This window comes from Pygocentrus nattereri, chromosome 10 (genome assembly GCF_015220715.1).
Source record: "Pygocentrus nattereri isolate fPygNat1 chromosome 10, fPygNat1.pri, whole genome shotgun sequence".
NCBI classification, from domain to species: domain Eukaryota; kingdom Metazoa; phylum Chordata; class Actinopteri; order Characiformes; family Serrasalmidae; genus Pygocentrus; species Pygocentrus nattereri.
In genome coordinates, this window is record NC_051220.1 from 8276779 (window position 1) to 8413927 (window position 137149).

The 137149-nt window shown below is 39.8% G+C and overlaps 4 protein-coding genes across 5 annotated transcripts in view; 1 reads left to right on the plus strand and 3 right to left on the minus strand.

Annotated features, from left to right (window-relative positions):
* Positions 1-7862, plus strand: part of LOC108431654 (protein FAM13B-like) — a 24144-nt gene extending 16282 nt beyond the window's left edge. For both annotated transcript variants that reach the window (XM_017704948.2, XM_017704949.2), the window contains exons 12-18: positions 638-719; positions 896-1068; positions 2641-2724; positions 2885-2983; positions 4422-4576; positions 4729-4830; positions 7159-7862. In XM_017704948.2, the coding sequence (XP_017560437.2) occupies positions 638-719; positions 896-1068; positions 2641-2724; positions 2885-2983; positions 4422-4576; positions 4729-4830; positions 7159-7285 (822 nt within the window). In that variant the 3' untranslated portion in view covers positions 7286-7862. The remainder of the gene's footprint in view (positions 1-637; positions 720-895; positions 1069-2640; positions 2725-2884; positions 2984-4421; positions 4577-4728; positions 4831-7158) is intronic.
* phyhipla (phytanoyl-CoA 2-hydroxylase interacting protein-like a) lies at positions 7547-34610 on the minus strand. Its single transcript, XM_017704950.2, has 5 exons — positions 34388-34610; positions 15015-15205; positions 14749-14923; positions 13595-13712; positions 7547-13454 (listed from the first exon to the last, which is right to left on the minus strand). The coding sequence occupies exons 1-5, from the start codon at positions 34485-34487 to the stop codon at positions 12917-12919; spliced, it is 1122 nt and encodes a 373-aa protein (XP_017560439.1). The 5' UTR covers positions 34488-34610; the 3' UTR covers positions 7547-12916.
* A 5702-nt stretch (positions 34611-40312) lies between these two features.
* On the minus strand, positions 40313-112848 carry bicc1a (BicC family RNA binding protein 1a). The gene is made up of 21 exons (XM_017704953.2): positions 112376-112848; positions 92499-92545; positions 76082-76151; positions 72143-72222; positions 71836-71994; positions 68854-68907; positions 68590-68775; positions 65769-66038; positions 64407-64538; positions 62220-62487; positions 57803-58024; positions 55783-55997; positions 54966-55107; positions 54395-54536; positions 52724-52829; positions 51379-51412; positions 50489-50643; positions 46282-46444; positions 45193-45356; positions 44847-44946; positions 40313-43365 (listed from the first exon to the last, which is right to left on the minus strand). Exons 1-21 carry the CDS (start codon positions 112569-112571, stop codon positions 43235-43237), a joined length of 3036 nt encoding a protein of 1011 aa, XP_017560442.1. The 5' UTR covers positions 112572-112848; the 3' UTR covers positions 40313-43234.
* Positions 112849-115746: 2898 nt separating this feature from the next.
* On the minus strand, positions 115747-129416 carry ube2d1a (ubiquitin-conjugating enzyme E2D 1a). The gene is made up of 7 exons (XM_017704954.2): positions 129328-129416; positions 124870-124933; positions 123120-123151; positions 122751-122828; positions 118565-118670; positions 118131-118224; positions 115747-116199 (listed from the first exon to the last, which is right to left on the minus strand). The coding sequence occupies exons 1-7, from the start codon at positions 129349-129351 to the stop codon at positions 116154-116156; spliced, it is 444 nt and encodes a 147-aa protein (XP_017560443.1). The 5' UTR covers positions 129352-129416; the 3' UTR covers positions 115747-116153.
* Positions 129417-137149: the final 7733 nt, after the last annotated feature.

Here is a 137149-nt window from a genome sequence, read left to right on the forward strand (position 1 = left end):
CTGTGTTGGTCATCCTTCATCAGTGGTCACAGGACGCTGTTGGCTGGATGTTTTTTTTTTCCACAGTCCAGCAGCAACACTAAGGTGTTTAAAACTCCAGCAGCACTGTTGTGTCTGATCCACTTACACCAGCACAACACACACTCACACACCACCACCACCTCAGTGTCACTGCAGTGCTAAGAATGACCCACCACCCAAATAGTACCTGCTCTGTGGTGGTCTTGTGGGGGTCCTCTCCACAGAAGAACAGGGCAAAAGTGTATATACTGAACATTGCAAATACTGAAAGTATATTTAATTGTTGAGGCTTCTGTAAACTTTTCAGGCAAATATGTTTTCAATTCTTTTCTTGATGTTGAAAAATGAATAACTGTCTTAATGACTGATTTGACTGTAAATTAAGTAAACGAAGGGTGGTCTGGCTTTTGCACAGTGTCAGTGCTGTGGATTGTAATAGACGCTCAGAAAACTAGCAGGAAATATTCTACAACACTCTCGCCCTCTTGTGGCTGTGGGTAAATATAAAAATGGGATCACTAAATTCTTCATGTTTTCATACTCACATAAGTATTCTGACAGTGCTGTAATTTGAAGTGTGTAATTATTAATATGACTGTAATGGTTTCCACTGCAGGCTGGGCACAGGGATAAGACGGCTGAATATAAAGTGGCGAGTCTCAAGATGGATCTCTGCAAAGCCCGCAAGCAGCTCAAAGGTACATGGACCCAGCACTTGGAAGAGCCTATAAGCCATATTTTGTAGAACAATGATGAGGTGATTTGAATAAACATTAAAATGTGGACAGCACTTACACTGTTAGTTTCATAGTAGCTACTGAATAAGTCGTTTTAGGATGAGCCTTTTCTAATTCTCTTTCACCTTTTTCTGTAGAGTTAAGATCAAGACAGTGTCCGGATGGACTGAAAAAGTCACACAGTTCATCTACTGTCCTGCAGGCGGTCAGTGTGCCTGAGATAAAACCTGCACTGGAGGACACAGTAAAAACACTAATGCAGCACCTTAAAGAAAAACGGAAGGAGCTAAACCTACCAGATCACGTACAGGTATGGTTGCGTACACATAAGAACACAGAGTTACTGGTCCTATTACAAGCGCCGGTTACTTTAGAAGGGAAATCCATCCCTTCTAGCTCCTACAAATGGGTGCAGCTCATCTGTTGAAGCACAGTTTGTGTTAGCTATCCTCTAGACCTTCATCAGTGATCAGTTTCTGACCACAGAGCTGCTATTCTGGTCTGTTAAAAATGTTTTTGTGGTCCACCTAGCTAACACTAACATATGTAAAGCCTTCAACAACAACGCTGTGTCTGATACACTCGCACCAGCAACACAAACGCTACCATGTCAGTGTCACTGCTCAAATCAAATCAAATCAAATTTATTTGTGTAGCGCTTTTTACAACGGATGTTGTCACAAAGCAGCTTCACAGAATTCAAGAAAAGACAAGGTTTCTTCCTCAGTTCTGAGAGAGAACTGGCTTGCCCACCGGGGGGGGGGGGGGTGGGGGTGCAAGCCAGTTCTCTCTCAGAACTGAGGAAGAAACCTTGGGAGGAACCAGGCTCACCAGGGGGGGCTCATCCTCCTCTGGTCAAACTACCTACAAGTGATTATACTATGAATATTAATAGCAGTAGTATTAGTAGTAGGAATAGCTGGGAGTCTATGAAAACATCAGTGTAGGGTGGGCAGCTAGTCCAAGGCAGGTGGTGGTAGCTGGGGCGTGGGCAGCTGGTCTGAAGTGGGTAGCAGGAGGGCTCGACAGTCAGTCGTCCTTCAGTGTCCAGCCGGACATGTGGGCGGTTGTATGCTGTGCTGAGAATGGACTATTCTTCAGAAATTATTGGGCTACAGTAGTCCCATCATCAGAAAGTAGTAGAACGTAATAGATGGAGTACAGTCTGTAATTGAAGGGTTTCATTCCAAAATGCATTATAGACCACTTTGAAGAATTTCCTGTTTTTCATGATATATGTGAGGAGTGAGCATTACTCATATATCACAGCTGTATTATGATTTATTAATACTTTTTTTAGGGAAATAAAATGTGCTTTATTCCATTATACATTAGCTGTTAGTCTCTTTAAAATGTGTTAAATCCATTGTTACAAATGAATATACTACATTTTTGAATGAAACTCTTCAACTGTATGCCTGTATTGGGGACCTATAGGATAGGCGGAGCTCATACATTGGCCATAAAATGGACTAAGAATATGTGGTTAATTAAGTGGCCACAAAGTGGAGGTTAGTGTTTCTAATAACCTTGTTTCTAACAAGATTAGTGTTTCCTATAAAGTGGGCTCTGAATGAAAGTGAGTGAGTGGAAGCACAAGGTAGGTGTTTCTAATAAAGTGGCCAGTGTTTGGAAGTACGAGGCAGGTGTTTCTACTAAAGTGGCCAGTGAGTAGAAGCACAAGGTATTTGTTTCTAATAAAGTGGCAAGTGTGTGTAAGTACAAGGGAAGTGTTTCTATTAAAATATACAATGAGTGGAGGCACACGGTAGGTGTTTATAATAAAGTGGCCAGTGAGTGGAAGCACAATATAGTATAAAGTTTCTACTAATGTGTATAGATTTAATCCTCCAGCATCTCATTTTGTCGTGTGTGAATGTAGGACATGTCTTGGGCTCAGCTGGCTCTGGAGAAGATGATACTGCAGAAGAGTCTGCTTTACTACGAGAGTCTTCATGGCAGACCGGTGGGAGCTTGTTAGACAAATACAACACCAGACATTTGAAATACAAATGAGAAGCACAGCATACAAGCAGCTTGTAGTCTTCCAGCATCTGAATGTTCTTTAAGAGCTGGATGATGCAAGTGTGTGCTAAGCTCTCTGAGTGTGTGTGTTTTCTCTGCAGAGGTCCAGAGAGGAGCGGAGTGTGATGAGAGAGCTGTACGATCGCTATCGTTCAGTGAAGAAAGCGTTCTACACTTCAAACAAACAGACCAACACCACTGTAAGCCCTCCAGTCTCTTTAATTCTCGCATCATACAGCGATCAGGCGTAACATTATGACCTACACACATTGTCCATTTTATCAGCTCCACTTACTCTGTAGCTGCACTTTGTAGTTCTACAGTTACAGACTGTAGTCCATCTGTTTCTCTGATACTTTGTTAGCCCCCTTTTACCCTGTTCTTCAGCGGCCAAGACCCCCATAGACCCTCACAGAGCAGGTACTATTTGGGTAGTTCTCAGCACTGCACTAACACTGACGTATGGTGGTCGTGTGTTATTTTGTGTTGTGCTGGTGTGAGTGGATCAGACCACAGCAGTGCTGCTGGAGTTTTTAAACACCTCGCTGCTGGACTGAGAATAGTCCACCAACCAAAAATATCCAGCCATGTCCTGTGACCACTGATAAAGGACTAGAGGATGACCAACACAAACTGCAGCAGCAGATGAGTTACTCTCTCTGACTTTACATCTACAAGGTGGACTGACAAGGTAGGAGTGTCTAATAAAGTGGACAGTGAGTGGACACAGTGCTTAAAAACTCCAGTATCACTGCTGTGTCTGATCCACTCAGACCAGCATAACACACAATAACACACTACCACCACGTCAGTGTTACTGCAGTGCTGAAAATGATCCACCACCCAAATACACCTAATCAGTGTATACCTGCATATTATGGTCAAAGTGAACCTGAATAGGAAACCAACTGCAAATGACCTGTAGAGTTTTTTCTTTCTGGTCCTTTGAGATCTCAGACCACCTCTTGTTTAGATCACAACTCCATTAGAACTGCATTAGACCCCTTTCAGATGAAAACTCAGTATTGCATGCCCAGCCTCAGCCTTTAACACAGTAAAATCATGCATTATTGCTTTAATATGTCAGGGCTGCTGTCTTGTCTCGGATCACGAGCAGGCTTTATCCTGAGTAGAACCTTATAATGATCCTTGGTGCTTGGTGTTGTTACCTGCTGAAGACTGTGACTGTGTGTGCACGGTGAGCCTTGAGGTATTTACCATAAAGTAAAGCAAAAGCAGACTGGGGCTGTTTTGTGTTCATAAATCAAACGAACCACAAAACGCACAAAAAACGAACCGAACTTGTATGAGGAAGCAGGAAGTCCAAGGAAATAAGTGAAAAACCAAAAACTGGAGTTCACAAAATTGATTAAAAGCTGCAGAGAAAATGTGACTCCTAACAACCACCTGGAAGAGCTGGTAGATACCAAAACTGACCCCCCTTCAGATAAACAGCACTTACAGCTTTCATCTTTGATAGAGAGGAGAAAATCAAGCTCCGTCTGTATTTGTTTCATTCTTAATCTCTACGCCATGCGCTGCTTCCTTGAGTTTTTTGAGAGATACATTTAAATAAAAAATTGTATTATAGGCATTTACTGTGAAGAACCGACTGTAGCCTGTATGTGTGTGTTGCAGGGAAAGGATGCAGACTCGGACGTGTGTATTCAGCAGCCACTTTGCAGCATGGTTTCCATACCAGCACAAGAAGACAGTAATCCTGCTTTCATCTTACAGCTGGAGGAGGGAAAGCAGGAAACGGCTCCGACAAATAATACGCAAGCAGTCAACAGGTACGCACAAGAAAACAGTGCAATAAACACCTGATGCGTATTGTGTATTTTGAAAGTGTTTTCCAGTATCATGGTACATTTATGCAGTATCAACCATCTTCACACAGGCTTGCACATACAGGCCTAACGTCTGTGTTTGTGTCTGTGTCCAGGGCAGAGCTCCTGAGGCAGCTGAGAGCCACGAGGGAAGAGAAGAGACGGTTGAGGAAGATTCTGAAAGAGTACGAGGAGGCGGTTCTCGTAAAGACTGGCAGGTGCGCTGCGTTTTGCTATTTGAATATCTGCATTTTGAACAAATGTTTTCCAGTCAGTGCCACAGTTTCTATTATTCTGATTAAAAAGCCTGTTTAACGAACACATGAAAGGTTTAATATGGGTTTGTCTAGTCAGCTGGACAACTAGAGAAACCGATTGCTCGGTTGATTTAACGCACTACCAGTTTACCTACAGAAGAATAACTGCACAGTTTTACACTGAACACATTTATAATGCTTCTCTTTTAATTATGTCCATATACAGCTCATTTTCTTCCATATAACTGCTTAAATATGCCTAAATGTGTCCGTTTGGTTTGGCGCAATATCAGCTGCTTGTGTCACCATTTTCAATTTTGAATGTCACATTTAATCTTATTCTATAAAAAGATGAAAAGCTCAGGAATGCTTCACTTTAATAATTAGATGAAATTAGCCTTTTCTATTAATAATTCTATTAATTTATTTGGCTTTTCTTTAGTGGTTTAGATGCAAGTTCATTGAAATCCTACAGTATAATGGAAAAATGTTTACATGAAGTAACAAAGTTCTAATCTGGGGCGTTTTTTCCCAATCTGACAACAACCTACCACAGTTTGAAGCTTCAGTGATGAGCAGTGCAGAAGAGCCATTTGGTCATTTGGACCACATTTCAGATTCCCCATTAGATTTTGTGGTAGCCAAAGCAGGGTTTAAACCCTCCTACTAACAGGGTTAGTTTGATCTCATTCAGTGCTCACATCTCTAAATAAATGTTTTTAATGTCCTGTACACATTTTGTACAGTTCTTTTGGTTCAGATTGGCTGTTTCATCTGTATAAATAAAGAACATAAGAAATAACATTTTACACACATTTGTTTTGGTTGTTTTTGATGATGTTGAAGTCGCTAACATGCAATTTTACACTCTTCAAAACTTCCCTCTGCTTTATGACCCTAACCTAACACAGCCACGCCTGTAGCAGTGTGAGAACTAATAGTTCATACCACATGGGGGAGGGAATCAGAATTTCCACAGGAACTTTGATACTTCAAAGAGTTTAAAATTGCTGGGGTCAAAATGACCTCAGAGATAAAATATATTAGGGAATCTGAAGCTTACAGGAGGGTTAAGCTTCTAAAAAAAACAATTTCTGCCAGAGCTTGTGCTAAAATTCCTTCTGCTCCAGAAAGCTTGTTTGTCTTTGTGTGTTATTTGTATTTGTGATTATAAATAAAGTTGAGAGTCTGTGCTATATAGCCAGCAAAGAGGAACAGTGGGGAATTTAGGGATTGCACCTGTCTTTAAAACCAGTGTTATCACCTCTAATTGGAGCTCTAAAACAGAGCCTGAGAGGCCGAAGCTGAGTCTGTACTGTAAAATTTGTACCAAGAAATGGCTTCATCAGACATCAACCCTCAGAGACCTGCTGTTACAAAACAGTTGTTTAAAGCGCTCATTTACACCTACATCTCACTTAATGTCACTAACACTTCACTGACCAACAGAGCAGCGCTAGTAACCTGTTCATGAAGTAATGCTCTTTTTTTATTTGAGGGTCCCATTTCATAGAGGAAGATTTCAACCGCTACCCTGTAAGTCAGTTCGAAGGGGAAAGGTGACACTCGAAAACGAGGGGTAGGGGTAAAAAATAAGAAATGGGATTGGGCCTTAAAATTAGATCACGTTAAACCTTGTCAAACACATTGTTTTTCTGATGAGAGGTTTCATAAAAAAAGGTTTAGAAAGGAAACATATCAGTAAAACTAATGCTTGGGTTCCTGAGAGTGGAGAGCTGACACAGCTAGTTCTTTCAGTTAGAGTTAGATCTCCAAATTGAAAAGCTGGTTAGTTATTGCATAAAATATTCATTGCAGTTCTATACTTATTTAATGATAACAAGATAACTTATTTGAATACCCACCCAAGCAAACAGATACTAATATGAGTCTGAAGTGGTATTTGAATAACCACACTCACCTCCCTAAAAGAGAAACACTCAGATGAGGCAGCTCTCATTCAGACGTAGCTTTTATTGAACAGTCACGTTTGGTTCCAGGAACACGTCAAGAAACTCAAAACAGGAAAAGAAAAACATTCACTGAACAGCATCTGCCAAAGGATATGACGGTGTGAAGCCCACCCAGAGAGACATGGGGGGGACGGTTTGGGTAGACAGATTTAAATAGACTGGGGGGCTTCTTTGTATACGTATGTACAGCGTGTTTAAAGGTTCAGTCTGAATGGTCACTGTACACAGCTATCGGAGTAAGGCAATAACGATGAGCGAACGAGTGCCGTTTTAAACCCTTCTCTCTTCTTTTCTTCCGTCCTTTCTTTCAATAAAGGAGCGCGCAGAAGGAGGACCAGGCGCTCATGGCGGCGCAATACGACCGCTACAAAACTCTGAAAGCCAGGCTGAAGTTGCTGAAAAGCATGCTGGGAAAGACACACACTCAGAAAGCAGCCAGGTGAGAGAGGTTTGAGTCACCTGGCGTGGAAATCCTGTGCCACGCTAAAGACCACAGCACATTGATTTATTAACTGGAAAAATGATGTAATCAGCGGCAGCTTATGTTTCGATACTGTCTATGCTCTCTACATAGTGCTGAAATATGATTATTTATTAAATAAATCTGTCATCTGTGACAAATACGCCATCTAATTGATGAAAAACAAAATGAAAAAGTGGACCTTTTGTATCAAAATTTCTAGTCAATTTTTTTGTAACCAAAGCTGAAATATTTGCACGTCTCAGGTACATAAGCTATCATTTCACAGTGACCACAACTGGTAGAGAGAGTATTAAGACTGCACTCTCTGTAACTGAATCCGAATTTGATATGAAAGGTGGTTTCTGTCGGTGCTGCATAGAGTGCAGTGCTGCTACAGATTGCCTGCTGTTGGCCTGGTGTTGCGGAAATGCAGCAAAGACAAACTGCACATGTAATCATTGTTTTTACTGTCATGAGCTTTTTTCTGTGCAATTCTGCTTAATAAGCTGTCTTATTTTTCTGTTTTCTATCAAAGAGAAATAAATGTTATGTAAGAAGATGCTGTGGTGAGTTTTTTGTACCGGAAAAGAACTGAAATTTGTAAGGACAGTTTTAAAAAATGTCACAAAAAGGAGGATATTCCACAAAAATGGGTGCTCTCGGACAAAAATGGCAGGTTTTACGCTAAGCAGTTTTGCTTCAGTGCAGCTGTTAGGCCTGCTGATCCTGCGTATGGGATAAATGTTCAAGTCCTAGTTTCAAACTAATACTGATGTTAAAGGGGAAAACAGTGAAATCTTTTTGTCTTAGTGGCTTGTGGGTAATGCTGTACGTATATACATTTTTAAAGGAATAGTTCACCGGAAAATCAAGTAAGCCAGTTTCCCATTCTGGGGTCAAACACAGTCGATCTGCTAAAAAGCATGTTTGGTGTCTGACGGGCTTCTTTAGTTTTGCACTGGAGGCTAATGTAGCTAAAAAGTAATCGAAGTCTGTTGTCTCCCAGAATATAGCCTCCTACTCCACTGCCAGACACCAGACAGGTCTTGGCTGATCTGTTCAGAGTACAAGGAGAACTGAATACCTTTGATTTTGATCCAACAGATATTAAAATCACAGTAGTGTGCAAAAGTCTTAAGTAGCCTTTTGAAAACTGTTCAACCTTAAGTGCATTTTTTTGTCACTATATACCATTAAAATGCTCACAGGTAGAAATAAATAATGAGTTGTTTGAAGTAAAGACTATCGCTGCTGTCAGAACAAAACCTCCATCTTTGACATAATTTAAAAATGCCGGCTGCTCTTTACACTGTGTGTAAATAAAAAGAATGGACCAAGAAATGGTCCAAAATTACTTGGAAAAAATTCTGGTTAGATTGACTTGCATTAAAAGTAAAATAGTTTTAAATTTAAAAATCTGTAAAGTTATTTTGGAGATACAAGGTTTTGTTCCGACAGCAGCGATAAGTAGGTCAGTATAAGACAGAAGAGCTCTGGTTCTCACTGCACTCCAGCTAGTGCATAGATTTATTCAATTCCATCAGCAGAACACCTGCTTTAACTTAATAAAGGACTGGTTAGACAAACAGTTGGACTGTAACTGTACTAAGCTTAATATTAGTGGGTTTTTTTTCAATAAACAAACTAGTACTGCCAAGAAAAATAGCTTTCCATACTGTTTTCTCAGACTTTTGGGTAACGGTTTACTCTTAAAAAGATGCAAGAAGCTCTACATAGAACAACCCTTTGCATGATTAAAGGGTTCTTTGCATCATGACAGGGTTCTTCAGATTGATGGAAAACGTGCATGAATGTGCTATAGATAGTTCTATATAAACCCTTTTTGGAAAGGGTTCTGTATAGCACCCAACATGGTCCTTTTATTCTTACACGCTTAATATTGTAACCATAGAAGAACCCTTTTGGGTGCTACATTGAACCATTTTTGCCACATACACCACATTCTCCATCAATCTGAAGAACACGTACATGATGCAATGAACTCTTTAACCACACAAAGGGTTCTTTGAGTGTTCATGGTTCTAATTACAGCCATTTTCGTTACCAAAGAACCTTTGAAGAACCATCTTTTTAAAGAACGTATATAACATTGATATACCCATGCCATAAATATATCAAGATAGATTTAACGTGTAAAATCACCATTAGCGGTAATTGTCACGACAGTAAACATAGCGAAAATTATAGTGTGACATAAGCTGGCACGACATAAAATATCCATAATTATGATGGCGAGTAATGGTAATATGACCCTGTAATATTAGAGTAAAACATTTGTCATGACATCTACTGTGATATGTTTATGTCAAGGCTATGTCAGTGTTATGCAGCAGGGCTGACAGTGTTACTGACTTTTGCACAGTACTGTATATCAGTTGATAACCATTACATACATTGTCTAAGCTGATCATTCATTTGCTACTACTACTACTAATAATAACAATAAATCATTTGTACACTTTAGGCTTGAAAACACTGAACCTATTTTGTGCAGCTGTGACAACTTAGTAGAAAAGATGTTGGAGCTGCTGGACCTGTGAGTAGGGCTCACCGTTTAAGCTTAGCAACAAACATCCGCGTCCAGACTGGCATTGAGTTTCCTCAGCGAATCGTGCCTGTGTTGCATTGAATCATCCAGTGTTAGGACTTTTGTCACCCCTGTAACGAGGCTGACTCGTGTCATCTCCTTTGTGTTAAGCACAGTTTGGTTAAACATTTCTCACCGAGACACCTTTGGCATACAATAGCACAGCTTTGAGGGTCAGAAATGTCGAAAAAACGAGACCACATCAATTTCACGATGAACATGCAGAATAAAGCTGCTGGGCGATCCAGCACAAAATCTCTCTCACTCACTCACGCTCACAAATACACATGCACGGCGTTCCATTCTCTCCAGGAAACCTTTCGTACAAAGAAAAACAGCAATTCTCATAAAAACAAAGCAAAACGAACATAAAAGTGACAACTGCTTAAAGGAGAACTGCGAATAGATTGTAAAAATAAACAGGTCTCTATGCAAGAGCATAAAGCCAGTGAGGAAAAAGGTGGAATGTTGACTAGTCGCATGGAAAAGCGGAACCTTCAGAAGCATTTTTTCCAAACCAAGATTAAGCCTCGTTTTGAGTAAATTGTCACTGAAAATTCATTTCATATCTAAACAGGGCTTAATCCTTGCTTGGAAAACCTGCTAAACTTTCTCAGTTCAAAACTTTCCTTAGTATAGAAATTCCTGGAGCAGGCGACGCAAAGTAGGGTTTGTTGGTTTGAGTTGTTTCTGACGTCAGTTGTGTCTTGGTGATGTTTTCCTCAGGCGATAGGACGAACAGGTAAGGCTATGTGAGTTCATAGGTGTTCTTTCTTCACTCTTTTTAAAGAATATCAGCGGCTTGTGTCAGGACAAGGGCAGATGGAGCACCATGAGCGCACACGGGCTTTGCATTCTTTCTTTCTTTGTCCTTTTTCTTAATTCTTCTTCCCATTTCATTTCCATCTTTGTAGACAAGGATTTTGGTGCCAGGCCAGTTTGCTTTAGTTAATATGTTGGTTTAGGCCTCTGATAATTCAGCCTAGACAAGCAATGTGGGACAGAAGGATCCAGACGTGGTACATGGTGCCCTGCATTCAGTTATTCACGTATGCGTTCAGGCTGGAGTTACGATTACGGTTCATTCGGAGGTTCTTCAGCATTGGTCGGCATTCCAAACTGAAACAGCTAGCAGGAGAGGGTAGCTGAGGTTGTGGTGAAACTGAGGGCTGGAAGGTCAGCACGGTCATGCTGAGTGTGTTTGTGTTTACATATAAGTGGTCCACATTAATCCATCCTTGAAGTGCTTCTTTAGGATCTTTAGGACCATGACCACAGTGTCAGCTTAAGTCCTTGCCAGTTAGTATGTCTTGACATTTAATAGGCCTTTAAATGCAAGTTTCAATGCTCAGGATAGGTACAGTACTGTCAAAAGCCAAAGACCTATACTCTTGTTTATTTAATTTCCTGTCGAAATGGCTATTAAGAACAGGTTGTTCATTTTTTTTAGTGTTGAAAAAAAGCAGAATGCATATAGTTACCAACAAAGTACACGGAACTTAAATACTAAAGAGCTTTCAGTCTTTCAAAGAAATCTGCAGAGATATTTTTCCACACCTCCAAAGCTCAGTGTTGCACTTTCTGCTTCTCACGATCCAGGTACTCCGAAACATGTCTAGCTTTTCTCAGTAAGGGCTTCCTGACAGCTGCACATCCTTTCAGACCCATAGCGCTGAGATTTTCCATCTAATGTCCTCAGCATCAAAATGTAAACATGAACAACTTGTACTTTTTGGCCATTTTTATTGGAAATTAAATAAATGAAGGTCTCTGACTTTTGGGAAAGGAAAAAAATACTCAGGATGCTGCTATTAGAGGGTCGAGCAAGTTGAATTATAGGTTCATTTTAGGGCTTTTACATATTCCCAGATTGTGTCAGCATGGATGAGCATCCCACACTGAATTCCCAAAATCCAGGTTGATATTATGTCAGAGGTTAGACCCTGTAAGTTTAGTAAGTGTACAGTGAGTTTGTGTGTTTTAGTGCACTAATAAACTCTAATAATGGATAAGTATTAGCTCCCCATGCTAATGTCGTTAGTCTCCCATGCTAATGTTGTAGCTATTGGGGTGTGTCATCTGATGGGTCATTTCTTAGTCCAGCTTGGCTGCTAGTCACCATTAGCACCCCATGCCAATGTTCTTAGCATTCCATGCTAAGCTCTTTGGGTTTGTGGCTAGTAAGTCTAAGATTAATTAATGTATGTGTTAGTCCATGTTAGATGTTTTGAGGTGAGAGTATTTTAAATTCCATCAATTTTTCTAAATTTCTAAAATTCAGTCGTTAAGATGTAAATAAAGTCATGCAGAGTGGTTCGATGTGAAATGCCACGTCCTCGAGGAATTTACAGAGGAGTAAAAACACAGTGGTGGTGACCGGAACTAGATGTGCAAAGCATTTGCCCTCTAAAAACGATACCATAGGAAGTTAATACATGAAATGGCTATGAATATATTGCCGAACACCTGTGGCATTGACATTACAAGAGTTTAGCAGGTAGGTTTTGGTCTAAAAACTAGTTTTTCGTACCCAGTCATGGCGGAGAGGTACATGCAGGGCAAAATAGCTAAAAAAAAAAAAAGAAATAGGACTATTGTACTATTATCAACTTTACATACAAAAGCTCAGAAGACGTGTAGGTTCACTGGTCATTTTGTATAGTAAGTAAAATGGCTATAATTTCCATTTCTTATCACCACTGTAAAGGAATCGGGAAGTTTCTCTACAGTGAACCATTTCACGTCAAACACTCTGAATGACTTTGTTTTCATCTCCATAGCTGAATTATACTAAAATTCCCTTTAGTGAGTCCAGCTTGAGTGTGCATGAGAGCCTGCCAGCTTCCCACGTTGCAGCTCTCAGGGTTTGGACACAGATGGTTAGTTTGTTTGGGATGAATCTGTGTTACGAGATCTCAGTCCATGCTAATGTTCGAGTTCGTGAGGTGTGTGATCTGAGGGTCGGACACAGTCCAGCTTTGAGCTTGGGCGTGAGTGCTAGCGTTAGCGTCCCACGCTAATGTTGCAGGTCTTGCAGCTGGGATCCTTCTTTGCATTGATGGTGGACAGGCTCATGAGCTGATGTCCGCTGATCTGAGCCACGCTGCCCCGCGCCAGCTCCACGGGTTCTGTGTAGATCAGCTCCAGGATGACGTCCTGCGCGTGACGGAACTCCACGCGTCCGTCCTGGCCGCACACGCGCGTCAGGAAGCGGTTGTCAGTGACATCAAGCTCAGGCAGCCTCTCGCTGCAGTAGATGTCTCCTGGTGAGCCTCGTGGTGCCAGCACCAGGATGACATAGTGGTAGGCCGTGTACATGCAGTAGAAGTCACCGAAGTAGAGCCGTGTGTCTGGGCCGAAGAGCTCCTCAGCCGGGATCTGGAAGCGGTAGCGGCCGTACGGTGAGTCCTGCGGCGGCTGGCCCGTGTTGAACTCGGTGTTGCAGCTGAAAAAGATGCCCTCCAGCTTACCGCTCAGGGGAGAGCCGTGGCTGCCGCTGTTGTCCTTCACTGAAGGGAGCATTCGGCCTCCCTGCTCGTTTCTGAGAGAGAAAGACGTTACTAAATGAATGTCAGCTGGATTTTGGTGCTCTTAGGTGTAAATTACATGCACCACATCAATGTCCTTTGGTTTTTCTTTGCTGTACTTATATTTCACAACCAATGTGACTGATCCCTGTACCTGCAGTAGTCGAAGTACTCCTGGTTCTGATTGCGGTAGAAAACTGTGAAGGGGAGCATTCTGCCAGCGATGACCTCAGCCTTCTGAAGCAGCTGAGTCAAGTGCACAGTCGAGTAATCTGTAGAGCAGGACAAACACAGCTTGCTCAAAATATACGCAAGTAAAATGTGGCTTTAATTTGTATTAAAAGTAATAAAAAAAAGATTCTAGGAAAGTAAACTGTTGCTGTCGGGACAAAACCTTGTATCTCCATTTTTGTTATTTTTTATTTTCTGACATAATTTGAAAAGACCAGTTGTCCTTTATGATGCCTCTAAATTTCATGATGAATGGACCAATAGAAATGGTTCAAAATGACTTTCTGACATTTACCATTTTGGAGATAAGAGGTTTTGTTCCAACAGCAGTAATATGTTCGCACAATTTTCATAAGAATATAAACTTTGGAATTTTGTTTTTGAAACTTTAAAACACTCTTTTTTAAGTGTTTATGGTGTTATACTACCCTTAATCTAAGTTTAGAGATACCTGCAATGCTGTGTAAAAGTCAGAGACCACTTTTCAGTTATTTAATTTCCAGTCAAAATGGCCATGGAGTTATTAATTTGTCTGAAGATACTGTCTAAGTCAAAGAAAATTAAGTGGAAAAAGCAGGTTTCCAAAACAGGTGTTCCGACTCCTCACAACCTCCTGGAAGACCTGGTAGATACCAAAACTGCCCCCATCAGATAAACAGCATTTAAAGCTTGTTTTTGTGAGGGAGGAAAAAAATCAAACTGCATCAGGCTCCAAGGATCATGAGAGGCAGAAAAGCAACTTCTAAAACTGAATGTTTTGAAGCTGAACGAGGGGAAGAATATCCCTTTAAAAAACTGAAAGAGTCTCCTGAAAACAAAGGAAGCTGTAATAAAGAGTGGACACACTAAATGCTGTAAATTTTGTTTTTTTTTTCTGACAGTTAGAAATGAATCATTTAATGGCCATTTCAACTGGAAACATTCTGCAGAGCCAGAAGCTACAAATCACAATTAATTATTTTAACAGACAGTGTATCTTCAGGAATGGGATTACATTTTTATTCAGCATTTAATTAAGATAAACCCACAGCGATGGTGTTATTAAATTATGGTTATGGTGAGGTAAGTGTGCATTACCTGCAGTGCAGAACTCTATAATATCACTCCATTCTGAGACGGCGTAGTCTCCATCGCTCTGCTTGGATGCCGTTTGCACGGCAACCGTGTACTCTGTTCTTGGGCTCAGGAACCAATGGCCTCGCACTGTCATTGGCAGCGGCACCGCCTTGGCAACAAGCTTAGTGGGAACATCCTGGATACAGAGAGAGAAAGATGTTACATGCGTTTCCTGGCTGCATGGCTGCGGATTTTCAGCGGTGTCACAGTATCTCAGTATGTTGTACCTTGTGTTTGAATTTGTTGGAGTTTTTGTTCTCTTTCTTGTTGAGGTCGATGAAGTAGTGAGTGATTTTCTCTTTGGTGCGAGGGTCCATGTCCCAGCAGATCTTGAAGGAGTCACAGGTGATGTTACTGATCCTGATGTTCACAGGCACGGGGAGCTCCATCTCTACCACACCGCTGTCCTCTGCCTTACCTGCAAACACGAAGGAGAGAATGTATAGGAGAAGAAAACAGAATAAAACAGCTAACAGTGAACACTGAAGCTAGTGAGAAACGGTTAGCATTTTATAATTATATTTACATAAGATATATAATCCGTCGAATAGTAAGGCTGCTGGGGACCTGTTAGTATAATGAAGCTCTGATGTCTATTTTGTCAAATGCGAAATCTAAAGCTAGTGTACTTACTAGCCTCTACACTACACATGGTCACTAACAGTCGGACCGCGGTTTCGAGTCCGGAACCTGACACTGTCCTATTCAGACTATATAAACTATAAACTATAGAGAATTATTATGACAGGGTTTTACTATTTATTATTTGGGCGCCACGGTGGCGTGGTGGGTAGCCTCACAACGAGGAGGGCCTGGGTTCGATTCCCCGGCCGGGTGACTGGGGTCCTCTCTGTGTGGAGTTTGCATGTTCTCCCCATGTCTGCATGGGTTTCCTCCGGGTTCTCCGGTTTCCTCCCACAGTCCAAAGACATGCAGTCAGGCCAATTGGACATGCTACATTGCCCTTAGGTGTGAGTGATTGTGTGCGAGTGATCGATGGACTGGCGACCTGTCCAGGGTGTATCCTGCCTTCCGCCCGATGACCGCCGGGAATAGGCTCCAGCACCCCCCCGCAACCCAGAGTGAGAAGCGGCTTAGAAAATGGATGAATGGATGGGTTTAACTATTTTAATTGGCGTAGCTTTCCTAGCTTTACGGTATCACTTTAGCGGCCCGGGAGCCTCACAGACCAATCGCATGCGTTGTAAATATCACATGACCCTACTCAGCCAATCAAATCTGTGCATTATGATGAGCACTGAGACTCGAGGGAGTGATGCACACACAGGTTAGGGACATTAGGAATGTTGCTGAAATATCACTGAATTGTACTTTATTTGATTTGACATTCAGCTGTCGACTACATACGATATTAATATACCTACCAGGCTACTTCAGTAAACAGTATGTGGCGCTGAATCATGATGCAGATTAGACATTACGACGTTCTGGACCTTTGCTTGAGGAAATTTTCTCTAACTGGACCTTCCTGAATTTTAATTAAAAACCCCTGCTCTACACTGTTGAATGCTAAAGCTACTGGGGACCACTTAGCATTTACTAGCGTTTATTTTGTCTATTTATATTTATAACATCTATTTATTACGTCTATATTTAAGTGCTAAGCTAAAGTTAGAGCTAGCATGGTTGAATGCTTTAACTAGCTAATGGGGATCTCTTAGCATTTGCTTTACATCTATTTTTTGAACACTAAAGCTAAAGTACTACCAAGGACCCTTTAGCATTTATTAACATCTATTTTGGTAAGCGCTAAAGCTAAAGCTAGAGTACTTAATAGCCTTTTTACTGTTCTATGCTAAAGCTACCAGGGACCCTTTAGCATTTACTGACAGGTTTTGTTGAATGCTAAATATAAGGCTAGAGTACTAGCTAAGTAACCTCTGTTGACTGCTAAAGCTATCAAGGACCAGTTAGCATTGACGGACATCTATTTTGTTGAATGCCAAAGCTGAAGTTAGGGTACTAGATAAGTAATACTACACTTTTGAACACAAAGCTACTGGGGACCACTAAGCATTTACAAACTGGTATCTATTTTGTTGAACGCTAAAGCTAGTGTACTGACTTAGCCTCTGCACCAGGGGTTTTTAATTAAAATTCAGTAAGGTCCAGTTAGAGAAAATTTCCAGAGGTCCAGAACATCAGAATGTCAAACTTGCATAATGACTCAGTGCCACATACTGTTTACTGAAGTAGCCCAGTAGGAATATCAACAGCGCATACAGTCAAAAACTGAATATCAAATCAAATAAAGTACAACTCAGTAACATTTCAACAATATTTGTCAGTTTTTTCTTTTTGGAGCACGACATGTGAAATAATCTGACTCACTTTCTTCTCCGACCGCTGTTTCTCGCCTCGTCCCTCCCCTGTGTGTAATTGTCACTCACTCGAGTCTCAGTGCTCGTCGTAATGCACAGATCTGATTGGCTGAGTAGCATTTACTAGATGCGACTGGGTCCAGACTCGGACCAGCGTCCGCCTATTAGTGACCTCTGCTGAACGCTAAATCTAAATCTAAAGCTAAAGTACTAACTAGCCTTGATACTACTGAATGCTAACGCTAGTGTGGACCACTTAGCGTTGTTTGACATCTATTTCATTGATTGCTAAAGCTAAACAACTACTACTAATTACCTTCTGCTTATGCTGAGGTTTGCGGGGGTCACTCAGTATCTTATTAGTCACATTTTTTCTTTTAGATATATTTTTTTCGATGACACATTTAGTGTCTATTTTGTTTTGTATGATGCCAATGAATCTTGTGGCCATAATGGTTAAAAATGGATTATTATACGTCTGTACATTTTATTCAAAATTAACAAGCATGCTTTAGTGCTAAAGACGGTCAGGTGTTGAGTATTTACACAAAACGTACAACTTTACATTGGTAAAGAACCCTGTGGTGGCCACTGTGGTCCCGCCTGCCGATGTGGTCTGCCCTGATGTCATCAGCAGCATATTCAACACCTTATTTTGTTTAAGACCTTATTTTACAGAGTGATATTAGGCAGCAGGCAGACCCACTTTGGCAGGGCAGCTCCAAATACAAAGAGTCGGGTGACACGCCACCACTGTGTCCAGTGATGGCCACACTTGGGGGCTTCACTGCACATCACACACACGGTTCACTCTCCATGTGTGAGTTCCAGGCTTTCAGCTCAAGCCGTGTCCAGAAAACCAGGCCATTCAAATGACCCCAAGATTTTTACACTACGGAAAAGTTTTGCAATACATAATCAATATAGAAGAAAGATTCGCTTTTAGAAGCTGTTCTTACCCTTTGTACACAATGTTCACACACATCATAACTTTTTCCATGAAACAGCCTGCTTAGTTGTTGGTACTAGTCACAGTAGTGCTCTCATTTTTCCCTCCCGTAAGCCCCTCGCAGCCCACTGACAGACTGAACTACACTCACGCAAGCATAAGAAGCTCAACAGCAGCATATCACGTACAAACCACCCCCTGTGAGACCAGCGTTTGTAGAAGAAAAGCCTGGTAAATGTTACTCACAAAGTTGATTGAGTTCAAGGGAAAGTCTGTTAGCTGCTACACTTTCTTCCAAGCTGAATAAATGAACAGTTCCTTCACTGCGAGAGTGGGTGTCTCCAGGAGATAAAGAGGAGGGAAAATAAAGCACACGAACACACCCACATCCTCACACGCCTTATCAGCACCATCCTCCCCGACGTCCTTAACTGCCTCCAGCACTCAAAACACCATTCAGGCTGAATCACTTCGGCCTTTTAGGAGCCAAATTCGAAAACCGGACATCTATGTGTTTTTCCTGTGCGATGCATCAGCCTTCACAATATCAATATCACAGAAGCCTGGAATATGATAATGAACATCTAACCAATCGCTGAATATTTTGTTGTCAGCTGCGAACATCCTGACCAATCACCAACCAGAGCATCGAGTGCTCAGTAATGTGTGTGGAAGAACATGAAATGCAATGCACACGACGCCCAGACATTGCAATACATGGCATTTTCAGAGTCCCTTGTGACCAAAAGACTACATTTCATATAAATTCAGTGATATAAACTCCCTTTGTAGCCATATACATCGAATGATTGGTGCTCAGGCAAGCTCAGAGAACACACGCCAAGTGAAATATACCATATTTTGATATTAAAAGTGGACATTAAAGGGTTAATGAAGCTGTGATCTAGAATGAGTCGCCACTTCCTAACAGCCATTCTGTCTAAACATGCTAACTTGTATTAGAGTATTATAGTTTTGGGCAGTAAAGAGCGCTACAGTATTCAATACAGCAACACAGTACAAGCAAGCCTGCACCTAAGAGAGCTTGTTAACATACAGAGAGGTTCTATGTGGGTTTGGTTAAATATGTTCATTTGCTGCAGCTACGCTGTTAGAAATAAAGGTTCTGTGCAGGTGCATTTTTGTTCATTAAGGTACAAACAATGTAAATGTTCCCTCAAAGCTACAACTGTGGTTTTAAGGTCCAAATGTGAACCTTAAATACGTTTTTCCAGGTGAAAAGTACATGTTTGTACCTGACGTTTTAAAACAGAACAGTAAAATAAAAGGCCTGGAGACGAGACGGGGTGTGTGGAGGATATCATTTCAGTGGAATACCGCTGCTGGATAACGATGGTTAACACAATAAATTAAACAGTGAAAAGGACGTTGATATCATGTAACGTTCACGTCTGTGGTCATATTAAGTGCAGTGTATCCTATCATCTCATTGAAGGCTAAAATCAAAATGTGGGGACCCGCCTATAAAATGTCCTGTGATTTTCTGATGATGTCGCCATGTACCAGCGGGTGGAACAAAGGAATATCAAACAATGATTATGTTTCGCCTCCGCCTCTCTCCCTCCACCCAGACCTGTCTTGGAGAGAAAACACTCAGGTCGTACTGAAGGAAGGAAAATTTGTAATGATTTCCTATTCAAGCTGACTTGCTGAATAGCAAACCATGAGCCGGAACCTGAATCTGCATATTTAATATTGTTTTTTTTTTGTTGTTGTTGTTTTTTAAAAGCTGGTTGTATCTCCACCAAGCCAGACATAGACGATTAGAGCCAGTTTTGCAAGGAACCTAGCCACTTCCTCTTTCCCCCATTATGTCAAAAACATGACTGCACAACAGGAGAGGGCGTCTGTAAGCGAGTCCTCAATGAATGGGTGTGAATGGAGCAAAAGAAACAAACAAAAAAAAAATTCTCTAAGTTTATGATCACTTGCCCAGAACTTTCCTTTAATTGTAGAAAGTAGAAGGACGTATTTTCTACAACAAATGAGTTTTGAGCGGCAGAAGGCTGGCATTACTGCTACTGAGTGTGAGCGGAGCAGCTCATTGGCTGTTCGTACTCACTGACGTCATGAACGTACATGAGTTTAAAAGCTCTTAAAAATATAACAGCAGGTTTAAAATGTTTTATGCTGTTCTTTGTTCAGGAAATGATTGCCTTCTTTTACATTAAAAATGTTTAAGCATTTATAAACTATGATTTTACTCAAATGCTCCATCTTAACTCATTCAGTTTGGACTCGCTCTGGAGCACCCTCTAGTGTTCAAGAAACCCGACATTACATTACATAAAGGTGACTCTCCTCTCTACAAGTTCTCTGATAGAAGATATAACAGATGCCTTATAAGTCTGTCATAGGTACTGCCATCTGTAGGCGATAAGTAGGTACTTCATCTACATTTACTGAATTATAGCAATGGATATGACGGATGCATATACTAAAAATAAATATTGATGCAAAGGTTCAAAGTATCAAAACAAAAATGTGATTAATAGAATTGTGGTTGTGTATCAATATGGTTACAGTTAATGGGGACAAATTCATAACTTATGAATTATCCTATAAGGTCGAGTGTCCTCCTACAAGGTCAAGTATTTACTGCCCTGTACATATGCACCATTATAGCTTCAAGAGCTGCTACACAGTGAACAAGAGAAATGTCTTTGTCACACTCCCAGTGCACCCCCCATACACACACACACACACACACCGACCGAGCAGTTTCCATGGCAACACAGCAAGCTGGTTCGTCAGTGTATTTCATTCCATTTAAAGAGAAAGTTCTCACTGTGAACACAAATGTGGTGCTTTAAGCAAGGAAAGCAGTGGAGATTATGGAAAATTCCAGCAAAAAGAACTTGCATGGAGGCAGAGATGGAGAAATTCGAGACCTCCAGCAACAATTACACTCTTCTGGAAACACAGAACGATGTACAGTGTCATACACCATGAAAGGTAGCTCTCCTAGCTGGATATTAGCGCTGCACCAACAGGGGAGCTGAGGGCAGACATCCTATAATGTAGATATCTGCTGTTTCCAGTGTGCGTACATAAGGTACAGTTTTATATAAGAAGTATAACATATATATGTCTGGAGGGTATTTATGCAGTAGAATTAATAAAATGCAGGTATTTTCTCAGTAGGCCCACATAAATATCATGTCAGTGTATGATCTGATAATACTGATATGATTCTGATATCATATTTTTTAATAAGTATTCTGTTTTAAAGTACTGGAACTAAAGAATACATATACAAACAGATTAAAAAACGGTTAAAACCGTTAAACTATCGCTTTAATGCCTGGACCAGACTAGTCTTGTAAATGTAGCTCAGAAGCGCTATAGCACACCGTGGAAACTCCAGACAAAACTGCAGCCTCGTAACATCATATTCTGTAAAACGTAGTGTGATAACGCACCTGCTGTGAGGCTCACACTGTGAGTGTGTGTGTGTGTGTGGCAGTGGTGGTGGGATGTCCTGAAATGACTCGGACTTGCGGCGCATTGAGAAACATTTAAAAAGGCATCTTCGGCTTGCGCAACATTATCAACATTATCGGGGGAGGGGGGGCGTAAACAGGGATAAAAAGAGGAAGAAGGAGAGAGGGAAGGGGAGAGTTGATGAGAAAAAAAATGTGAGTGAGGAGAGACCACAAAGAAAAGAGTGGGAGGATAAAGAGAGAAAGAAAGAGAGAGAGAGAGAGAGCATGAGGGAGAGAGAGGTTATACACATGGACTCTTATTTCATTGCTAAAAGCTTCCGGTGGGACTGCAGTCAGTTCTGAGACTCTTCTACACAACATCAGTGCAATCAGAGAGCTAATAAAGGGACGTTTAGTCTGGTTTTCATCTCACACACACACACACACACACACCGTGTCATAACATTATGACCTCCTTGTTTCTACGCTCAGTCTATTTTATCAGCTCCACTTACTATATAGGTGCACGTTGTAGTTCTACAGTTACAGACTGTAGTCCGTCTGTTTCTCTGATACTTTGTTACCCCCCTTTTACCCTGTTCTTCAGTGGTTAAGAACCCTAATGGACCCCCATAGAGCAGGTACTATTAGGGTGGTGGATCATTCTCAGCACTGCAGTAACACTGACGTGGTGATGGTGTGTTAGTGTGTGTTGTGCTGGTCTGAGTGGAACAGACACAGCAGTGCTGCTGGAGTTTTTAAACACTGTGTACATTCACTGTCCACTCTTACTTTGTTGGTCCACCTTGCAGATGTAAAGTCAAAGACAGTAGCTCATGTGTGTCGGCATAGTTTATGTTGTGCATCCTCTAGTCCTTCATCACTGGTCACAGGACACTGTTGGCTGGATCTTTTTGGTCTGCGCTGATCCACTCAGACCAGCGCAACCCATACCTACACACCACCACCAGTGCTGAGAATGAATGGCGTTGTTGGAAATAGCCTGTATGGCGCCCTGTAGCAAGCAGAGAATGTTCCAAACCACTTACATATACTTCCTCCACATATCACTGGACCTTCTAAAGACCCTCTTCAGGCAAAGTGTCAGTCTGCACTGCTTTTTGAACAAGGCACAACAATCAGAACAGGGGTCATTTGCATATGTCAGTAACAAAAATAGCCTGTTTAATTCCAGTGGATAAAGATAGCTATCAGCACAAAGTGCCCCGGCCTTCCCCATCATTCACTACAGCAGTGCTATAAGCTGTAGACACCAAATACCCACACAGCGTCATTTCATCTCTGTTTGAAGAATGAGCTTAATGCACGGAGGAGACGCGCTAACGTGAGTCAAACCCTCCACACCATTCACAACCTCATACATCACTATCAGCAGGCACTCTACTACTGCACTGGGAGTGAATCCGGCACGGGTTTAACTTCATTACACAGATGTGGATCAGAGATCAGCTCCTCCTGGCCATAAACAAATATAACAGTATTCATCAACGCTGATTCACTCTGACACATGTGAAGGCCCGATCTGCTGGAGCTGTCATATTCAACTCACAAGCTTTATACCATCACAGTATGGGGTCGAATCGTCTGTAATGGCCGTTTTAGTCTTGTGCATTTAGGTCTTAATTTGTCTTTTTGTTATGTATTGAATTTAATCCTGAATTTAATTTTTCAAACTTTCTTCATAAAAATGGGGGGGAAAAAAAGTGAACAAAGTGGCTCAGAGTGGTTGTTGTGAAATGCTCCATTCTACCTGTTCACAGTGGTCTTGATAGGAACCAGACGTCCGCCTCATAAAGCTCCCCCACAGAAAGTTATTACACAACATAGTAATGAAAAACAGTTTTACACATGCTTTTGACGTCTTAGACATTGTTTTATGATAGTTTTGTGAACGTTTTTGTTTTGTTAATCTGTTTATTTCAATCCATTCTTGTTATTGGGATTTGTGCAAGGCATTGTAAGGCAAAATAGTTCCCAAAGAATTTTTTCCCCCAGATTTTACACTATTTTAACATCATTGTCATTGCATATAAACTCAGAAGAGACACGTGGGTTCACTGGTGGTTTTGCATAGTTCATAAAATGGCTATATTTGTGTCGTAGACATGGAGACCTCTGGTTCCTATCAACACCACTGTAAAGAAATAAGTCTGTAAGATTCTCTACAATGAACTATCTCATATCAGACCTCTCTGAATGACATTTTTTTGACATCTCAGTGATGGAATTGTGCAAAAAATGTACAAAAAAATTCCCCTTTCACTGCACACCACTTCATAAAAACTAGCCTTATGGCCAAAGACTTAGAACAGAATGTTGGTTAATGTTTTTCACACTGACAGTTGATTAGGAAGCTGTGGGAACTACTGTTAAAACGTTAGTGAATAAATTAATAAAGACTAAGAAAGATAAACAGGAATTTAACTGTTTACTGATAAACAGCAGTCTGACTGAAGCAGACTTAGCCAGCTAAGCTAGCAAAGCAAGCTAGCTCGTTTGGCATGCTATCGCTAGCTAGCGTGAACCTCAACACTTATTACAAATGTAGTTTTCACACCTGCTTCAAATGTATTTGCGAAATAGAGAAGTGTTCATTCAAATAAGCAAAGATTTTAGAACAAGATAAAATAATAAATAAAGAAAATAACCAACATTTTGATGGTTAGCATCATTGGTTAGCACTTGTAGCGTTAGCAACGTAGCTAACCTAGCTAGCTAGAAAAACTAGCTTAGTCATGTAGGTTCGCTAAACTGCCAACAGGGACATTAGCTACCTTTAAACATGGTACTATGGTACTATATTACAAAATAAAAAGTAGAATATTTAATAATCTAACATTTATCCTTACTTTGTGAGCTCAAGCTCCTCAGCAATACAGGTATAATTTGTACTATAGCCCACCTGCTAATTTATTTCACCCTTGACTTTGTGCTAGCTTGAGTCTTTTTATTTAAGTAGTTGTCTCTTATTCCTAATTTCTTATTTAAAAAATAACAGATACCTATAAGTTATTTTCTATTTATATTAAACAGTATAATATTAAATTAGCTGAGTTAAATGGATTATTTTCTTACTATTGATGTTCTTCGAAAACTTGCTTGAAAGCCAGCATCTTAGATCATAAACAACGTCTTAAAGGTGGATTTCACAGATGTTTCAAAATTTCTGCATAATTAACTCATTAAGATGTGAGCAAAGTCCTTTAGGCTGTTTTTATGTAAAATACTCCGTTGTGGAGAAACCGACTGAGTCAGTATTGTTCATAGTGCTGGTGATGGGAACCAAACATCTAGTGCTCTCCAAAAGCTCCCTCACTCACAGAGGTATTATATGAAATGGGTATGTTGCCTGGTGTTTTAAGAAGGCTTTAGCCTAAAACATATTATTTTTTAAAACAGTTCAAGGTGGTGAGACACATGAAGGGTGTTGTGAGCCAAAATAGTCCCAAAACAATACTAGCTACCTCAGATTTAAGTATTATGAACTTTACATATAAAAAAGACACGTGTAGGTTCGCTGGTGGTTTTGGATAGTCAATAAAATGGCTATATTTGCGTTGTAGACATGGTGAACCCTGGTTCCCATCACCACCACTGTAAAGAAATAAAGCATTAAACATCAAACCACTCTGAATGACAGTGATATAATTTTAAAACTGGTGGAATTCCACTGTGAGATGGTTCTCCAGCTTTAATTCGTTGCTGATTCAAACTCAAAATGTTTATGCTTTAGAGCTTTGAGGACAGCTGTCATATGTCTAGTGATAAAAGCTGATAAAGAGCCAGCACCAGATTTCTGTAACTTTACACATTCTCTCTCTCTCTCTCTCTCTCTCTCTCCTTAACAGGTGTTGGGTATTCAATCTAAGCCATGAGCTGTAATTATGATTAAATGCCATACTTTTATGCATTTTAATGACACTGTAACCACTGTGGTATCTAAACCAGCCCCATCGCTCCTGGTTGCCAGGAATTCTGCAGAGGGGATCCAACTGCAGCTTCCGCGCAGGTTCCCAGAAAAACCTGATTAAATGATTTACTGTGCACTTTAGGGCTAACGATCCATCTTTATGTATCTACTCTGAATGATGTGAGCTCAATTATGAGCCATTAGTCTTCGTCTGAGAACACATGGTGGTCCAACTTGGGACCATAGACTAGATCTTAGGCCAAACTTTAGAAGGATAGCTTATTAGAAGAAGTCATATCTAGAACTTAAAAGGTTTAGAAATACACCGATGCATTTATTTAAAGGTGGTGATTCAACTGCACTGAATTAGAGAATTAGCAACGCTAATTATGGTTGATAATATTTAAAAAATGCATTCTTTATTTGGCCAGAAAGTGAAGAAAGGTGAAAGTCACTCCAACACGGATTCTCAAACTGCCGCTAAGGCAGCATAACTGGAGCTCAACACGCTTAGAAAAGGATGCTAACTGCCAACTTCCGTTAGGTCAGCAATGCAACGTCTTGATACCAGAATTCTGACCACAAAACCGATACTGAGAGTCGTATGGGTACCAGAACAATACTATGGTCAAATATACAAGCAGGTAAGCACTGAATGTTTTTTGGAAAGGACACAGAAAAATATTGTTAAGATGTATTTAAGTCAAGCTCTGATGTGATTAACTGTTCTGTATTTTGCCTTAACACTCCTTATAACTTCAGCTTAAGTGGGTGGGGCCACTTAAAAAATGGGTCCCAGGATAAAAAATGAGTCACCTTGCATGCTTAAGGTGGTAGTAACTTCAGGCTCCTGCAGGTGTCATTGCACAAGAATGATCAGGCTATAAATACCTGACGGGATTCATAGATTGAGAAGAGGTGGTACAGTGCTGTGAATGGCTTGTTGAATGTGTGGAAAATGGGTTAATGATTGGCAAAAAGGAGTGATTTTTGGACTGCGTTCCACTGAAAATCCAGATTGTCTTTTATATACCCTTTTTAGACTGGACTAGGCCGGCTCTGTGCATTCGCCGAATGGTTTCTAATCGTATTTCCACTGCAAAGACTAGGACTTCTAATATATACTTGGTTAGTAATAAAAGAAAAATGTGGCAGCGGCTACAGCCCAGCCTCTGTGTGCTTCTACCACAGATCAGACTGCACCTTTAAAACACTGAGCTTTTGTTCTCCCCAGACAGACGTGCCAAAACCACAGCCTCGCTCATTCCTCATTTTACTCGCTCCATTAGCTGGTGGAAGCAGCTAACCTGCCTCAGCTGCACAACAAAAACACTAGCATATAAAAGTGATGAGAGAACACATGGTGAGAAAAGGAGAGGCAGTGTGCAGCTGGTGTGATGACTGATTAATTGGCTCTAACCTGAGGACCACAGACACCTTCCTCTCAAAAGAAAAAGGAAGAGAAAAAACCTGCTGAGTCATTGTGCTAGCATTAGCATAACTTTAGCAACAGATGGGCCCAAAAACGCAGCCGCACAACCTTCCCTTAACAAAGCTCAGAAAACAGAGAATCTCAGTTACACTAGCACATAAGTCCCACGCTGGCCTTCAGTGACCCAGACATACGTTATGAGGAAGCCTGAGTTTTACTGTTCTCATCGATTGATTTGACTTTTTCTCTAAGAGTGTTACAGCGTTACAGTGAGGGATGGACGGTAATGAAAAAGTCAGTGATTAACCTGGCGAGTTTTCAGTACTATCACAATATGGTTTTTGGCATTGCCATAGTATTGAATATTGTTGAAATATATTGTACTAGAAAGTATCGATTTTCAGTATTATCACTGTGTTGTTCTAAACATTACTACTGTATTCTTAAAATATACAGCACTGTTTTCAATTTCATACCATTATTAAAATATTTTGAAATTATTGCAGCACTTTGTTCAGTATTTTCACAGTATTGTTTTTGTTATTATTGTGGTATTTCTAAATTACATTGTAACATACAGTATAGGTTTTCAGTATTATTGCATTATTGCTTTTGATATTGTCACTGTATTCCTGTAGATAATATTGCAGTATTCTTAAAATATACAGAAACATACATCAGTATTTAAAATTTCATAACATTGTTAAAATATTTTGAAATTGTTATTGAAATTATTGCAGTATTGTTTTTAGGTATTAATGTATATTAATATATTAAATATATATGTTACATATATTACATACATTTCAATATCACAGTATTAGTATAGTATTGTTTTTTAGTTAATATTTTTGCAGTACCTTTAAAATATTTTCATATATGGACTGTGGGAGGAAACCCATGCAAACACAGGGAGAACATGCAAACCCCACACAGAACGGACCCTGGTCGCCCGGCTGGGGAATCAAACCGAGGCCCTTCTTGCTGTGAGGCAACAATACTAATATTGAACCTCTAATATCAAACAAAATTTAAATAAATATGAAATTAACACCAGCACTAGCGCTCTCTACTGTTCAGATTATAGCAACACACTGAAAAATGATAGTTCTTCAAGTGTTCTTTGGTAAAGAAAATGCTTCTATATAAAACTATACACTTTCAAAGAACCCTTTCCATGTTTAAAGGGTTCCTTGCATTGTGAAAGTGTTCTATATAGCACCAAAAAGGGTTCACCTATTTTATCAAGCCTGGCATCATAACAGAACCCTTTTGGGACTATGTAGAACCCTTTTCAAAAAGGTTCTATATACTGAACCATCTACAGCACATTCTCCATTAATCTGAAAAACGCTTTCACAATGCAAAGAACCCTTTAATCATGCTAAGGGTTTTTTGATTGTTCATGGTTCTATACAGAACCCTTGAAGAACCATTATTTTTAAGTGTGTATGTAAACCTTTGTCGTCCTGGTTTGTGCTTTGCAGGGAGGTTGTCAGTGTTTTACTTCCACCATCACTCATAACATAGACAGTAATCTTTCACGGATACGGGAATGTAAAATTATGATTAAGTCATAATTATACTCACTGAAACCAATAACAGGTCTATCTGACATTCAGCTCTGATTTTTCCTCTCATAGCATTCCAGCAAAGTGGAAGCTTTTTTTGTTGTTAAAAGCAGAAAGTGATGCCGTTCATGGCTTGGAGGAATGAATCTGAGTGTTTTCTCCATCTTCCTTTTTTCTGCTTCACTGCTCAGGCATGTCGGCGGGGGGGGGTGACAGGGCTGCCGAGCACTTTGGGATTAAGAAGCTTTCTCAAGGACACAGCAGCAGCGGTAAGACCCAGGACTGCAGGAGCAGACTGACGATACCAAGCCATTGCTCCTGACCATGATTTCAACCCTCCAGGTCCAGGCTGGATTGCACCACTACCCTCAGACTGACTGCAGGCTTCTGAGTGTGGATTGGCTGTGGAAGCTTCATTATCCTGGAGTGTTTAGGCAGGATTCATATCTTATAGTAGCTGAGTAAAGCTGGAAGCGCATCAATATTCTGTATGTATCTGTGGTACCTGTTGATTTCAGGCTATTCTGATTTCAGAATAGTGTCAACTGGTGATTATTATGACGTTCCCTCAAGAGGATTCAGAATCCTGCCAAACATGCGGATAGTGTTTCCCCAGAATATCTGTCGTCTGTTGGGTCTTCAGGCTGAATGGCTGGTTCATGAATCCTCTGATTGTATCCAACCTGTAGCTGGTCATCCTTGTCCTCCTTTGGCTTCAACTGTTCCAGGCATAATAGCCTTTTCCAATTAATTCTCAGAATTTTTAGTTTGGTTTAGTGAGAGCTGAGGCTTGATTTGGTTGAGCATTAATTTGATTGGTGATATCATCACGACTATTAGTCAAATTTGGGTTTTTTTTTAAAAAGGATTCAGGTGTTGACACCAGTGTGAAGTGAATAAACTGTTATCCTGTTTTACTTCTGCTCTGTAATCTCATTTTTTACCCCATTTTCTCCCCAATTCCCACCCAATAGCTGGGTCTCCCCCACAAAAGGCTAGCATTTGTTTCCTCTGAGACACCTGAAGCTTCACTGCTAATACAACATCACTAGTCACCTCAACACGCTTGGAGGAGAACACTAACCGCCAATTCTGTATTGACACAATAATGCAGTGGGTCCACCAGACCATGGAGTAACAACATCAACACCACACAAGGCATATATTTTGGACTAAATGTATGTATTGAATCCATTCATGGTGGAGGGTTACATGCAGGGTGTTTTACTATCATCGACACTCTATATAAAAACTCTATATATATGTGTTGTAGTCATGGCGACCCCTGGTTCCCATCACCACCACTGTACAGAAATCTGAACATTTCACACCAAACCACTCTGAATCACTCTGTTTACATTAAAACTCCCGCAGCCTTTCTCTTCAGATAAACAGTGTTACTGAACCTTGTGTAGAGCCTGACAGATGCGTTCTCCAGCAAGTAGCACTAAATGTACCAAAACAAATGCTGTGAATGTCTCACATAATGCAAATAAAAGTGACCCTGATAGACACGCGTGGACAGGATCTCCAGAGCTGAGATAAAAATACCACTCAGAGCAGTGCAGACTGACGCGTGCCTACGCTCGGCTATTTTCAGGAGGATGAACGCTTTCCTCAACGAAAAAGAGAATGAAAAGGGGGCGGGGCAAATGTGTGGGTGTGTCAGTACTGCGCTGATGGTTGGAATCACTTGATTATTACTTGTATATTAGCAATGTTTGTCTATTTGAAAGGTATTTTTATATGGTTTATTCAACATTTCAAGCATTTGGGAAGCAATTACAGAGAAACAATATGCTGCAATGATCTGCTTACATTGTTTTTCACCAAGTTAACTACATTGAGATATGATGACGTACGATGAGGTATAATCCTGGATATGAATTTTATACGAACATGGGCCCAAAGTTCTGGTTTGTTGGCTGATGTATACAAATAAAGAAGGTCTATTCCTAAAATCTTTCAAGCATAAGATTTTTAAAAGAATAAGAATCAAATAAGAATCAAATAAGTCATTTACAGTATAAAATATGTAAGTTCTGTCTGGGGGGGGTGACCTTGTGGTACACATCCTCCCAGGCCAACTATAGAACTTAATTTTGAGTATTTTATTAGAATCTATTTCTGAATAATAATGATTTTCTTATGAGTTCATTTTTGATATTGCTTCGATCTGCAGCTCTGTTAATCATTCTGTATTTTTACAGCTTCCTACTAATTATTTCACCAAAATATCGATAACAAACTTACAACAGTGTTGTAGGGTCTCTTTTCAAGCCTCCCATATAGGCCTAGTGGTTTTTCACTCTTTCATTTCTGTCTGTTCTCTCCACACTGATAGCAGGGTGTGTATATATCCCAGCAGCTCTTCTGGTGTTTCTCCTGATTTCGCCCAGTTTCCCAGGTCTCAGTATTATAATGTGTTCTTGGGCTCATTCCAGTGTGTAAAAAAGTGCACACTGACTTCACTTCACTCTGTGGCTCCATGATCAGGAGATCAGTCTGTGTTAAAATGTGGAGGGTTGAGTTTTAACATGCTTCATCATCAGCTGAGTCATCAGGTCTACAGGACTTTTTTCTCCCAGTCATGAATAATTTAACACTCTTTTGTCCTCAGAGGGTCATGATGCTGTAAGGTGGGTGATGATGCTCTGCCCACCATCCGTCCATCCGTCCATCCAATCTATCTATCTATCTATCTATCTATCTATCTATCTATCTATCTATCTATCTATCTGTCTGTCTGTCTGTCTGTCTGTCTGTCTGTCTGTCTGTCTATCTATCTATCTATCTATCTATCTATCTATCTATCTATCTATCTGTCTGTCTGTCTGTCTGTCTGTCTGTCTGTCTGTCTGTCTGTCTGTCTGTCTGTCCATCCATCTTTCTATATGTCTATCTATCTGTCCATCTATCTTTCTACCTGTCTGTCTGTCTGTCTACATATCTCCGTCTGTCCATCCATCTGTCTGTCTGTCTGTCTGTCTGTCCATCCATCTTTCTATCTATCTGTCCATCCATCTTTCTACCTGTCTGTCTGTCTGTCTACATATCTATCCATCTATCTATCTATCTATCTATCTATCTATCTATCTATCTATCTATCTATCTATCTATCCTTCTATCTGTCTGTCTGTCCATCCATCCTTCTATCTATCTATCTATCTATCTATCTATCTATCTATCTATCTATCTATCTATCTATCTATCTATCTATCTATCTATCTATCTATCTATTGTCTCTCTCTGTCTGTCTGAGCGTTTACCTGCTTTAACGCTCTGCTTTTCTTTTTTAAGCCCTTCATCAGATTAAAATGGGTTTTCAAGCACAGAATTTACTGAAATGCTCACTGCTGGGAATCCAGGAGCAGAACGAGGAAACACTGCACTACTGTAACACTAAGGAACGGCCTACGCCTCAGCTTTCAGGGGAGGCTGAGAAATAAACGCTAAGTCACTGCCTTATTGCAGAGAATGCGATGGCGGTGGGGCTGATTGACACGCATTCCTGCACCACAAACAGTCCAATTGAGCTTCCAGAACAGCATCTGTTTCTACACTGGAATGCATTTCAGCACTACAGACGCCATGAACTCCACTTCTATATTAGTGTTAACTTCTATAGCTAGACATTTCAGCACCAGGGACAGGTCTAATTCAACATCACGGATAGACGTATTTCTGATCCACTGAGTCTATTTCTACACTAGACTGCATATTAGTACCACATTTCTCTACTAACAGCAGTCCTTTTCTACACTTCTACTTGAGCCTCGAGAAAAGTGCTCATTTCTGTAGATAGATAAGCACATAGACAGACAGACAGACAGACAGAGGCAGTAGATAGACAGCTAGATAAATTTCCACAGCACCATAAAAATGCACTTGCTCTACAGTATATTTCTATCATATAGCGTCCATTTCAGCACCATGGACCAGAGTCCGTTTCTAGTTTATACAACTTGAACAACTTGTGGACTTCCAGTTGAGGCGGATATTCTATTTCTATTCTAAAGTCTATTTCAGCACCATGAACAGAACCAGTTCCCACGCTATAATCTATCACTACAAATGTCTGATATAGCACCATGGCCAGCACCAAGTGGGTTCTGTCCATGGTGCTGAGACGGGCTGTAGCTTTCTCTACCCTGGTCCAGGAGGCCCACTGTCCTGCACACTGATTTACCCACACCTTCCAATTCAGTAAAGGGTTGTTAATGGGCTGATTAGCTGGATCAGGTGTGTTGGGGCAGGAAAAAACACTAAAAGGTGCAGGGCAGTGGGCCTCCAGGACTGACATGGAGTACATTCGTGCACATTTGGTCATCTACAGCATTAGTATAGAGCACCACTTGTACATGAATGTCCTCTATGCCATCACCATGGGCCAGGCGTCGGCTACATATGGCTCCTTTGCAGTAAAATAAAGCTCTGCTATTCATTCTAACACAGTTTTAGGAATAAATGGTCTTAAACGCTGGAGTTCATGTAGAACTGCTCATTTATCCTTGAATTCTGAAGATCAGCGCAGATTGCTGGTCACCATAGCAACGCAATCCACTTAGCTAGTCGCTAATGAAACGGCAATGAGAAAGATTTTAGACGATCATTGATAATTAGGAGACGAATGGACTTCCTTGCATTTATAATCGCTCAACATAGTGTTGCCAAACACTAAAAACTCAGCTTTTCATTCTCCTGCTTGTTTGAATTGCCCAGTTCCACCTTAAATGGCGCAGCAGTTACATTCTCAGGCACCATTTAAGGTGGAACAGGAAAATTTGAACGATGAGCTGGTGAATGAGAAGTGACTTGAGCCTCATAAAGTCAAACATGGAGAGACATTTTACGAGAAACTGTTCTACTTTTGAGGAGAAGTTTCCTGCTGGAGATGCGAGAAAAGCGGCTATAGCTGAGTTAAAGCTTAAAGCAGAGCAAAGTAAGTTTGTGTTTTCATTGATATTATATTTTTTTAGCCTTTACTGGCACATCAGCACATACTGAGACACATTTACAGCCAAGATGGTAAAATGGACATAAAATGTTGAGGCTCTCAAAGTGGTTTGATTTTTGTTGAAAGCACAAAACGGCTCTTCATAATATTTGGGTTGCTGACCCCTGCCCTGGGCAGTGCCGGGACCAGTTCTGTCCATGGTGCTGAAATGGGCTGTAGCATTAAGCACGTTAATGGTGTACAGCACAGTTTCCACCCCAGCACATTTCAGTGCCTTCCTCTTATAACACACCCACCTCATCTCATAGAGGGCTTGGTAATGAGGAGATTAGCTTGATCAGGTGTGTTGGAAACGGGGGGAAGACTAAATTGTGCAGAGCAGGGGGTCCTTCAGGACCAGGACCACCAATGACAGAGCATCAAAATGTACACCAAGCCTGTTCCTGGAGATTTACCTTGCTCCCCTCCTGATGGACCCCACCTCGTTACTGTCAGAGGTCTTTAATTAGCTGAATTAGAAGTGCATCCTGCAGGAATGTAAACCCCCAGGAGGAGACCGCTGGTATGCTGCTGAAATGGACAGCTGTCCTTGGTGCTGGAGGGGTGAAAGCACGCGCTCTGGAAAATGCAACGCCCAGCTCGCGCTGCATCCCGTGTACACTGGCATGCTTGGCTGTGTCACATTTCAAACCCAGCAGCCCGAAAACGCAACGCCTGTGGCCGAGATTATGATGATGACGATGAAGAGTATAATGAAGATGATGACTCGGCATGGTTTCCCGCGAAGAGCTCGTGCGAATAAAGCACCATAAACTGTACTGTCGCGCGCATATGAGTATAAAGAGAGGTGAGTGCTGCTGGGACTGAATGTCGACTGTAAAGCAACAGAACTGCAAACAAATGTAGCGTCACCGGTTTTAGCCGGTAAATGGCGCGGAGCCGCGCGAGCGCGCGCGCTCTCTCTCCTCTTACCGTCTCTCTCGCACAGCTGGAGCGACTCCAGGCTCACGTTCTTCACGAGGCCCTCGCGCGGGCTCGCCGGGACGCCGCGGCCGAGACCCGGACCCTCCATGTCTGTCCGGCTCGTGCGGTGTCAAAGAGGGGCTTTTTTTCCGCTTTTTTGGCGCGAGCTGGAGAGGGAAAGAGAGGCGCGAGCGGTCCTCACCCTTCTTGGAGTCTCTCTCTCTCTCTCTCGCTGCGTCACTGACTCGTCACCAGCGCGAGCTCCGCCCCCAGCGGTCTGTATTCTGACCGACAGCGTTAAAAACTGAAAACCTTAAAACACAAGCTCACGCGTGTGGCCTCTCTGTCTGTCTGTCTGTCTGTCTGTCTGTCTCTCTCTCTCTCTCTCTCCTCCTTCTATTCTCCCATTTTCTTTCTTTCACTTTCTCCTTCTTCAGTCTCTTCCTTTCCTGCTCTATTTTCCTTTCTCTCCTTCTCTTCACTTTCTTTTTCTCTCTCCCCTGCTTTCGCTTTCTTTCCTTCCACCACCCCTTTCTTTCTCTCGGACTTTCATTCTTTTTTCTTTTTCTACTTTCTCTCTCCTCCTTCTTGCTTTGTCAACCTTTTTACTTTTTGTTTTTCCTCCTTCTTTTTCATTTTGTTTCTCTTCTTTCTCTCTCTCTCTGCTCAATTTTTTTTCTTCTCTCCTTTCTCTCCTCCCTCTTTTTCTTTCTCTCCTCGTTCTTGCTCTGTGCATCAGTGAATTGTCACCAGCATGTGTCTGTCTATAAACAGCAGTGTTAGAAATAAAATATTTAATTTTAATACATTGAATGTGAATCTCTTTCTCACACTCACACACACACACACAGTTTGTTTTACTACTTTTATAAGGCAAGGCTTTGGTTGTAAAGTCTGGGAATACATTCAATAGGAATTCTCTCTAATCACTGTTTGTATAACCTTCCAGTTAACAGCCTTTATTGATATGAATATTTTGCAATATTACCAAAGCAATGACAGGATGCAGCAGGTGATGCAAATGACATTACATACTGACATTATTATATAAAGATGTGGTTCTGTTGCTACTTCTAGTGCTATTGCATTGCCTGTTGTGTATACATAGTTAAGCATGTAGCATTTGTCATTTTGTGTGAGAACATCCACCAATCAGTCACTTCAGTGTCCATTTTATCAGCTCCACTGACCACATAGTTTTACAATTACAGACTGTAGTCCATCTGTTTCACTGCATACTTTGTTTTCCCCGTTCTTTAATGGTCAGGACCCCCACAGAGCAGGTACTAGCTGGGTGGTGGATCATTCTCAGCACTGCAGTGACACTGACGTGGTGCTGGTCTGAGTGTCACTGCTGCACTGAGAATAGTCCATCACCCAAAAATATCCAGCCAACAGCGTCCTGTGACCACTGATGAAGGACTAGAAGGATGACTAACAGACTGTGCAGCAGCAGAGCTATCGACATCTACAAGTTGGACCAACGAGGTAGGAGTGTCTAACAGAGTGGACAGTGAGTGGACACAGTGTTTAAAACTCCAGCAGCACTGCTGTGTCTGATCTCTATTGCAGCTTCCATTCTTTTCAGGAGACTCACTTTCAGTTTCTTATAGAAATCTGCAAAGTTCAGTCTTAGAAGCTGGTTGATCATTTTCTGAAGTAATCGAACACATTGAGTGATGTTGAGGCCTGGACTCTGGGGTGGTCAGTCCACTGCTCAGCTTCTTTGTTTGAGAAAAGGAGACGGACACTTCAGTGAGGTTCTTCTTGGATACACATCCTTTCAGACCCACAGCTCTGAGTTGTCTTCTCACAGTGGAAAGTTGGACATTTACCTTATCTTATTCAGAGCGACTTACAATTTGGTCATTTTACACAGGTAGGCCAAGGTGGTGTTAGGAGTCTTGCCCAAGGACTCTTATTGGTATAGTGTAGGGTGCTGCCCTGGTGGGTGATTGAACCCTAGTCTAGTGTAGAAGGCAGGGGTGTTAACCACTACACTATCCCAACCACTGGACAGAAACACCTGTGGATGTTTTCAGATTTTAGCAGCTTGATTTTCACCTCTCTCTCACAGATGAAAGATTTAAGTGCTGTTTATCTGATGGGGGCGGTTTTGGTGTCTACCACCTCTTCCATGTGGTCATAACTCAGGCTAGAATATACATATTACAGGATGTTATTGCAGTAGGACTGATATTGTGTCTCAACATGGACTATAATACCTCAGCTTCCGTCAACTGCAATAAACTGGCCCTTTTTGTTTATTAATCAAGGAATTGTAGAAGTTTTCATTTTTCATGGAGAAGGTGCAGCTCTAACTCAGCCTCACCGGTCTCACCTACCTCGCTCTCTCTCTCTCTCTCTCTGTTATGTAAGTGAAATTCTGCCCCCCCCTCCATTTAAATCTCGTTGTTTGCCCCTCCCCCTCCTCCTCCTCCTCCTTCTCCTCACGCTCCCTCCATTTCTCTTTAACTGATCTCTCTGACGTCACTGTCTGGTGCTCATGTCCTTATTTGGTACCAAACGGGTCTCGTGCCTTCACAGCGGCGATGAAGCACAAGACTGACCGCTGTGGACCCACGTAGATGTGGACATTCATCAGGTAAACACAAACACAGAGAGAATAACATTATACACAACAGGTAAACAGCTCAGAGCAGAGGGGGTTAGTGAGGCAGTGAAAGGTAGGTAGATGGACAAATTGGGACAGAGAGAGAGAGATGTAGAGTAAAGGAGAGTGAAACTGAAGGAGTGAGAGTGACAGTAAGAATACAGAGAGAAAGAGAGGGTTAGAGAGAGGGAGGGAGAGAGAGAGGGATAAGAAGGGGGAGGGAGAGAAAGGAGGGAGAAGAAAGAGAGAGGGGGACAAAGACAGTGAAGGGTATGTAGAAAGGTGGATTGGGACAGAGAGAGGAGACCGGGAGAGAGACTGAAGGAGTGAGAGTGAGGGACAGAGTAAGAGAATATAGAGAGAAAGAGTTAGAAGAGAGGGGAGAGAGGGTAACAGAGAAAGGGAGGATAGAGGGGTGACAGAAAGGGCGGGGGGGGGCAGTGAGAGACCGATGGGTAGACAGGAAGATGAATGGGGGCAGAGAGACTAAAGGAGTGAGAGCGAGGGACAGAGTGAGAGAACAGAGAGAAGAAGTAGAGAGAAAGGGGAGAGAGAAGAGACAGAGGATAGAGAGGGAAGAGAAGGAGCAGGAGCAAGAGGGAGGGGAGTGAGGGAGGTAGGTAGGGAGATAGATGGATGGGGACAGAGAGGGAGAGAGAGATAGAGAGGAAGAGAGACACTGATAGTGTGGTCTCAGGAAACAGCTAGAAACCTCAGCACATCCGTTATTTTTACTTTAGCTCCCAAACACGAACACCGAATGGACAGCAGCGTGTCAGACCAGAGTGAGCCGTTCAGGGCTTTTAGTAAACGGCCGGTTTACTCAAAAAGCACTGCCAAAATCTACAACGACAAATCGGTGTGAATAGGCCAAACGGACGGTGGAGAGTGCTGCCCCCTGCTGGAGAACGGTACTACAAGAAGGGCTCATTCTGTTCTCAGTGTCCACTGCACAGGACAGATAAAGGAGACCTGAAAAGGTGAAAAGCTCATTAGGCGAGGTCAAGCTTACAGTCATGGAGGAACCATGTGGTTGCATACAGTCACATAACATCTAGTATTTATGTTTTTATGCTTGTATATCAACCTACATTTCATTAACCTCATGCATCACTTCTCTACAAGACTAATGCTCATTCCACTTGGGTATTAATAGTGAATATGTGCTGCAGTTACAGCCTCTACCCTTCTGGGAAGGCTTTACACTAGAAGTTGGAACAATGCTCTGAGGATTTGATTGAACATTAGTGCGGTCAGGTACTGATGTTGGATGATCTCCATCACTCCAGAGAACGCAGTTCCACAGCCCAGTGCTAAACGGGGAGAGCTCAGCTAACAATAGACGCCCTTTCACTGCACAGTCCAGTGTTTTTTCTCTGCCATGATTGAAACCCAGAGAGCATTTGGACGTGCATGAACATGTGTTTAAAGCATATGGGGATGGTATATATTCCACACTGTATGTAGGAGGATGAAGTGTAGTTGCATAACGGAGCTACTGGAAATTATACATGCGATTACCACAGAAAGAGAACAGCGTTTGGCTTTGAAACATTAACAATTTCATTTTGACAGATGTCAAACTGGATCATTTCCTAAATGCTTGGGTAATCAGTGCAACATTACAGTCAGCTAGGCAGCAGCTTTTTTAAGCCCATCTCCATTTTTTTGGATGTGGCACTTCTCATCTTCATGGAAATGGCTTTTAACTCACTCATGTTTTGGAGGCTGAAGGTTCACCACAAGGGGGCAGCAGTTAAACAGTTTTTGGTGATTTGCCTCAATGACACTCTGCCCTTGTTTCTTAATGTCCTCTTCATACTCATTGCAGACATTTATTGCCTTTCAGCAGAACCTGGGAGATTGAGTCCTGCTCCCACCCCTTCCCGCAAGATTTCAGCTCAGTCCCACAGAAAATCTGCATCGTTTGTCACACTCCCGCACAACCTCAACATTTTGTCCCGCTCTTGCCCGTTAGATTTGCCTTTAGCTCTGTTGTATTCACCTTTATTAAAAGCACTTTCCACTGTGGTGAGACTATCTAAAGCATGGGCGAGGAACTGGGGGCCAGGATAATTCACCACACTGTGTAGGAACCTGGCTGTCCTGCAGCAGAGTTCCCTACATTGGTCTAAAGGCTCTGCTGTGTCTGTAGCCTACAAAAAAAGCAGTTCACAAAATTTGTGTGATTGGTTGATTCAGGACTAGTTTAGAATTTTTATTTCAAATGAGTTTATTACTTTACTTCACTGTTCGATATTTACATTCAGCAATTATTAAGGGATTGTTATTTAATCTATTCATTTTTCTACGCTTGGGTTGTCCCCACTCCCCCCCTGCACTGGCCTGGTTAACAGCCTGCTCCTGCTCACAATGCTGTAAATTAACCTTGTGTGTAAAAACGCTGCAGAACTCTCTCAGAGGTTAAATGGATGTTTGGCTCCCTATTAGAAAAAGCGCTCTCGTTTTCGAGTTGTTTCCTTTTTAGTCTTGCTTCCTCTCCGTGGGTCTTCCTCATGCTCTTAGGAAGTTTTTCCCCATTTGAGTCTCAGTTCCTCTCAGTGGTTTCTATTCATGCTCGTAGGAATTTTACCCGTCTCACTCTGCGACACTCCGTGGGGGCTGCTCATGCATTGGTGGAAAGATACTTTGAGACCATGTCTGCTGTTAAAGTATACACTAAAAAACTTCAACCATACAAGACCTGGTAGACACCAAAACTGCCCCCATCAGATAAACAGCACTTCAATATCAAGCTGCTTCAGATCTGAAAACATCCACAGGAGTTTCTGTCCATCCTTCCACTGTGAGAAGACCACTCAGCGCTGTGGGTCTGAAAGGATGTGTAGCTGTCAAGAAGAAGCTCACTGAGAAAAGGAGACACATCAAACAAAGAAGCTGGACAATGGACTGACCACCCCAGACACCAGACCTGAACACCACTGAATGCGTTTGATTACTGTAGGAAATGATCAACCAGCTTCAAACTTTGGAAATGTGGAAAAATATCCCAGCAGATTCCTTTGAAACTGAGTCTCCTGAAAAAATGGAAGCTGTAATGAAAGTAAAAAGTAGACACGCTAAATATTTATATAGTTATTAATGCTTCTGTGTAATTTTCTATTAAGTGTACACTTTCTTCTTTTTTCCTGCATGATGGCTGTTTTGACAGGTAATTAAATGAAGGGTGGTCTCTTACCTTTACATAGTACTGCACACCTGCATTATAAAAGTATAGAATAGTCAATATTCAGATCAATGCTCTCTGGTAATGATGTACATACAGTCACAGACTTCAGCTTCCAAATTAAACCCAAACATTGGCAGTTTTGCATATTTTTATTTTTATTTTGAGACAGAAATCACAATCAGTGAACATTATTCCTGAACATTACTACTTGCTTCTTTTGTTCCTGCGGCAGAGAAAAAGCTCTGCAGCACACAGATAGGATCAGTCTCACTGTGGTCACTATGACAACATTCCAACAGTCACAGTGGACCAGTTGTTTTCTTCCATTACAAAGACACTGATTTTAAAGGCAAAAACACTAATTCTGTTCCCTTTGTCAAAGAATCCAAAGCAGGGCCTTTTCTAGTGTTTTCTTTCGTGTGGTTTTCTCCCAAAAGAAATCACTACAATTCCCACAAACCTCCACTTTGGGAGAAAAGACAACAACCGCCAACAGAACAACCCAGTTGTTCCTTCATAAAACGCACCCCAGAAATACTGCTGAAACCAGTCAACGTCTGAGTTACTGCTCGAGTCAAACGCTTTGAAAACATAGTGGTAACGAACTCCATCCAAACTGGCATGATTTGTCAAACACAAGATCAATTTCAGGCTCAGAATCAATATAAGGCTTTAAACAAAGTCGCCTGAATCCCTTCTCTTAAATGTATTTAACACGTATTGGTCCTTGTATATATAAATTTAGACTTCTCAGCCATTGTGTCTGGCAGTTTTTAACCAATCTAGAGGCGGATACAGTAAAGTAAGAAAAGAAAATCTGCATATTTAGTATTAACCAATAACTCAAAATAAGGCTAAAAAAGAAAAAGAAAAAAAAAAAGCTACTAGCAAAGGCTACTTATGGTACCTCTTGTGCAACATTTGTAAGATTCTCTCGTATAAAACTAACCAGATGTTTAAAAAAAAAAGAAAAAAGTTTTATACAATCAGGATTGTCACAACAATAAGCTAATACGCATTTTCAAAGTGGCTTCCCTGCATATCTGAATGCACTACCGTTTACGTACAGTTCTTACAAGAAAATATTCCAACAAAGCGTACGCATTATAATCCAGAGGCTATAAGGCATTTGATGGTTAAATTCTGAATACATCCCTTGTTAGAAAAAAACAATACAAACACATGATGCTCCAACTAAAAATACAAAACAATAAAACAACATATTAAAAGTAAATTATGTAAAAACTCAAAAAAAAACTATAAAGAAATAAAATATGGCCACCAATAAACAGACACACAAACAATTTCTCCCTCAAATCTGATGGAAATGCATTTCACCGTCTGCGTGCCTCAAATACATGATGCAAACTGTTCAAATTTATATCAACATCTTATATGAGTTCAGACCTGGGATAATCGTCAAAAGAAAGAGAAAAAAACATTAATTTAAGGAACGCTGGGGGACAATTCATTGAAAATCAGAAAATCTAAATGCTAGCCTAGACTAAGACTATAGTAAATCATGAAATGGGCTTTTAAAGTGTCTGATTCAATGTAATGTGTGTTATTAGTAGAGGAGTAAGATATATTATGCTACGTCCATGGGCCAGGAAGCTGGGTCCCACTTTGAAAGTGTAAGATTTCATAACTAATACACCTCTCAGATCAAATTTCGTAGGAAAGAACAGAGACTTTCCTGCTATTGAACTAATTTGGGATGGTAAAACTGATTTATGGACCGAGAGCATAAGGGGTTAAAGTGGATAAGACAAAAAAAAAATTCTATTGCCCCCTAATGGACCCCCTACGGAAATTTTAGTAACATTCAAGTGTTCATAATGCTACACGACACCTACATAAGCTCATGATGACTGATATGAACTGGAATAAGCATTTATAAGGCTTATTGCTATAGATACTGTTTGTCATAAAAGGTTGCTTTTGTCAACTCTTCTGTCAAGCTGACATAACACAAGTCAGGTTAATGTCATGATGCTTCATTGGGTGAAATTACTATTACAACTGACTCTGCAATTTAAAATATATGACAGCGAAAAACACTGAGCTACAAAGTCTGTCAACTTAATGACAGAAAAAAAAAAAAAAAAAACAATGCTTTGACTGCCCTCTGTTCAAATTAAAATGGGCAAATACAACCTTTACGTTCAACCGCACTTACTAAATTAAGTTTTTATAGGTGTATATTAGCTGTTATGAAGTGCCTGCACAAGAGTCATGCAGCCTTATGAACACTGGCCTACAAAAAAGTGCAGAAATTCTACACTCTATACCGGTAATTCTCAGGCCATAATCCAAACCTACCCACTGATAAACTCATAACGGAATGTAAGAAAGGTGGCAAACAAAATGTAAACTCATGATACTTCTTAAGGCAAACATAAAATTAAACTGTTAATACTAAAATAAGCTTTTAAAATATCTGGAATAAGTGCAGCCTTACAACACTGACTACCGCCAACAGAGCACTTTCAAGAACATGAATATGACCAATCAACTGATCTAAGGCATAAACTCTGAACTCTGCCCAGACACTTAAGGTCAGTAAGTGCTTTGGAATCACATCAACATATGCAAGCTGCATTGACTGCTCTTGAAAAACCCACAGGTAAAAGCTGTCTTAAAGTGCTTTATGCTGATACTTGCTGAAACAGCAAGAGTACCAATGATAACGGTTTTTTTTTCCCCCCACCTGTGCTTTTTCCTGCTCCTTCATGGCAAACGCACAAGACTTTACGTCTACAACTGCACCCTTTCACTTAATACTGCATCAGATATTCATGATTTTACAAACGTTTAACTCTTAACACCACTTATAAAGTAGCAGCTGACCCTTCATATGTCTAAGGAGATTCTCCTGTTTTGGCACTTGTGACATTCTTTAACTCGGTGCATATAATTTAATACTATATTTCTGGAGTATCCACTCTACATACTCCACCAGACTTATGGAGGGGATGGGGTGTGTGCAGCCCAGGCAGAGGCACTGTCAGAAGGGCAGTCATTTTGTTGCAGGGTCCCGGAGGCTTGGAGCTCACCAGCGTCCACTTATGCTCGTTATGTCATTGTGGAACTGGTGTGAGAGACGTCTACTCGTGCCGCCTTCTAGGAAAGAGGAGTGGATGCTTGTCGGCTCAAAGAGTTTCCTCCGGCTCTTATTCAGCTCTGTTCAAATGAGAAAAGATGTGAGACGCATTTAATGGCAGAACTAACAGTGAAACTACAGGGGTGTAAATATCTAGCATGACTGAAGATTCAGCGATTCATTATTTTTTGAGTGTGATTTAAGATTGCTTTCACAAAAATACACAGATGTAAATTGAGAAACAACAATATATGGCCAAATGTATTTAAACATTCCTCCTAATTACTAAGCCACACCCATTTCTAAAATCAAGCACATAGCCATGCAACCTCCATAGACACATACTGGCAGGAGAATGGGTCATTCTGAAGAGCTCAGTGACTTTAAACATGGCACTGCCATAGGATCTGAACTCCATATTAATGCTGTATTTTGGAACGGAACGTCCAAAAAGCTTATACAGATGCGATGGTCAGGTATCTAAGTTTAGCCATACAGTGTATTTATACAGAAGTGAAATACAGATAAAAACAATACAATACCGGCTGTCAAATACAGCATGGATGGGGCATCTTTCAGTTATTACGCTTCTAAACAATGGAACTTAATTCCACCTTTTATTAGACAATCAAGCTCAGTTCTCACTTCTAAAAAGCAACTAAAAATGTCTCTCTTTAGCTTTTAATTAAAACTCCATCTCATGGTACTGAAATTTTAATCTGATCTGTGTCATTTTCTTCTGATTCTAAATTAATACTGTTTTATCACAAATGTCTGTAAAGCACTTTGAGCTGCCACCAGCATAAAAGGTGCTATATAAATAAAATTATTATTATTTTACTATTTTTAACAGTACATGCTTCAATTACTATTATATTATACCTCCATGAAAAATACAAATATATAGGAGTCTTGGCTACAGGCTACGGCACAGGATGTGCCAGGAGACAGTAAGCAGAGACAGTGACCCCACTAAGCATCGTTATACTTAATCCAGACCACAAATCCACAGGAAGTGAAGTGGTTTTATGTCTACGTTAAGAAATTTATTAATCCAATGTCTAAGATAAACAAATGCTAATTGCCTATTTTCACTTCCCCTTACATTACAAGCCTAGTTACACCGTTTTCACCTCATATCTTGTAGCTTGAAAACAGGGAGTTAGTGGAAATGAGTTAGCCAACACTAAACTTGACAAACTATATTCTTTTCAATTAAGTCGATTCGAGTAGTGTGTAAAACGAACTTGGTGTTTGTCAGCGCTTTCTGCAACACTTCCGATGTTTTGTAACTGTGCTTTGTACTACCTGCTATCCAGCACCAGAGACCCTCTGGTCTTGCAGCACAATTTTTCTCATCTGGTGTGCCAAGCGGTTCATTTCTTGCCTGTCTGAACTGCATGAACATGTTTTGAATGCAAATTGAAATGTCTGTAGAAAATACACATTTGTTAGAAAACTTTCTGGCTTGTGGCCAGAGGACAGCTTTTCTTCACTAACTTCTGGAATGACCTCAACCTCCTGTCATGGTATTGTCAGACAGGACCGCCCACATACCCACCTGAGATAGCCAGCAGCATTTTCCTACGAGCTCCAAATGTTGAGATTCCCAGTTCTTTTAGATCGGGATCAGTCAGTGTGACAAATGTCTGTAGATCAATCTAGAACACATACGGACACATCTGAACTCTTTTATCTAAGTGATAAAGTGATTTCAAATGAACCACCAAAAAAATAAAAACCCAGTTTACATTTCCCTTTTAAATTCAAATTACAGCAGGATGTTCTGTTCCATTCTCACAACACAAGTATCCCATCATCTAGCTGAGCTGAAGGATGAAAAGTGGACATCATCAGCCCAACATAAGGGCTAGTACATCCAGTCCGATCACTGAGAGTGTGTGTACCTCCTGCTGCTGGAAGACATCGGTGTATTTGCCCAGTCCCAGCGTGCTGAAGAGCTCTGGCAGGTCTGTACCTTTCAAAGAGGAGCTCAGAGAGCAGCCCTTACTGCCAGCCATGGAGGAGATACAGTCCATATAGTTGCTGCTGCTCAAATACTGATCTACAGCTGTAAAAACAGACAATTTATGAGTTCCGCACTGCAGAGTTACTGCTGCTCAAACACTGATCCATGATTGTAAAACCACATATTCACAGATGTGTTTTCATAGCTACTTATGTCCAGTTGGACAAGCTTTCACCTAATGAGACTTTATACAGCACAACTGCGCTACTGCACTACTCTCCAAATGTAGTGTATATGTGTGGATATAGCAATTGTTTTTGGTGTAATCAAGCTTGTGTCAGCATATTTTGATATTTGCAACCTGCCTAGTTTCCTTTAGCTAAGGTAACACTGCTTGGATCGGTAGCACAGCAGGTTAAACTTGAAACCTAACCTTATGGAGCCACTTTAAACAACACTCTAACTCTAAGTTTTGTGCTGCATTTTCGCTTTATGTTAAAGGATTGTTTGCCTGTGATATGTGAAGCCTGTCCAACTGTGCAACAGCAGCTCTGTTAAAGATGGAATGGGAAAATTCAAACAAAAAGTTGGTGAACAGCTGATCTTAGCTTCAAAATACCAAAGAACTAGGGGTGGGTGATAATAAATTTTCCCTCTCTGAAGTCATGATGCCCTAAATGTAACTAAAGCCCAACAGTGAGGAGCTGAACTTTACCCTCCTCTGCTGTCACTGCAGACTGGCAATGTCGCCTACAGAGCAGCACCAGTAGCTATTAATGAACTAATTTTATTTTTATTTGAGGGTCCCATTTTGTAGGGAGGATTCTAACCACTACCTTTTGTAACTCAGTTCCAAGGGGCAAAGTAACACTCGAAAACAAAGGGTAGGAGTGAAAATAAGAAATGGGATTGGTCCTTAGCTGTTTCTGCCGTGTGTCTCCGCATCATTAGTTCATGCAAAAACAAGCTGACAAGAGGTCTAGGGCTTTTCATTCTCTAGAAAAAAGTTCTAGAAATTTGTATTCACCAGTCCTGCTCTTGCTCCTCTCTGGAGGACTGATGGCAGAGGGGAACTCGTTTGCTGCTCCGTTACCGTTGACGATAGCACTTCCATTTCTGTCCCTCCAGCTCTCCCCGCTGCTGCCATTACTCAGCACCTCCCCACCCCCAACACAAGAAAGAGGAGGACCCTACAACACAGATACACAAATGCTCAAGTAAACTGGAGTATTAGCAAATTCCTGCGTGTGTTTGCATGAGTATAGTAATCAACAGAGCTGCACCTACCAATTAGTTCTATAATCTAGAGATTGTTACCTTAATTGATAAACTAATTTTGCCTTCTTTGGTCCCTCTGCTACTGCCCCCATATAAAGTTGCCTTTAGCTGCATTCCCCAAGATAGGCAGCAGCCAAGAATGGTGGGACCTTGGTAGGACTTCCTACCTCATTATTTGTATTGCATAAGGCAAAATGGAACGATCCATCAAGGTCGCTATGTTACGTCATCAGAGGAGCTGATGCACAAAATTTAATTGAGAAAATACTGTTGGTGTGAATAATAAACCAGCAAGCGAAATGCTGATGAGAAGAGTGAATTGTGTAGTGGGCACAACAATTTGTTTGCAATTAAATGCAGTCCTGCAACATAAAAACTGTTCTCAACTCACCAAATGCAGGTTCATTCCACACCCTGCATTCAAATTACACCCTCCTAAACAGAGAGCTAAAAAAAAAAGTGTACCCTACATGCTAATAAATATTTTACTGGCTTTTTAAAACAAGGGGCAGTGGTTCATCTGTCAGCGGTTCTCCAACATTTATCAGATGTGTGTAGATGAGTGTGAGGGATTCTCTGGCAGTTCAAAATGTGGCAGAATGTAGACCGCATCAGCTGTATTTGAAAGAGGATCCTTCTGACAATCAGCTTTGGATGATGTATTTTACAAATGCAGTTTACATCGACTGCAGCCTAGCATTTAGAATTAAAGTTCTTTCTTACTTAGTAATTTGTTCTTTTATGGTGCAATGAAACAAGCAGCCATTTCGCCCCTACACCTCTTGTATTGTATCAGTCAGGATACATGCATGCTTCATATGAACATTACAGAGCATCATCTTACCTGACGTCACTTTATGATAACACATCTTTCTGACTGGAAGAATCAAACATATTCCACATGCTGTACAGTCTAATATGAAAACAGCCCCCAGAAAACAAAAGAATACAGCAAAATTTTCATTTAAGTTAGCTAATTGACATTACACTTTAGTGTTTGGCAAGTATACTGACCAACATAATCACCAAACATAAGCCTTCAATGGTCCACACAGTTCAGACTTAACCCTAGTTTAATAAAGTAGTAAGATCATTTTTTATTTTATTCATAAAGATCACAGTCTTTACACCATTTACATTCAGCTCATTTCTTTCTTGAAGTCATTAGTTGCTGACTTTCAATGACTTAGAGCTTTCACCGGTGCACTGGGGAAGTGTAGTCCATGACACACTGGGCCAAAATCAAAGCCAAAAGAAAAGCCTCTTTTATATGTAACTTGCCATTTTATTTATACTTTTGAATTAATGCAATACTGCTGATGATGTTTCAGAGGTGATAACTGCCAAGTTGGGAAAGAGAACTGCATTTAATTTTAAATGAATTGCAAAGCAATTTAAAATATTTACTTTGGTGTTTGTCATTTAGAGCGACATCTAATAAACACGTGTAACTTTCAAAACAAGAAACAAAAAAAATTAATTATCAAAAGACAATGACGTCCTTGGTGTTATTCAAGTGATGTCTATTAAAGAATTTCAGTTAATGCTAAAAATCAGTCAATTATGTCATAGAGCAACACAGCTTTACTAGACTGTGTTTGTTTCACTGTTAATCTGCTGCAGCACAAAACGCTTGAACATCTCTGTTCTGACCACTGCGAGTTTCGATCATTGTCAGTATATACCTAAAATATTTAATTTCTGTTTTTAAAAATTACATATAAGCATTTATTTATCAAATGGCTATATCTATAGTGATTTAAAATGGTAGGTGCATGTAGTGTACAAAAGTATTTCTGTTAGTACAGCAGTGTTAATCCTACTATAGCAGTGTTTGTGTCTAAGAGAGTCTGTGCTGTTAAAAAAAAGTATATATATATATATATATATATATATATACACATACATATATATATATATATACATACATATATACACACAAACAACAAACAAAAACGATTATTGCATTTTTTTTCCACAATCACTTTTCCACTGACATGAACACTGCAAAGGTCACATGAGAACAGACAAATCTCTTTTTTTCCTTCCCAGAATCAATGTTGTTGTCTACTAATCAAATTACTGTGCAGCTGTAGTTCTCAGGCTGTTAGACTGTTTACTACAGTTTCAAAATAAATCACTCAAACAACATACAGTATCTCACAGAAATGAGTGCACCCCTCACATTTCTGCAAATATTTTATTATATCTTTTCATGGGATGACACTATAGAAATGAAACTTGGATATAAGTTAAAGTAGTCAGTGTGCAGCTTGTATAGCAGTGCAGATTTACTGTCCCCTGAAAATAACACACAGCCATTAATGTCTAAAGAGCTGGTAACACAAGTCCACCTCACAGTGAACATGTCTAAATTGTGTCATTGTCCCTCCCTGGTGTCATGTGACTGGAAAGAACTCTCTGAGGATGTGAAAAATAGAACTGTTGCTCTCCACAAAGATGGCCTAGACTATAAGATTTCCAACACCCTGAAACTGAGCTATAGTGCAGCGGCCAAGGTCATACAGCAGTTTTCTAGGTCAAACAAAGAAGTTGAGTCCACGTGTTCAGCGTCACATCAAGAGATTGGATTCAAAAAATAGATGCATGAGTGCTGCCAGTGGGAGGTCAGCCTGTCAGTGCTCAGACCACATGCCGCACTATGCATCAACTCCGTCTGCATGGACATTGCCCAGAAGGAAGCCTCTTCTGAAGCTGATGCACAAGAAAGCCTGGAAACAGTTTGCTGAAGACAAGCAGTCCAAGAGCATGGACTACTGGAACCATATCCTGTGATAAACTTGTTTGGCTCAGATGGTGTCCAGCATGTGTGGTGGCGTCCTGGTGAGGAGCACCAAGACAACTGTCTCTTGCCTACAGTCAAGCATGGTGGTGGTAGCGCCATGATATGGAGCTGCATGAGTGCTGCCAGCACTGGGGATCTGTGGTTCATTGAGGGAAACATGAATCCCAACATCTACTGTGACATTCTGAAGCAGAGCACGATCCCCTCCCTTCAGAAACTGTGGCAGTTTTCCAACACCATAACAACCCCAAACACACCTCCAAGATGACAACTGCCTTGCTGAAGGTAAGGTAAGGGACTGGCCAAGTATGTCTCCAAACCTAAACACAACTGAGCATCTGTGGGGCATCCTCAAGCGGAAGGTGTCTAATATCCACCAGCTCTGTGATGTCATCATGGAGGAGTGGAAGAGGATTCCAGTAGCAACCTGTGCAGCTCTGGTGAATTCCATGCCCAAGAGGGTTCAGGCAGTGCTAGATAATAATGGTGGTCACGCAAAATATTGACACTTTGAGCACAATTTGGACATGTTCACTGTGAAGTGCACTCACTTGTGTTGCCAGCTATTTAGACATTAATGGCTGTGTGTTGAGTTATTTTCAGGGGACAGTAAATCTGTACTGCTATCCAAGCTGCACACTGACGACTAAGTTATATTAAAGTTTAATTTCTATAGTGTTATCCCATGAAAAGATATAATAAAACATTTGCAGAAATGTGAGGGGTGCACTCATTTTGGTGAAATACTATATTTTAAATTATGTTTATTCTGTTACAGAATTAACTGCCATCAACTAATTAGTTAAATTATCTAATCTTAGAAGCATTTTGCTGTTGTCGGAACAAAACCCCTTATCTCCAAAACGGTAACTTTACAAGAGAAGGGAAAAACATTCTTTACTTTTAGTGTAAGTCAATGGAACCAGATGTTTTTCCAAGTCATTTAGTGGTGGTTCTTTTGGTTCAGTCATCATGAAATATACACACAATGTAAAGGGCAACACGAATTTAAAAATTATCTCAGAAAACTTTCAAAATAGGGATACAAGGTTTTGTTCCAGCAGCAGCAATGTGTAAAATCCAGGGTGGGTTTCTATGCACCATCGTCAGATCTGTGTAGATGCTCATGTGAGCTTGTGTGCATAAATACCTCGTACGTAGTTCTGACCGCAGGTTTATAAGTTGCATGGCTGGCTCTGCGTAGCTGCTTGATGCTCTCTGCAGGCATAGACTTGGAGAAGCCCAGTCCACTCCAGGTGTTGGTGGGGGTCCGCACCTCGGTCACCACTGGCTTTTTCAGCATGGCTGAGACAAACACAGCAGCTCTGCATATATTTTCTCTACACTAACACATCTCTAATTCATGAGGAGTTTGATAACTAGAGAGAACAGTTCATGGTTTAGGGGGAAAACTCCGTGAACAGTTCCTTTGGAACGGCAAAACACTGCTTTAAAACTTACAGTCTGTAAATAATTAGAGGATTTTTGTTGTTTTTACCATGTACTCCACTACAGAAGATGTGAAATGAATCAATGACTATAAAACAATGACTGTAAGGGTAAAGTGCAGAATATCAACTGTAATGAGTGTATGTAAGAATCACAACATGACCAGTTTATTTTAAATCTGTCAAATGTGTTCATTTTAAATTGCTTAATTTCACAAATCTGATATTATCAAATAAAATCTGACTCACTTTCATTTGTGGCCCAAGATCACACACACATCCAATTTCTAGCTATGCATGAGAATGATCACACTGGAATTCATGTGTTCCCACTGACCAAGCACCATCATTCAGAGTTAATGTGGCAGCACTGCCTAAGTTAGTGCCAGTAAACACTAGAAAACCAATATATCTGAATTTTCTTCCCTCCTTTTTTGTACTCTTAATAACGAGAGCAGCTGAGGGATGACAGCAAAATTATATCTGTGATGAAAGCTTGTTCCATTTGCTAATTCTGACCAAAAATTTTGTATTGGGCAATGAGGCTTGTAATTTGAACTTAGCCTAAATGTGTGAAGAAATCAGTACTAACCTTTAGTAGCGAGTAGCTTCTTCTGCTCATAGTCCTGAAGGAAGAAGAAGAAGAAGAAAAAAAAAAAAAAAAAAATCAGGTTAGAGCCACCTGGGTGTTTCTGAGTGTGTATCAGGAGTCTAACTATCCCAGGTTGTCTTTTTAGTCTATAGCTGCTTTCAGAACAGCTCTGGAGTTTGAGGAGATGCTTCTGCTTGTTACTTTTGCTTCAATGTTAGCAGCAGCAGTGAGAGGAACTTTAGCATGGTGGTGCTACCAGGTGAGTGGGGGGTGGGGGGGTGGGGGCTGTTCTCCATTACCAACAGGGAAAAATTATCATTTATATCACAAGCTATGAATTACAAAACCAATGCACCTACATATGTCTATATGTAAGGAATTTCAGTCTCTCCAGCAGGACGAAGGCTCACTGCTGTTACAAAAGCACTGTAGTTGAAGTTCAACTGTAAAATTCATTGTTTTATCCTTGACTTCTCTCCATGTGTTGTTTTGTTGTACTTGTAACATCAAAACAATCTTAATGGAGAAAAAAAGTTCTTACTTATTCTGCGACGAATGATCAGGAATTCCACAAAAATATACTGCTAATTAGTAGCGAGTGAATTAAGATTTTTGATGATGTCAGTATAAATCAATAAAACCACTTTGGATACTTGAGTAAAGCTATTTTTGTAGATAAACAGTGACATTGTTATGGGACGTCTCCTCAATTTAAATAATAACTATGGTCATACTTTATTTGGTCCCCTATAGATGCTCAACAGATACTTAAATCATTAACAAACTTTCTGATGACAACATTATGGTTAGGGTTAGCCTTGAGGTTAAGGTTTAGGGTTAGATTTAATAAACTCTTTCATGCTGAACTTGTGGATTCAGTTGCATTTAATGAATATTTAATAGAATATGGTCTTACAGATATGCTGAGCATTTACAAAGCATCTACAGTGGACCACCCAAATAAAGTGTTACCAGAACCACATTTAACAACTGAAGTAACTGAAGTTGGTCAGTGTTTTTAGTACTGGCAGTATCCACAATATGCTCACAAAAACATATCACAGTAACAAAATCTATCACAATGTTAAAAAAATATAGTCGTATTACCCACCTCTAATTATACATAAGTAAATATCAGTTTATCCCAGAATCATATTTTCTGTCCATCAACTTTCTTAGTAAGAAATGAAAAATGCGAGTTCAGTCTTCAGTCTCATGCCCATGCAGAGCTCTGGTGTGATGAGTGAGAGAGTGAGAGTGTGGTTTTATTTGTGTGTCTGGATGTGAAAGACTGTAAGACAAAGAAAGGGTGAAAGGTTATGCCCATACTTGTGTCTGTCTGTACCTGTATATGAGGTGCTAGCCTGTTCCTTTCTGCCGCTCTCTCACTGCCTGGAGCTCTCTTATCAGCTACAGCGTCAGCTTCAGAATCAGACAGCAAGCACTCTGAACTGCGCGCACACACAAACAGGCACACTTCAGCAGATCAGGAGGAGCGTAATTAACACACAGATGACCTTTATGACCCCCATTAACATACTGGATTAATGAGAGAGGGGGGAAAGATTGTCTTTTTGTCTTTGTCAATTGTCTTTCTTTTGCTCTATCTCTGGCTTTCTGGCTAATTGTGGTTTCTGGCTTTAGCATATATCACTGTATTCTACTTTATGTACTACAACCAATTTTCTGAAACAGCAGAGCACAGTAAATAATTACAGAGCGACTTAATGAGCAGCCACATTTGAGCACACCAACCCACAAAGAGCAGTTTTTTTCTGCATTACATTGCAATAACAGCAGTGCTTGGCTGGCCTTTAGATCTTTAATTACAAAAACATGTAATTTTATATTTACTATTTCTCACTCAGTGCTCCTTTAACAAACGGAGAAATTTGGCAGAAAATGTAGATACTTAACTTTCAATCCACCCTACATTTGTAGATGAGAATATACACATTTTTAATGTAATTAAGAAATATGTAAAATCAATTAAATGCACAGCAAAACAAGAATAATAATAGAATAGAGACATTAGGCTTAAAGGTGATTCACAGCTGTGTAAGGCTATAAGATTATTTTTATAGATGCACCGATACCACAGATTTTCCTTCTGATTCTGATACCAATACCTGAACCTTAAGCATCAGCTGATACAGAGCACCGATACCGATACTAACTATATGTAACCTAACTCCCATATAATTCCTGATATTTACACAATTTTTTATGTTTTACACTATTTTATCTTGGTAAAATCAATGTTCTGCCACACAAATAACAGTCAGCTTGGAAAGATGGCATTTACTTGTTAGATTATATTTATTAGATGCTTATGAATACTTTATTGCATATAATTAGTATTTGCTAATATATCATTTGTAATAGAAACCATGTTTAACTACTCAAGTAAATGTAAAATGTCTATTGTGCAGAACAGTTAAAAACAGAGCTGGATAGTGTACAGATGAGGTGTTTAAACATCAGCACACAGCAGCTTCTCTGGCTCAAAAAAGGAGCTGAATGTTGTTTTACATCCAAATTTCTCAAGTCATTTGTCTCGTTTGTGCATCTTGTTCAATCGTGCTGCATCTCTGAGCGTAAGTTCTGTAAATATCACTTTCATTCAAGCTGCATTAGTGACTTTGTGTTTTTTCTGCCTTGGTTGAAGTGACGGGCCGTGAGATCCCACTGCTGAGTGATGCAGCTAACCGATGGAGGCTCACCGCAGGCACGGCTAGTGGACGTTTTTACTGCTGCTTGTCGTTCCACACCACTGACGTGTTATGTCCTGTCTGCTGGCATGCACGCACGTGTCTGAAGATGCTTTGTGGTATCGGACATATGTATTGGTATCCCCATCACTTATACTCATACTGCGTTTAAGTGCCAGTATTGGCGCTGTATCGGTATCAGTGCAACACTAGTTAGTTTAACACTGTGGAGTCTGGATCATGTTAACAATACTGTGGTATTGTTTGCGTTCACTGTAGTGGTAGAGTTTCTGTTTTAAACGTACTGGAGATGGGAATTCTTGGTGTCTTGTAGCAATTCCACAGTTTGCCGTTTCCCTGACGATGCCAACATCTGCTTTAGCTCCCTGCCATTGGCTGAATGAGATGGGCTTCTGGGCATACCCACTTCAACAAACGTATCTGAACCTAGGAAATGAATGAAAAGCCATTTTAATTAGTCATAATCACTGAAGACATCTACATTAATCAAATTTTCTCTCACTGCTCTATTTCTCCTTTCACCTCCTGCCTTCTGCTTGCCTCACAGATTTACACCACTTAATGAGGGTACAATGAACTGTGTCGTAAACAATAGGCTAGTATTAAAAGTACTGCTAGGTTGAGAGCGGCCCACCACAAAAAACATCCAATCTACAGCAGCTTTGTGGTCGTAAACCAACCATTCATGAAGTCTAGAGGATGATTAACACAAACTGTGCATCAGCAGCTGAGTTACAGTCTGTTACTGAATACCAGCAAGGTGGAGCTATAAGGAAGAGGTTTGAGTACATAGAGTGAATGAGTATGTGAGGGTATGTGACTGGGAATATGTGAATTAGAATGTGTGATTTGTACCTTCATCTGAGCTGGATTTGCTGGAGAGAGCTTCTGATTGGTTGTGTCCATTAACTTCCTGGACTGGGTCACAGTGGGTGGAGCCAAGCATAGATTCAGTAAGAGAAACTGATGAAATCCCTCGGTACACAGACCCTGGGATCTGCAAAACACACACATATACACAAAAAAATATATAGAAAACTAAATATATAATATTTTCAACCCACTCTTTGCCTTCATTACAGCTTACATTCATTCAGGGACTCGCTTTGAGTTCTACAGGGATATTTTTCCACACCTCTAAAGTTTAGGTTTAGACATTCTCACAGCCAAGTAATCCCAGATCTGAAGCAGCTTCATCTTCTCCTCTCTCTCAAAGATGAAAGCTTTCAGTGCTGTTAATCTGATGCTTTTTTGTGTCTACCAGGTCTTCCAGGTGGTTGTTAGGAGTCTCGTTTTCTCTGTTCTCAGTTTTGGAAACTATCTCCTTCTTTATGCAGATTGTTTTATATCTAATCTACTCACAAATATTTCTGAAAAAAATGAATAACTTGTGCTTAATGGCTGTTATGACTGGAAATTAAAAGAGTAGGATGTTCTGCTTGTTTCACAACAAATACAATAATAAACCTACTGACCTATCTATTGCTCCATCCACAAATGTGTTCCTTTGCAACTGTTGCCAGGTTGGACTGAATACTAGGAAAAACATCCTTTAAGATAATGAGAAACTTCAGAGTTGCTACACAATGTTCAGTTTCCAGGCCGAGATAAAAAGAATGCATTTGTTGGAGGAGCATGAATAGGTTACAAGCAATTCTAGACAGACACGTACATGTGTTTTGAGCTGCTCTGTAGTCACCGGTTTGTGTATAGGTGCGAGTCCTGGCGGAGGGGAGGGGGTGTGTGAATGAACATGTGTAGGTGAGTGTGTGTGACTGTGTGTAGAACTGTGACTGTAACCGCGGACTCCAGACAGCAGCAGACCGCTGAGAGAACCCTGAGAGACAGACTGCAGCATCAGAACAGAGGAGAACCCTGGGAGAGAGACTGGGAGAGAGAGGGAGAGAGAGAGAGAGGGAGAGAGAGAGAGAGGGAGAGAGAGAGAGAGGGAGAGAGAGAGAGAGAGAGAGAGAGAGAGAGAGAGAGAGAGAGAGAGAGAGAGAGAGAGAGAGAGAGAGAGACAGACAAATGGGAGAAAATGGGATTAAAGTCAGCCTGTCTATAATAAAATTTAAACAAAGATCACACATACTTTGTTATATCCACCAGAGGGAGCACTGAAGGCAGACAACATTGTTCATGTGCAGTGCAGGATGTTTCCAAATTACCAGACAAGTTGCATTTTCACTTCCAGTGTCCAAACATTATTTCCAACTATTATATGAATGAATGAATGAATGAATGAATGTATTTATTTTTGCAGTATGACTTTTTCTCCATACACAACAACACACCAAGAGAGCCAGTCAGCCAGAAATACAAGTGCAGTGACGGTCTTAAGAGTTAAAATAATCTGGTCAAAGTCTGGTCAAACTCACTGCTACATCTGTTGTAAACATGTTTACTCGACTTCTACAGTGGTGCTGCAGTTTTTATGATTTAAAAAAATAGGAAAACCACCTTGCTGATTTGTCTTGAAGGTAGGATGAACTTTTACAAACTACCAGCACCCTGGATAAGGATTTTTGTTTATGCGTTAAGAAAGTATAGTGTTTAAAAAAAAAAAAAAAAAGGATACAAAATTGTGACAACATGAAAAATGACAAACAAACATGTGAGTTTTAAGCCAGCGTGTCTCTTTATCAATACATTATGTTTGTTCAGTCCTATGTGAAACATCGACCATCATATGAGAGAAGTCATATCTGAAGTATCTGAAGAGTTTCTGCATCTGGTCAAGTCTTCATGAGTCAAGAGTGTGACAGTGTGGCCCAATCCCATTTCACCTCTTGCCCCTACCACTTAGCCCTACCCCTCTGTTTTGCATGGTCATGTGTAGGACTAGGGTGTTCTACTTCTTGATGAGATAGAGGGGTAGGGTGAAATGTTAGGGCTACATGGCCCTCCAAACTGGCGTTTTTCAGAGGTACACCCCAGTCTTGTGAGAAATCAATATACAAACCAATAAAGTAAACACATTACATATCGTCGCTGTTCAATGAAAAACATGCATCTCCATTTTTTGTGATTTTTACTTTTCTGCATTATTTGAGCTCAGCTGACGTCCTTTACATTATGTGAAAATGTCATGATGACTGGACCGACAGAAATGCTCCAAAACTGCTTACACTAAAACCTCTTTCCATTAACTTACATTGAAAGTAAAGAACATTTTGCCCTCTCCTGTAAAACATTAACAAAATCCAAAGTCACTAATATTAAAAACGTTAAATAGCAAGTGGTGCAGCTAGCCTAACCACAACAAAACTTGTCTGTAGTCTATCCTACACACCACAAACCAAACCAGCAACACTTCCAGGCACTGAAGATGCCTCGTTTTCCAGCATTTCTCCAATTCCCATGCAAATGTCCAGCAAAACTCATCCTGTCTGTTTCTGGAAAAGCCAACAACGACCACTGATGACATGTCAGGTTTTTGAGGGGTTATTTAATTTTGTAGGGAAGATTTCAACCACTACACCTTGTAACTCTGTTCCAAAGGGCAAGGTAACACTCAAAAACAAGAGGTAGTAAAGAAATGAGATTGGGCCTTGTATTTCGTCCTATTAGGGGATCTTCTCATGACTCCTGTTGTTCTTCATTACAGTGCCATCCGGTGTCTATGTGCTTCATGAAGGAGGCTTGGATAAAAGTTTGTTAAATGAACAAATGGTAACGAGTCTTATTCTTACCTGCAGTGTTGGCTGCTGTGCTAAGAGCACTGGTCCAGAGGGAAGGGCTGTTTAATGGTGTGAGAGTGTGTGTGTGTATAGGTGTGTTTGAGTGTTTGTGATTGCTGTTCTGTAGCGTGCTGGTTGCTCCGTTTGGTAAGTTAAGGGCAGAACTGTGTCCAGACAGAGGTGGGTTTGTACTGGGCGAACTATGAGTGGAAATGCCTGAGGAACCCAAAAGACCTGAAGAGAAAGAGCGAGAAATATAGAGAGTTGAACAAACTACACTTTAGGTCCTTCAAAAGGTTCGTTAGTAAATAATGTGGTTCTACACTCAAAGAACCCTTTGCATGATTAAACGGTTCTTTGCATCATGAAAGATTAATTCAGATTGATTGAGAATGTGCTGTAGATGGTTCCATATAAAAACCTTTTTGAAACTGGTTCTATGTAGCACCCATAAACGTTGTCTATTGTTACAATGTCAAGCTTATAAAAACAAGCCTCTTGCATGCCATATAGAACACTCTTCAAAAAGGTTCTACATAGAACCATCTATAGCACATTCATGCACAATTTCCACCAATCTGCCAAATCCTTTCATGATGCAAATAACCGTTTAATCATGCAAAGGGCTGTCTGAGTGTTCATGGTTCTATACAGAACCATTTTCTTTACTAAAGAACTCTTGAACATTAGCAAAAATTTACAATTTGCAAAATGGTAAAAAGAAGCTGCTAGTGTTCACGGAACAATCAACTGCCCACCCCAGAGTCCAGACCTAAACAGCAGTGAATATGTTTAGAATAATGTCGATCATGAGAAGCAAAAAATGCAATCGACTTCTAAAACTGAAGTTAAGAGGTGGTAAAGAGGTAAAGAGTGGACACAAGAGTGGTTTAGAGGTAAAGTGTGGACACAATAAAACTGATACATTTCATATTACATGTATTTGTTTAGGATTCTGTGTACTTCTCCGTTAAATATGTTTTCTGCTTATTTTTCTGATGCTGAAGAATTTATATCTTGTGCATTTGCATGATTAAAGGGTTCTCTGCATCAGAAAGGGGTTCTTCAGGCTGATTGAGAACATTGCTGTAGATGGTCTTATCTAGAAGATTTTTGAAAATGGTTCTATATTGCATCCAAAAGAGATCTGTTCTGAACCCTTCTCAGTGCTATACAGAACCAAAAATGAACCATCTACAGCACACTCATGCACATTTTCCATCAATCTGAAGAACGCAGTCATGCCAAAAAAAAAAAAAACTCTCTAATTATGCAAATGCCTCTGAGTGTTCATGGATCTATACAGAACCATTGTTTTATCTCAAGAAGCCTAGAAGAACCATGGTTTTAAGAGTGTACTTAATGGCTGTTTTGACTAGTTTGCATAAATAAAGTATTTGACTTTTGCACAGTACTATAGACAGAGATACAGAGAAAAGCATTGGTGGAGGGGAGAGAGGGAGGGAGAGGGAGAGGGAGAGGGAGAGGGAGAGAGAGAGAGAGAGAGAGAGAGAGAGAGAGAGAGAGAGAGAGAGAGAGGGAGAGGGAGAGGGAGAGGGAGAGGGAGAGGGAGAGGGAGAGAGAGAGAGAGAGAGAGAGAGAGAGAGAGAGAGAGAGAGAGAGAGAGAGAGAGAGCGCAAGAGCGAGAGCAAGAGCGAGAGTGAACGAGAACGCAAGAGCGAGAGCAAGAGCGAGAGTGAACGAGAACGCAAGAGCGAGAGCAAGAGCAAGAGCGAGAGTGAGCGAGAGAGAGAAATGGCCACAGAGAGAAAATGGTCCAACAAATTCTTTTTTTGTCACTTTTCAGTTTTTTACATAATTTGAAAATGCCTGTTACGCTTTACACTGTGCGTAAATTTCATGACGAATGGTCCAAAAGAGACGGCCCAAAATTACTTGGGGAAAAAAAAGTCTTGTTCCATTGGCTGACATCAAAAGTAAAGTATGTTTTTTGCTTCTCCTATAAAGTTACCATTTTGGAGATTTGGTTTTGATTTGATTTGATTGGTTTTGATCTGACAACAGCGATATGCAACTACACTCATGATATCAATGTAAATTGCATATGGCATGAAAACATGCCGTAAGCATGCTGCTTGACATAAAGCATCCCAAAGGACTCAGGAATAAATGGCAAAACAAATTCACTCAGCCCTCAAAGAAACAGTACCTTCTTATTTAGGTAAGTCCCTGTTCATACCTGGAATTAACATCAGTCTTGAGTGATCTAACCTTAAACGGACATCCGATAGTTTGATAGATCTTGAATGTGTCTCCAGCGAGCACTTGCGATCAGATTTTGAGACTGCAGTAAAGGCACGGTGTGCATTTACTACAAAAGTCTCTCACTGCATTTCTTTTCAAACAAAAATGCCTCCTGAGTCCTTCATTGCTGTTGCGATGCATCAGGATGCTTTAGCTTTCATACTACAAAGCTTATGTGGACACGGGTGTCCTTCAGCATCTCCGAAGTTGGCTCAAGCTACCAGACCACAATGCATCTCCAAGGCCCTGTTTACAAGTGGCATTATTTTACATCTTGGGGGATTCAATCATAAGTATGTTTTCAAGGAAATGCCACTTGTAAGCGGTTATAAAATTCACTGTCCACTTACGATTTGAACACTCAAGATGGAGGTTAACGACCAAAGTGGTAACAGGGCCCAAGACAAATTAGACCCCGTTCACACCTGTCTATCTACAATCAGATCACCCAAGAAGCATGCTAATGCCAGACATGAGTCTAACTAACACACCTTTCTAAATTTGTAACTTTAAACCACCTTTGTGATGATTTCTAGTGAAAAAGTACTATAATAAAACTGAGCTGCCTACTTGGGGTCACACAGTGTTTCATGCTATCCTTAATTTAAAGACTTCTAAAGTCCTGTCGGCTTCCAAAATAAACCACAGTTAAAGAGAACATTTTGGACAAATGGTTTTGACATCTGTACCACATTCAGAAAAAAAAACCCTGGAGTGGAGCGTAAGCCAAGGCTTTTCTGTGGGGAACCCTGAGATTTATGCCATAGTATAGAGAGACCTGGAGAGAGAAAAACATCTGAGATACTGAGAATCTCAAATGTACTCCACTGATGCTAGTAAATACATTACCCAGCATGGGGCAACTGTCCACAGCCCATTTTTCTTTAGGCAGGAGATATACTTAGAATCTACAATTGCTACGTTCTCCTTTTAAAGGAGAATGGCACACAGTTTGACTCTTCGAAACCTGACCATAATATTAGGGCTGTTGCAATTACTAAATGAAAATCAATAATTTGAATAAAAAATGAATGCTATTGATGAAGTGGATTAGTGATTAGTATGCAATGTATAAATAATAAATCAGGATATCTGCAGGTCATTATAAAAAGCAGCATTTATCAGATTCTCACAAGAGCCAACTATTAGCACTCCATGCACTTGTCGCTGCTCAGAACCAACAGAGTCCTGTGAAAACTGATGAAGGACTAGAGGATGACCAACCCAAACTGTGCAGCAACTGATGAGCTATTGTCTCTGACATTCTGATGTGTGATTGGACACAGTGTTTACGAACTCCAACAGCACTGCTGTGTCACAAGGAGGTGTCCTTAATAAAATGGTCACACAGCAAAACATAAAATAGAAGCCATGGGAAATTCTCTGCATAGTTTCATTTACGTTATTGTTCCCAGCAATCAATTTTTATTCACTGGTTTAAAGAAATAGTAGTAGTATAATTGACAGTGACAGCCCTGCTGTTTTATATAGAAATAAAGTAGCTCTATTGTTATTTGTGGCAGGGACACGAACAAGTAACTACTCAGTGTATAAAGTTATTTTTTTTAAACCAATACCTATCAAACACACACATGCGTGCACACACGCGCACACACGCGCGCACACATTCACAAAGCAGAAGCTAAATTTGGATTTGTTGGCAGCACAAACTGTAATCAGCTGACACAGACAGTAGTAATTACAATCCACTGAGATATGGAGCAACACAGAACATTCAGCAGCAAGTCTGCTAATGTTACATCTAGAGTATTTGAAGACTACTGATGCACAAAGGCTTTGAGTGGGCCTGCTAACACTAATGATACGCTGTGATTAGCTCTGAAGGAGTCTGCTAATGATACTGACTGGGTTTGAATGAATTGTGTTCCACTGCTAACACTCACAATACAAAGTAATTTTTGGAGTATGATGCTGGGGATGATGACGCACAACAGATTTAGGTTGCTAATTCGAACGTTCAAAGAACACAAGTACTAAGAATGAGTGAAAAAACCCGGAAAATCCCCTCTCAAATATGCAGGATATACTCTTTGCTGACTTTCCAACAGGAATTGACTGAAAGTGTCACTGATATACATTTTCATTCATACAAAGCAGGTCTAACTTCATGTGCGGCAAACAAAGTGTTACAAAACTATATTACCTAGGGTGCTTAGCCCCAGTCCAGCTGAGGCCAGGATATCCAGTCCCACAGGGCTGAGGAGCGGGGAGGAGGAGGAGCAGTGGCCATTAACCGGGACACTGCTGGTACCAGAAGTAAAAGGAGCTCCAGAAGAAACGGGACAAACAGGGGTACTGAGAGAAACAGGAGTACCGGGAGAGGCTCCACAGCCGCTTTCCAAAGCCAGCAGCAGCCTGCGAGTCTCGTACATATTTTCAGCATTCCTCTCAACACTCTTCACAATCACAGACTGAGGGGGAGAAAAAAAGAGGAAAACGGTGAGAAAAAAGTGATTTTGATGCATAAAAACTAAATCTGTATAAAACTAATCTGTATGAACTGAGTGTCAGGGAACAAGGCCTGGGTGATGTAATGAATATTTAAAACAATTTAACATTATGCAACATCATGGTGCTCTTTTTATTTAGCCTTCTGATGATAATTAATACATATCTGGACTGAACAGAACCCAGGAAGCATGCAGTGATACATACAACAGTTCAAAAGTCTGGACTGTTTTTAATCCTGTATAACATAACGGTTTCAAACTTTTTGCAGGAAAATAAAAATGAATCAGTGTTTCAGAACGTTGAAGAGTTAGGGGTGACTGCTATGTACTTCACAGCTATGGATGAAAGCTGCACATCTACAATGAAATAATAATGACATGAACATCTAGAAAGCCTTGCATCTGAATGTGGGGATCAAATCTTATGCAAGTTTACTTGACAATAATTTACTAAATTAACTATTAAATAATAATTGAACATGTAATAAAAATCTTAAAGTCTAAATAACACCATCAGGTGTCTGTCTGTCTGTCTGTGTGTGTGTGTGTGTGTGTGTGTGTGTGTGTGTGTGTGTGTGTGTGTGTGTGTGTGTGTGTGTGTATATATATATATATATATATATATATATATATATATATATATATATATATATATATATATATATATATATACACACACACACACACACACACACACACACACACACATACATATGTCTATGTGATTAATGAATTAAATAACAACAATCTCACTCATCAGATTTTTTTTTTCTTTGTTAGCACTTCCACTGGCAGTTAAGCCATATTTTAATACCCAAACAACACAGATGGCTATGAAGAAATACCTTAAGTTCTTGAAAGAAGCTGTCCCTTGCCCTCACATAAGCTATACAGTTATATGGACTGACTTAACGTTACAGTTCTGGCAGAATCCGATTTGACAATGACAACAAAACAGCTTCTGGATCTCACAGAGGAAAGTCAGAAGTACTTATTACGTGAATATTCGTAAAGGTGAGAAAAGTCAGCTATTTTGGGGGTTTGCTAAAAGGGGAAAAAAGTGAAGGCAATTAGGCACTTCAGCCACAGCCTCTGCACTGTTAGTAGCCAAAATATAAAATGTTGTGGCCGGGGGACACAACAGGCCCTGTCCTCCCCTGAGAAAAACACTCTGGTTCTGTTTTCAAGCCTCTTTGAAGTAAACATATGAATATCAAGATATATGTCCATTGTCATCAAAAGGGCAAGACATGTAGAGACATACAGTACAGTCATGGGCACCTAAGCACATTGCTTGGAAAGGTTTATCTTGGCAAGAAGCGTGTTTCTGCCAGTAAAATCACCATTAGTTTATATGCAAAAGAAAAAAAAAACAAATACAGTAAAATGTTTATTATTTTTAAAGTAGTAGTCGATGATTAGTGAGCTAGTTAGAAGAACAAAGTCTGGTTCCAGGCTTCACCCTGATGTCCCCAGCCATTTGTTCAAATCACCAGCAGCACATCTGACTTGATATATTGAAGGACTGACTATCCAAATCAGGCACTGGATGAAAACTATAATAATACTGGGCTTGTTTTAGGAGAGGATTGGAAATAGTTAAGTGAACACATTAACATGTAAAATCACTATTTACTATTTTAATGTAATTTGGATTTATTTTAATTTTAGCATTTTTCGAATAGACATATAAAAAAATAATTTGCTTTACAAAAAGCAAATAAACATTCAGTGCCCAGAGATCTTATTCAGTTCATGCGTCAGTTTATTCTGTCTGTGTCAAAATATTGCAGCATAATATTTTTACCACATGGTTCATTCCTAATTGAATGACTGACAGATGCAAGCATTTTTATGGACAAGAATATGTGCTTGTGCACCTTGCTGGGTTGTTTGGGTTTGGGTTTGATGCTGATGAAGACGTCAAGCTGCTCCATGAGAGTTGTAATGCACTGCGTCTCTACCTCCACCTCCTCTTTAACATCGAACATTAAAACCAGCGGCAGGCAGCCCTGATACAGACAGACACACAGACACATATTAAAGCCTGCCACTGCATTTCTCATCCACTTCAGCAAGAACAGAGAACAGACTCACAGCAAAACCACAGAGCACCACTGGGAAACAGATCCTCTATAATTTCAGCCATTCCCTCTTTCTCTCTCACACACAGCTGGATATCCAACTGGCCTACTTAAACCTTTTGCTCCACATGTGGACTGATCTGACTGAGGAATCATTTAAATTGAGAAATTAGTGTTCTCCAAGTACATTGAGACACCCTAATGAGGCATACCCAGTAATTTAAAACAAAAGACTTTGGCTTCTGTTCTCTGTAAAACTGATTCCTGATGAAATGATACAAATTAACCTGACCTTTTCAATATTTTGAATATATATGAATATATATATGAATATATATATATATATATATATATATATATATATATATATATATATATATATATATATATATATGTGTGTGTGTGTGTGTGTGTGTGTGTGTGTATGTATGTATGTATGTATGTATGTATGTATGTAGTCAGCACCACTCCCTGTCTAAAATGCAAAATCCTAGGTTTGTGTCCCTTTATGAATACCAGCCCCGGAAAGCTAAGCAAATCACTGATTCAGAATTCATGAGCTGTTCCCAGATACATGACATCTGCTTTTGCCAGGTGTTGGATATTTTGCCAGATGCTAAAATTTCAGCATGCAAGCTCATTCCATGTGGAATGTGAAGCTGAACTGGATCATTCTTGATCCCAGCATCTACAATAACTTGAAAGTAACGAACCCTTTTTGGAGCATAAAGGATAATTTATATATATATAAAATCATATTTGTCATATATAATATGACAAATAACTGTCTAGGGACATTTTTGTCCCCAGATGAGACAGAACAAAGGTATATCCACTAAACTGCAGGTAAAGATACAAAACAATAATTCAATCGAAATAAACGTATGCTTTCATTTTAAAAGAGTAGCATATATATATATATATATATATATATATATATATATATATATATATATATATATATATATATATATATATATATATATATATACACACATACATACATACATATACATATACACACACGCACACACGCATACACACACACACATACATACATATACATACATATACATACATACACACACACCCATGTCCACCCATGTCCACACCCAAAAACCCATGTCCACTGAAACCACAGTGAGTGCACGCCATTACCATTAGCTGCTGTCGGGCATCACACACGGCTTCCACACTGCCCTGGATGTAGACAGTGGAGCGGCGTGCGTGGCCCTGTGCATGAGAGTGCGTGCTGTGGTCGGGGAAGTGGATGTGGGCGCCAGTGCGTTGGGTGATATGTTTGAGGTTGGCTCCGTTTCGTCCCAACAGGGCCAGGTGGTGCTGTGGCGCAATGTCCAGCTGAGTGCTGACCAGAACAGATCCAGCCATTGAACCAGCTAGGTGATCCAAGAGCAGAGCAGTACCACGCTGGAATACACACACACACACACAGAGGCACACACACATTCAAATAAGCAGGTAAACACATGAATCAATCATAGATGTGTACAAATGGATGTGAATGTTGCAATTCAACTACACTTTTTGGATTTAAAAAAATTGTGCTGTTAATATTGATTAATCTTCTTTATACTTTGCTTAACATTTGACACCAAAAAAGACTTTCTCTATTTAAAAAGCTCTGTGTGTTGATAAACCTATGTAAGTGGACTATAACGCTTCAGAATAAATGTATTACTTTTAGTAATTCAAATCACAATAATTCATAATGTGAACACATGGTTCAGATGATCCTGAATATGAAAACAACAAAATCACTTTTGTTGCAAAAGATATCAAAGACCATTTTCAAATAATCTTTTTCCAAGATAAACGTTGTTGGGATTGGCTTCAAACATGGAAGAAATATTAATGCCACATTATGACCAATACTTTCTTTATTATTAATAAAAATGTGTTGTACATCAACTGTTGTTCTTTTCAAAAACTGACTATAAACAAAACTGTTACAAAAGGGTACACCACATTTTGAAATGAAACCCCGTTTCAGTTTCAACAGAACCTTGAATGTCCATCTTTGTTTTTCTTTTCAGTTTTTAAATAGAGATAAAATGGAAATACTTGCTGCCCTTTAAATAGTCAATTGATCAATACAAATGGTCCAAAATGACTTTGTTACACTTTGTTAAACAAAACCTTGTTACACTAAATTTATTAGACACACGCACTCAATGGTTCAAATCCTCTGTGATTGTAGCCTCATGTTACATTAGTGGCTCTTGAAGCGAACTGGAGCTCAAACAAGCTGTTGCTTTTGTTAGTTAGCTGCTTGGTAATACATATTTCTCCTACGAGTCCTGTCCAGTGTAGCCAGCGTAATCGCTTTAAAGACCACTTAGAAGCTGCATTTTAATGAAAGGGGCTACAAATCATAAAGCTTCATCTTAGCAGTGTACAGCATTTTAATGAGAAGGGCTACAAAATTCATCTTAGCAGTGTACAGCTGGGCTTCAGCCTGCACTACTAGATGGTTTAAAGAGAGTCAAATTACAGAAATCTATTTACAAAAATAAAATATGCAACTCTCTTTCTGTAGCATTTGAGTATTCAGTGTACATTTAATCATCGTTCTGAAATTGAACCAAAGCAATAATGGAGATGCATTAGATAATTTCTTAAAGAAACATGATCAAAAGCTTCACACCACTGAGGGACCCATTATTCAGATCAAGCTAAGCAATTAGAGGCACTCCGTCGTAAAACGTCGTTCACCACAAGGAAATCATTTGGGATGGCCAACATGGCCATTAAAACCACAAACCCACAATGCCAGAGGACAAATGACAGACTCGCAGGCTTGTTCTTGAGAGGATAGGTGCTCTGTGAGTGTGTGGTGTAATTTCTGGAGACTGCACAGTAAAGCCAGGCTTTCTCCATTTCACATTAACTTACCACACAATGACCTACTTTCTCTCTCTGAACTGAAGGCTGAAAATCGCTCCGCTAAACACAGTGCACTCTTTAAACTCTGCTCCCTTTCCTCATCTCCCTTTTGCCTGCATTTTATTGAGCAATATCACAAATTACGTCACTAACTAAGTTTGTCATTTTTGTAAGTTGTCATTTTGCCACATAACCAGGAAAAACTACAGAAAACCAGGGACGGAAACCAACACAGGTGAGCCCAGGACTGAGTGGAAAAAGGGAACTAAAATTGAAAGCTCACACCTTTGGTCAGTGCAGCTGGACTACTGTAGATGTAGATTAAATGCTCCTTCAAATTGAATCAAACAGGTATCAAACACAGTATGCTAGCAACACCTTAGCAGCCACCTGGGCTACCAAGGCAAGAGCCAAGCAATGCCATAGCAACCACCTGGGACACTACAGCAACAGCCTAGTAACGCCTTTGCAACTAGCAGTCTAGCAACTACTAAGCAACCACTTGGGATACCACAGCAATGGCCTAGCAACACTTAGGCAACCACCTGGGACACCATTGCAACAGTGTAGCTACACCTCAGAAACCACCTGTGATAGCCCAGCAATCTTAGCAACATATTAGCAACCACCTTAGCAGCTACTAAGCAACCACTTGGGATACCATAGCAATGACCTAACCTTGTAGCAACACCATGGCACTTCCTGGAATTACTATATAAACTATCCTATATAAAAGTATTTATTGTAAAACAGGCTGTATAAAAACTACTTGTTATAAATCAAAAACTGTAATATTTTGATAAAAACATGAAAATCTAAATATAAAAATCTAAATGTCAAAATCTAAAATTAGTGCGTTTTCTGTCAGAATTCACCTCTGTAATTCAATTTACAGCTGTAGGTGGTCATTACAGTGAAATGCAGAACAGCTGGCAGAGGCCACTGCGGGGTCTAATATTCAGCATCAAGCATAATGTAAGGAGCAGCTGGTGTTTTCATGAAGAAAAAAAAAAAAAAGTTAGGAGGGTGTGAAATGATTATGACAATGTGCTGTTTTTCACCCAATTCTGCTCACCTTGACTGCAGCAGCGTTGCTCTGGTTGCCACGGACAACAGCAGTGTTGCCATAGAGATGTGAGGGTGGTTTGCAGGCGATGGAGACGTTGCAGGACTGAGAAATGTGCTGGACAATCGGAGAGTTACAGTCCAGAGGCTCCAGCAGACCACCACACTCAAACATCAGAGCCAATGGCAACAACTCCTAGAGAGTTTTCACATGTAATTTATTTCTTTATAACATTTTTTTATTTACATTAATTTATAATAAACTTAAAATTACCCGTATTTTAGCTCTTGCAGCCTCCACCCCTGCTGGCTGTCCTGCTATAGATACCTGAGAGAGAGAGAGAGAGAGAGAGAGAGAGAGAGAGAGAGAGAGAGAGAGAGAGAGAGAGAGAGAGAGAGAGATATATTAGTGTACACATAACTCACTGTCAATTTATTGATGAAGTGCAGAACTACAAGGTTTAATATCCAAACTCTGCATCTGTATGTGCGCATATGTACATACGGTCGCGGTTTGAACAACCCTAAATTACACGTTTTGTTGTTTTGTCTCTATAAGAAACAATTCTTCTGCATTTTTCTACAAATTTTAGTCACATTTTAATTCATTTGCTGAGGTAAACATATTGTGTAAATGATGTGCCATAACTCTCACACAGGCCATATTTTATGGTTATTTCCCCCCTAATATGTTGAATTCAGCACCAAAAAAAAAAAGTTTGTGTTTCTCATTTTCAATTAGAAAACCAACCAAACAAGGAACTTGACCGGCTGCTTACTTCAGTTAAACAGGTCAGATCTTGAAATGTGTATAAGAGTCTGTGTCTGTCTGTCATCACCCAACCCAACAGCAGGTCCCACAAAGAGAGCCAGAACCAAGAGCCAATCAGATTCAGCAGCTCACTAAACGCTCATATCCGCAGCGCCAATAAAAACTTACTTTCTGTTTCTTTGCCAATAAAAATCACTTAAATGTAAAATCGCCCCCGCTGGGAGCTAACAGTAAGTGTTAATGTTTTTCCAAAGACTTTGATCACAGTGACTACTCGAAATAATGGCAACGTGTTGATTTGAAAATGTTATGTAAATCATAAGCCAGTGATCCTGATCTCCTCACATAGGTCTTGATTACAGATTCCAACCAAGAATCAACACAGCCACTGTAGATAAAGTATCAGCAGGTAATTATCGGCTGTTTCTTGTTCAGCTGAGTGAGATGGAGGCTGAGATGGATTTCATACAGAAACGTTAGTTCTCATTCCAGTGGTCAGAGGCTGGCCAGCTACTTTTTTAAGGCGTCAACATCTTTGCAGTTCTGAGAGACAGAGCTGGTTAAACGACTTTTTACCATTATTTTTTAGAAATGGGTAAAGAAAGAGCTGGAATGTTTAATTTTGGGATTATTTAAGCAATAAGTTTATGAATGTCCAGTTCTTTCATTTCTAAATCCGGTACTTACACACACTCCAATGACTTCTCTTGTATAAACTGCTTCTTTCTAGAATCACATACAAAACTCACCTAAAAAAATGTCATTTTTAAAAGGCATCAGCTTTGCCGGCTGTAACCTAGACACTGTTTTCTGGTGGTGCGTCGGCTTCTGTTCATTTGTCAAATTCAAGATCGATTTATACAGCACGTTTTAAAGTGGGTGTCATCATGTGAAAGCTTTACAGAACATCTGGGTCCAAGTCTCCAATGAGCATGGCCAAGGGCAACAGTCGATCAAAATCTACCCACGAGCTAGAGGAAGAAACCTTGAGAGAAATACACATATGTAGATATTTTTGTAAATGTAGTCTCGGCTACGCTGTGGCGACCCCTAAAGGGAGGAAGGAGGAGGAGGAGGAGAAGGAGAAGAAGCAGAAGAAGCAGAAGAAGAAGAAGAAGCAGAAGAAGAAGAAGCAGAAGAAGCAGAAGAAGAAGAAGAAGAAGAAGAAGAAGCAGAAGAAGAAGCAGAAGAAGAAGAAGCAGAAGAAGAAGAAGCAGAAGAAGAAGAAGCAGAAGAAGCAGAAGAAGGAGGAGGAGGAGGAGGAGGAGAAGAAGAAGAAGAAGAAGAAGAAGAAGTCTCTGCTCTATGTTTTGGCCTACCGAGAAAGAAAAAAAAAAAACAAGACTGATTAAGACTGCCCAGACATTTCAGAGATGGTGGCGTAGCCATGGCAACGTAAACAACTTCAAAGCAAGTGGGCTTTTTTCCCGGTTTTTAAAGCTTTTGTTTTCAAGCAAAAATCAGAATTTAAATCTGTGTGAAATATCGATTTATGAAGTGTCGAGTCAAGGTCTATAGTGTTTGTATAAGTTACACTGTTAGAAAATGCTCTCTGTTTTAGCTTTGTGATGCACTCTGTATTATGTGCAGTGCACATGCATACAATGTTTGTCTGAAGGTGTACGACATAAAACGTTTTGGTATAATCGGGGAGTGTTTGAGTCATTTTTGCATTCTTATGTGGACAGATTTTTGAAAACGCGCCTTTTAAAAATGGAAATACCCAGATACGTGTTCAACAGGCTCAAAAGTAAAACCAATCCTCCTCTTGTTGACATCGGATCACAAAACTATAATACAACAAGAGCAAAGCGATTTGAATAAAGATGACAATGAATATTTAATAGTGAATATAGAAAAAAGAACCGGGTCTGCCAGAATCTGGACAGAACCCTATTAGAGTAACAAATGAGGAACAGATCTATGAAAACTAGTACCTACTGTCAAACATATTACAGTGAAAAGAAAAACGAATCCATGAAAATGAGTGACTTTTAGAAGCTGTATAGACACATTCAGTGCAGTGAGACAGGTGAACAACACCTAAGACTGTGCAGTTCTAGTCTTAATAGAGTTAATACAGGCACCAGTCTGATAAGATGCGAGTAGGTGAGGCCTCATGGTACAAAAGAATGAATAGACATGTAACAGCCTCCAAAGTAGTTAAACTAGTCCTAAGAGCAGGTGAGCAGGGGCACTCGATCAAGGTAGATCTCGTCACAGCACCAGATCGGGCAGGACGGGCAGCTATTTATATATGAGCCCTTCTGGTAATTTCACAGGTATATTACTAGATCTTGTGCAGGCAAACTGCTGTGTTAGCTTCACCAGGATTTGGCTCATGTTCACACTTGAACTATTCCTGTTTAATTACTGTCAAATTCCCGACTAAAAGCGTATGTGTGAAAGTGGCTTTAGTTGGGAACTCTGACTTAGCTGAAGGTGCTCTGTGAGTCAGGCCCCTATTGGGGTCTGGGTACGTACCTGATTGCTCTTCTCGCCCTGACTGTTCCTGTTGGAGTCAGGGAAGTGGATGTGGCAGCCCGTCTCCTCCATCACGCGTTTAATGTTATTCCCTCCTTTCCCGATCACGTGAGAGTGCTCTGTGTGCGACACGTCCATCTTCAGGGTCACACGGTTACTCTGCAGGGGTCAAAAGGTCATGGTTTACAGTAAAAACATTGGGCCAATATGATAAAGAGAATGTCATTATGGAACACACAGGGAGCACAACAACTTAGTGCAAGATATAGAAATCCTGCTTTTCCTTTTTTTTTCTTGCTTTCTTCACCTTTGTGTCGAGGACGGACAGAATTCTCTCTTTGGCCTCTCTCACATCTTCCCTCCTTCCACTGACCTTGATGTGAGGATCTGAAAATAAAAGTGATTAGAGGAGAAGCACAGAAAATGGAAATTTGTTAAAGGTTGTGAAGAGAACTAAATGACTTTATGCAGACTCAAATTTTTAGATTTTTTTTATATTATCTAAAATTCACTCATACCAAAAAATGTAAAATTACATCTCAATGGTCTGTGATAAATAGGATTTAAGATACACCCATAAACACGCATTGTTCAACTGATTGTAGCTTTAAGGAAAACAGAGTGGAATAAACCACAGCACTCCTTTAGCTATTGTCACTCACATGTGCACAAACATGAATGCATACAAATACAAACACATTCCAGTAAGAAAATGTTTTTCTCTCCCATTCTCACACACACGTACACAATATGGAATGTACATGAGATTTATAGTCCTGTTCTAACAATAGTCCTCTCCAGTTGAGCACCTGATAGAATTTCCTGTGCTGATCTCTCCCTCTGCCCCACCTCACACAACATGTCATTTATATTTTTTACCATTTGAAAACTACAAGATGCTTTTTATATTATGTGATGAGTGGACCAACAAAAACACTTTAAATAAATACATTAAAACCAAGCATGTTCAAATGCTAATCATAACCTCAGGAACTAAATAGTTTTACTCTAAACTTGCTAAACTTTTACTTGTAAAAACACTTAGTGAAGCAAGGAGCACTTTATTGGTCTCATAATTCAGAACTGTTTTCTCTGGTGGTGCTACGAAGTCTGGACACGGTCACCCTAAACTTGGACACGGTCACCCTAAACTTGGACACGGTCACCCTAAACTTGCACAATCTCTCTCTCTCTCTCCGTCTCTCTCTCCGTCTTTATTTTTTGACATCATTTAAATCGCTTGCTGATGATAAATGTGCCAATAGAAATGTTCCAGCATAAGAATAAAATAATAAATACTTTAACAAATTTAATTAAGGTAAATAAAGAATTTTCATTCACTTCAATTAAAAGTTACATCTATTTTTCCTTCTACTGTAAAGGTGTGTGTGTGTGTGTGTGTGTGTGTGTGTGTGTGTGTGTGTGTGTGTGTGTGTGTGAGAAAGGCAAGAAACTAATCCTACACATAACCTTTAATTAAACACTTCACTAAAACATTTTTTTTAATCTATAAAAGGATATTACAAACATTTATATTAAAAAACTTTAAAAATGTTTACAAAGTCAGCATCTTTTTACTGTGCTGACATTTTAGATTAGCCCAGTTTTTGTCTGGTTCTCCTTCAAAGTCAGGACATTACAGTACGAGAAAACACAGAAACACACAGGCACACATTAGTGGCGAGCTATAGTTTGGGGGGGTGGGGTGTGTTAGGTTTCTTTTCCTGCCATATGGTAATCATCAGCTCTCAGGGTGGGTGGGTGGGTGGGTGTGTGTGTGTGTGTGTGTGTGTGTGTACACTAATGTTTATGCATGTTTTTGAACAGTGTGTTACAGAGAAGGAAATTTAACATACATACGTGTGTGTGTGTGTGTGTGTGTGTGTGTGTGTGTGTGTGTGTGCGCGTGTGTACCAATGGTCTCTGCAGCTGCACATGAACTTTCATACATTAAAGTTTTGTCTACAGTCACTGTTTATACAGTACACACACACTAAATAACAGGGGATGAAATGTCTCCACACTGGGAGGAACGTATCTCTCTAAAGTCATTCGATATTGTGAAGATTCAACAAAAACGTAGCTTACTAACTAAAAAAGCCAAAGAATTTGCTGTTTAGGTGAGGTTTAGCTACAGTAACATATTAGTGAAAAAAAACCCTTTAAGACAAGAATGCAAGCATGTTTAAGAGAGTGAGAAACACTCTCACTTTCACTTTCTTTTCCTGCTCATGCCCCTAACCCCCCAATGACTTTCTCAGTAATCCATCTGCAACTTTACAACACAGCAGGTGTTCATCGACACACAAAACTCCACGTTTAATATGAAGTGGTGCAGTAGTGTCTCAAAAAGACCCTTTTTTCTGATGTAACAAAAACAGCACACATGCATGCACACTAGGGGTGTAACAATACACAGGCTCAATGTGATCTGACAGTTGACTCTGAGGTCAAGAATCAATTTGATTTCAAATATGGCTTAAAAGTATCTTGATCCTACTGAGCTCTAATTATACTCTAGTAGTTCTGAAAGACAGAACAAATCCAACTGCAACACTGACAACTGCAAACTTTATAGTAATTAAACTCCAGGGGCCTTATCTGTATAGTCACCATGACAACTTTAGTTAATACTGAATCTAAGAAAAGTGTTACACAAACATTCTAACTAGACTAAATCTCCTAAATACTGTCCTAACTTCAAGATAAACCCCAGAACTGTCTTCACATCTGTTTTAACTGTCTGTTTATGCAGTTTTATGCAGTGACAGGTAGCGTAGTTCACTACACTGAAAACAGTGCTTTGACTTGAGGTTTTTTTTCCTAATAGCATTTAAAACCATTTCCACCGTCCCCTCTTACTACCTTCGTGTGTTAATGTTGATGATAAAATATTAGTGATGATGGTGAATAATGAGGAGACAGAGCTGAACGTGTGCCTGTTTATTAGGAGGAATATCGTTAACACGTTCAGCTAAAGCCTTTGGGAAATAGAACTAACTGGAGAGCAGCGACACTGATAAACAACACAAAGCGCTGACTCAATATTCTTCACTTTCGGTTTATCATGCTTTAGTTCTGTTTGACCTTTTCGTAACGGTGGCTAATCGCTTGATTACTTTGATTACAAGTTTATGTTATAGCTTTGCATTTATAGTCAGTTGCTTAGTAACAGACATGACAGTTGATCGTCGACTTTGATCGAGTGGGTTAGGTTTTTTAACTTGAGATGAGATGCTGTAAGACAAGATTCTTAAATCAAGATAAGATCTTTTTCTGTAATACAAATTTCTTATCTTAACCTGTCAGGTCTTAATAGAAAAAGACAACATTTCTGTAATATGGCCCCAGGTTTGCATTTTAAGCCAAAAAGAAGCCCACATTCCCCCTCTTAAAACTTCAGACAATATTGAATAACGTACACTATAATCTAAATTACTGTCTGATGAACTCTGGGATAGGTCCCAGCAGTCTCCACAACCCACACAGATAAGCACCATAGAAGATGGATGGATCACCTAAATTGCAATATGAAAATTGCATTTTTTGTTTCAAATCAAAATTTCAATATGAAAATCATTCAGCCCTATATATTAGTCATTTGGCCCAGATACAAATACACTTCAAACAGAACTTTTTCAATGTTTGCTACCTGGCTTCCTATCAAAATACCACCCCCCCCAAAAAAAACAAACAAACAAAAAAAAAAAACAGCCATTACAATTTAGAAGCTCTTCAGAAAGACAGCCAATCATTTAAGCGTGGGTGTGTACCTGCCCCCTTCCCTGCCCACTTTACTCTGACAAAATGCATCCAGATGGCTAGATCATCTAATTATTGACAGAGATTTCCACAAAACATGGCAAATTCAAATTTAAGGTGCTTCTGACTCTTCTGGCTCCCTAAACTGTGCCATTCAAATAGCAGCCCTGGCTCAAACACTCCTTATAATGGCAGTGCGAGTGGGTGGGGATGAACTGCTGGAGGAGGACCTATATTCTTTTTGTTTTGTTTTCATGACATCATAGAGACAATTAATTACAAACTAGCTGATTTTGCAGCTTAAGAAAGTGTCTTCTTTCATGATAAGGCATCTTAAAATTCCGAAACGCTGTTTTTTTAACTATTATTTCGCTCTCTATTTTTCGCTCTCTATTTTTCTCTACTATTTTGAAATTGTTACACCCTTGCAACACAATCTCACAAAGGCACAGATGCACTGTGGTGTCCATATGGGTTTTTGGACCTTTTTTGGACTTGGCTCCAATCTTCAGTTTGGAGGGCCAGGCGATCTGAGTACTCGTTTCATCCATGACCTGCAAAACACACAAACACACCAACAGACCAGACTCAGAACTCAGCACAGATATGCGCTCAACATGTTTACATGCACGCAACACAAACTCTCAGTCATTCTTGCATGCAAAATTATTCATTTGCATGTACAATAAAAGAAACACATTTGTATGTTGTATTTGCAGTACCCGAGCATGCTACAGCATCCAAAAAACAGTATGTTGTTGCTTTGGACAGGAAATACTTATTTAAAATATAAAATTAATCAAAACACTGTTGTTTTGGTGACCATGGTGGTGGATCTGATCCGCCCAGACATACTGATATCTTCTTTTTGTCATGACAATGTTTAGCTACAGCAATGAGAGCCTCTTGGTGTAACACTAGCTTATTTAACACCTTATTTTATTTAGCCTTACTTCAAAGTGATATTAGCGACGGGCTGCCAATATAACCGCATCTACGATACCAGAAAGACCAGTTCGACATGAGGACCCCCACAGCCACCACATCATCAGATTGCAATTAACAATTTTTGACAAAATCTGATTTAATGCAATTAAGTTTCATGTCTAATCAAACATGTTTGCTATTCTTAAGTTAAAGTGTTTGATAATATGGCTTGTTAAAGGGTTAACATGCATCTTGGGTGGATGCTACTAAGTACAGGTGAGAACAGCGCCTAAGAAACACAATGTGATCTGAAACCACCTCCGGGGGTGGTCAGGGATGCATATGACCACATACCATTGGTACTGTGAACACTAAAATGTCTGAATGTGTCTCCTATAGCAATGCAGGACTGTCTTAGTCAACTGCATTATCATATTAGCAGTTTGTCTTCACTCGGTTGTTTAAGTTGAATTAGGGATCCATGCAATCTACAACACTATTTCCAAAAAAAATGTTAGGATGCTGTGCAAAATGTAAATAAAAACAAAATGCAATCAAGTGCAGATAATTTACACTCTATATTTAATTGGACATAGTATAAAGACAAGAAGTCAAATGTTGAAAGTAATTTTGAATTTGATGCCAACAGCACATTCCAAAAAAGTTGTAACCGTGGAAACAAAAGGCTGGACTTTCAGAAGAAGTTAAGATGAAGTGGGGTTCACCACACTGTGAAAGGCTGCATGATCAAATAGTGCAACAATTCAAGAATGATGTTTCTCAACTAAAAACAGCAAAGAACAGTTGCTTTTCATCATCTACAGTACAAAATAACATTACAAGAGAATCTGGAGAAATCTCTGTATGCAAGGGACAAGACCAAAAAAAAAAAAAAAACAGTATTTGCTGGCTGTGATCTTTGGGCCCTCAGAGAGCACTGCATTAAAAACAGATAGGACTCTGTTTGATCTGTTGAGAAAATCACTGCATGTGCTCAGAAGCACTTCTGAAAGCCAATGACTGTGAAAACAGTTTGCCACTGCATCCACAAATGCAAGTAAAAAATGTTTAAAAAGCAAAAAAGAAACCAAATATAAACAGAAACCAGAAATGCTGCCACCTTCTCTGGGCCCAAATAAACTGAAGGAAAGTGGAAGTGTCCTGTGGTCTGACAAATCAACTATTGAAATTCTTTTTGGAAATCATGGACACTGTGTCCTCTGGGCTAAAGACCACTACTGTGGATGGTTGAAAAGGTCAAACGTAGAGTGCTTTAAATCCATCTGCAGGTCAAATCCTACTTTAAGTGTTATGACATACACGTGACCAAAAGCTACCTAGTATAGTGACAAATGAAACAAAAACCTTTAGCTCCATGAGACAGTTACACAGCACCTTATGACGACCATAAAGCGAGCTGTTATGCACAGGAGAGATTCATGAGGTCATAAATTAGCAGCAAATGTACTTTAAAACTCCCTAATGTACAATACAGCCACGTTGTGTATGCACATGTATATATGACACAGGCAAAGGAGTGACAAAATATGGATTTGACATTTAACACACACCCACAACGTCCACCCACACACATAAGTTTCAATTATGCTGAAATGTGCTAAGAAGTTACATCTGACAAATGTGTTCAAGCTGTTCTTAGAGAGTCTGAAAAACATGCACATAGCAACTATCTTCTCTAACACAAGCCTGTCAGTCTGGTATTTGTTCTCTGGGGTGTGTGTGTGTGTGTGTGTGTGTGTGTGTGTGTGTGTGTGTGTGTGTGTGTGTGTGTGTGTGTGTGTGTGTGTGTGTGTGTGTACACGCAGTATAGTGGTCAACCAGCTACAAAAAAGCCAATCCACCATAAATGCTGTGTAAGAATGGGAATGAACCATAAGTGGGCTTTCCATTCAAACATTTCACAAATTTAGAGCCCGATCAGCGTTTTATAAGCTCCATGCCGATTGCCAACTGTTCTTTAGCATGAGCGGAAAATGCTAATTACGAATAAGGGCGACATGATCCTAAACTGCACAGGCAAAATAACAAACAAACAAACAAACAAACAAACAAACAAACATGGTTTTAACTAGTTTAATAATCTTGGCACTGCAACAATCTCTTGTAAAATAGGTGTGAAAATTTAGGAGATCTATGAGATGAGCGCTCATCAACTCCATCACAGTGTCATAATTACTGGTGGGGGAAATAGATTTTTGAGGTTGGGCGATAACATGATAATGATAATTATCTCAATTTAAACTTTCCTCAACAGAAATATATGAAATTTTCGATATAATAGAGCATGCTCACAATTCTACGTTTAGCGACTACGTTTAGTCCTGGTGGCATTTTCTACTGCAAAGGAAGCAACACTACTCTGCTGTCGCCACAAGAGGGCGCACTTCCGAGATAATTAGAAAGGGGGTGGGTGACAATTAAAATATGAGTCGCCAAATATACTTTGACAACGTCTGAAATGTGGAGTTATATATATTCCCTGTTTGAGTGGAGCAATCGGCGTACTGTTCTCCTGTGACCAAGTGTGAGTGACGAGATAAGTGGCATAGTTAACTGTACTCTCCTACAGCAAACTCGCCTCTATCCTAACATCCTAACAAGCTTTAGCAATGTTAAATCACGTCTGCTCCACACAACTACAGCACTGTTACAGCGCAAGTCATATTTTAGTTTTAGTCCATTAGTCTCTCTGGTGCAAGAGAATCACTCTGCAGTTAATGCTTTTACACGGCGAGCGTCAGATATATTGTGGTTCAGCCCTAAAACCACGACAATACAATAGAGGAATTCAGATGTCTGCTAGATGGTGTTTGAATACTCTGATATGGTCTGGAGTGATCCATCACTGATGTACTGAGCCTGCTAATGTTTGCTGTTCATATGAAGCCGAAGTTGTTGGGAAAAAATAAACGGTTCAGCACTTGTAACCAGGTAGCAATGTTTGCTCTGTTAAATTATGACTGTTACAAAAACTGTGGCCATGCTTTTCCAACTAGTAAAACAGCTCACCAGCAACTCTCCCACAATCCCATGACAGATTTGTGAAATGTTCCACTGTTTGGTGAGTGTTTATCATGTGCTGATCATAAAGGATGGTTCAAAACAACAACTGACCACTCAGGAGCGCAAATCAGCCTTCAAACTTGAAAGAAATAATGATTTGATATTTATTGTGATATGTATCAATAATAAACTGATATGATTTTTTTAAATAACATTTTTGGCCATATCACCCAGCTCTAAGCCAGGGATGTGTCAACAAAAAAAGCAATGGCAGCTGCTGACAGCAGTGTTGTATACCAGGTGTATTTTAATTATTCAGCAGAAAACAGGACCACTGTAGGCTAAAATGCTTTCATGTCTTACTCCCATCCACACATGCAGGACACCATGCAAGCATATGCTATGTGATGCTCCTAAGCATTACTCATCAAATGCACATACTCTGCTCTTTATTTTGTAATCTGAAATAAATGTAAAATAAACTCTCTTTGATAAACAGAAAAACAACAGTAAACAAAAAAGGGAGTATTCCCAGTGCATCCATCTCCTTTACGACCAAAACCAAGTGAACACATCAGGCTGTACTTACGATCTCCAAAGTCATTAGTAGGAACTTCCGCAGAGGATTTGAAGGCAGCATTATACACCTGATACCGTTTTCAGCTGTATTTTCAGACACTAATAACAACAAGATGAACGATTGAATATTTCTGGTCAGTCTGCTTTCCTTTTTCCAAGATATTTAAAACTGTTCTAATCAATCTTTCACTGTCCGTGCTCATGTGAGATATGCTCAAAAGACTTCAGCCAGTGTAGAAAAGCACTTATTCTCCTCAAGTAGTTCAGCACACGTTAGACGAGGAAGCCAGACGTCATCTCCGCAGCCTGCTAGTTTATTGTCTGTGTCGTGTTTTCTTTGCTCGTTTTGCTAACCTCTGTTCTCAGCTGGATGACGCACTAATGCTGAAAGCTGATGTACTGATGCTAAAAGTTAAAACGGCGCTCACTTCGCTTCCCTCATGAGTAACGTTAGTTATTGCTGTTATAGCTATTACACATATGCTCACATATTTTGCGTCATATCTTGGCTCTCAATATCTGCCAAATAAGAGGAATACTGGCATATGTAGGCCGAAAAACCTGCCTTTTTAGAAAATCAGGTAAAAGAAAACGGGATTTAATACATTTTTTTCATCAACTACTGTTTGCGTATGGCACATGGCAAGTGTCTCATTCACTGTACACAATGTATACAGCATAAAGATACAAAGAAAATCACTCATCAAACCCCTACTCTGAGGAGATGCAGTGCTAGAAAAACCTGTTTCCATCACAGTTTCTCATTTCTCCTATATCTATAGACCATGTTTTCCACCTCTTTCATGATATTTAGGCATTTTTTCATATTTCTGTCTTTTTTTTTAACGTGCATTTTCAACAACTAAGACTTACATTACTGCTTGCTTGATTGCATTAACCAACCTGCAGTAGGGGTTGACATATTTAGCATTTTTCTGATCTGATCTGAATCAGCATTTTAACTTGCTTTCTTTACCGATAAAGGGCTTTTGCATGATGAATATCCATTTCTAATGCAACCATGACTAAAAGAAACACTCGATGCCCCTCCCACGGCCTTATGGTATAGGTTGAAATAAGTATCGCCTGCCAAGTGCAACCAATGAACACATCAGCAGCCTGTCTTAATGTCCCATTTACAGTGTTACTGGACTGGATGAAGGCCACATGTTCACAACTACTAACGCTCTCTACATAGGTAAATGAGTTGGAAGATTTAATGAATCGGTTTTTATGGTTGCAGAAGAAAAAACTCTGCCACAGTAATGAAATATTGAAATAATGAGACAAACATTAGATCGTCTGAAAAGCATCTGAATACTTGATTACCCTCGCTGCACGTAGTAATGAGTTCAAATCATCCCATACACATTAATATCCACAGAATTACAATCACTGCAGAATTTGATGCACTGTAACATCAAAACCTTAAAAACCAACACAAGCAGTACAGAGCAATCCTGATCTCGATAAGAAATAGGAACGCTAATTTAAACTGTGGGCAGGTGATGGTTGAGTGCAGAGCTGCTTTGGTTGGTATCTGGAAACATATTAAGCTCAGTACTGCAGAACCAGAGCAAATTAGGCCTTCACAACAGGAAAGAAAACAAGCGAATAAATAAAGAACATGCTGATTGTGCATATGGTTGGTGTAGTGGGTAACACCCCTGCCTGCTACGCTGTAGACTGGGGTTCAATACCCCACATGGGTAAGCATCCTGCACAATACCAATAAGAGTCCTTGGGCTAGACTCCTAACACTACCGTTGCCTACCTGTGTAAAATGATCAAACTAAGTCGCTCTGGATAAGAGCATCTGCTAAATGCCATAAATGTAAACATATAAATGTAAGCATGTAAATATAAACACAAACATAAATCCACACAATCCTATGTTGATATTGCAGCGAACGATTAAATTGGGTGTGTTTTTATCCGTTGGATTGAGGCAAATTAATGCAAATAAAAGAAAGCATGAGACACCCCGAAGAGGCAACGTGGGGAGGCCATGTGGGCCCACCACCCGCAAGGTTCAGCATGGGGGAGCGGTGCAGTGCCATATTGGCAGTGGGAGATTGCGGGGAGGCCCTAGTTGGCCTAGGCCCCTGCAGCAGAAACTAGCTCTTGGTACATGGAATATAACCTCACTGGGGGGGGAAGGAGCCGGAACTTGTGCAGGAGGTTGAGAGGTACCAACTAGATATAGTTGGGCTCACCTCCACCCACAGTGTCGGCTCTGGAACCAAACTCCTGGATAGGGGTTGGTCTCTCTCCTACTCAGGGGTTGCACAGGGTGAGAGGCGCCGGGCGGGTGTGGGGATACTCACAAGTCCCCGGCTGGTGACCAGGCAGTTGGAGTTTGTCCCGGTGGACGAGAGGGTCGCCTCAATGCGAATTAAAATCGCAGAGAGGAAAACTTTTGACTGTTGTCTGTGCGTATGCACCAAACAACAGGTCAGAGTATTCGGCCTTCCTGGACCCAAGAACCTCCTGGTGGACACCGGTGGTGAGGGAGGCCGTCAAGCTGAAGAAAGAGGCCTTTAGGGACTGGTTGGCCCAAAGGACTCCCGATTCAGCAGATAGGTACCGACAGGCAAAAAAGGTGGCAGCTGCAACGGTGGCAGAAGCAAAATCCAGGGCATGTGAGGAGTTTGGTGAGGCCTTGGAAAAAGACTTTTGTTCGGCCTCAAAGAGGTTCTGGACAACTGTCCGGCGACTCAGGAGGGGTGGCTGCGCCCAAGCTGTATTCGGCAAGGGTGGAGAAACCCTGACTTCGAATGAGGATATTGTCGGTCGGTGGAAGGAGCACTTTGAGGAACTTCTTAATCCGGGAGACGTGCCTCCCTCACGGGAGTCAGGGCCAGAGGCTTCTGGGGTGTCAAGTTCCATTTCCCTGGTGGAGGTCACTGAGGTAGTTGGTAAGCTCCTCAGTGGTAAGGCACCGGGGGTGGATGAGATTCGTCCAGAAATGCTTAAGGCTCTGGATATTGTGGGGCTGTCATGGCTAACATGCCTTTGCAATATTGCATGGACCTCGGGAACAGTACCCTTGGACTGGCAGACTGGGGTGGTGGTCCCTATTTTTAAAAAGGGGGACCGGAGGGTGTGTGCCAATTATCGGGGTATCACACTGCTCAGCCTTCCTGGGAAAGTCTATGCCAAGGTGCTGGAAAGGAGACTCCGACCGATAGTTGAACCTCAGATTGAGGAGGAACAATGTGGATTCCGTCCCGGCCGTGGAACAATGGATCAGCTTTTCACCCTCTCACAGATTGTTGAGGGGGCATGGGAGTTTGCCAACCCAGTCTACATGTGTTTTGTGGACTTGGAGAAGGCTTATGACCGTGTTCCTCGAGATATCTTGTGGGAGGTCCTCCGGGAGTATGGGGTGCCGGGGCTACTACTCCGGGCTATCCAATCTCTGTACTCCCGGAGTGAGAGCTGTGCCCGTATACTCGGCATTAAGTCAGACTCCTTCAGGGTTAGCGTTGGACTTCGCCAGGGTTGTGCTCTGTCTCCACTCTTGTTCGTGATATTCATGGACAGAGTGTCAGGGCGTAGCCGGGGTCAGGAGGGCATTATGTGTGGAGGCCGGAGGGAGGCATCTCTGCTATTTGCAGATGATGTTGTTCTTTTGGCGGAATCACATGGATGCCTCCAACGCTCGCTGGAGCGGTTGGCAGCTGAGTGTGAAGCGGTTGGTATGCGGATCAGCACCTCCAAGTCTGAGTCCATGGTCTTGGCCCGGAAAAGGATGGCATGCCCACTCCAGGTAAGGGGAAAGGACCTGCCCCAGGTGGAGGAGTTTAAGTATCTTGGGGTCTTGTTCACGAGTGATGGGAAGAGGGATCGTGAGATCGGCCGTAGGCTGGGACAGGCGGCAGCAGTAATGCGGTCACTGTACCGGACTGTAGTGGTGAAGAGGGAGTTGAGCCAAAAGGCGAAGCTCTCTGTTTACCGGTCGATCTACATCCCAACCCTCACCTATGGTCATGAGCTGTGGGTAATGACCGAAAGAACGAGATCGCAAATACAAGCGGCGGAAATGAGCTTTCTTCATCGGGTGGTGGGCTACACGCTCTGCGATAGAGTGAGGAGCTTGGTCATCCGGAAGGAGCTCAGAGTAGAGCCGCTACTCCTCCGCATTGAGAGAAGCCAGTTGAGGTGGTTCGGGCATCTGATCCGGATGCCCCCTGGACGCCTCCCGGTGGGGGTGTTCCAGGCACGGCCTACCGGGACAAGACCCCGGGGTCGCCCTAGGACCCGCTGGAGGGATTATGTCTCCAAGTTGGCCTGGGAGCGGCTTGGGGTCCCCGGGAATGAGCTGGAGGAAGTTGCGGGGGACAGGGTCATCTGGGATTCTCTGCTCTCCCAACTGCTACCGCGACCCTGTTTGGACTAGCGGGCAACGACGATGATGATGAGACACCTCAAGAGTTTTACAACAACAAAAGTTCAAACATATGACTCATGTTGCACTCTTAAAAATTATGGTTATTCAAAGGTTGTTTAGTAAAGAAAATGGTTCTATACAGAATCATGAACACTCCATGATTACAGGGATTAAAGGGTTCTTTGCACCATTAAATGGTTCTTCTTCAGATTGACAGAGAATGTGCTGTAAATGGTCCTACATAGAACCAAAGGTTGTCAAGCTTGGAACAACAGAAGAACCCTTTTTGGTGTTATATAAAAACAATATATGTAAAACCATCTACAGCACATTAATCTCTATTAATCTGAAGAATGCCTTCATGACACAAAGAACCATGCAATCATGCAAATGGTTCTTTGAGTTTTCACAGTTCTATATAAAAGATTTTCTTTACTGAAGAAACCCTGAAGAACCATCTTTTTTAAAAGTGTATAATAACTTTTTGGGCAGCTGCTAGTGATGTTTATTAGATGTTTGTTAACACTTTTAGGGGGTGGCAGTGAGTAACATTTATTTGATGTTTGTTAATGACACCTTTAGTGAGAAGCAGTGAGTAATGTTTGCAAAACTGAGTTTAAGTTGTGCGTCATCATTTGGAAGCATCAACAACCACCAAAAAAAAACCCCAGCTTTTCAGCCAACTTGGTCATTTATCTGTCACACAAAGGAAACTGTTAATTATCAATTATTCACATGATAACGATCAGCTGTACATGACAACATGTGAGGCATCAGATGGAATACGATTTTCCATTCTAAGGTCAAGTTTGAATTCTGATTTCCATAACAAGCCCCAAAAATCAAAACACTTGGTTTGTGTGGGTGTGTCAAACATAAGCCCCTCCTCCTCTTCATCAACATAGCCCTGATAGGATACATCCAAGTTTTAATCACAGACAGTCGTTTCTATGAAAGATGGCAAACAATAGATGCTCTAAACGGAGCAAACAGCTTTTGATTTCCCCACACAATGTTTCAAATTCTATCTTGAATTGAAATCAAAACAGCAATTTAGTTTTTCTTCAAATTTCTCAAACCAGATAATAATTCTGGCTTTTCGCTATTAAAAATACTCAAACTGTTTCATGGAGTACTCTTCCTTCTCATTCTCTCTCGTTCTCTCTTCCTCAATTCTAAAAAGCTCTTGGCGCAGATCAGGGGATTTGTGTTCATCTTGCTCCTCCAGTGCCTGAAGACTGTTTGCCAAACTGCAGTTCTCATGAAAGAGGTTTTGGCTTTAAAGTCTCTTGCAAGCATTATGGCTCCACATGGAACAACTTCAAAAACAATACACGCCATATTTTTTATGAAATGTTCTCCAAGTGTTTATATGGATCCACGTTAGCTGTGGCTAACAAAACCACTATTCTTCCTGAAGTCCGGAAGATGAACTAACAGTCCATGCTTTGTTGGTCATCAGCAAACAGCCACATGATATTTGCACCAGAAGTTTTTAATCTAGGCCTCGAACACTGACATGGAGTCAACATTTTTGTTTGATGTGAGATATAAACACATTGCCACTGTACTACTTCTACTACTACTACTACTACTACTACTACTACTACTACTACTACTACTACTACTACTACTACTACTACTACTACTACCAATAATAACAATAATAATGCAGATTATTTACACAGCATCATTAATAATCTCTGTACAAAAGAACTGCCAATACAATGGGTTTCTCTGAAGCAACTGCTCATAAGCCTAAGGCCCGTTAGTTGTAGCTATTAACTACAAAATCCACAAAAACAAGCAACGAAAATCAAAGCAAAACAAAAAAGAAAACCCAACAAAGCTATTTTAAAAATTAAATTTTTTTTTTTTATCTTTAGTCTTTAACAATCAAAGGAAACAAAATACTAGTTATACATTAAAATTAAATTTTTTTCAAATTCCCAACAGAACTGCCCCAGCTGTCTTTTTTAATGGCCGACTGTTTAAATCCACAGCAAATCATGTCAAATCTCTTATGGTTCCAAAGTGAGACATTTAACAAAGTTTCTAGGAAGACCAACATAAATCATAAATAGCTTAAAGTTGTCTGATAGACCAAAACTAGAAACAGGCACAAGAACACTGGATCACAAAACCATACCTAAACCATCCAAAACTGGAATGAGAGTCTAAAAAAATGAAGAGAGAAAGAGAAACAGGCCTCCTAACAACCAACTGGAAGACCTGGTAGACACTAAAAACCACCCCCATCAGATAAACAGCACTTAAAGCTCTCATCTGTGAGAGAGAGGAGAAAATCAAGCTGCTTCAGACCTGAAAACATCCACAGGTGTTTCTGTCCATCCTTCCACTGTGAGAAGACCACTCAGTGCTATGGGTCTGAAAGGATGCGTAGCTGTTCAAGAAGAACCTCACTGAGAAAAGGAGACGGACACATCAAACAAAGAAGCTGAACAGTGGACTGACCACCTCAGAGTCCAGACCTCAACATCAATGAATGTGTTTGATTACTTCAGAAAATGGAACCAACTGAGACTGAACTTTGCAGGTATGGAAATGGAAGCTGTAATAAAAGGTAAAGAGTGACACACGGAATACTGATAAATTGATCTTATTTACTTGTTCAAGCTTCTGTGTAACTTTGTTATCTATATCTTTGTAGGTCCACCCCCACGCCCCACGCCCCCCCCCCCCCCCCCCCCCATTTATTAATTTATTTATAAATAAATAAATTAATAAATGGTCGGATGGTCAGATTGTTTGCCAAGTACTAGATTTAAGCCCAAATTGCAAAACGTGTGAATTCCCCAAATTAATTCCTTGCAACCTAGGACTCATCTATTTGTAAACCAAAGATAAAACATTTCCTATAACCCAGGAACATTCTGTTCTATGTCCCATGGAAGAATTTATTCATCCTCTTAACTCTAATCAGATCTGGGGGTTTGTGTTACGAGTTCCTGGTTCACGTCATCAAGCCTTTTTTCCCCCCACCAACTGAAATGTATAAAAATAAAAGGAAACATTCTTCTCTGGGTTGGGAAAGTGTAAGAATGCAGCTGCTGTCTTAAATCATCTGCGCCCAGCTGTTGCAAAGGCTGTAATTTGGATTTCAACACAACAGTGAACCACCTAAACAGACTGCAAATTTCTGTCACGTTTCTGACGGGAAAGAGAGGCATTCCCAGAACTCCGCAACAGTGGGGTGAGGAGTATCACACCACGCTCAAGATGTCTTGAAATTTCCATGATCTGACTAAGGTAAAAGAAGGTATGGTTCCTGGCTGTTATGCATATATCATTCCTCACTATGCTAAATATAAATGATTAAAAGCACTCAACCTGATAAAGAGTCCCTTTTTTTGACATGGTAAAAGGTTTTAAGTGAACTTATGTGAATATAAGTTTCTCATTTGGGTAGGCAGATACTGGAATACGATGGTAAATATTGAAATAACCCATTATTACAAAAGCAGTCATCCCAAACATGCACCACCAATACAGAACAAAAATAAGGGCTTTAAATTAGGGAGAAAATGAGTCGTCTGATTTAAACCAGGATCATGTCCAGCTCTCATTTCATTTCCCCATGCTTTCTGGACTGAACCACAATGATATTTTCCATAGGTCTTTATTTGCACCCTCCCACTGCCCCCGTTTTACTGCTGTTTTTGGCAGAGCGCAGATGGAGGAGATCTCCGGTGGACCACACACACGGATGAATGGGTCTACCGTTTGTTTTAACGTCAGATCTTGGACGTACCTCCGTGAGACACTTTCACTTAGTCAACCTTTAACCTTTAACTCTTCTTTAGCTCTTCCACTGTCCCTAAATGTGTTCAGTCAAAGAAGGTAAACACTCGATCATTAAAACCATACATTTAACATAATATTATAATAATAAGACACATCAAATTCCCACAGATTTTAGTCACGGCTCGAAGATTTCCATAATCCGAATACGAGGACAACTAGCTGAGTAATGACCACATTTTCTGTGCCAAATTTCTCTGCTCGCTGGATTAAAATTTTCCAAGTTTTACATTTTTCTTTTGTTAAGATATCATGGCCAGCATCACAAAACAAATTCAAAGAGATATGCATAATCTGACAAATTTCTACAGTCTACTATAGGAAATGCTCATGACCATCCAATTCAGTTAGCAAACAGTATTTATTATGTGTTTTAAATGCCAAAATATGAGACAAACCCATGCAAAACCATTTATTACCAGAATTATATAACTCCAGCCTCAATTACAGACAGCAACACATGAGTGTTTAGGCCTAACAGTCCCTCCATCTAAAAGAGCTTAAGACAGTTACACAGTGATTAAATGTCTGCTTAATTTTAAATGAGGCCACAGCTGTGCTCTCCAGACTTATGAAATCAAGACACTCTGGCACAGAATAAGAGAGAATGCACTGCACACACACAAACAAACACACATGTTCTCACTCTGAGACAGTGGACACTGACAAGTGCAGTGTATGTAGAGCTGAGCAATACGACTAAAAAGTAATCTCATAATACTTCAATGAACTTTTTACTATAAACGATCATTTATATATATATATATATATATATATATATATATATATATATATATATATATATATATTTTCTAACATGATAACTTGGTACATCAGATAAGATGAAGTAAACAAAAGTAGTGCCACATTTAAAAAATATACTACCAAAACTATAAATCTAATTATTTAACATTTCACATACTGTGCATCACCAAATCTAATTAAACGGGATTAATTATTGTCACTTTGTAAGCCAGCAAGCAGTGTTTAAAGGACATGAAGTGTTTAAAGGAGCAATTAGTAAGATGTTTAGTTTAGAACTTTCCAAAATCAACTAAATTATCAATACAAAATGAAGACAACAGTTTTGATGTTATGTCCAAGACATATATGTATTGTGTTGCAGAGAGATCTACTGAAATTAGCTAAGCAGCTAGGATCTAGGATATGGTGACATGTTGTCACTTAATTTATATATTTTTAATTATTTTTTCATTTTTAATTCATGTAATAATGATAAATGTCAAATTTCCTAGCTCCAAGTATAACTGTACTAAAGAGAAGAAGAGAAAATTTGGACATTGTCAGCAACTTCATGATACGATATGCAGCACAATATACTACAATGATGAAATACATGAAGTGCACATATTTTGGTACATTTTTTACCTAAAAACTACAGTAATAAAAACTACATAAATAAGGTTGGGGAGAATGACAATGACATTTTTTTTGTTAATGCTTCTTATTAAATACAGTAAAAATACGGAGCAAGTTTCTAAGAACTACATTATACGTGGTTCACTCTGAGGAGCTGATCAGAGCACAAAGAGACAGAAGAGAAAACTTTGGGGACTTTTAATCTCAGAGGCAGCAGCAGCCTGCGAGGCAGCAGTCAGTTTGTGGGCACATGTGTGTTTGAGAGAGGCTGTGGCAGTAAAACTACCAGTACAACCAACCAATCACAGATCATATTCCTCACAGTAACATCATCTGTTACGTTTTTCATAGGCTTAAAACATGAAGCAGCTGCACAAACAAATAAACAGAAGACTAACTGCTAAACTCTAATCGCAGCACTCACCACAACCACGAACTAAACCACATCTGGACGACTGAAACTAATAAGGATCATACATGCCTTAATAACAATTAATAAAGGATATTCACTTCATTCACACACAGCCTACACTAACCTAATAACATTTTATTTTATATATAATATAATTTTATATAAATAGCAACAAAAAAAGAACTAAACCCTTAGTATTAGAAGATGTTTATGGTGGGCTGCATGCCGTAAAACATCGCTCTCTCAGACCTGAACGTAGTATTTCGCCACAAACCTATCCACAACATATTGCTTTATCAATCCTTTAAAACACTGAATGCTGAAATTTCGAGGCACACTGCAGTCTCATTTTTCTTGGGGGTTCACACTGTGTTTTTCACAATATACTCAACCGGTTTATCATCAAAACAAGCAGCTTCTTTTGCTGCTCAGAGACTTGTCAATCTGATCTCCGTCGGCTGCATCTGCATCATACTGTGGACTAGCAGACAATTTCTATACTTACTAATATTTAGAAACAAATTGGAAACTAATTGACATGAAACACATTTACAACAGAAGCCAACAGACAGCTGCTGAATTTTGTCATATTTTTTGTAGATCAGTGAATTCTGTAGTTAAGTATGTTTATAAATGAAGCTGTAAATTTGCCTAATTTGTTCTTTCTGATCTTATCTTTACTGTAGCGTGTTATACCCGTAAGAATATCAGAAAACACTTGGAAAGTGAAAGTAACTGGAACTGTGTTTTTCCAGACCATTAGAACAACTTTGGTAAGGCAATCTTTTAGTATCACTTCAAGACCCATACTGGTAGAGTGTAATGGCTGTAGCTTTGATTTGAACATTTATTCACAGAATTCAAGTCAAAGGGTTTTTCAGTTCTTTTCTATATGCATTGAAGCATGAACTTCTGTGGTAAGTGACGATGATACAGATGCGACAGATGAAGATTAAGTTGGAATATTCATGAGTGCAATAAATCACACAATTAAAGAAATTACCACAATATAAACATACAGAACATACACAACAGTTAAAAAAAATTAAGGAGAACTTACATTTTGGTACAACACTAAGTTTAACTAAAAGTGGTTAATGTGACTGTTTTTCTGAGCATACTGTGGATGTCATCAGTACTTGAACACGGACCAACTGCATGTTTAATTACAAAGAGAGCATAATTAGCTCTGTTTATTTGTATTTGGTGGAGTTTAATATTAAAATACTGAATAAAAATAACTATTCTTTATGTATTCTACAAAATACGAGGTTCTTTCTCATCAGTTATAAATTAACAAACCTCAAGTGTTGTCTGAAGGTCAGTGCTTGCAACAGGGATCAATCCTGGACATAATTGCTCTCTGTCCATATTTAATGATGTGGAAAGGAAAAGGGAGTGTTTTAAAAATGCGTTTGAGCATCAGATACATCTAAAAAGCTGCCAATGGAATAACAGCAGCCTTATTTCAAAACAGCCCAAATTTATTACTGAATGCTAAAATCCATAATTCCTTTGAATCTTAAGGTTAGACAATGCAAAGCAGGGGTAAATGTTTTGCCTGAAGTTTAAAAGACTTCAATGTCTACAGCTGTGGGAAATGCATCTCGTACACGTCCGACTCGTCAAACACACATTTGCACACACTATTCGGTCCTCATGAGGGTAACAATACAAACACTCGCATGGTAGAGGTTACTTTAGAATGATTTCAGGAACATTTCATCACAATGTCTCCCTCATGTCTCAAACATTTCTAACCGATTGCAGGGAAACTATATAAAAGCAGCCAATAACAGTAAAGCAATGAGTCCTAATCAAGGTTAACATTTTTCCTCGCAGCAGAATAAAGAGAAAAGCAGGAAGGCCGGTGTCAACTCTGAAGGAGAGGCCGCAGTAGCAGCTAACTCTTTTTAAACAGTCAGTGCGTCAGTCCTTAATATGACCATATGCAATTGAAAAACAGCCTGATACATCCTGCATCTGAAGCTAAATTAAAAGTACAATAAGCCTCATTTCCACATATTTATCTGCCTATTAACCACATGGCTAGTTGAGGCATGGATAATGAGACAATGTAACTGCAATTTAATATACATTTACGGTGTCTTATGTAGCCTACATAATATTATAAATACTATAAATAGTGGCTTGAATAGTGTTTTATAGTCATATAATTGCCATTACATTACAGATATCTATTACAACATACATTTAGTACCTGAGGGATCAAGCAGAAATAGTGTAAGGGCGGTAAACAGAACTAGACAGGTGGTTGGTTTTGAGTACTGGATTGAGATTAAGACTAGAGCAATGTGGCTTGTATTTCCACAGCTACTATTCAAAACAGAAAAAAAGGCTTACCTTCTGAAAGAAATCTTCTCCTCCACTTACTCTCCCTTCACTGGCTGCTACAGAACAGGAAGAAAAGAAAGAAAAGAAAGAAAAAAAGAAAGAAAAGAAAGAAAGAAAAGAAAAGAAAGAAAAGAAAAGAAAGAAAAGAAAGAAAGAAAGAGTCATTTTATTTTTACAAACATTACATTTTAGCATAATTGTTTGAACCTCAGAAAAACTAAATGTTACATTTTTGTATGCAAAACTGTCTTCAAATGTTATTATATTGTTGAAGTACAGCATCACATAGTCGAGCTACTACATTAGAATTTGTTGACAGAGCGTTGATAGATGCCAGGTTTAAGCTAGCTTTTACCCTCTATTTGTATAGTTTTATCATGTGTGGCATGTTCACTTGCTCTTTACAATCTGTCTGATTTCAAGCTGAAATATACAAGATGAAAAAAGACTGGGCTAACAATGTTAGCTGAGGTGACACACGATTTGCATATTAAGATTAAGATTATTAAGATTAAGAAACCCTTATTAGTCCCACAACAGGGAAATTTCACCTCCACATTTAACCCATCCGTGATGTGAAACACCACATACACTCTAGTGAGCACACACACACTAGGGGGCAGTGAGTACAATTGCCCAGAGCAGTGGGCAGCCCAATCTGCAGCGCCCGGGGAGCAGTTGGGAGTTAGGTGTCTTGCTCAAGGACATCTCAGTCATGTGCTGTCGGCTCTGGGGATCGAAGCGGCAACCTTCCGGTCACAAGGCCAGTTCCCTAACCTCCAGCCCACGACTGCCCATTCTGAATATTCTGTTCATCTTCTAAAATCAGAAGACAAATGCTCAAACAGAAATAAATTTAAAGCCACACACGATCTACTACAGCTTTCTACAGTCTTAAAATAGGAACATGTCAAAACAATTCAACATAATAATGGCCAACACCAAGGACCAGTGTACCTTCATTAAAAACAATAATGCCAAATTTTTGGACACTGGCGATTTTTGGACGCAGCAATGCTGGTGGCCTGTAGATTAGAGCTGTAAAAATTCTGCATAGACTTTTGGTGGAGGGTTTTGTAGGAATGTCCAAAAAAAAAAAAAAAAAAAAAAAAAAAAAAAAAAAAAAAAAAAAAAAAGTGAAAGAACACAAATATTGGACCACGTGCACACTGCTGCGTGTCAGACAAGAAAACACAGGACGACTCGTATCACCCACATGAGGCACTCAAGAGTGATGAAGTTCGCAGAGCCCTTGCTGCCCCACTAGCTCTAATCCTGAAGTGAAACTGAGTTGAAATGGATCTTTAAGAATGACCACATAAAGAGCGAAAGGGCAGAGAGGCAAGCCAATACACCCTACTCCTCAACATTACTATATGACTATGACTGTATATGACTGTAACTAACAAAGACTTCAGAAAATGATACAAGGTTTGTTTGCCCCAAAACAAACTTTGTAAGCAGTTTAATCCATTGCTCATTTTTAATTGCTGAATTGTCTCCTCCTTTCTGGAAAAAAAACTGAAAAATCCAACAGTTCAGCACTGAAGCACAGACATTACTCATCTCATAAAAAACATTACAGCTGATCATTTTTGGAAAGTTGCTGTTGCCTAAAGTGTTCATCACACATCTGTACATACATATGCCTAGATAGCAATCTCTTGAGATTTTGTGTGTGAGAGAGAGAGAGAGAGAGAGAGAGAGAGAGAGAGAGAGAGAGAGAGAGAGAGAGAGACAGAGTAAATAAGTAAAAAAGAGAAATAATGAAACATAAACAAAGAGATGGAGAGAAATAGAGGAAAAGTAAGGAAGAGAGAGAGAAAAACAGAAGAGAGAGACAGACAGAGGGACAGAGAGAGAGAGAGAGAAAGAAAGAAGGAGAGAGTGAGAAAAATGAAGAGGCGTTTCATCCGCTCCTACACATCAACCACAAATTACTTTACTGAAAGCCCATCAGTCTATCAGGGAATTTCTTTCCACTGCCAAAGGCGGGATCAGGATCAGACCCGGTCAGGCCGAAACAAGGAAGACATGATTACACAGATAATCATAAACATGTTTCTCAATATTTCAGCAACACACTGGAGCTCCAGACAGGAAGTGCTGAAGCCCAGAGCTCTCCTCCAAAAACAAATCAAACACGTTGCCCTCTGGAACTGAACCGTTCTTTCAGACCACTCAGCAGTGCCTCACTCATCACGGTCAGCACTCATCAGCTGCTGCAGTCACTGGCTCCACCGGTGGAACGAGCTGGGGCTGGACAGAGTGATGAAACAACGGAGGAGAGACAGAAAACATACACTGTAAATATTAAAGGTTGGGGGGCAAAGAGGGGCAGAGAGGGAGAGATATGAAGAGAGAAAGGAAGGAGAAAAAGAGGGGAAAAAACAGATGAGAGAAACAGCAGGAGAGAAGAGAAAGAGTGAGAGAAAGGGATGGAGAGAAACAACAAAAAGAAGAGAGAGTGGGAGAGAAACAGACAGAAATAGAAACAACAGAATTGAACGAGTGGAAGAAAAACAGCGAGACACCAAGAAGCAAAATGAGAGAAGAGGGATGGAGAGAAAGAAAAGGAGAGAAGAGAAAAAGTGGGAGAGAAACAAAGGGATGGAGAGAAACAGAAGAGAAGAGAAAGAGTGGGAGAGAAATGTTCGCTGTACATGGTCTATTTTTGTCCTGGGCGTTATGGACGGTGCAAGAAGATATGAACATACACTCAAACTCTCCATCTCTGATAAATCAGGGAAGTCCATCCGCTTCTATGAACTGTTGCAACATGTACTGACTGCTGTTTCCGGAAACACTTGGATAGACACACATGGTGTGTGTGCGTGTGTGTTGGGGGGGGCGTTTGGGGGTTGATTCTTACCAACAGTGACTTGGGCTTTTCTTTAAAAGCCACAAAGAATAAAATAAATCATCACAAAGAACAAACCATCCAAGAAATTCATGCAGTAACGTTTTCCAAAAAAGCAGCTGTTAAAAGCAGATGAGCCTGTCAGACGACCTAAAATTTCATCAGCAGCATCTGATTTAAATTAAGGAAGGACTGATTAGACAATCTGGGTCCTGGATGACAACTGCAATGAAATACTGGACATCCACAAGGAGAGGTTTAGTTAAACAAACACAAAACTGCGAATTATTGCATTAAATATTATATATAAAACAAAATATCAAGGGAAAGACAAGGAAACATTTCCATCACAATATGCTTTGTTCTCAAACACTGACTAACTGCATGCTTCATTAAAAAGAGTGCATAATTAGGACTAATTGATTAGTGATTTAGTGCCATGCAGGATGTGAAATTCTGAATACAAAAACTTTGGGCTTACTGTATTTGACAGTATTTTTAAATGCAACAATACATGTCCTTTTTCCACCTGTTCCAACTTATCAGATATCACGAAACATTATATACCATAGTATCACATTTGCCATACTGCCCACACCTAGAAACAACACCTACATCAAAGCTGGAAAGAATGTGTAAAAATAAAAGTATTGCTTCATAAACTGAGGAAACGCATCACTGAGTTTTTGCTTAACCACTGTTGCGCAGAGGTTATCAAATGACCACCTTATCAAATCATGACGCATGAAATTTAACTGAATCAACATGCCTCTCTGATTACTTTTGGCGCTGTTAATTAATATGCACTAGCTTTGAAACTGTAGCAGAGTAGCATAACTCACCATTTTGCATGATCTCACTTTTCTTCATTCGTATTAGGGTGAAAAATTTAATTCATGTAAGTTCTCCACATTAGCCCAAATGTAGCCAAACAGACAAGACATGTTTGCCTTCTAAAATATACTTCTTTGATTTTTTACTGAAGCAACAAGGCAAACGTAGCCAACTGGCAATGAAAGCATCAAGTACACCATGCTAACTAGTATTTTTAGTAGCTAAGGGGGCAGTTACTTTTTCACACAGGGCCAGGTAGGGGTGAAATAAACAGCATTTTGTGTTCACTCGGCTTATTGTTGTCTGATATTAAAAGTAGCCTGATGATTTAAAAACACTAAAACACTTAAGTATAACAAATATGCAAAAATTTAAGAAATTGGGAAGGGGTCAAATACTATTTCACAGCACTATATATATATATTTATATATAAAAATGAATCGCCTGGATTTTTAATGAGTAATTCCCTCTGTAGATGTTCTTGCACACACAAACAGAGCCTGAAACTGCTATATGACCTTCATATTTCACACCATGCTCCTATTATTAATAAAACATCCCAGAAGTCCAATAGACTCAGATACCATCAAAATCCAGGAGAAAGCCGAGCTAATTAAATTAGGCTCTTTGACGACGCTCATCCGGTCTGAACAGTCCAAACTAAACAGCAGTGAGTTTATCGCTTGATCTCGAGCCGTTCTCTGTAGTAACAGTCGCAGCTCACCAAAATCATCAGAATCACACCAGACTACTCTGGAAGAGAAGACCAAACAAAAACAAAAGCAAAAAACAGTCGAGCCAAGATGAAGAGCACAGTGCAGCAATAAGAAAGATCAATATCGTGCGTGCACACAGACTTAAAGACTTTTCAGACAGGTTTAGTTTTGAGGGGGGGAGGGGGGGGGGGTAATGTAATGTTAGAACAGGACGTCTGTGAAAAGAAACTCATTATTATACCATTACTCCAAACATGTTCCATACGAGACACATTCAGCTGCCCACTAGTAGAAAGCACATCCAAACATTTCAGCTCACTGTAATTTTACTAGGTAGGATGCCCCCTCTCACCTCAACCCATCACCCAACGTGATGCTAGTCAGTGCAGGCATCTGTTAGCTGATGTCACAGATCTGACGGTTGGCGCTTTCCTCCGAGCATGTTCAGATGTCCGATGACACTGCATTAGTGGCGGTTCGAAAAGATGGGATGTCTGGCTTCACAGGTCTCGGAGGAAGCCTGCGCTAGCCTTCGCCCTGCTAGTGTTGATTGCATCGCGTGATTGGCGACGTCCTAACTAGCGGGTGGAATTGGAGATGACTAAATTGGGGAGAAAATTGGGTTTAAAAAAAATAAAAAATCCATCTGATGTGGTGCAGTAGTTTTATTCTGGTGCCACAGGCAACAGAAAATTCGAACAAGAAGCTGGCGAATGAGAAGCTGACTTCAGTCTCGTAAAAAGTCAAACACAGAGACACTACAAAAAGCTGTTCTACTTTTGCAGAAAAGCTTCCTGCTAGAGATGTAAGAAAAGTGGCTATAGCTGACCCCAAACACCAATTCATCTATATGAAAATCTGCCACAGAACTTATGTGACCACCCAGGGTAAGACACTTAATGGGTTTAAGTCCTCACCTCTACTGTAGTACCTGAATGGTTTCTGCCTTTTGGGAAGACGTAGTTGAAACTCTGTTTTTTGACTAAGACATACTTCCGCATAGACCCTGACCTACATTTGCTCAACGATGACTCAAGATTCTCCTTCATGGAAAGATCCCAGCATATATGGACGGTTGGCTTAACTACAGCAAAAAAAGTCAATGTCCAATATTGGCTACCCCTCATAATGTTCCCGTAATTCACTGGCTTCATACAATATTACACATCCTCTACTTAGACGTCCAGGGTGTATCCTGCCTTCTGCCCAATGACCGCTGGGATAGGCTCCAGCACCAACCCATGACCCTGAGGGAGAAGCAGCTTAGAAAATGTCTGTGTGTGTGTGTAGTTAGACGTACCATCTGCAAGAATGAACAATACAGCGCCTACAAACCTTCATACATGGAATGAAGTAAAATACAAGAAGTCCCTTTTGCTTTCCTGTATGATGTGTTTATGTTCTTAACGGTAAAGCCAAAGTATCTTGCGGTCAGTTTCTGCTGATATGTCTCATGTGGTTGTGTGTTGGGGATGGAATAGCAGGGGTTGTTTGGCTTTTCTTTAAATGAAGAATAATAAAAAATAAATCCAAAAATAAACTCTAGTAATAATTATCTTGATAACTAATTTGCTATTCCAAGTAAAAATATTCCAATCCAACTAGTGCTGAGGATACACTGGCCATCAAACGTTTTAAGGATACCAGGCCTTGTCACGAACAAACACTTCAAAAAGTGTTTTATTTCCACTTAACTCTCCAAAAAAGTAAGAAAAAAACAAAGCAGCTCTGTGCTAATCCTGTGTGTATATTTGTGTGTTTGAACACTCTTGTTCATCAAAATGTCTAATAAAAATGACTGTCTTTGTCGTCTTAAAGCTAAAAATGCAGCTGAGGAAGGATGCATTTCTCATCTGTTGTAACTGAAGCCTTTTCCATTTTGACCGATCCTTTGAATCTGACAAAAAATACACTCTAAGGTTTCAACTGGTGTATCTTTCAACACCTCCAGTCACCCACAATCCTTCACACACAGTGCAAAATGCCTGAAAACAGCAGCAAACTGAAATATGCAGTGGTGCCTGAATTTCTTATGAAATTAAACTTTCATTTCATGCTTTTAAAGGCAAGATACAAATGTGAATGAATACTGAACAGGAGCCTTCATGTACCAGTGCTAACAAGGTCTCTCTCGCTCTCTCTCTCCTACCTCATCTGTTGCCTTGACTTTGAGACACGTCTACTCAAACTCTTTTTCGTCCAAAGGTGGTTTAAATACCTGAAAGATTTGAGTGCTGATGAACATTGACATCATAACAAAGGAATAAAATGCAAGGCTTTTGGCTTTATTCCCAAGGTAGTAGCTACTTTTCTCAATTCAGTTTTGCGGTTTTTCCAAAGAAACATGGCAACAACTAGATAGCTGAAGTTAGTGTATAGTTCTACTGGAATGCACAAACATAAAAGAACACATGAACACAGCCATACACAATGTTTCCCCACATGCACCAAAATATATCGTATAAAGATAAGGTCCTGTAGTGAATCCACACACCTTCAACCAGCAGAAAAACTAAAATAGCAAACCAATAAGAAATCATTGACTAGGGATGAGTCAGTAAATTAAAAATGTTCAATATGCAAAATAGCCTCTTGTTTTAAACTATCATGAGAAATGTGAGATGTCTGGACTCCATACACCACCAAAGGGCAGCGGAGAACCCGTTCAGAGTTTATCATCTGTTTACACCGTGGAAGCATATGGAAGACGGAAGCATAGAAAGACTACTGCAGCCGGTTAAGGGCTACTGAACACCAGCCGAGAAGAGGGTCTCTGGTGCATGTGGCAGATAGTAAATGTATGTGTAACACATTGCCGGTAAACTTAAAGCTCAAGCTCATTTTTCACTCGACTCATACAAATGGAATAAAACTTTCGGCATAATTTAGTGAGATCACCACTTCACTTAGCAAAATTATCACTGTTGGTATTGGCTTCAGATTGACACCTTTCTCAGTGTAAATATCAAGCCAAAATAAGTTTCAAGTTGTGCAATAATAGAGAGTGGCTCCTGATGTGTCCAGTTCAGTGACCGGTAGGCAAGATTCCTATACGTTTTATTTCCTTTAATTTTAATGAGGGTGGTGGGTTTTATTAGTACATTTTCCAGTGAAATAGCAGGCACTGATTTCAGCTCTTTCCTGTTCTGTATGGAATGCGGTTCAGAAGAACCAAACTCAGCTTTTAAATTTCTCTGCTAATGAGACGCAGGTTCTCACCCTCTCCCGTTCCCTCTCTGTTATAACTGAGCTTTTGCAAACTCCATTACATGAGTGAGTGAGTGAGTGAGTGAGTGAGAGAGTGAGAGAGTGAGCGAGTGAGCGAGTGAGCGAGTGAGCGAGTGAGCGAGTGAGAGAGAGAGTGAGAGAGAGTGAGAGAGAGAGTGAGAGAGAGAGTGAGAGAGAGAGAGAGAGAGAGAGAGAGAGAGAGAGAGAGAGAGAGAGAGAGAGAGAGAGAGAGAGAGAGAGAGAGAGAGAGAGAGAGAGAGGAATGCGTTGAGTAAGCGGGTGAATGAGAGTAACTAATTGCCTCAGTGTGTTGCCCTTGACTCTGAAGTTTAGGGGAGTTCCACGGGTTTTAGGAAGAAAAGAGGGAAGATGAGGAGCCGACAGAAAAAAACTGATCTAGGATCAGAATCATCTTCCAAACCTTAATCCTCCCCTAAACCTCTGGTGCCCAGTCCTGCTGCTGGAGCTGTACCATCCTCAAGAGCCTGTACGAAATATGTTCCTTTGCAAAATAAAAGAGTTGATGAAGAATGTTAACACTGTTTCAAAAGGAACAATTCAGTACAGTCCACATATCGTCGCCCTGGAATTACAAGGCTCTATCTGACATTCTTGTCAAAATTGAGTGAATCACATTTTCATATTCTGTAACAACTTCTTAACATTATGTTAGGTGTCTTTTTTGAGTTGCATGCATTTTGGGCCTTTTTTATCTAGAAAACAAAAAGGTTACATCTCCAAAGTAAAACTCTAACTTGGTTCTATAAGGTTCTATCTGTGAGCCAATTAGCACTTCAAATACACACAAGAGGACCAATCAGGTCCTCGAACTGCTAAGTGACTGGCAAAAGGAGTTCAATCATTGTTAGCTGCTGTGCTAGCCAGGTAACACTAGCTTGCTGATGTTAGTCTGCCAGGTAATGCTAATATTAGGAGGCAAGCATATGAGATTAAGTTTGGGTTTTTGAAGAAAGATCGTTCTAACAGTTAACCACTGTATTAAAATATTTATGAATGCAGAATGATTGTAACATTAGTTTTGAATGTAGCTTTCAACTAGTCAATGGTACTGTGCTAATAACCTTTTGTCTCTTTATTTTTGTGACAACCCTGATCCCTGACATGGTAAACATGTTTTCCTGTTCTCCGGGCTAGTGACGAGGTAGAGGTAGCAGAAGGAGGGGCAGTGGACATAAGGGCTACACCTGTGGAACCAGCAGCTTGCAGATGGACAGCATTATAATACATTGTTAAAAATAGCCCCAATAGACTGCAGTCAGACTCTTATCAAAAAATGAGCCAAGGCTACAGGGCTCAAAATCTGACAGCTTGATGAGTTAGAGGTGTACTATGAAATTTTATGAAACAATTTCTTGCTTGTATATTTTTATGTCTAAGTTAATACAACTGTGAAACACGAAAACATGTTGCTGAAACGCTTCCTGTCTCCTTGCAGTTCTTTAAAAAGTCTTATTGTCATGAATTTTCAAATATTAAGCCTTAAAGGTAATTAAATAGTGAACATTTGAATTGATGAGGTCTTAATTACAACATAAGCATTACTTTCATTCATTCATCTATCTTTTATTTTTTCCACCAAAATAAAACATTTTACATTACATCATTACAGTAGCTATTTCCTAACAGTAGTAAACCTAAAGGAGACTTAAAGTAATGGTTCCTACCTAAAACTGACCTCTGCCCTGGACAAAAATATTTAGCACTGACGTTTATACTTAAACGGCAATTCTTTTTAAATGAAGAAATAGATGATTTGTCCTAAAACTAGAAATGGCATAAAAAAAATTTTTTTTTAATTTTTAAAAAAAAAAATCAATAAAAATGTCATAAAAAATGCCATAAAAGGCAATAAATTCCACCTTCTCATAATGTAGATGCACTCTGCTACAACAATGATTTCATCATTTAAAACAAATTCAGTAAACTGTTTGTGATCCTGAAAACTCTTGCTTCTTTTTAGGTTTTGTCAGATAAAACCTTATAACTCCAAGCAAAAATTAGTTCTTAGAATTAGAATGTTCTGTCTGCACTTGACCTGTTCCAAAAAAAACCTCACAAATCTAATAGGATGTTCATATTGTGCGTTTAGAGTGAATTTAGGTTGTCTGTCATGTTCATGTATGACGCAAATGTGTTCCACATCACTTCTGCAAATCGGAACGCAAAATCTTTGAAGCGCAATTTCTCAAACCTTCTCAGAACCTTGTAATTCCCAGGGGACGATACAGAAACTGTGGAAACACACTTGCATATACAGTCTACAGAGAACACATATCTGCACGTTTTAAAGCACAATTAATGTTAACTTACAAAATTGAATACATTGGGGAAGAAGAAACATTAAAAATATGTCCTGTACAAAGGTTATGGCTTATTTTTATATTTTATTTTTGCACAAACTCTGCATAAATACACATTGGGCTTCTTTCACCAAGCGCTCAAGAGCACAAAGGTGTGAACATTCCTGGAGTTTAAAAAAAACATGATGTAGACTTTTTCTTAGGACCTTTTTCAAAACTAAGGAAGATATCGGTGACTGAGGCCCAACGGTCTTAGCTGCATATCATCACTGTTATCTACGCCATCAAGGCTACGTTAACATCACCAGGCCAAAGTGGCAAAAATAAGATTTTTTTATTTATTTATTTTTTTGCCTAAATATGACAGACCATGTGTGCACATGCAAATCTGATCCATTCTGATCCTTGACTCTAGATTGGATGCATATCTGATTTGTGACCATTCGACCTTACAGTGGAATTCATGTCTTTGTTTTACTGCACATGTGCCATCCTCAGTGTTAACAAGGCAGCACAACAAACCCGAGGTTGGTGCCAATAAATGCAGCAGAAGTATCTGACCTTTTTTCACCTTCGCCTAGCTCTAATAATGAACAGCTGAGAGCTGCTCACAGCAAATTATCTTCATGGCGAAGGCCTGTTCTGCTGGTTAGTTTGCAGCTCATCATGCATGTGGTCCATTCACATGACGTTATAAACTAGGATGTGTGTATGTGGGTTGTGTCAGGACGCAGCTTCGTTCACGTTAATAAAAGACTTGAGTCACTTACACAAACACAAGTCATTACTCAGAAAGTTTAGATTTGAGCAATGATGCTTGTAATGCGAATGCACCCTAGAAATCCTGTCATCTGTCTCCATCTCTCAATGAAGCTACTTTAACGGTCAGATTTGAAGAGTCTCGCATGTCACTCACTACCTATTTAATAACCGTGTTTCTATATTTATCAGTCAACAACATAATAAGGTCCAAAACGTCAAAGACCACTCTAAACATCAACACTGAAAATTTGAATTTTTTTTTTTCTCCATTTAAACTGGGAAATAAACAAGAGAACATTTTAGAACTTTGAAAATTAAAACAGAAATTTTAGGACAATTATAAAGAAGAGGAAATATTCAAGACTCTACTCCAAGTTTAGGTCACTACTCAAACTGTGGCACATTTGGGAAATGCTAAAGCCTTTGTACAAACAGATCAGGCTTTTTTCCTTATTCGTTCCATTAAAACACATTTCTGCAACCCTTAGGTGGATCTGATCTACTCATTAGAGAGTTTTGCACAACCTTGTGGGTCCATTCCAGCTTGAGAGCACCATGTCATTAAAGCACAAGGAGGATGTTTAAAATACTAAGAAATTCTAAAATTTATGTTCAATTTTCAAAGATTCTACTTTTCATTCAAAATGGTATGCTGCTAATAGAATGTATAAACAAGCTGCATAGAAAATACAACTATTTTCTAGCGGTCTCAGACTTTTGCACCCCACTGTATCAGCCGTCGATATATGAATACAAATGTACACTGAAACTCAATGAAATGCAACTCTGAAAAGAAGTTTCTATTAAGTTTCTGTCTAAAAGAATTTCCTCACTCAGCATATAGCTCCTCATTAAAAATCCACATAATGTTTCACAAATGTGATGCACACAGCCAATGCAAAAGATTACAGCTAGGAATGCTCACAGCTTAGAAGAGGCTGCTTGTGTGGTTGTGTGGAGAGGAAAAGGCACAACACTGTTTTAGATCATCTCTACAGCATACCCACAACTTCAAACTGCACCACACCACTGCCCTACTCGAACCTCACCAGATAGGAGAATTGTAGCAAAACTGTTCCCTGCATTAAACTAGTTTGCAAACTACTACACAGTTACAACATCAAGGAACTTAAATGAACTGTTCAGCCAATGAAAAATGTTATTAGATGCTAAATACAACACAGAATCTTCTTATTCCTCTCCAGACGGCATCACTATGATGTCATCTGTCAATATTCAGATAACTCCTGTTCTGGAAACGTATGCCAAACTTTACATACAAGTAATTCAGTCTAAGCTTGAAATATCAGATGATTGTGGACTGCAAGACGTTCTTGCTAATGACAACCACACAACTCAACACAAAATACACATTAACAACAATCGGCTGGCAACATTCAGCTGAGTGGGAGTCAGGAGCGCATTCCCAAAACAGACCTCACTTCCTGTAACCATACACACAAAATATCTAACCACACACATACATAAACCACAACAAGTGAAACCGCACAGATTTGAGCCCACACAAACACGCACTTTCAGGCTGCCTGTGCGTCAGTGAGCCTACATGACTCCAAGATGGGGGTGCATGGAATAGGGGTGGGCAATATGATATGCTACCACCATTGGGATACGCTTTTCTGAGTACGTTAGAGGTATCATCGCTAATTTAAAAACACTGAACAACTGCAAGCATCATTAAAAAAAGACAGATTTTGACAGACAGAGATCTGCACTGTCACATTGAAGCCACCGGGCAAGTGAACCTTATGGCCAAAGTTAGGAATTTGCAACCACAATTATAGAAACCATTAACATGAACATGCTTCAGTTACAAAAACTAGTCAGAATTTGAGAATTGTGTATTTTTTTCTTCCGTACCTGACAAGTTCATTCCAGGCTGGATCTTGCTTGGAAGGAGAAAAAGTAGTGGCTCTGTGGATATTTGTAAATGTGTGAAAAATCAGCTAGTCTGGTGGTTTGCTACAAATTGGAAAAATGCCAAAAATGTCCACTGAGGCCACATACTGCACTTTTAGTAGCTAAAATGTTGTGGACAAGGGCATCGGGCAATGTTTAGACTGTAAACATCAACTTGTAAACATCAACAACCAGTGTATAGTAAGTGGAGATTATCTTATAACATTTTACCAATAAATTTAACAGCAATTAAATGAAAAAAAAAACTTGTACTCTTAGTTTTACCCATGCTTTTATTTAGCACCACTTTTCCAACTAATGTCCATTCCAACTTGCATGCAAACCTCAGAAAAGCCAAAAATGATGATGCATATTGTGTATCTTTAAAATGTTTTGCAATATCATGATTAGGGCTGGGTATTTATTTATTTATTTATTTTTAATATCAACAACTAAAAAAAATAGCATTTTATTACACTTAAGTAATTTGGTTGCTACGTTAAAAGGTACTGAATTTTGATTTGCCCCTTTTCCATGATCCTCCATGAAAATGTAATGACTTTCGCCATGTATAATGTCAATATGCAGAGGAGGAAAGACTATATAAAGTGATGTAATCATTCACCTCCCCCTCCCAGCAGTCCTACCTATCGAAAGAAAATGCTCAGATAGCTGGCACTGCACTTCAGTCGGAAATACGTCATGCTACAGAAGGAAAATGCATTATGATTCATGCTGACTTTAATAAGAGGGAAGTGCTAATTCTACTTCTGTAGACCACAGGTATTACCCCAGCAAATCAAAAACACTGAAGATACAAACAAGCGCCTTCCGACAGATCCTGCCTTCTGTTTCACATTTAACAGAGCGCTCAGCTAATAAAACCTGATATCAGCCAAATCTGCCAGTCAGGCTCCAAATCACAGCCATCTGAGAGTCATTAGAAGGTCTCACACACACCACCTGTGCCAAGGACACAATGAAAAACAGAGGAGTGTGTGTGTGTGTGTGTGTTTGTCTGTGAACAAGCATGCATGAACACTATTGTAAGTTGTTCTTTGGAGCGCTGTTTTGAGTTCCTGTGTGTGGAATAAATCTGTATAAAAGCAAACCTACTGAACCGAGCACAAAGAGTCCTATAGTTTAGGTTCAAATCTGAGTCATCACACATGCCGTCCACTGCCAGGAGTCCTATAGGAAGGCAGCAGCCTGCATTTTGGGTGACTTGGGAGCTAAAAAAGCCCAGTACTAACATTGGAACTGATTTTGAGTACTGAAATACAGAAAATCAAGCAAATACAGAATAAGATGAGTGGTTAGACGTTATGGTCTGACTCAGTAATGCGCTTGTGTCTAGATATGAGGACACAGTGTGCCTGCTTAGAGACCTCCACCTCAACATTTGTGTGTATCCACACATTGTAAACATACACCCACTTACCCCATGTACTTCTCTAGCGTAGTAATGCATATAAGCAGGAATTACGTGTAGAGCTTGACATCAAATTCTGTCTGCTTGTCCAGGACAAGTTAAAATTTATGTCAGACAAGTTGATGCTGAATTTACTCCTCCTAAACAGGCCAACAAACAACAAAAAAAAGGAATGTGTTCTAAAAGCGGATCATTTCACAGCATATATTCTTTAAATGTGTCAACAAATAAGTTTGACTTCATTAGAAGCAGCTAGGCTCATCACTTAGTACGGTTCAGAAACCTCCAGAACCTGACCACGTGCTAGATAAATGTCCAAAACAAGTCAGTCCAAGGGCTAACGCTGACATGTACGAGTCTAACATGGAACAAAAATGTATTCCTACTCGGAGAGATGAACTTGACTGTGTGATGTATGATGAACAAGGGATACTCTGCATTACCTCACTTGTGCCCCTCAATGAGGTGATAAGTTAGTAGTTAACTGAAAAGTAACCATCAAAAGACAGAACTTGCTCTAAAGCTGTTAAAATGGCATTTTTTGGTAAGATTAATTTTATATAGAACTAAAATGCATGACTCAGTTAATGGTAACATTAGCTAGTTAACATGGATACTTGAATTAATTATATAACATCAGCACTCCAGCTGGTCACTTAACTGGTCAAGTGATTTTGACTTTCAGATAGGGCTGAACCACTTGGGTAAAACATGCAATGAGATTTTTCTGACTAATATTGCAGCAGCAATTTAAACTGCAGTCATTATCTCTAAAGTTCTAAGGTTTTTTTTATTTTAGCCAAGAAGTTAAGAATATCCACTTGAACCCTTAATGTAGTGTGCACGTCTGCCAGCAAGTTGTGGTTGTGATGTCACAACACATGGAGGTTTGGTGGCCTCTGATTGGTCTAACTTATGTACAAGCAGTTTGCAAGCTGTTTGTTACTAGGTTAAATTTCCCCTCTTAAAACTTATGACCAACATTTGAAAATGCAGCCTCTGTGATTAAAAAAAATAGCAATTGAACAGAGTGCAATTCGACATAAAAACACGTCAGCCCAACCTGTGGACAAGAAAAATTTCAACATCAAACCCTGCGGCATTCAAGTTTGAAAAAAGAAACGAATCAACAACGATTTCAGTCTAGTAGCCAAAGTCAACACTTGTGTTCTCCCGTGTCGCTCCAAGGGTTCATGTAACACCTTTCACTTGAGCTCATACGGGGAAGAGATCTTAAGATGATGTTGGGGAACCTGTGAGACCAATTGGATCAGGGCATGTTAAAACCAGTAGTGAATCGGGCAGTAAATACGTTTGTATCTGCGCATTTTGTGCTCGACTTTGATTTGACCATGACTATGAAAACACCTTTTGTTCTGAGACCACTCCCCACAATTGGTCCAAATATCACGTGGCCACCTGCCTCACTGGAGCAGTTGTTCAATTTACACAAGTCAAGCACCGTTATAACTGCTTGTTGCTGCTGGTGGTTCATTTTCATTCAAATGTTTTAACGTTTGCATTACATGGTCACCTGAAGGTTCCACAGAAATGTCAAGCCACAGTAATGTCTATTTAAATGCAATATTTAGGAAAGTGATGCAATACTGATTAACAATACTTACTGTCAGGCACTGAAGTCTCTAAGGCTACGTTTACACAGCAGGTAAAAGTGGCCCAAATCTGATTTTTTTCCCTCATATGTGACACAGATGTGTATCTGCGTGCCAGTGTAAACAGCAAAAAAACGCACCGAATCTGACATTTTCAATTCCGATTTGAGACGCTTTCACATGTGGTACTGAAATCCAATCCATATCCGATCTACAGCAATGCGACTCTGAACATCCAGATCAGAATTCATGCAACTTTTATATCAGTACAACTCAACATTAGTCATAATTTTACACTGCTGAGACTCAAACATTTAGACTGATGTATCTGTACCAAAAAAAATAAATAAATAAATAGAGGAGACTCATTGCAGTCACTCCGTGTTTGAAGAGGTTTCAAATGAAACGGCCGAGTGCGGCCAGAGGAAACCGAGGCTGCAGCGTCAGAGAACAGTTTAAACAATCCAAGGACACGAACCAAAGAAGTGGCTGGGCTAAATAATGTGCCCTTTTTACGGTGAACTCAAACACACTGTGGGTTCGCTGGCTGTTATAATTGCTTACCTCTGGATGAGCATGACACATGAAGCATGGTTCTTTTGTGCATGCAGTTCTGTTTAGGAGCGCAATCTGTTCAGACTAAAGTCGCATAGAGACCACATTTAAAAGAGAATGTGAACAAAAATCAGATTTGGTGAGAAAATCAGATTTGGGCCACTTTTACCTGCTCTGTATCAGGCTGAAGTGGCACAAATGGAATTTTTTGCCTTCATGTGACTCTGATCTGATGTTTTCAGGGCTGTGTGAACACACAAATCTGGTCTTTTCAAATCCAATCTGAGCCACTTTCATAGGTGGTCCTAAATCGAATACAGATCCAATTCGTGGCCACGCGACCTGAACATTCAGATCGGTGCGCATGCGGGTCATTTCAGAACTCCGGTTCATTCACAATGACAGATCTGAATCACTTACCTAAACGAGTGTGAACCATCATGCCAGAGGGATCAGAGTTGAGTAAAAAATCTGATTTGAGCAACGAGGCTTGTAATGTGAACATAGCTCAATAACTTCCCAATAAGGAGTTTTTGATTCTGATATGGGAAACTGTGTGGTAAAATGTACAACAATCAATAACTGTATTCATCTAAACATAGTTAAACTAAAATAGTGGGGGATGTGAATCCAAGAGGTTTGAGATTTTGATCAGATAAAAATCTCAAAAATAATACATATTCGGTTTATTCTACAGTGAACCGCCAGCTCAAACAAAAGGGATTCCCCTCAATCTCCATGAACGTGAAGTTTTGGAGCTGCCTAGAGATGCTTTCCTTTTTTCCCCCCGTATCTTTCGTTTCCTGGAAAAAAGGGTCTGCTGTTCCTTCACAAGCAATAAAACACAGCTTCCCACACAATGACCGTCTAATCACACCCACTCCAGACTCTGACCAACCACAGCACTGAGTCCCAGATAAACACCCCTCCCCAGCCAATCACAACACCACCAGATGTTACACACGCAGGCTGGACAGTGAGGAAGGCAGCAGTCAATCATATTGCATGAAAGAGCGAGTCTGTATGTGAAGTCACACTCTGGTCCAGTGGAACAGGCCTGGATCACAAGTTTCACGCTTCCCCTACAATAACTGACCCCAGACTGACTTCTGATCCATGTCAGGGTAAAGGTCTGAGGGAAGGAAAGAAAAAAAAACAAAAAACACAACAAAAAAAAAACAGGACAACCACAACACACACACACACACACACACACAGAAGAGACCAGTTACAAACATTTTCACTCTCCCATGTCAGATGACTTCCATATGCTCGAAAGACACTATATTAAATCAGTATGTTTACAACTAAAATGAAATGTTATTGATTTCCATTCATCACAAGTCAATGCTGTGTTTTTATGTAATTTAATATCATGATATTTACTCAAAAGCGCAATGAAATCGGATGATATTTAGGTCAGGATTAACAAAGTTAACAAACCCATTAAGTCATCATTTATACAGTTAATAAGCTAGCAGGTAAATAGCCCATTAAGTTGAGCATTAAAAACCATTAAGTCAGTATTAAAAGTGAATAAATTAGCATTAATAGTTAAAGAACACTTTGACTTTGCAATAATCAAGTCAACCAACTCATTTAGCTAGCCTTAAACTGAATAACTGAATAATGACACCCATTAAGTCAGCGTTAATAAAGCTGATAGCATTAAGTACTGAGCTTATTAAGTTAGTATTAATAAAGTGAATGAACCCATTTAGTAGAGCTAATAAGTTGGCGTTAATAAAGTTAGTGACCCCATTAATTTAGCATTAATACAGTTAACATGTATGCTTGTAAAAAGCAGGCAGCATCAATATGTTAGCATCATTAGTCTAATGAATCCATGCTACTTGAGAACTGTTGTGCTACGCTAAAAGAATGTCACTCCTGACAAAGCCTGTGTTGATTGGACTGTTCTGATGTTTTTTTTCTTTTCTTAAAATGACAACGAGACGTTACACAATACTGTAAATGTTAACCAGACAGAAAGCACAATCACTGAAACTTAATATTTACTTTGGTTCTGAGTATTTAGTGTAGTGCTTTCAAGGCAATTTAAAGCATACAAGAAATTAGATGCATAGTGTATGGTTTGTTACATACTGTCGTCACATCAATATCAATGTACTGGTATACACATATCACCCAGCCCTATGCTTTCTGCACCACCACCATGTTTCACTTATACAGGCCTGATGCACTGAACTTCACTCATCTATACTCCAATCCGCCACACTAAACTGTCTGCTTGGAAATGGACAAACTCTGGATAGAACTGTCTCCACAAACCTGTAGGTGTATCTCACACCTGGAACAACAGAAGCACCTCAACCAGAGTATATACTGATCCAGTGAGTAACCGCAGAGTATAGCAGTAATAAATGAACATAAATGTTGGAAACATTCTCATGTGATCCATACAGTTAAACAGGATCAGACGTCAGCTGTAGGAGGCGAAGCAGAGTTTGATATTCATCCAGTTTATATGATCTATGCAAAGAAAATTACAGGTTAATCACAAAGATGCATGAGTGCACTGGAATGTGACAGTGAGACCAGTGAGGGGTCACCAGTAAGGTCGCAGTTTCACATAACAGCAGATAAATGGACTTGTGTATTTTGAGAGTTACTGCAGTGAGTGAAATCTCCACTGATAACACCGTGTTATCTTTCATCCTCCAACACAGAGTCCCATCCTAATACATATTTCATGATGGAAAAAACGAAGCACAAACACATGAAACTCATGAGTGACCTCTGCTGGCTGACTGGCGCACTGACCAGTCTTACCTGCAGAGTAAGGCCCAAATACACGAGCTAAAAGTGCTTTAAAGTTTAATGCGAAAACTGGACACGACCAGAAAGTTCATCCTGTGGAAAATAACTTCATCATCCCTGCACTGGGCACGTGACCAGCATGATTAAAACTATCCAATCAGCCACGTCCATTTCTACCACAGATTGTTGACAAGTTAAAGGGGAACTCCACCAAATCTTCAAAAGTCATTAAATATTTTAAGATGCAAAGTCATTCAGAGTGGTTCGGTGTGAAATGCTGTGTTCTAATGAAACTTAAAGAGGCAGATCTGTTCACAGTGGTGGTGATAGGAACCAAACGTCCACCTCTAAAAGCTCCCTCCCAAAATACACTGCCTAATACCTGAGACATTGTTTTATGAAAAAATGTTGGCCTAAAACGTCTTGTTAAACAATTTATTTCAATCAATTTGTGGCGGAGGGTCACACGGGGGGCGTTATAAGGTAAAATAGTCCGCAAAGAAATCGCATTGCGTCATTTTTTCCACTACTTTATCATGTAAACATTCCATATTAAACCCAGTAGGTTCACTGGTGGTTGTATTTGTGCTGTAGAGATTATGACCCCTGGTTCCCATCACCACACTTTAAAGAAATCTTAGTCTCATTTCCCACAAATGACCACTCTGAATGACTCTGTTTACATTCAGACATTCTGAAAAATCGCTGGAGTTTCCCCTTTAGCGTTAAGCATGATAACATGAATTAAGTAAGCTAGGCTATTCACATTAAAATGACCTTTTCCCGCATAAAAAGGGTGACATGTGTTTCACTTTGTTGTAAAAAAAAAAGTTGTGAAGGGCAAGTTACTCATTCATACCTACCGAGTAACATGGTTTCCAGCTTCTTGCGGTCCACCCGAAACCTCTCCTCCGTCCAGGACGGGTCTGGCGGGGAGACGTGGCCGCTGGAGTCGTCCTCGGAGGCGTGCAGCGGAGAGTCAGCGCTCCGCTCGCTGTTGGAGCCCGGCTCTGCCTGAGGGGGAGAGTAGCTGCTCGGAGAGACCAGATGGGCGGCCATGGCGTACAAACACGCCCGCGCTCTGAGGCCACGGTGCTCCACACCAGCAGAAAGACCGAGATTTTCATAGAACGGTAGCCGAAGGCTGGACTCTGCGATGCGGACTCACTTTTTTTAGGTCAGTTTCTTTCCGAGCCTCCCCTCAGAAAGCCAGTCTAACCGCCTCCATTCTGTCGCTCAGTCAAAACAACCGTTACAGTAAAAAAACGAACTTTTTTTAGAACGCTCACGTGCCAGAATCAACAATTCTTTTCAAAAGTTCAGCGCGCGCCTCCACTCACTGGCGTTCTACTCTAAAGATGGGGAGGGGAGGGGGCATGGCACGCGGGTGCGCGCGCGCGCGCGTGCAAGGCTGCGTGGGCGTGTGCGCCGTGCGCGCGCACATTTTCATCCATACCCAGCGGCTTTTTTTAGTTTCAGCCGTTAAAAATAAAACATTTGAAATGATACGACGTGGAATTGTTTAACGAAAAAGTCATAAAATATTACATTTTATTACCTTCTGAGTATTATTTTAAATACGGCGAATAATTCATACAACACGAAATAAAGAGGGTCTCTTTAAGGGCTCTTAAGTAAAGACAGTGGTTCTATTTGGAACCTTGCGTTCTATATTGAACAATATACATGATTAAAAGCTTCTCTGCATGGTGAAATGGTTCTTCAGACTGTTGGAGAATGTGTTGTATATGGTTCTGCAGTATATAGCACCAAAAAGGGTTCTGCTGTTGTTGCATACTTGACAACAATGGAAGAACCCTTTTAGCACATGCTCCATCAATCTGAAGAACCGTTTCACCATGGAAATTGTTTTTTGAGGGTTCAGGGTTCTACATAGAAGCACTGCCTCTACTAAAGAACCTTTGAAGAACCATGTTTTTTTAAGAGTGATACAGTTTCATATGCAGTTTAAAGTTATTCATGATGTTATGTAGTATCCTGTGGTACATTATGTCAGTCAGTTATATCCCTAGGCCTCATTGTTCTGACAGAATTCAGGATTTTGGTTTTATGTTTCGCAATTTCAGCCATTAATCCCACTACAATACCCAGCATGCATTGCACAAACATAGGAATCAAGCCAAGTAGTGGCTGCCCTGTGACTGTCCTCCCTACTGCCATGAAGAATTGCTCTGATATGCCCTCAGCTACCACACCTACTTGTCCACGTAATTATCTAATCAGCCAATCAAGTGCCAGCCTTGTTGATGACAGAGGTCAGCAGAGAATGGCCAGACTTGTCCGAATTGCGGTGAGCAGAAAAGCATCTCAGAATGCAGAACACGTCGAACTTCAAGGCAGATGGGCTACGACAGCAGAAGGCCACATCGGGTTCCACTACTGTCAGCCAAGAACAGAAAGCTGAGGCTGCAGTGGGCACAGATACACCCGAACATGTAGCCTGGTCTAATGAACCTTGATTTCTGCTGAGGTACACAAATAGTAAAGCCAAAATTTGGTGCCAGCAACATGAATCTTTTGGCCCAACCTGCCTTGTGACAGCAGTCCAGGCTGGTGGAGGTGGTGTAATGGTGTGGGGAATGTTATCTTGGCACACTTTGGACCTGTTGATACCAGCCAAACATTGCTTGAATGCCACAGCCAGGTTGACTGTTGTTGCCGAGCATGTGCATCCCTTCATGACTGCAATTTAGCATCTTCTAATGGCTACTTCAAGCATGATAAAGCACCACGTCACTAAGTAAAAGTCGTCTCAAACTGGTTTTATGAATGTGATAGCGAGTTCAGTGTTCTTCAGTGACCCTCCCAGTCACCAAATCTGAATCCAGTAAAGCACCTTTGGGATGTGGTAGAACGGGAGATTCACAGCATGAAACATCTGCTGGAATTACATGATGCAATCATGTCAACATGGACCAGAATTTTTGTAACATCTTGTGGAATCTGTGCCACGCTGTTCCTAATAAGGTGCTCAGTAAGAGTATATAAAATAGCCGAAGCGCTCATACTCTTTTGAAAGTCCGTCCTAACTTTACATCATCTGAAGCTGCATCATCTGAAGGGAGTTCTGCTCATCTTTAAACCAGAAAATCTCACTCTCAATGCTGCTGTCCCGGAGAGCCCATTTAAGTCGTATTCTGTAGCGATTTCATACTTACTTCTTCCATATAGCTTTTTGCAGGGCGACTCAAGAAGATTCATCCCATTTCAATGCAGTAAACTGTACATGGTTTAAGTGAGCATAAAGTTTATTATGCAATTTTACAAGTGCTGTATATGATGTCCTCCAGCTGTATGGACAACATCAATTCCAATTCATCCCGTTCTCGAGTGAGCATGTCTGGTATCACTGTACTCACGGCTCTTTCAATGCAATTTCGGAGATCCTCCAGTGTTGTCAGGAGTGGTGGCATTCACCTCCTTGTGTTCGCATTCATCAATGTTCCCTCACTACAACACCCAGCATGCATTAAATACATCATACAATCACAGGTAATCTCTGAGTCTCAACCAATTCTGACTGCTGACCACTGATTTATGATCAGTAAATAGCATTAGTGTTAACTAAAAGCTAACATTAGTGTTGTTCTTACCTCAGTTGTTAAACAAAATTGCCAAGATAACAGCGATTCTATCTTCATTTAGCACAAAATTAATAGGTTTTTACTCAGAGAAAAGAAGCCACACTGAGGTAAGATGTATATACACACAGTAACATTAGCTGTTATTCATTAGCTGGAATTCATCAGCTAAAAAAGACATTTCCAAAATAGCCAACCATAAAAATCCACCTTAAAACAGCTGTAAAACAGCTCCTTAAAAGATTCATCATCATAATCAGAAGGGGTTTCTAGTCTTTAAATAAGAATATCTCACCGTAGAGATTACTGCAGTAAGCATGGATATATGCTATATTTTCATTTTGGCTGGAGTCCCTATAAAGCTTTAAAAAAATTCATTTGAGCATTGTGGGTGTTTAAATATATAATTATCACAACAGGAAAAACTTTTGGGGGGTAAAAAGTACAAGGCTGGACTCAGATTGCAAGAAAAAGTTAGAGAATGAACCAAAAATTGTCCGTCCAACTCATTAAAACCTTCAAAACTGACTAGTGAGAAAATCCAAAAAGTGTTTTTGCCTGTTGTTATTCTGTTCTGCATCTGTTACGTGAAATACGTCAGCATTTCCATGAAACAAACAAACGGCTGGTGATTTGCATTCTTTTGTCACCTTTTTAATGCAAATAATAAAAATAGTTCCAGTATAGCTTTTAATACTATACAATAAAACATCTAAAAGAAAAGCGTATCTAGAAGAAAAAGAAACATTTTTCATGATATTCTGTTTTTTATGTTCTTGGATTTGCTGTGGCTACTCCCAAGCTCTCTTTAGCAGTAGCCAGCTGATGACGACTCCTGCATTTTTTCACATTTCTGTAAAGAAAATAAAAGTGCTGCGTAACGCAGTTTCAGTTTTAGCTACAGGATATCCTCTGTAAAGAAAGGGGGAAAAAACGAGAACCAAAAACACTCCACCGGCTCTGATCAAGGTTTACAGTACATCTGCATTCATCGTCCACGTGCAACTCTTTGAAATCCAGCGTGTGCAGTCCACGGCAGTTACATGGCGTATTTCTGAGTCCATTCTCTGGCCAGTCTGTTGTATCTGAGAGAGAAAGACAGATAGAGAAAGTTAAGCATTAAAACATCATTTTACATGTCTGATCCAACGAACATCCAAAAATGTTTCAGAACTATCAGTAAAACAAGGTCATACTCATAACCATTTCATGTATTAACATTCTGGGAGGGAGGTTTTAGAGATGGACGTCTGGTTCCTATCACCACCACTGTGAACAATTCTGACTCGGTACGTTTCTCTGGAATGGAGCGTTTCACACAAAACCACTCGGAATGACTTCTTAACCATTTAATAATGCAGAAATTTTGAAAAAAAAATTGGTGGAATTTAAATATGTGAAGTTTCCATCATGCCATCTGTTACTGTTGCTGCTAAAAGCAAACTTCAGAAACCAAACATGTTTTTAATAGACATCCTGAAACTAAAGAGTGGGCAACTCCATGGATGAATTACAGTATACCACTGAACGAACTAGTAAAGGCCACCACACACGGACACGCCACTTTGCTTTTAATGGAGGTATGCGCACCCACATGTACTCCATGACTATGAGCACTGTTGAATTTCTCTGAGCGTCACCGCACGCCACAAAGCATTTTACCCTTACTACATGCAATTAAAGCCAGATTGAGAGCACAAAAGCCCCAGTACCACACATTTAGCTTAAGATTTACATAGAGCAAGAAAGTAGGTCTTTTAGACAAATGCTAATGATAAGTTACTTCAGCTAATGTTACTTAAAAGCCCAGCCTTTTTCAGTTCCTTCAGCTTGAAAACAACCAGATTGTGAAGAGGTTGGAAACTGATGCCAAGCGTGATAAGTAATGCTCAGCATAGTGTCTAGATGTGGACACCACTCCACAGCTAGACACTTTACTTCAGTACCAATATATCGTTGCTGTCGGGAAAAAACCTTGTATATCCATTTTTAAACTTTTTGACATAATATGAAAGTTCCTGCGGTACCATACATTGTTTGTAAGTTTCATGATTAATGGACCAAAAGAAATAGCCCAAAACGACTTGGAAAAAAGTCTGGTTTCATTGACTTACATTAAAAGTAAAGTAGTTTTTTTTCCATGTCCTGTAAAGCAAACATTTTGGAGATACGAGGTTTGTTCTGACGACAGCGATATGCACATATTTATTCAATATTGTCATAATATGCTGTTACCTGTGCCTACTTGTACATTCATTATTGCACTGCTTTTTTTTCTCTCAGAATAGATCTTATTGCAAATTTTTCTATATTTCTAGTTGTATATATTTCTGTAGATAGGTTTTTGATATATATTCTATCACCCTTAATATTATCACCATCCTGTATGGTTTGAATGCTGCTGGCTGCTGACTATCCTTCGAGATCAGTAAAGTATGTATGTATGTATGTATGTATGTATGTATGTATGTATGTATCTATCTATCTATCTATCTATCTATCTATCTAAAAGATCGACAAATGCTAAGGCTACGTTACCTCAACTAATGTTACTAGCCTAGCCTTTTTCAGCTCCTATTTTTCAGCTTGAAAACAGCAGGTTGGTGAAGAGGTAGTAAGTAAACTGAGGCCAAGTGTGATATGTAATGCTCAATGCTTTATCGATCACGTGGCTAGAAATTTACACAGAGAAAGACAAATCAATCTTTTAGACATATGCTAATGATAATTTACCTCAGCTAATTTTACTAACTTTTTTCAGCTCGAAAAACAGCCACTTTGTGAGAAGGTAGTACACTGATGCCAAGCATGATCCTCAACGCTTTATTTCATTCAATTTATACAAGCAGCCTTGAAGCAAGCTTTTATTGGCTTTCCTTCCAAGCATTCTATAGCAGTGCTCTGCCATATGGCGCATCCGGTGTGCAGTGGCCTTAACAGGAAATAAAATCACCTTAAAAGAAAAACAAATTTTCTAAATATTTTAGTTAATTCAGCCCAGGGACTAGTCTCTTACTTGTCTTTGTCCGATTTATAGATGTGCGCTATATCCGGGACTAAAGGATCATCTGGGTTTGGGTCACACAGCAGTGAGCATATGGATAACAACACTGGAAGACAACAAAAACAAACATTAGGGGCTGGATGCAAGAAACCACTGATCAGGAATCATCTGCATATGCATTTCATGTTTGCATTTTACATTTTAATTCTAGTGTAAAAGTTTTTCCTTAAGAAGTTTATATTCACTCAGCCGTCAAACGAGCACTAGTTCATTGTGAATGCCCAGAATTTCTTACTTCAAACAGGTTGCATGAATGCTCGAGGTAGCAAGAAGCAATTCTATGTTACAGTTGACATGGACACAACATTTCATCTGCTAATTTTAATTTGAACCCTTTAAAAACTTCTGTTCGAAAAGATTGAGCAGGGAGTTTCTGGTAGCCTCACCTTTAGAGACGGTGAGGGCAGGACTCCACTGAGAGCGAAGAATATCCAGACATATACTGCCATTACTGTTGATGTTGGGGTGGTAGATTTTTGTTGTGAAGGCAACCTGAGGAAAAAAAAACAAAGGCTGAATTTGGTGTCCGGGATGAAACTTGTACCCATCCTGCTTACAAAACTGGGCATAATTGATGATGATAATCGTGATGATGCTGACGCATCGATACAATTTTTTTCCGATCAAGTACGTTTTTCACCACTTGCTGATACCAATTCTGATACCACTCTTAGTCACCTACTCACAATTAAGTTAATGTTAGTGTAAATGAGTGCAATGTACCTTAACAGTTTAATCACTAACATCTGGCAGATTTTCAATGACGTGCATTAATTAGCTATGCTAACGTTGGTTACCTTGGATCAAACAGAAAAGTACTTTTGTACAGCTGTAAGTATGTTTCATAGTTTTGATCAATCATCTGTTTCAACAACAGTCTCTGCAGCTCTGTGAAAACAGTAATCACATCCCAGGCTAACGCTGAACTCACATTTAATATTGTTGGAGTCTTTTGATAGGCTGGTTGAGCTGTAGCTGAATGTTCTCTAAAGCCAGACATACACTGTGATTTTAGAAATCTTGTTCTTTGGTGACTCACACTGTACCATCATGTACAGACAAAGCCTAAGATTTATATACTCATCCTACATAATAATGCGAAGCCTCTACAGACAGCTCTGTCTGTAAACAATTTCAAATAACACAGTTTCTTTCAAATAACACATCCAAGTACTGAGCAAACATGCTTAGAAACTGAGCTATAGCAGCTCTGCTAACTTGAACCACAACTAGGTGATAATGCACACGGAAGGACGGTATGATCTAAGTGCTAATTTGAACAATGACTACATGAAAGTTCATACGTCATAATTTTATTAAGTCAAAGGGAGTAAACTAGGCACACAGAGACTTTAGTACTGCAGATAATGACCTTTTTACCTCAATTTTGTTAGCGTATGAATCTCCATCCATATGGGGAAGTGGTTGTGGTTGTATTTGTGTTCATTTAAACATGCCCTAAAATCACTCAGTGAATGTCTGGCTGGAAAATGCCAAGGCAGAATGTTTAAATTGATCAAAGACTTTGTGTCTGATCCCCATGGTGTCACTAACACTTCACAGCAGATCCTCGATCACTACAAGCCTGAGTTGTTTGTTTATTTGTGTGGCAGTGTAAAGTCAGCTTATGTTACATGGTATCAGCTGGCATCAGAATGTTGATATCGGTGCATCTGTATGAGGTTGATTGTGAGTAAAAAGCACAGTATCGAGCAGATACCCAATACCAATTTTGCTATCAATGCATCCCTAATTATTAATATTGTAAGTAGTGATAATTAAACCAGTGGTACTGTTCCCATTATGACAAATACCATTATTAATAGTCAACTACTACTACTACAACTATTAATACTGTGAATTTCCCCGCTGTGGGACTAATAAAGGATTATCTTATCTTATCTTATTACAACTACAACTATAACTTCTACTAATACTACTTCTACTATTACTACAACAATGACTTCTGCTACTACTACTACAACAACTACTATCACAACAACAACTATTTCTGCTACTATTAATACTGCTACTACTACTACTTCCACTATTACTACAACTAAAACTACTACTTCTACTACTATCACAACAACTACTTCTGCTATTACTACAACTACAATTACTACAACAATGACTACTTATGTTACTATTACTACTGCTACTACTATTATTACTACTACTACTACTACTACTACTGCCATTACTACAACTACAACTTCTACTACTACCACCACAACAACTATTTCTGCTACTATTACTACTACTACTACTACATCTGCTACTACTACTTCTGCTTCTACTACTGCTACTACTACTACTACTATCACAACAACTATTTCTGTAACTATTACTACTACTACTACTACTTCCACTATTATTACAACTAAAACTACTACTTCTACTACTACCACAACTACTTCTGCTATTGCTACGACTACAATTACTACAACAATGACTACTTCTGTTACTATTACTACTTCCGCCATGACTACAACTACAACTTCTACCACTACCACAACAACAACTATTTCTGTTACTATTACTACTTCCGCCATTACTACAACTACAACTTCTACTACTACCACAACAACTATTTCTGCTACTACTACTACTACTACTACTATCACAATAACTATTTCTGTAACTATTACTACTACTACTACTACTACTACTACTTCCACTATTATTACAACTAAAACTACTACTTCTACTACTACCACCACAACTACCTCTGCTATTACTACAACTACAATTACTACAACAATGACTACTTCTGTTTCTATTACTGCTATTACTACTTCTACCATTACTACAACTACTACTTCTGCTACTACCACAACAACTATTTCTGCTACTATTACTACTACTAATACTACAACTGCTCCTACTACTTCTACTTCTGCTACTGCTACTTCTACTTCTGGTATTACTACTACTATAACTTCTACTACTACTACAACTACTTCTGCTACTTTACTACTGCTACTACTACTACTACTTCTGCCATTACTACAACTTCAACAACTATTTCTGCTATTACTATTACTACTACTACTACATCTGCTTCTGCTGCTACTACTTCTACTTCTATTACTACAACTACTTCTGCTGCTACTACTACTATTATCACAACAACTATTTCTGTAACTATTACTACTACTACTTCCACTATTACTACAACTAAAACTACTACTTTTACTACTACCACAACTACTTCTGCTATTACTACAACTACAACTAAGACTTCTACTACTACCACAACAACAACTATTTCTGCTACTATTACTACTACTACAACTGCTACTTCTGGTATTACTACTACTATAACTTCTACTACTACTACAACTACTTCTGCTACTATTACTACTGCTACTACTACTACTACTTCTGCCATTACTACAACTACAACAACTATTTCTGCTATTACTATTACTACTACTACTACATCTGCTTCTGCTGCTACTACTTCTACTTCTATTACTACAAATACTTCTGCTGCTACTACTACTACCACTATCACAACAACTATTTCTGTAACTATTACTACTGCCTCTACTACTTCCACTATTACTACAACTAAAACTACTACTTCTACTACTACCACAACTACTTCTGTATTACTACAACTACAATTACAACAATGACTACTTCTGTTACTATTACTACTACTTCTGCCATTAGTATAACTACAACTACTACTTCTACTACTACCACAACAACAACTATTTCTGCTACTATTACTACTACTACTACTACAACTGCTAATACTACTTCTACTTCTGGTATTACTACTACTATAACTTCTACTACAACTACGTCTGCTACTATTACTACTGCTACTACTTCTGCCATTACTACAACTACAACAACTATTTCTGCTATTACTATTAGTACTACATCTGCTTCTGCTGCTACTACTTCTATTACTACAACTACTTCTGCTACTATTACTACTACTACTATTTATGCCATTATTACAACTACTACTTTACTACCACCACAACTATTTCTGCTACTATTACTACTAATATGTCTACTTCTGTTATTACTACTGCTATTACTACAACAGCTACTTTTGCTACTATTACTACTGCTACTACTTCTGCTACTACTACTTCTACTACTATTAGTACTGCTACTACCACTACAACTACTTCTGCTACTATTACTATTGCTATTATTACAACTGCAACTACTTTTACTACAACTATTACTACTGCTGCTGCTAATACTTCTATTACTACTACTACTACTGCTGCTAATACTTCTACTACTATTACTACTGCTACTACTACTACTACTACTACTACTACTACCACTGCTACTACTACTACTACTATAACTACAACAACTTCTGCTACTATTACTATTGCTATTACTACAACTGCAACTACTTTTACTACAACTACTACTACTGCTGCTGCTAATACTTCTATTACTACTACTGCTGCTAATACCTCTACTACTACTACTACTACTACTGCTACTACTACTACTAATAATAATGTTTTGCACTGTACATTTAAAATTCAGAATACACTGCAGATCATAGATTCTGAAACCTCTGATTACCTTTGGAGGTTTGAAGGGATAGTCTGTGGGGAAGTGAATAGTGAGGAAGAAAACACCACCCTGATATGGACTGTCACCCTGAGAAGAGAAGAGATGAAGAAAGGGTAATGTAACTAACATGTAGAAAAAGTTTCTTCCCCTCCTATTAGCAATCTATCTATTATATTAACAGATAGTATTCTTATAGATAATTAAACAAGCAAATGCCAGACACTAAACATATTTTGACTCATAGACTACACTTAACTTAGAAAACAGCTACTTCTGATTGGGCAAATGCAATTTTAAAAGTTTTCAATTTAAACAGATCACAATCATATGCCAATAAATCAACATAAAAGATATACATGAGAACAACGCTGTACTCACTGGTCCCATTATGGTAGCCTGCCAGTGAAATACTGAAACACAAAAAAACAGCAGGATGAGCAAAACTTCATGTATTTGCACAGTTAAATCTGACCAATGTGTCAGTGTTGATACTAAATCTGAGTTATATGGTTAAAACATTACGCCTATATGCTGATTTTTTTTTAATTCTACGGATATACTAACAAATATATGAAAACAAAAAACAAAGGAAAACCTATTTAAAACAATTTATTACATAAACCTTAGATATTTACATCAATTATGTTATGGCCCATTTGAACCCAAGACACTTCTAAAGATTGTAATAAGCTAAATATATACAAACTCATGCTGTATAGGGAAGTAATCCCATGATATTGGGAGGTGACTGTCCCAAACCCAAATACCTAAATTTATTTTTCAATGTTGTATTTAAAAATATCTTTTAAAGTGAAGCTGAAAGGTTTCGATTTACAATTAGTCGATTTTTAATTCAAAAATGTTGTGCCACATTTTAAAGTCAAAATACAGTGTTTTAGTCTCTAGGCGGAGCCTTATTTTAGTCACAACCCTGCATTTCAGAGCAATAAGTAAGGCTTCATCCCTGTCCCCCATGGCCACATGGTGAGCAGTTAGATCCCACTGTTTTCAAGTTAATGTCTACAAATATCTGAAAATCGGTGCAGAATCTTAAAGGTGCCACACAATGGAAAACATTACAATAGCTAGTTGAACAAGGAAAGATCGGTACATGGAACTGACACATAGCACGTACCTCGAACTCTGACGTTGCCTTCAAAACAAAATGAAGCTTAAGTGTGTACAACTGATCAAAGCTGTCTTCCCCACGCACTTAAAATTACGGTTCTTTAATAAAGAAAATGGGTCTGTATAGAACCATGAACGTTCAAAGAACTTTGTGAATGATTAAAGGGTTCTAAAGATTAATGGAGAATGTGTTGTAGAAGGTTCTATACAGAACCTTCTAAAAAAAACAATCCATGTAGCACCAAAAATGGTTCTTCTATTGTAACAAGCCTGAAATCATAACCCTTTTCAAAAAGTCCCTAAATCGAACCATCTACAGCACATTCTCCATCAATGTGAAGAACCGTTTCATGATGCAAAGAACCTTTTGATCATGCAAAGAGTTATTCAAGTGTTTATGCTTCTATGAAAGAACCATTTTATTTACTAAAGAACTCCAGAAACATTTGGTAAAGTTTCGGTAGTGTTGTGATACTTTTGGTGGTGAAAAAACGGAATGTTCAATTATTTCTTTTCATAAAATAAAGAGCTCTTTGAGTGTTCATGGTTCTATATAGAACCATTTTCTTTACTAAAGAACCCTTGAAGAACCATCACATTCAGGTGTGTAGTGTTTTTGAGTTAGAACGGTCACTCCCGAAGCATTTGGTAAAGTTTCGGTAGTGTTATGATTCTTTTGGTGGTGAAAAAACAGAATGTTCCCTCCTTTTTTAATAAAATAAACATAACTAAGGTACAGGGTCACTCAGCACAAAGGGATTTTAGACTAAAGTCCCAGTCAGTTATTAGTCCGAAATGTGTTTTCAGCTCTGACTTTGAAGCAGTTCAGTGCAATGATCCACATAATCTCTTTGAAAAGGCTTACAATGGTGATTTTTCAATCAGAAGAGCCACATTTTGTTTCTTATTATATTGTTTATGTCCAAATTTGCATATAATTGCATGTTGGCTGTTTAGTCCAGATGTGAGACAGGAAAGAGAAACATGATGAAGCACTCACAGTCCTCGCCCATTGGTCCTGCTGAACATTGTGAGGGGGGGTCTCGCTGCAAGTCCTGTAACTCCTGCACACATAAACACAGACATTTAGAACAGCCTTTTAACTTCTCGTAGCGAGAAGGCTGCTCCTGCAGCATTACCAAATGTTTTTGCAAACTGTAATGGAATATTCCATGGAAAAATCCAGAATTCAAAATGCTCGTCCTTCAGCGTGAAGTCAGTTTGGAGGAATTTAGCCAGCAGGCCCACTGCAGCTTGACAGCATTAGCATCTTTATTTCCCCAAGTCACTGCTGACTTGGTCAGGGCAGATCCAGAGAGCTGGAAGAATGGTGGATAAAAGGGCAGTTCTGTTGCGTTTTCAAAATTTCCACAAACTTCAACTTTTAAAGTGATCCCATCATGCAAATCCAATTCTTTCCATGCAGTTTTTAAGCAAAAAGAGTAAGATGAAGTGTCGTTTACCCATGTTTGGAAACATCCGCCCATTTGGAATTTACAGCATTTGTCATGTCAGAGCTCAGTTACATAAACCTTAAAGGTAAAACAACTTGCTTATTCCCAAGGGATAAAGAGAGGCTGGAAAATGGTCTTGTAAAAATGAACACAACTTGCTGAGTCAGGAATGTTCACACTGGTGGTCCCTCATGAAAAGTTATTACATTAAATGGTTATAAATATGCTGCCTGATGTCTCACACACTGTTTTACTTTAGATTTAAGAAAGTTTTGGCCAAAAAAAAAATTTTTTTTAATAATCCATTAATGGAGGAGGAGTACATGTAGGGGGTTGTAAGGTAAAATAGTCCCCAAAGAAAATTTTTTTTTATTTTATCACTATTTTACAATCATCATCATTCCATATAAAAACTCAGAGAACTGGTGTAAGTTAGGTTCACTGGAGGTTTTGGATAGTAAAGATAATGTGTTGTATTCATGGTGAGCCCTGGGCCTTATTACAGAAAATTATTTCTCTTAAGTTAAGATTTGACAGGCCAAGATAAGATTACTCACAAATTTGTAGTACAGAAGCAAATCTTACCTTAACTTAAGAATCTTATCTTATAGCAGAGCATCTTTTCTTATCTCAAGTTAGGAAATCTTAACTCACTCGATTGAAGTCGACAATCAACTGTCGCGTCTGTTTCCTAGCAATTGACCATACGCGCATAGCTGAAATGTAAACACATAATCAAGATAGTTAGCCAGGCAGCTAACGTTAGCTACCATTACTGAGGTGAAAAGGTCAAATAAAACTAAAGCGCGATAAACTGTAAGTTAATAACGTTGTGTCAACGCTTTGTGCTGTTTATCAGAGCGTTGCTGCTCTCAGTTTCAGTCTCCATTTCCCCAAACTCTGTAGCCGAGTGCACTAATGCTATCGCTCCTAATAAACAGACACACATTCAGCTCTGTCTCATTATTCACCACCTTCACTGTCATATTTTATCTGGTGAGTTTTCATCAAATATTAACACCTGAAGGTAATATGAGGGGACGGTGGAGATCGTGCGTGCAGCATTTTTAAACGATTTAAAAAAAAAGTTTTCAGTGTAAATAAATGTAGCATCATTATGCTGGCTATAGCTAGTGAACTACCCTGCCCGTCACTGCACAAAACCACAGAAACAGACAGTTATTTAAGCAAAAGAGCATGAGTGAGAGTGCTTTATTGTGAAATAACATCAGGTTTGGTTGTAGATCAAATGCCGTGATCGTATCCTACAGCTGTCAAACTCGTGGCTTGGCAACGTCGTCTTTGCAAAGTGATGGGGTGAAAAAAAGTGATGTAATGGCGAAATAACAGCAAGGTTAGAATGCCTCTCAACCAATCAGCTTGCGTGGCCAGAACTAACTGTTATATAAAACAGAAGTTAAGATGTTCTGGGGTTTATCTTAAAGTTAAGAAAATATTTTGGATACTTTGGCAACTTAAGATGTTTCTGTAATACCGTTTTCTTACCTGGAAATAAAGATTATAGACTTAAGAACTATTGTTCTGTAATAGTTTCTGTCCTAATTCAGGTTTAACCCAAGTTGCCATTACCCCTGCTTTCTATCATCATGACTGAAAAGAAATCAAAATAGTCAAGTAAATAGTCTCTACAATGAACCATTTCATACCAAACCACTCTGAGTGACTGTTTACATCACTTTAACGGAATTATACAAACATTCAAAAAATCTGTGGAATTCCCCTTTAAGAGTTTGATTGTTGAAAACATCAATACAGTGTGCATTTAAATAAAGCTCTGGACAACACTGGAATGCCTTTAACGAAAATCTCAACACAAAGGGTCTTCTGAGAGAAATACCTATGCTGAGGCCGCATTTGGGCCTATTTCATGTCTGGAAAAGCAGCCCTGTGTTTGTCAGTGGCATGACAACTAGTGGCATAGCTGCACAAACACTTTGGACTAAGCCATGTAATTACAACTGTCTCTAAACATCTGTGCACAACAAGTAGCCTGCACTTTGATAGCTGAAGTCAACACTGCAAAAAATACCGAAACACACCAGCCTAGTCAGTTCAGCATACCGGACCTAAAACTTCTTGGCAGGATCAGTTTTCAGTAAAGTACTGATAATTTCAATAGCAATAAACTATTTATGCATAAATATTCATGAATGAAAACGCAAAACAGAAAATGAAATGCACACCATAAAGTGTCAGAAAGGACAGCATGGGCTGAGTTTCTGGAAATAGCCATCAGGTTCTTGTTAGGGAGGAACAATGAAGTTGGAATTATTGTGCATCAGCAAAAATTTGGGGGGAAAAATGGACAGATGTTTGGATTTGACCAATATTTTAGACTTTTTAGAAAGTTTTATATGTAATATTGATGACGGTAAAATAATGCAAAATAAATATATATAACATTTTCTTGGATACTATTTTGCCTTACAATGCTCTGCATGGATCTTTCTTTAAGGCAAAAAAATTGTGCAAAATTATAGATTATAGTACAACAACGTTAAGAGGTCTGGTTCCCATCACACCACTGTGAAATACCAAAAAACAACCCAATGTGAAATTGTGGCCTAGTAGCCATACAGCCTGATAATGATAGAGTACAGCATCCAGACTGCCATAACACTGCTGATGTAGTTAAACCACTATTCCTAACCCTCTGTACATGGATTATAATGCAGTAATGACAAAACAAATACGACAGCTGTTCTAGAAAACGCAGCTCTGAAACAAGTACAACCACTTGGTTCATTCAGATTAACTGCCTTTAACTGGCCATTCGAATTAGTTCACTTTACTTAAGTCCATTTCAAAAACCAACGTAACTTTAACCAGCTAAGTTTGTGTTGAAAGCATTAAAATCTATGAACACCTACTCGACCTGTGATTTGGAAGTGGGATGGTTCACTGTGATTATAAAAGGTCATATAATTCTAACATCAAAAGGGGGACTCCACCGATTTTTCTGAAAGTCTGCATAATAAATGGTTGAGATGTAAACAGAGCCATTCAGGATGGTTTGGTGTGAACTACTCTAGAGAAACTTACAGTCAGGACCGTTCACCGTGGTGGTGATAGGAACCAGACGTCGACCTCTGAAAGCTCCCTCACAGTAAATTCCAAAATCAATAGACGGATGACTGAGATGGTGCTTTATGATAGTTTAATGATAAAGATGGACTTCAAATGTATTTTAATACATTTAATTTAATCCATTCATGGCACAGGGGCACATTAAGAGTGATCTACTGCGCAATGGTCTCCAGAGAAGACACGTGTAGGTTCACTGGTGTTTTTTGGACAGTAAATAAACTGGCTATATATGCGTTGTAGTCGTGGTGACCCCTGGTTCCTACCACCACCACTGTAAAGACATAAGAGTCTCTGCAATGAAACCACTCTGACTGACTGTTTACATCTCAGCCACTGAATAATGCAGGCATTTTTCTAAAAATCGGTGGAATTCCCCTTTAACTACAAATCACTGCTTTCAGACTGTTATCGAGCACCATCATACACCAATACACCAGGACATTCAGATATTAGGAAACACACTATTTTAAACGTCTAGGAAGGACAACAACTTTGACCTTCGCAGCAGAAATTAGCCCATATTCATTAAAACGGCACTGAAGATTCGAACTGTCCAGCCTTCTCGCCAGTCCAAGCCGGAATTCGCCAGCTTCTCGCTCGAATTTTCCCGTTCCACCTTAAACGGAGCAGCAGTTACGTTCAGGCGCCTGGACGTTCGAATAGTCACTGCTGCGCCATTTAAGGTGGAACGGGAAATTCGACTAGGAAGACAACTACAGCCTCGTCAGAGCCGGCTTTGTTCTCGCCTTCCAGCTGATAAGAACGTTAAAAACATCCATTAGATGACATTACACGGCCTTTCACTGCCCACAGGAGCAGGTTAACGAGCTTTCGGTTCACTCCGTTCACTGTCGACTGGGAGACACGAAGTTAAGATGAAAAAGAAGGACATTTACCTTCTGAATTCTTTTCAGAGCCATCACACCCACCAATCTACCTCTCTCCGTATCTCTCTCTATCTATCTCTCTCGCTCACTTTAGTGATGGCCGCTGTGAGGTTTTATTTACTTCAAAATAAAAGTCCAAACAAACTTTGTCATGAAGTAGCTTCAGTTATTTTTGTCTCGGGAGGCCAAAGTGCAATGGTTTTAGACAAAACGAGAGAAGCAACGTTTCCGTTTTTAAAAGATATTTTATTACTCAATCAATTAAAAAATAATTACATTAAGCATTTCATTTCATATAGTATAAAAGCGTTTGCTCTTTCACTGGGTGAGGAGGGGGGTGGTGTTAGGCCAAACCCCTCGCCACTCACTTAGTCTTGCACTTTAACATCTCTCTCTCTCTCTCTCTCTCTCTCTCTCTCTCTCTCTCTCTTTCTTTCTTTCTCTCTGTCTCTCTCCTTGTTTCTACGCTCACTGTCCATTTTATCAGCTCCTCTTACTATATAGGTGCACTTTGTAGTTATACAGTTACAGAGTGTAGTCCATCTGTTTCTCTGGTACTTTGTTAGCCCTCTTTTACCCTGTTCTTCAGGGGTCAGGACCCCCATGGACCCTTATAAAACAGGTAGTATTTGGGTGGTGGATCATTCTCAGCACTGCAGTATCACTGACGTGGTGGTGTTGTGTTAGAGTGGGTTGCACTGGTCTAAATGGATCAGACCCAGCAGTGCTGCTGGAGTTTTAAACACCTCAGTGTCACTGCTGGACTGAGAATAGTCCACCAATCAAAAATATCCAGCTAACTGCGTCCTGTGGGCAGCGTCCTGTGGGCACCGTCCTGTGGGCACTTATAAAGGACTAAAGGATGACCAACACAAACTGTGCAGCAACAGACGAGCTGTCGTCTCTGACTTTGCATCTACAAGGTGGACTGACAAGGTAGGAGTGTCTCTTAGACTGGACAGTGAGTGGACAGTGTTTAAAAACTCCAGCAGCACTGCTGTGTCTGATCCACTCAGACCAGCACAACACACACTAACACACCACCACCATGTCAGTGTTACTGCAGTGCTGTGAATGATCCACCACCTAGATAGTACCTGCTCTGTGAGGGTCCATGGGGGTCCTGAGCATTGAAGAACAGGGTAAAAGGGGGGAAACAAAGTATCAGAGAAGCAGACGGACTACAGTCTGTAACTGTAGAACTACAACGTGCACCCATGTAGTAAGTGAAGCTGATAAATGGTATATTATATTATGCCTGATCGGCGTATATTTGAGATTACTTAACAGCTCAGCATGTTCAGTTTACATGCCGTTAGCGACACGCTAATTTGGCAGGGTGTAAGGTTCTATTCCTTGTTAGCTACATTAGCTTCGTAGCTCCAGTACAAAACTAAATAACATGTTTTGACTGATTGACAACAGAGAAGAATGCTGTCGCTGGACTGATGTTTCCTCATGGAGCAGAGCAGACGTGGCCCAGTTTATTCTTTTCATAGGCCTCCATCAGTTCAGATTAGGTTCTACACACTTGATCATTTTATTCACAAAAACGGTTCTTTATAGAACCATTCATTAAAAGGTTGGCATTGCTCCATAGGCTCCTTTACTTCAAAGTGTATGGCTTTGCCGGCTCATATTAGAACCTGACCTAGAACTGTGCTCTCCTCATATCTTAGATTCACAAACATTCTTCTAAGATTTGTGTTTTTGCAACAGAAAAGAAGCTGTTATCTATGTTGATGTGCGATGAGCAGGATTACCGTGATTCATTTTCATGCAGAGCATGCAGATGTTCTGACTGCTAATCGCAAATTAGAGCTAATCCACTAACAAACAGAGTATCAGACAGAATTACAGCCTCCATCTACATTCACAACAGCATGGAAACAAGCCCCTGTTCCTGTTTGTTTGCTGGTTCAGAGGTAATCAGCTTGGGCTTTGTGTGATTTGGTGTAAAGCTGCCAGATTCCATAGTCTACCTTCCCAGAGCCCAGAAGCATCAGATGGACATGGCCTTTGGAAACAGCATCAGTGGCTATTAATGATTCCAAATCTGGGCATGGTGGTCACTGTAAACACACAGTAGAGCACACAGTCTTTATTTTGATACTGATGAAATGTGACATTATTTTAGGCCCATATAGGAAAAAAGTGAGATGCCTTTGTTGACTGATGAGTGATGGTTTGGGGAAGCCTGCAGCTGCATTGTGTTTCCACTAGAGGGCACCACTCCCTCAGCCACCATTTAATATATCTTCCAGGACAAATACTTTCTCAGTGGTCAAAGGCCCCCTCACACCAAATCCTAATTTTAAGCGTTAGAGAAAGAATAGACAACAGGTCTCAGATCCGTATAAAAAGTCATGCACCATGTGATTGTGATGGAATTGTCCCACTATAAAATTTGCTGGGTTATAGGGTTGTTTCAAAAGCCATTTTTAAACTGACTGACCAAACCAAATTCATTATTTTGACCTTACGTAGCGTGATCCCAGGATCAGCACAAGATAGACTGATCTAAGAAAGATTCGTAGGCTCATGTAGACGTTCAAATGTCCACTGACGGCTGTGGTGTTTCTACACTGACCGGTTCAATGCATCACTTTAAATGTGTTGTTTCACATTTTTGTTTCACATATTGTTGAGTCATTACTCAGAGATCAGCTCATGCAGAGTTGAAGACAGAGTTACTGTACAGTGTGCAAAAGTATGAACACTCCAGGCCGAATTACATTTTGTTGCGCAAAAATAAGTGAACACATCCTCTGCAGGAAACACACTTCCATATGGCACTTGGCAAATATTAGTTTACAGTTTCTATTTGTTAACACATAAAATGTGCCCAGGTGTGTAGACGTTTATGCTCTGTAGAGGATCTGGTAACTTATTTACACTATGAAAAAAAAAAATAAAATCTACAACACATGTTGACCACGGGTGCACAAACTTTCGCACACATCCATGCAAATGTTAAATAATTGACTTTAATTTAACGATTTAACTCGATTAGTTAACTTTAAAAATGCTTCTTTACTTTTATAGCATTACGAGTTTCTCTAGTCATTTCTCCATCCATTTCATCAGCTAACCCTAACTAGCATGGTGCTAATTGCAGGCCTAATTCCTCACATACTTGCCTAAAACAGTGTGGAGCTGTTAATCTTAAATAGACTTTATTATTATGTGGTTTCTGACACTGTGCGACACACTTTTGTCTATAAACATGGACTAAAGTACATTAGCATAGCTAAAAACAGCACTAGAAGTAGAATAGTTCAGTCTGTGACGTGTTAGCTCGTAGCCTATAAGCAAACCTCACACACTAAACACGTTTTGGCTGATCGTCTGCGTTGATGTCTTGTTTCATCGCAATGTTTACATAGTAAACCTTTAAAATTCCCTGTTGCTATGGCAATACAGGTTTCTTTGGCAGGTTTCCCAGACCTCCCCATCCATTTCATCAGCGAGCAGGCCAAGGCCAAATCAAATGAGCTTGTGTTTTGCTCTTCCAGGCAGGCCGCATTGCCAGGGGGCAGCAGGGTGAGTCCATGTTTGTGGCTCCTCTGAGCTGTTAAGCTACTTACAAATTAGCACATCTCTCTTTTTCTGCTCGTCATTATAACAAACATCACTACACGTGGCTTTCGCTGCGGTCGATCCCTCCTGTCCACTCACACGCATTTCCTTTCCCTCACGCTCACTCACCAGATGTTGCAATGCATCCAACAAACATGGCTAATTTAGCCACTGTTTATGCCTCCTACTAAAGCCGCTAACGACAATCTCCTTTGTGGCCCAAAACAGGCCCATCGTACTGAAACATATGGCAGTTTGGAAGCTGGTCAAGCACCATTGTGATGCCAGCCAGTATAGTCCATTCCATACTCAATGTTTACTTTATTAGAAACGCCTTGTGCTTCCACTGAGCGGTCACTTTATTAGAAACAGCAACCTTGTGCTTCCACTGAGCGGTCACTTTATTAGAAACACCTACCTTGTGCTTCCACTGAACTGTCACTTTATTAGAAACACCTAATTGAAGTAGAAAAAGGACATAAACATAACAGGCTGAAGTTAAATCGACATATTTTTATGTTGTTATTGCGCTACCTTGTGCTTCTACTGAACAGTCACTTTATTAGAAACACCTACCTTGTGCTTCCGCTAACTGGCCACTTTATTAGAAACTCCTGCCTTGTGCTTCCACTGAATGGTCACACTATTAGAAACTCCTACCTTGTGCTTCCACTGAATGGTCACACTATTAGAAACTCCTACCTTGTGCTTCCACTGAATGGTCACACTATTAGAAACACCTACCTTGTGCTTCCACTGAGCGGTCACTTAATTAGAAACACCTACCTTGTGCTTCTACTGAACAGTCCCTTTATTAGAAACATGTACCTTATACTTCCACTAACTGGCCACTTTATTAGAAACACCTACACTCAAAAAATGAAGTGTTGGGTTTAGTTAAACATGTTGTGTCGAGTGGTTCTACATAACTGCGTTAAGTAGCTTGTAAGATATTTAGTTGAGTGATATGTGCTAATTGAAGTAGAAAAAGGACATAAACATAACAGACTGAAGTTAAATCGAATTTTTATGTTGTTATTGCGCTACTGAACTATCATAGGACAACAATGTATGCTAGGCAGTTAACCGTGGATCATAAAAAAGATGCACACAGTGCAGGCGGGCCACTTTAGCACCTGGGATCTTGCACTACAGAGCCATGCTGTTTGTAATACATGCCAAATGTGGTTTGACATTGTCTTGCTGAAGTAATCAAGGCCTTTCCTGAAAAAGACATTGTCTGAATGGCAGCATATGTTGCCAAATCATGTATACATCATTCAGTATTGTTGGTGACTTTCGCAGGTGTGCAAGTCACAAAGCCATGTGCACTAATGAACCCCCATACTATCGCAAACGCTGACTTTTGAACTGTGTGCTGATCCTAAGCTGGATGGTCCCACTCCTCTTTAGCCTGTAGGAAGTGGTGTCCATGATTTCCAAAAGGAATTTCAAATTTGGATTTATCAGATCACAGGACACTTTTCCACTTCGCCTCAGTCCATCTGAAATGATCTCGGGCCCAGAGAAGGTGGCAGCGTTTTGGCGTTTATGTATGCTTTGCTCTTTGTATGGTAGAGTTTTTTCACAGACAGTGGATTTGGGAAGTGTTCCAGAAGCCATGTAGTGATATCCATTACAGAATCATGTTGCCTGAGGGTCCAAAGATCACGGCCAGCCAATATTGGGCCTTGCCCCTTTGCGTACAGAGATTTCTCCAGATTCTCTGAATCTTTTTAATGATATTGTGTATTGTTGATGAAGAAACCTCAGTTCTTTAGAAAGTTCTTTGCTATTTTACATTGAGTAACATTATTCTTTAATTGTTGCCCTATTCGCTGGTGCATTCTTTCAGTCTTTCAGTGGTGAACCCCTCCTCATCTTTACTTCTGAAAGCCTCTCTGAGATGCTCTTTTTATGCGCAATCATGTTACTGACCTGTTGATGCTTAACCTATATAAAAATGTTCTACCAGGTGTTTTTTTTAGCTTTATACAACTTTTCCCGTCTTTGTTGCTTCTGTAACAACTTTCTTGAAACATATTGCTGCCACCAAATTTAAAATGTGCATATATTTTTCTAAAAACAGTAACACTTCTGAATTTCAACACTTGATATGTAGCCTTTGTACTATTTTCACTTATATACTGTAACACTCAGACAGCGTTGTCAGATGCACATGCAGAGAGTCTTTAATAAACAAACTCTCTAGATCAGAAACAGTGAATTAACAGGTAAAGAGTCCAAGAAACAACATGAATAACCAAAACAGAGTGAAGGTAGCTTGATAGTGACTCAGAGAGTGGCAACACCTTGCAAGGAGGCAGAGTGAGAGTCCGGGTTATAAAGGGTGCTGATGAGTGGATTGTAGGCAGGTGTGTGTGTTGGGAGGAGTCAGCCTCTCAACACTCCGGAGAAGCTGATCTCTGGATGGAGGAACGGTATGCAGGACATATACAGGGTTTAAATGACTTGCATTCATTGCATTATGTTCTTCTTTACATGTTGCACAGTGTTTTTTGTAAACTGTGTTGTATAAAAAAAATCTGGCTTTCAGTTTCTGACCGCAGGGCCACTGTTGTCCAGATATTATTGAGATGTTGGACCAATTTTGATACACTACACTAATTTCGGCTAGAGGAGAGCCAACATAAACTGTGCATCAACAGATGGGCTACAGTCTGTAACTGTTTGCCAGCAAGATATTGTTGCTGATATTTATTTTTCAAATTATAGTTATATAACCTGTTTATCCAACTGAGTAAGTAATAAGTATCCAAAAAAAATGAGACATGTGAAGCCAAAATCATCTCTCTCGCGTTAATAATCTGTACAGCGCTGTAGAATTATTCATTATTAGAATAATTACTTTCAGACAGGCCCAAATCAGGTTATTATTTATTGTTGTTGTTTTTTTATTGTTGTTTTATTGTGCCACTCCAACAATAGGCAGGATTACGCGCTCTGAGTAAGAGCTTAAAGTGGGCCCATAATCTATAATTGTTATTTGTTAAGGGCAGCGGAGGAGAGACCGAGGGATTATTGGGATAAGTAGTGATTGATGATATTTTAATAGATTTAATTCCTGTGGCGGGAGTGGTCACGTCTCGGGATCAAGTGTTTTTAATCCCTGTTTTTATGCTCTTCACTTCTGCTAATCTGTTTTTTCCTCCCTCTCTTTCTCTCTCACTCCCTCTCTCTCTCTCTCTTTATAAGCCCCTCAGAAAAACAATTACTCTTGTAATGTTGACGCAAATCTACTTTGAAATTACCTTTAAAACACAACCAGTGCCGCCTAATGCCTTTACATCTATTAACAAATGAAGCCTGTAGATAACAGGACTAAAGCGAATGAAACGATACATTTATTGATTAGATTGTGATGTGATTGGTGTGTTTAATCTGTGATCAGTCATATTATCCAGAGCCATTTAAATAAAATGAAGTCTAGAGAAATCATCAGCACTTGCAGTGAAAGAGCATTGGTGTTAAAATTCGAAGTCATATTGCATACTTTGCTCTTTATTTTGAACTGGAGCTATGAGGCTAATGTAGCTAACATGTAATGGAAACACATACCCCCATGTATCAAGTGGTCAAAGGGGAATTCCACTTATTTTTAAAATTTTCCTCATAATTAAACAGTTAAGGGGTAAAACGAGCAATTCAGAGTGGTTTGGTATAGAATGCTGCATTCTTAAGAAACTTTGTTCACAGTGGTGGTGATAGGAACCAGGCATCCACCTCTAAAAGTTACTACATGAAATGGTTATGAATGCACTGCCTGATGCCTGAGACGCTGTTTTCTGACAAGCTTTTGGCCTAAAATGTATTTTTAAAAGCCATTTATGGGGAACATGCAGGGTCTTGGAGATGGAGCTGCGAAGAGGTAGACCTCAGAGAAGGTTTATGGATGTAGTGAAGGTGGACATGGAGATGGTTGGTGTAAAAGGAGAGGAGGCAATGGATAGGGCAAGATGGAGGCAGATGATCCGCTGTGGCAACCCCTAAAGGGAGCAGCCGAAAGAAGAAGAAGAAGATGCAGGGTCTTGTAAGTCAAAACAGGCTCAAATAAAAACGTATTTTTCAGATTTTCCAGTGTTTTGCCATCATCAACGTTCCACATAAAGCCCAGAAGACATGTGTAGGTTCACTGGTGATTATGGATAGTAAATAAAACGGTTCCTATCAGCACCACTGCGAAAAGTCTTATATAATAAGCAATAACCCATTTCACATCAAACCACTCTGA

Excerpts from the sequence above, each read along its gene's own strand:
- phyhipla (XM_017704950.2), bottom strand. The coding sequence starts at position 34,487 with ATGGAGGGTCCGGGTCTCGGCCGCGGCGTCCCGGCGAGCCCGCGCGAG. Across the intron at positions 15,206-34,387 it reads CCAGCTGTGCGAGAGAGACG|GTAAGGCAGAGGACAGCGGT; the intron begins GTAAGAGGAGAG and ends TCGTGTTTGCAG. Across the intron at positions 13,455-13,594 it reads GAGTACTTCGACTACTGCAG|AAACGAGCAGGGAGGCCGAA; the intron begins GTACAGGGATCA and ends TTTCTCTCTCAG.
- bicc1a (XM_017704953.2), bottom strand. The coding sequence starts at position 112,571 with ATGGCCGCCCATCTGGTCTCTCCGAGCAGCTACTCTCCCCCTCAGGCA. Across the intron at positions 62,488-64,406 it reads AACCCAAACAACCCAGCAAG|TCTGTGATTGTGAAGAGTGT; the intron begins GTGCACAAGCAC and ends TCTCCCCCTCAG. Across the intron at positions 46,445-50,488 it reads CGGTCAGAACTACGTACGAG|GGTCCTCCTCTTTCTTGTGT; the intron begins GTATTTATGCAC and ends TCTGTGTTGTAG.
- ube2d1a (XM_017704954.2), bottom strand. The coding sequence starts at position 129,351 with ATGGCTCTGAAAAGAATTCAGAAG. Across the intron at positions 124,934-129,327 it reads CTCTGAAAAGAATTCAGAAG|GAGTTACAGGACTTGCAGCG; the intron begins GTAAATGTCCTT and ends TTATGTGTGCAG. Across the intron at positions 123,152-124,869 it reads AGGACCAATGGGCGAGGACT|TATTTCACTGGCAGGCTACC; the intron begins GTGAGTGCTTCA and ends TTTGTGTTTCAG.